Genomic DNA, 144179 nt, shown 5'->3' on the forward strand with positions numbered 1-144179 from the left:
GCTGTTAATTAACCTCATTATTTAAACTATTGATTTTCTGTTTTTTCTAAGAACAATGTCATAATGTTTTGGTAACCTGAGAGATTAACCTTACTAAGACCTCCACCTTTCTTTATTTTCAGATATTGTGTGATGGGCACAGGTGAGCTGGTCATATGGCGGCTCATTTTGGGTCTCATTATTGTTTGGCTTCTAATTATGGAAAAAAGAGACAACTAAGGAGCCTGAGTCAAGTTAATTAAAAGAATTAATTAGCAGCAGAAACTGGTCACTAATGAAGAAGATGGTTAGAGTGAAAACCTGCAGCCACTGTGGCCCTCCAGGACCGGAGTTTGACACCCCTGGCTTAGAGGTTAGAAGCTCAACACTGCAGGGGCCTGTGGCCACCACTAGGGGGCGCCTGAACTGCAGCACTTCCACCACACATTGAAGTGCTTCCAGAAGAGGATCCAGGTGCACCTGAAGCACTTCTGGGCGCACTATAAAAGAGGCCACCTCACACTGTTTGGGGAGCCAGAGACGGGAGCAGGAAGACAAAGCTTGGTGGGAGAGGAGTGGAGGTGGCAGGGAAAACGAAAGAAAGAAGAACAGAGAGAGTGAGACAAAAGGGACTGAGCAATATTGCTGTGGGCACCTGTGTACTGTGCTCTGAAGTACAGAGCTGGAAATAAAGCTGCCCCATGAAGAAATAAACTGTGTGTTGCTTTGCATTTTTGCCTGTCTGTGTCTGGGTTTGGGTAGCTGTACATCCCCGGTATACCACAGGGTAAAAATACTGACAAAGACAGAGCTTGATATTGGCCTGTACTTGATGGAAAGACAAAGTGTTTGAAATTTTTGTCAGCTTTTTGACATGCTGCTTGGTTATGAGAAACGTGTTTACATGTAAGAAACACAAGAAACACTCGCTAATCAGGGTGTCAGAGAGAAGCACGGTGTGTTGATTAACAAATACAAGTAAGAATTTCACTCTACTCAGTACACGTAACAAAAATGACCTAGAAACCTATAAAGTTTGCACAGAAGACAGTATCTGTTTTACGTAGTTCATTAAATGAATCCATCCAGCCATCCATCAATCCATACTTCCATTACTAGGCAGGAGAAAGGGCAGGAATCTGGACTGAGTGTTCACCCATACATTTTCAGGCCAGTTTAGACTCGCCTGTTAATGCAGCTTGAACATCTTTGTTATGCAGGAGTAAAATTGAACTTCCTGGAGTAAACCATCCATGAAGAAACCGAGTGAACATTCAGACTCCACTTTGGCTAAAATTTAATCCCAGGATTTTGAAGCTGTGAGGCAGCGGGGTGCTAACTTACTAACACATCAATGTGCTGTCCTGCTGTGAAATATCAATTGATTATCAAAGTGTAACCACTAGGGGGCGTCACTGCATAGATCATAGACACAGCAAAACCCAAGCACAATTTCCTGTTCAAATAAAGGATTTTCATTCGATAAAATGCCTTCCACATACAATTACCAGCAAAATAAACCATTCACAATTCCTCTTCCAAATGAGCGTTGCCCACTGCCTCTTGACTCTGACTCGATTTAAATGAGGCAGAGAGGGCTTCCTTTTAAACTAGACAAGGGAACTTCTTCTGGTCTCCTGTTCATGTCATTTGGAGCACTTCCAGACCATATGAAAACCAGGGGAGTCCTCCCCTGGCAGTCCCCAAAGACCCTAAGAGGGCTGCGTTTCTGGACTTCAACTCCCATGCCACTCTGTAGATCTCATAAACTGGTCCATCCCTGAGGAACACTGCTGCCTGTCACGTGGAGGAACAAACTGCTTCTTTCACCTGCTCCTTCCCACACGGCCTCCTGGCTGGGCTTAATTCCTTCCTTTAACCCGGCCAGGATACCTGTCCTTCCACTCTGGCACCTGCAGAAGATAATTTGCATAATTTGCACGGACTTATGGGTAACTCTTTACATTTCAGATATGTGTTTGAGTTGGTAAAGAAATAGAAAGTTTTTACACAAATTATGCTGTATGTGTTGTCAGTGGAGGCGTTTATGGTGGATGTATTTTGTACATATGCCGCAAAATAGGAACATGGGAAAAAATTCCCATAGACATTTGAAGACTTTACAGATGTCAGGGTTCAGCCCTGAGGAGTTGTATGGACTGCTTTCTGTGCCCCTGGCCGGCTTGTAAATAAAAAAAGAAAGTACAGTAATTTAAGTTAGTATGAATGTTTGGGTTTAGTGAGAGTGAGTTGCTTATCTTCTTTTTTAACATGTGCTGCACAGTTGGTGAGCTGCCAGTGTTTCTAAAGTATATTAAAAAGGTCTTGTTTATTTATGTAATTACAAAACTAAAACTTATAATGTTTGTCTGAAAATATGTTGTTTGTTATTATGTTTATTTACTTAATTATTACAGACTAAAATTAAAATTTCAGGTTTTTTTTTAGTCTGACAACCATTCCTTACTTCTTCTTAAGATCCTGGTTTTAGTTTGAGTAATGAATGCTGTACGTCCAGTAGCTAAACAACTGTGTTTAGAATCTCTAGACATTTTGCAGTGATGTGTCATGCTGATGCTGCTTTTAGTGGATGTCCCCCGTAATGGTGGCTCCAGACATTTCCTCCTAAGCTTGGGCTCTCTTGTTTTTGCATGAGGTGATGTGAGGTGACGTTCTTTTTCAATCGACCCAGAATGGTCCTACTGAGTGAGTCCATACGCCTTCTCTACTTTGTACCCATACTGTAAACACAACTTTTAAAAATAGATGGAGCTGAGGTTCAATGTTTTTCTCCCACCTTTCTCATTCATTTTAATTAAATTACTTTACATAATCTGCAAAGCACCATACCAAAGGAAACATATCAAAATTATTTTACCCTTGCTGTACTCCAGGGGTGCCCACACTTTTTCGGCTTGAGAGCTACTTTTAAAATGACCGGGTCGAAATGATCTACCTACATTAAAAATTATATATATATATATATATATATATATATATATATATATATATATATATATATATATATATATATATATATATATATATATATATACAGTGATCCCTCGCTATATCGCGCTTCGACTTTCACGGCTTCACTCCATTGCGGATTTTAAATGTAAGCATATCTAAATATATATCACAGATTTTTCGCTGGTTCGCGGATTTTCTTTTAATTTATGGTACATGCTTCCTCGGTTTGTTTGCCCAGTTGATTTCATACAAGGGACGCTATTGGCAGATGGCTTAGAAGCTACCCAATCAGAGCATGTAACACGTATTAACTAAAACTCCTCAATAATATACGATATGCTTCCCACGCGGTGCTTGATTGTTTGCTTTTCTCTGTCTCTCTCACCCTCTCTGACATTCTCTGCGCCTGATGGAGGGGGTGTGAGCAGAGGGGCTGTTTGCACAGAGGCTGTTTGCCTAGAGGATACGGACGCTCCTCTAAAATATGCTGCTTTATCGCGATGCTTCGGCATACTTAAAAGCCTAAAAGCTGATTGATTTTTTGATTGTTTGCTTTTCTCCCTCTCTCTGACATTCTCTGCTCCTGCCACGTGTGCTCCTTTGAAGAGAAGATATATTTGCATTCTTTTAATTGTGAGAAAGATCAACGTGTCTTATACAAAACACTAAATGCTGTCCTCTCTCCAGCCGTAACTGTTTTCTCTGCTGCCTCCACTGCTCTTTGTAATCAGATCCTCACGTTTTTTCTGGATAAGGTCACGAACATTAGATCCCAGATCTCCATTTCTTCTTCTGGCTCTGTTGATTTAGCCGCTCCTGCGCACGGTTCCCTCACCAGCTTTGAACCTATTTCGCTCCCCCATCTGGAAAAAATCGTTGCCTCAATGAAGCCTTCGGGCTCTCCGGACGATGTGGTGCCGTCCAGACTGCTGAAAGATGTGTTTCCTGTGATTCGATATGATGTCCTAAAGATCATAACTAGTAGTCTATCCTCGGCTATAGTTCCTCATGCTTTCAAACATGCAGTTGTACATCCAATTGTGAAAAAACCTGATCTTGACCCTGCCATTCTTTCCAATCTTCGTCCAATCTCCAAACTACCTTTCTTGTCAAAATACTAGAAAAGTAGTTTATGAGCAATTAACTCATCACCTACAGGACCATCAGGTAATGGATCTTTTTCAGTCAGGCTTTAGGCCCCAACACAGCACAGAAACCGCGCATTTACGTGTCCTAAATGATGTCCTTTTGGCATTGGACTCAGGATTCCACGTGGTTATGGTTCTTCTCGACTTATCTGCTGCTTTCGACACAATCGACCACGACATCATGTTCTCCGACTCGAATCCTGGGCTGGTGTATCTGGCTTAGCCCTCGACTGGTTCAGGTCATATTTCTGCAACAGGACTCTCAGAGTCATGCTAGACGATTTTTCATCTGAATCAGTCCCACTCCCATGAGGGGTTCCCCAGGGTTCCATTTTAGGGCCACTACTTTTTTCAATCTACATCCTGCCTTTAGGTGCAATTTTAGAAAGCATGCAATTTCATATCACCTATATGCTGACGACTGCCAAATTTATTTCTCCCTCAAGCCAACTGACTCCACCAAACCTCTCCTCGACTGCCTATCTGACATTAAGGACTGGCTGGCTGTAAACTTCCTTCACCTGAACGATTCAAAAACCGAGGTCATTGTTTTTAGTCCCGACTGCAAACAGGCTCCACCCCTTGGCCTCGTTTCTCTTCCCATTCCAGTAACTTCGTCTGTCTCCAATCTTGGAATCAAAATGGATACGTTCCTGAAAATGGATGCTCAAGTCAACAGCACAGTAAAATCCTGCTTTTTCCATCTAAGGCGAATCGCCAAACTCAAGCCTATTCTTTCTAACCACCTCCTGGAATCAGTAATTCATGCATTCATTACGTCCCGGCTTGACTACTCTAATTCCTGCCTTTTTGGTATCAGTAAAGCCACGCTTTCTAGACTCCAACTGGCTCAAAATGCGGCTGCAAGGCTTCTAACTGGAAGTAGCAGAATCCAACACATTTCACCAATTTTGAAAACCCTTCACTGGCTGCCGGTTAGATTCAGAATCGATTTTAAGATTCTCCTCCTAACCTATAAGGCATTAAACGGTCTAGCCCCCGCCTATTTGAGTGTCTTGCTCCATTGTCACAATCCCCCTCGTGTTCTTAGATCCACAGATCAGCTGCTCCTAACCGTTCCCAAGGCACGTTTTAAAGCTCGTGGTGAAAGGGTTTTCTCCGTCTGTGCACCCAGGCTATGGAACTCCCTGCCCTTAGTGGTTAGGCGAGCCGCCTCAGTCGCCACATTCAAATCTCGCCTAAAAACGCATGCACTTCTTCACATTGGCTTTTAATTCTTAACCTGTTTTATTTTCCACTTGCCTTTTGCTATTTTCTATTTTATTTGGTCCCTGACCTGTTTTTAGTATCTCTGTTTTAATTCTCTCTTAATGTTTATTTTAATATTTTGCTTTTAGTCCTGCTTGTTGTAACTGTACAGCGCTTTGGTCAGTTGTAATGCTGTGTTTTTAAGCGCTCAACAAATAAATATGGTATGGTATGGTATCTCTGTCTTGTCTTGGAGGACAGTTTAAACTTTTGACTAAAGGGTGTTATTTCATGTCTAGAGGGCTCTAATAATGTTAACAGTGTGGGAGAGTTTATAAGGACTTAAAATATATAAAAATAAACATACAAACATATGGTTTCTACTTCGCGGATTTTCACCTATCGTGGGGGGTTCTGGAATGCAACCCTCGCAATTGAGGAGGGATTACTGTACAGTATATATATATATATATATATATATATATATATATATATATATATATATATATATATATATATATATATATATACATACTGAGTATACTTTATACATAAAATTTATGTTGTCGTACCTTGCATAAGTGAATAAATAACCTTTATGGCACAATAACAATTCAATACATTTATGGTCACTACAGTATTTGGACTTAATAATCTTCATGTGGGAAATGGCTGACTCACATAAATAAGTAGAGCTGAATAATACACTCAAGGAGCTTTTGAATTCAGCCGAGTGAAAAATGACGGCTGTCCGATTAACTGCGATTTTAGTTCCCTCTCCTTTCTCTTTCTCAGATCACTTTTTGGAAGGACGTCAGTTTTTGTGAACAGTTTGAAAGTGCCTTTCCACATTTTCCTTCTTTGGAATAGCAATGATAGATTGACAGACACTTCGATTGTGACATTGTAGGGCAGCAGTAGCTCAGTCGGTAGAACGGGTTGTCCAGCAATCGGAGGGTCGCAGGTTTGATCCTGGCTCCCGGCATGAGAATGCAGCTGTTGTGTCTTTGGGCAAGACACTTAACCTACCTTGCCTGCTGGTGGTGGTCGGCAGCCTCACCTCTGTCTGTGTGCCCCAGGGCAGCTGTGGCTACATAGTAGCTTATCATCACCAGCGTGTGAATGACTGTTGTGTTGTAAAGCGCCTAGGGGGGTTCTTGAACTCTAGTTAGGTGCTATATCAAATACAGGCCATTTACCATTGTGAGAAAAAAATCCTCTTCCAATTCCACATCCAGCCCATACATTCCCCACACATTTTTTTTAAATCCCTTCGTTAGTCGATATAAATTGGAAAGCTAACTAGATCACAGCCGGAGTTTTGCAGTAGCTCTCGCGTTTGATCGTGAGTGCAGGATGACCAGTACGTTTGAAGAGAAGGGATCTCAGACTGGCCGCCCTGTATGTCAGTCAAGTGGCAAATGCCATAGGGAGGATGGATATATATAAAAAAAATTTTTTTTTAAGCAACGTGATCTACCTGCACTACCTTTGCGATCTACCAGTCGATCGCGATCGACGCATTGGGCACCCCTGCTGTACTCCCTTTCATAAATGAATCACTACACCTGGAGTAATAACTTGCATCATAAACTCTACAAAAGGGTTACCATGTCATCATTCATTTCTCTATCCAGTTTCTAAACCTACTAATATAGAGTAGGGTCAGTCAACCTTATTGAGGCCAACATAACATAACAGAGGGTATCAGGCTCTGGGTGCCAAAGTGGTTCTTCAGAACGATGCCACAGGACTGCGGTGAGCAACATGTCCGTCTCTTGGGGTGTGTGTGGCTGCAGGTTTTTGTCCCCACCATATTTCTTACAAAGAAATCAAGTATTGCTGATGAAGAGCATATTGTTGAAGCAAAAGTTTGGATTTAAGTTGTCTCACTTGTTAAAATTCCCCATCCTCAATTACTTATTTTAGTCTTTAGCAGCTACATTTACTGTTTTAATTGCTCCTTATTAGCAGTAAGATGCAAATGACAAAAGAACCAGTAGTAACTTGTCTCCATTTACATCTGGGTGTATTCATCATGATGTATCTGGCTTAATGAAATACTGCAAACAAAAATGTGAATGGCTGGGAACTACTTACCTGTTTTATGCTTCATATCAAGAGTGGCATTTGGTGGTGTCAAGTGGGGCGACCGCCCCAGGCCCTGAACCTAAGGGGGCCTCACTTTCGAGGTGCGTGTGTCCCATTCGAGCGGATTTGTCAAGTTATATTCTCCAGTATATATATATGTATCTCTTATATATATTTCTCTTCTGGTTCGTCCTGTTTCCTCTTCAAAACCGGTCCCACCCACACGCAGCCCACACAGCATTTCTCGATTCCTATTCATCCTCTTACAAAGCCTGCCCCACGCTGCCTAAGGCCTCCCATACACCCCCACGCCGCTTTTCTCAATTCCTATTCCTCTTTAGGACTACCGCGTTCCCCGCTCCTCTCTCATCACCCCATTGGTCATTGGTGCGCCTGGGAGTCTTTTCCGTAGCCTGCTACAGGAAGGTACTCTCTCGACGATTGCCATTGGTTTCACTCCTCGTTATTGGTTTCGCTCCTTGCTATTTTCGTTATACTGCGACGGTTGTTTCCTAAGCCTATGTTATAAAATGAACGACAATATTTTCTCTTTTGATGGGTTTTTGTACAACGTCATCTGGCAACTGCCTGTTCCTATCAATGGGTTATTTCTTGACACAAACGGTTGACGAAGGCGATGCACTCTCACTGCTACATAGGGCAGTAGATTTCGTTGCATCATATTGGGACAGATTTGGAGACGTTCTTCTTATTGTTCTTTCCAATGCAAGTCGAGTGATCACAACAAGTCAGGAGTACTATCAATACATGGCAACATCTAGAGTTTATGGTGGTGAAGCTGAAATTCAAGCTCTTTCCGAGATTCTCCATGTTACCATTGTCATTTACTTCCAACACGACCCCAACATCCCGCCTTGTATTACGTTTACGAAGATTTGCGTTAATCTACAACAACCAGTCTTCAGCCACGGTCAGTTCTACGTGGCTTTTTCTAGGGTTAGATCTTTCGACTCATTATCTGTCGTCTCCAGCAAAACACCTATTCACACTGCTCTTTCTGGAGCTTTCATATGGATGGGTCTTTTGAAAACTAAAAATTGGTCCCCTGTGGCATCTCTCTGAAGAACCACTATGGCACCTTCATTTTTAAGAGTGTAGAAATACATTTCAGGATTTACGTCAATTGGCTGGTCAATTTCAGCTGAAAGGAAAATGTCTGTTATGCTAGAAGTCTACTATCAAAAGATGCCATGCATATTTCTGCTTGTTTTCTAAGAACAGAGATCTTAATATTAAGCGAGAGCTCCTAGGTATATTGCTAGTGACCCTGGTAACACCTAATGATAGGGATGACTTCATTATCTATTTTCTGGAGTCTTTTATTGTCATTGCGGGTGGAGCTGATGGGACTGTTCTAATTGATGTTCCTGTTTTGGACCAATCTTATGGTCTGATGGCACTGATAAGTTTGGTTGGTGGATTGGTTCCTATAGATGATGTCTGGTTGGTTTGCATTAACCATGACATTGGTCTTCCAGAATTTTATGTTCCTCCAAACTTCATCTCTATCGTTGCCTTGACACCTGAAAATTGTCAATGACTACAATCTCAAAAGTAAAGGCGCCAGAGTCTGTGTTCAGAGCAACGCCATAGTGGAACCATTTTTGGTTCTACATTGAACCATCTACATGAAGGTTCCAGAAAGAACCATTATGAATTTACATCCATAACAGGCTTCATAGGAAACCATTAATTGATAATAAAAGATTGGTGAAATAGCAATGGGTTTTATGATTTTAAAAACACTAGGGGGCTTCGCCCCCTGCTCACTTTGCTCACCAACCCCCGTTTTTGTTTTTCCGGATACACACTTTTAAGATTTTTTTTTCTTTGAATTGTTGCTATTTCACCAGTTTCAGTTTTATTTCAGAAATTCTGCAAAAACAGTATTTGGAATCTTTCGAGGCCCAACATGCTGAATCTTTTTAATGAGGTCTGTGAGACGTGTTTAATGACTTTGTACCATAATACTGGATAGGTTTCTCTGTTTTGAATTTCATCTCAGACAAAACAATCTTCATCATCAGCAGTTAATCATTTTTTTTGCAAAGTAACCAATAAATGCATGTGAGATAAACACTTCTGACATATCACCTGTGTCCATATATTCGATCTCAATTCGCCTTTTCGTTATTTCTCCAAGTAATAATTTCTCTTTCTTTGCGCTAATGCGATCTTTACTTTCTTTGTTTTGACCCTGTCGTTTATTTCTACTTTCATATTCTGTATCTTGTTCTGCATGTGTTTCGCGCCTACGTTTTTTTGTGAGACTTTTGAATTCCAGTTTTCATTTTCTCTAACCTGCTATGCATGTGTTTGGCCCCCTTGTTTTTTAAGCTCTTTATGACGTTTTGCTTTGTTTTCTACTCTTTGTCTTTTATTTCTGACCTCGCTTTATCCTGCTTTTGTTTCAATGACACCTGGTCCATGGTGATTAGTTTCCTTTTTTTGAGTAATAATTTCCATTTGTTTGTGCTCCTGCAAACTTTACTTTCTTTTTTTTTAATACTTTCTAATTTTCCTACTTTCATATTCTTTAACTTTCTCCAAATGTGTATTGCGCCAAAGATTTTTTTTTTTTTTTGAGCCTTTCGAATTCCACTGCTTTCATAATCTCTAACCTGCTCTGCAAGTTTATAGCGCCAACGTCCGGATTGGGCCTGCTTTTTTTTCAATTCCACATGTTCCGGGCTGATAATTACTTTCCTTATTTTCTGAATTTGCACCTAGATTATTCTTTTTTGTCTCTCCAACGCTTTTGAGTCTCTTTTCTCCGCGCTGCTTTCTTCTTCGCGTAGTCGTCTACGTTTCATTTATAACGTATTATCCTTATATGCTTTATATGTGCTGAGAGCCCTGGATCTGTGTGTGTGCTCAAAGCCTCCTTTACACGACTGAGTGTGTTGCTGGCTGCCCGTATTCTTATTTATTTGTAAGTAGGACGTGTCTTGCAAGAATCTTATGTTCTACATCATCACGAGACGGTCCTGGGTCAATCTCTTGGCACAAAGTCTCATGTTTAAGGTCCCCACGAGACGCTCTGTGGCCAGTCTCTTTAGTCTCGCGGGTCTTTTAAGTGTCTTCTGTGATCTTAACGTGAAGATCACGTCTAGTCACCCTACTGTTTCTCTCCAGGATTTTTTTTATAATAGAGAGCTAATAACGCTATAAGTTAAGGTTTTCATATTCTGCTCCATAGGCAACAATACACTAAAGATTTCTGTTTTGTCCACATATCAGGAACTTTTTCAAAGACCATAGAACCAACTTTATATGCAAAGAACCCTTACAGAAACTGAACAGTTCTTTGTGAAGCAATGGTTCTACGAGAAACCACACAACCAAGTAAAGTGCTACCAGTTCTGGGTTTTTAATAGCATTTTACTGGAATGTGTGATTACTCATACCAACCATTACTTCACAAAGCCCCATTCTGGTCTGGGAAAGGTTCTCTGTTTAGGAAGTTGGTTCTTTGTGCTTTAAAAAGTAATATTTAGAATAAAAATGAAATGTAATGTATAGTAGGCTAACAAGCAGGACACTAACAGATTAAGAAAACCAGGACTTAGCCTGTGTCACTGGGCAGCAAAAACCATTTTAAAAATCAGCAGCCCATTGGTATTCCACAGATCTGTTACTATTCTGAAGAACCACTCTGGTACCTTTATTTAAAGAGTGCAGAACCGTTATTTTGGAGAGTGTAGGGTCCATTGAATTTATTTAACCATGTTATTGTGATGTTATAAATAGGAAATACTGACCAGTGTTTCACAAGCATTGACATCACAAAAGGATTGTCACATTTTTACGCAGGCGACACAAATGATCTTCTGCTTGTTGTATGAGGATCTGCTTAATGTAATACTTATAGTTCAAAACCTGATCTTGAATAGCAAAAACACTGACTTCAAATGATGTTGTTATGGACTATCGTTTCATACAGCTAAATGACACATCACATTAGTATTATTATTATTATTATTATTATTATTATTATTATTATTATTATTATTATTTTTCAAAAATTAGCTGGGAACAGACAATAAATCACTACAATGTCCCTCCAGCCTTTCTTGTCCTCTTCGCTTGATCGTATACACGATTGAAATTAAAGACTCATATCCTTTCAGATGAGTACAAAAACCCGAGGATTGTAATTTTTGATGTTAGCAAGAAAATTGTCGACTTTGTTTATGCTTAATGACACATTCAATTGCTGTCTTCTCAAATATCAAGGTGAAAAAAATCATCTAAGGAGAAATAATATTATAATCTAAAATGGTGCTCTTGAATTGTTTCCTTCACATCATCATTACCGAGTTAGCGATGTGGTTACGGAGGGCTGAAAAATCGGAAAGGTTGGTCTCACTTCGGAGGTTAGAAGCAAATGAGATTTTCGCTGAATGACATCATTTGAACTCTGCCTGAACTGCGCCGGGCGCACTGTGTCATTGGGCACATCCTAATGGGTGCACTTCGCTAAAAACAAAGAAGAAAAATGGCGCTGCGATTTCCCCAGACGCACGGTGTCACGTCCTGAGCGGCTAAGAGGGTTCACGGAGGCGAGAGCGAATGCTGAGATTAATAAAGTGAAGTACAACACGCCGGCATTCGACATAATCTCATTAGTCGTGTAGCTCGAGCGAACCGCCTGCTGTTTAACAAGCAAACGACTCGGGAAAGCCTTGCCGGAATAACTCTGAGAGTAAACCGTAAATTTCATTTATGATCAGATTTCTAAATGGCAATGGCTAATCAATACAAGGATATACTGACTCATCATGTTAAACAAGAATGAGTAAAATCTTTCGATCCAGTCCAGGTATGGATCCCGCCCCGTGTTAGAATAGGTAGCCCTGGTAACCAGGCAATTAAAAAAAGCGGATAGCAGGTAGCAAGTGATAATGCGACATCATTTAAAATAAATGAATTCCGACCCGAGGTTGAACGCCAGTCCATCATCGCACCAGTATACTTCAAATGTGTAGGCCTATGTACTTAGAACGTGAAGCAAGATGATGTATATTTCAAGACGGACAATTTCCTTGAGAACAATACACAAGGTCGGCTTTGAAATTTCACAGTCTATTTTAATTTGCCACGTCTGCGAACACAAGATGAGACTTTCGCGACGTTTAAGGGGTCTGTCTTGAGTGTAAACGTATTTTTTGCACGCGCGATCTTGGCTGATTTGCAGTTCTTAAATAATATGATTTCCCCCAGCTTGCTTGATCGAATCCACAGTCATTCGGGGTCGGAGTCTATCGCGATAGCTTTGAGAATACTGCTGGAGACAGCTGGGCAGATCACCATTCCGTAACGGGGCATGAACTCAACGTACCACTCGGTGTTTCTTTTTTTTTTTTTTTCTTTTTGTGGATAGTAGAAAGACAGCACACTTTCATCCTGGAAGAACGTTCATGGAAATAAAAATCAGGCAAAGAATGCAGAAGGTTTGTTTTATGATTTCATTAATGTAGTTTGAAAAATTTGGAGTGTGAAAAGTCAGGAGTAGAAAGCTGTCTGTGGGGGAAAAAAAGTCCACATTTCCAAATGTCTGGTGCTCAGCTGAGACAGGCACATTTTCCTTTCTTTTGAGGTCTCTCGCCCCCTGTAGCGGTTCATATTAAGTTTAAGTTGATGCTTGCTTACAGAGTCCACTGTTAAAAATAAAGGTGGTTCTTCAGAGCGATAGGGGAAACATTTTCGGTTCCAGAAGGAACCTATATTTATTTAGATCTGTAATATGCTCCATACAGCAAATAACCATTAATTGATGGTAACAGATTTGTGAAATAACAATGGGTTCTGATTTGAAAATGACTTTCACTGCACACAATAACTAACACAGGCTTACCAGGTTTTCCTAATCTATCAGTGTCCTGCTATAGGTATAGTTTACACCATGCATTAAAGATGCCTGTTAATTTATCTACATATCAAAAATTTTTAAAAGCACAAAGAACCAGCTTAATATGCAAAAAAATCAGTCTCAGAATGAAATGGTGCTTTGTCAAACAACAGAAGAACACAAATCCAGTAAAGAATAAAATGCCATTAAAGAATCAGTACCGTAAATGCTAAAAGAGACTCTGCTCTGTTGGGCCCTTGAGCAAGGCCCTTAACCTGCAATTGCTGAGTGCTTTGAGTAGTGAGAAAAGTGCTATGTAAATGCAAAGAATTATTATAATTATTATTATTTTTAAGTTTGCTGTCAATGGGTCAGTACCTATATATAGGGGGACATTTTTGAGGTCCTGTGCTCCTAATCGACTACTCAGGTCTGCTGATGACACCTCTGTGCGGTATAACATCCTCTTCATGGCTAGCTCCAAGCTGGTGGAATGGGCTGCCCACCTCCATTTGGAATTCCGACCCCATCTATGTTTAAGAAGTGCTTGAAGACTCTTGTGTTCTGTCTGATACTAGCTTTGTTAGGTTTTTGTAACCATGGAAGTGTAACTCGTTTGTATTTTGTTCTGAGCTCTTCACTTGTGACAATCAATCCTGTCACCTTCTCCTGTCACACTTGTTACTTCATACTACCCCAGACTGATGTTTACTCAAGTACACTCTTAAAATTTAAATTGACCTGAAGGTTACAGAAAGAACTTTGACTTATGAGGATCTATAGCAGGCTCCACACAGTAAATAACCAGGAATAGATGGTAGTAGGTTTGTGAAATGCCAATGGGTCCTGATTTTTAAAAGGACTCCTGAATGCATACAGTAACATGGGCTGAATTCAGGTTTTGTTAATCTTTTAGTGCCCTGCAGCCTGCCATACATTAAAGATTTCAGTTCATTTCCACATATAAGAATGTTTTTCAAACTAAAAAGAACTGACTTCATATGCAATGAATTCTTCCAAAAATGGAATGGTGCTTTCTCATGCAATGGTCCTAAGAGGAAGCACACAACACAAGAACCATTAAATGGCATTAAAGAAGTATTATTTTTAAGACTGTACTGTAGTTATAATGAAAGCCAGTAGTCGCAGTGGGACTACAGAACTGAACCTGGGAACCCCTGCACTAGGGGATCCACCTAAAAGAACCATCTGCATGAATGTTGTAGAAAGAAACGTAATTTATCTAGATCTGCAATCGTTTTCATAAACAAGCAGACAATAGCCGATTTATGAAATACCACTGGATTTCTGACTTGAAAGGACTCTCCCTGCCTACAGATTGTTTTGTTGTATCCTCCTAGGTAGGCCACTAGACATTAAAGATTTATGTTTTGCCCACATATGGAACCTTTTCAAAACCCAAAAAGCCAATTTCATATGTAAAAAAGCCTCTTCAAAATGAAATGCTTTTTTTGTCAAGCAATGATCGTAAGGTAAACTACACAGGCCAGCAAAATGCCATCAAAGAACTTTTTTTTAATGTGGTTCCTGCACTGCGCTCACGTAAACTCCGTTAAGACTGCATAATAAAAAACAAGACAACATACATGACATTTGTCTGCCTGCGTATCGACTCCATAGCAACAAGGCAACAAATCAAAAAGAGGAAATGGGCGTGTTTGACAACCTATCGTGCTAGCATCTGAGTCAATGCATTCACCAATCAGAAAGCAGAAATTCGGGAAAGGACAGGTTGACCTGAGCAAAGGAGTAGTTAGGTTGAGAGTGTTACGGAATGTTTTCAGGTACTGCAGGGGATACAAAAGTTTCCAATTTCGTCAGACAGACAGAATCAACGCAAAAAGCCTTTTCAGCTAGCGAAGGTAATGAGAAAAAATGTTTTTTTTTTGTTTCGCGTAATTATTGACTTTTACAGGCGTATGGATCCTCTGTTTTTGCCATCCAGTGCATATTCTTACCCGCGTCGCCTCGTAACCAATGGCAACGAATAGTTTTTTTTTTCTCTCTGAAGTGATATGGGTGAATCTTTAAAGTTTATTAATATCGTAATGCTTGAGGTTTGAAGTCTGAAAATGTTGCTTTGTTTAAGAGGTTAATAATTTACTGACAATTAAGGTAATATTTAGTCGTTTTCTTATGTTGCTCGCCTTGTGTAATAAAACTACACATTATTTGGAGTGCAATATTTATGACGTTTGTTTAGAAACGCGGAGAACGAGGAGCAAGCTGTTTAAACGTTCCCGTCTTGTCTTCCCTGTTATCTTATGACTAACCTGAATTAAAAGTGGTAACTAGAACAATTTAAGGTCAACGTGAAACTTAAAGCAAAAAAATAACTGTGTCCTTAAATGCCGTCATCATTAGGACATTAATCACAGAGCGACAGTGTAATAAATGTGTTCATCCACGTCATGTTTGAGCTGAGGTTGTGACGGCAGACCAATTAGTACAACGAGTGGTTTCTCTTCTAATCCTCCACAATTTTAATGAAAACGTTCTCTCTACTGTTGTTATTTATTGTAACTAGAAAATCCAAGTTGCTACCATAGCAAGGTGAGACGGCCACCACCTAGACAACACAAACAACTCTCAGCGTCTTGATGTTTATCTTCAAGGTGCCCTTTGGTTAATGTTTGCCGTAATGATTAACCAGTGGGCTTTTCACGATAGCTTTTAGCGTTTCAGGTGAATTTCGTCCTTGTTGCACTTGTAACTCCCAAGTTTTGTCATGACCAGTGTTTAATGAACGTTTCTCCATGAATATTCCGTCAGGATGAGACGGGCATGTCTCGTGATACTAAGAGGAATAACGACCTAAAACGTAAATGCAACGAGAGGTGGATAAGGTTCACCAAGCTGATGATAACAAAGTAGAGATACCTGGACTTTGTAGCTGACAAGCCATTCCGTTTAAAAAAATATTGCCTTGATATAAAGTGTTGGTCACTGCTAAGCTCTTGTCTTTATCCGCAATAACACAAAGGGACTGACGAGCACAGATAGCTTATCTTGACATATTTATGATCTCTTTAAGAATGCAGGAAAATAGTGAAAGATACATTTTGCGCTGCTGCTAAGCCGTGCAGAAGAGCAACGGCGACGAGTAATTAAAGAACTAAAATATAGATTTGTGTCTATTAAAGGTGGAGTCTTGGGCTCCTGTCCTTCTTTGGCTTCAGTGAGATTTTGTGGTGTCTTGCAGTCAGATCGACTTGGGTTGCTATTATGTATGCAAGTTAGACCATTTATAATAACATTAACAAAAATCATAAATTTTTGACTCCCAGTTGGTGAGCATTAAGCTATTTGATAAAGTCAGTGCAAATATAGTTACAACAGCATATTTAAATCCCTGGTAGCACTTTTTAATAGAAGCATACTGTAAAAAATCCATGTTAAATAATTTGCGTTAACTGTATAATTTCACATCAAAAAGGTAATACAATAAGCGGTTAAAAATTATATTAAATAGATACATATATATATATATATATATATATATATATATATATATATATATATATATATATATATATATATATATATATATATATATATATATAAATTCACAGTTAAAATGAAGTAGTTTAGCTGTCAATATCATCTGCTACATTTAATATGCAAGATTATTTTGGGAATAATTGTTGCATTGCCCTAAGCTCATAGTGGTGCCGAACTCTATATATTTGCATAAAGTCAGCATATTTGCATAAGGGATCGTCCCCTTTGTTGCAAAGCTGCGCAATCTTTCTTACTATCTCTTATTACCCCCATATTTATGCACAGTGAGAAACTAAAATGTAACGACATTTAACAAAATAATTTTTCAGTTTGTTCTGAATGTTTTTTTGTAGCTAGGAAAGGTGATTTAAGTGGGGTTATTTACAGTATTCTGGTGAAACTGCAGCACACTTTATATCAGAAAAGCAATGTTGTCTTCTTGTTGTTTCAAAACTGCTGGTTTACATCAAATGATTAAAGTAATTGTTGGTATGTTTTTATATGTAGATAGATAGATAGATAGATAGATAGATAGATAGATAGATAGATAGATAGATAGATAGATAGATAGATAGATAGGCACTATATAATAGATAGATAGATAGATAGATAGATAGATAGATAGATAGATAGATAGATAGATAGATATGAAAGGCACCATATAATAGATAGATAGATAGATAGATAGATACTTTATTAATCCCGAGGGGAAATTCACATACTCCAGCCGCAGCATACTGATAAAAAACAATATTAGATTAAAGAGTGATAAAAATGCAGGTATAACAGACAATAACTTTGTATAATGTTAAGTGACGTTATTAATCTCATGCAGGTAAATGAAATGTGTTATGTAGTATAAATGTTATATCTTAGCAATTTACCTAGAGCTGGTTTGATGTGACATTATGAAACAGTTCAGTTTATTTAATATGGTGATAAAATTATTGACTGCATTCATTTTACTGAGATACACCGTACAGTGTTCTATACTCTTGACTGTTTTTTGATGGGACAGTCAATTAAACCTTAATTTACAACCACATGTTTTTTTTTACCATGCTGGTGATTCTTTTAATGTTTTTATAGTTTAAACAAGTTGGTTATCCACTAGTCATTTTTCAGAAGGCATTCTGAGGTCAGGCTCATGTTAACCAAATAGAAAAGATAGCTGCAGTTGGACTTCAGTAATGGAACTGCTTAATTTACTCCTGTCATCCATTGCTTATATCGATAGCGATAGTAGGGAGCAGGTTGAGGAGACACTGGAGAGGTGGAGATCTGCTCTACAGAGGAGATGAATGAAGGTCAGTAGGACCAACACGACAGAATACATGAGTGTAAATGAGAGGGAGGTCAGTGGAATGGTGAGGATGCAGGGAGTAGAGTTGGCGAAGATGGATAAGTTTAAATACTTGGGGTCAACAGTACAGAGTAATGGGGATTGTGGAAGAGAGGTGAAGAAGAGAGTGCAGGCAGGGTGGAGAAGAGTGTCAGGAGTGATCTGTGACAGACGGGTATCAGTAAGAGTGAAAGGGAAGGTCTACAGGACGGTAGTGAGACCAGCTATGTTATATGAGCTGGAGACGGTGGCACTGACCAGAAAGCAGGAGACAGAGCTGGAGGTAGCAGAGTTAAAGATGTTAAGATTTGCAATGGGTGTGACGAGGATGGACAGGATTAGAAATGAGGACATTAGAGGGTCAGCTTAAGTTGGACGGTTGAGAGACAAAGTCAGAGAGGCGAGATTGCGTTGGTTTGGACATGTGCAGAGGAGAGATGAGGGGTATATTGGGAGAAGGATGCTAAGGATAGAGCTGCGGGAAAAGAAAAAGAGGAAGGCCTAAGAGAAGGTTTATGGATGTGGTGAGAGAGGACATTCAGGTGATGGGTGTTACAGAACAAGGTGCAGAGGACAGAAAGATATGGAAGAAGATGATCCACTGTGGCAAACCCTAATGGGAGCAGCCGAAAGAAGAAGAAGAATCCCTTGCTTATATCAGGGGGCTCATCCTTAGGCTGCATTACATTTCCATTTAAAAAATTAAAACTATCTCCTTCCACTACTTGCATTTTCGCATCATTTACAAAAGTATCTCAGTTCACACTAACACAAAGGAAAATCCATATGATGTAGATGTTCACGTATACCGGGTATGCATGCATGAGGCGGAAACAGGAAGAGGAAGATTCCCTCACGCCAGACATTCATTACAACTTTAGTTTTAAAATGAAGAGCAGCAATGGTGAATATGAAAAAAAAGATTGTTTTGTTTGGACTGGAAATAACGTGGAACTGTTACTGAGAGTGAACAAAATCCAATAGGGGAAGGGCCGTGTAATAAGCAGGACCCAATCAGACCATAATTAGAGTTTCCATTTTCAAAATTCTCCATTTTCACCTTATGGCAACTGCTATGCTTTTCCAGAAGTATGTTGCTCTGGAGAGCATTTTCAAAAGTCTCTGTTTTTAGGGGTTAAAAATGGTAGAGTAGTATGGATGGAAGGATAAAAATGGACACTATTGTCTGTGTTTTTAAATGTAAATGTAGTAGTGAGGATACAGCTTGAGACTCCTGTTTGCATTGTTGTCACATCATTAAGGAAGCTTCAGGATCACCTCCATACCCAACTGTTACTTTATTGTCCACTCCAAGGGGGAGCCCTGACCCTGATATCCAGTGAAATATACAAACATGATCTCAATCCAGACTCTGCTTCATGCGTTGGGCACCATAATGCATTGCAGTGTAACAACATAACATAGGCGTGAAACATTCTTTCAGTAATTTAGTACTTAAAGGGTGACGTGTATCAGAAACAATATGTCCAAAGTAAATGAGACAGACAGCGAATCAGCAAATCATCCAAACCTGCATTTTTCTGAAGTTCACATCTGTGAAGAAATGAGTAGCCTCCCAATTACAGAGGGGACTGTAGATGAGGTTCTTAGTGATTCAGAAACTGTAGAGGGAGAAACGCTGCTTAGGTTAAACAGGCTAAAATCGAACAAATCACCATTACCAGATAACATTTATCTTAGAATGCTTAGTGAGTGCATAAATAAGCCATTGACACTCATTTCTCAAAAATTGCTGCACACCTGGGCAAATTCATAAAGTCTACAAGCTAATACATTTTAACTAACTATATAAAAAAAATATTCAGGCTAATCTACGTTACTAAAGGCCAGTAAGCTTAACGTGCATCTTGTAAACTGATGAAAGCAATTATTAAGAAAGAGATCAAGCATCACATTGCAAGAAAACAAGTGGACTGGTAAACATTCAACATGGATTAAGGAGTGGAGATCATGAGGAACGAGCATAAGCATACAAGCAGTGAGGTGCATAAAATATTATTTATTTCTTTTCCCAAAATGCTGTTGATAAGGTGCCACATGACAGATTAATCAATAAACTAGTGGGAATTCAAGGCCTATTGTGCAGATGGGTTCAAAATGGTGTAACCTTCCAAGAACAACGTAATGCAATGAGGTGAACTTTTTCTGAATTAGGTGATGATATTGTTGTGTTCCTTCCAACTCCAACAAATAATAACTACAGAGGCACAGGTAATTCAACGTGCTCTTTACTCAATTTCGGATGTGTGTGTGCAACACTTCCTTTTTCCCACAAGGCTAAGCACACAACATTTCTTTATGTAAATTAAGTTATTAACATTGCTAAATAACAAAGGCAAGATACATAACAGATATGGCGTCCCTCAGGAGTCAGTGCTGGAGCTTTGACAATATTCATCAATGATCTGGATAGGAGTGTAATTGATGATACAAAACTAGGTGGAATGGCAGGTAATCTACTGTATAATCTTTTGAATCATTACAGAGGAACAGAAGAGAATGCAGGCATTGATAAATCTGTGACAGATTCAATTTAATAAAAATAAATGTAGGATTTTAACAGTAGGAAGTAAAGGTGCTGCGGTGGGTTGGCACCCTGCTCAGGACTGGTTCCTGCCTTGTGCCCTGTGTTGGCTGGGGTTGGCTCCGGCAGACCCCCGTGACCCTGTATTCGGATTCAGCGGGTTAGAAAATGGATGGATGGATGAAGTAAAGGTGTCAGACCTGAATATATACATGTGGCGTTTTCAGCTTGCAACTATAACTTATGATAAAAGTCCCAGGAGTTTTAGTGGATTCATAATGTAATGAACTTTCAAACTTCAGAAGTTTGTTATGGCTGGAGTAGTACTAGGGTGTTGTACCGTGTTAGCCATTATGAATGTCGAGAAGAGCCAAGCAAAATGACACCTTTTATTGGCTAACTATAAAGATTACAATATGCAAGCTTTCGAGGCAACTCGGGCCCCTTCTTCAGGCAAGATGTAATCACTGATTACATTATGGCTGGAGTTAATTTTTCTGTGAGTGGATTGTGACAGGGGTTTTGAATATCAGTCATAATTTCTGTTTGGGAGTTTCACACAGTTCTTACTTCTGGATAAAAATATATTTCTGTATTATTATTATTATTTTCTTTTAACATTATCATGATGCCATCTTTTGATTATGGGTGCCACCTTTTTCAGAGTCCCAAGACTTAATCTTTCAGGTTGTTAGGAGGTGCATTCCTGGAAATTGTGTTGTGTGACATCACATCATGAATATGACAATTTATATACTAGCATGATGGGCCCACTTAATCAAAGGTTGGTATAAATAATAGCTAAGAGGCTAGATAGATATAAATGACACAATATTAAAAGGCACAATATAACATAGATAGATAGATAGATAGATAGATAGATAGATAGATAGATAGATAGATAGATAGATAGATAGATAGATAGATAGATAGATAGATAGATAGATAGATAGGGGGAGCTCTCGCTCCCTTGAACCCCTGTCCACGACTCCAGATACCAGGTAAAAGTCCTCAAATTGACTTTACAAACCACCCTCTCCTCCACAATACTCATAGAATAACAATAACTACAATAATAAACACAATAATACAATCCTCCACTCCCAGGCGCATTGCCACCATTCCACCCAGCTCAGCTCACCGTCTGGGAGCTCCCACAGTCCTTTTATATCTCCTGACCCGGAAGTGTTCCTAATCCCCAGTCCGTGTGACTGTCAGGTACAGTACAAGTTCTTTTCTTCACCCCGGAAGCACGTCATTCCTCTTGTCCACGTGTGCTTCCGGGGCATAGGGAAAATATCCATTGCTCCTCCCTGCAGCCTCCCCTAGTGGCCCCCATGGCATCCAGCAGGGCTGTGCATAAAAAACTCCATTGTCCATGATGCCCTGCTGGCCTTCTGGGGACCTCCATGCTGCAAGGAGGGCTCCACCTGGCGGCTTGGGGGTATTGGCCAGGATAAACGGCCGGCCATCCTATCCTCCACAATAGATAGATAGATGCTAACATATTTTATGTCTGTCTACAAAAAAAACTAAATGCTTTTATGACTTTAAAATTATTGTTATATTTACTTTTCTAAAAATCTGTGCACAATTTTTGAGACATCCTGTATATAATGTATATATCTGTATATGTACATATAATGCATGTATTGTAGGTGCCAAGGTGGATGGACAGGCACCCTGCTTGAGAGACCATAGTGGATGCAAAGGGGGAGATTTTCTATCTGGAACTCTTCCTCCCCCAATATAATAGATAGATAGATAGATAGATAGATAGATAGATAGATAGATAGATAGATAGATAGATAGATAGATGTGAAAGGCACTATAGATAGATAGATAGATAGATAGATAGATAGATAGATAGATAGATAGATAGATAGATAGATAGATAGATAGATAGATAGAAATAAATGAAGGGCACTATATAATAGATAGATAGATAGATAGATAGATAGATAGATAGATAGATAGATAGATAGATAGAAATAAATGAAGGGCACTATATAATAGATAGATAGATAGATAGATAGATAGATAGATAGATAGATAGATAGATAGATAGATATTTGCTCCTAAGGGGAAGTTTGACTTTTTATGGTACTACAATTCTTGTTTAGTATTTTGGTTCTGTCGACACTTTTTTGGTTACAATTTTTTTCTGGCTTGGATTTGTGTTTGATCTTCCCATCCATTTAAAAATTCTCACTACTCAGATTTCTGGCAGGGTATCTACATCCAAATATTATGCAGAAGGTATTAATAAAGCTAATAGGATGTGTAGAGCACAAACTAGGGGAAATTATGCTTGAATGACGTGTGTAGTTTTGGTCTTGATTTTATAAAAATGACACAGCAGTGATAGAGAAAGAGAAGAGAAGAGCAACTCCGCTGGTCAGTGTAATGAGCTATGAGAAGAGTCCGAGCAAGTTGAACTTTTTCAGTTTAAGCAAATAGAGATTAAGAGGGGACATGACTGAAGTTTCTAAAATATTTGAAAGGGATTTGTACAGTGAATCCCAGGTTTTACTTTTAAGTTTTCAAGGAAGACACAGATGGAAACTTGTCAAGGGTAAATGTTGCACAAATGTTAGAAAGGTTTTATTCACACAGAGAGCAATAAACACATGGAATAAAATACCAATTAGTGTGGCACTTTAGTGTATATAAAAGACTTGACTTGATTGATTTTTTTATGAAGTTCATTAAACACAAAAGTATGAATTAGCTTAAGCTGTCTTTAATTCAGGATGTTTATATAAGAAAGGTAATGATTTACTTAATGAGGTAGATATCCAAAATAAGCAAAAATAGTTACAAAAAAATATTTGAAATGTTAAAATGTGTGTTCCAGTTTAAATGTTGAGAAAAGCCAAGCCAGTAAAAGATGTCATTTTGCTTGGCTTTTCTCTACAGTCATAATGGCAATGGTAATCCCTAAAGGGACTCTGCTCTGTTGGGCCCTTGAGCGAGGTCCTTAACCTGAAATCGCTGAGTGCTTTGAGTAGTGAGAAAAGCGCTATATAAATGCAAAGAATTATTATTAATAATTAGTGCTTTTCAAGCCTAGAGGGCCAAAGGTAGGGAGGAACCCCCAAAACGTGTATAACTTTTCTTGTACTGGTGAGTCAGGAGGCACTGGACATAAAAAAAAACGGGGGAATGCAGCCTGACTTTGTGGAGGGCTGCAGTGGCTACTGGCTTTATTCCTTGGAATTACCAGATAATCGTGTCTTCCGTCAGGCGTCTTCTTGTTTCCCTGTTTCCAGACTCAGTTAAGCTGACTTGATAGTAATGTGAGATCAGGCCCTTTGAGGACAGCAGTATTTGCTTGTTTTATTATTATTATTTTTTTACATTAGCTGTTCTCTTTTAACAAGGGAGTTGATTGAACTTGATTCATTAGTTCTAAATTTCGAGGTATGTTTTGATAATGTGAATGTAAAACTAAAGATTGCGATGGTAGAAAAATGGCTTAAGAAATGAACGAGGTAATGAGTACTGTTGATCGCTGAAACTTCCTGAATCTGCTGAGTTCACCAGTGACTTTGTTTGCCAATTTTTTTCCTGCGAATTTATCGTTCAGCCCGCTTAGGTGAATTTTTTCTAAGCTGTTCATGATGCTATGTGGCAGATTTCCGTAGCGCATGAGCAGAGTTTTCACGCATGCGTACTGTAACCATACTCAGCCTCGCACTTTGTGGAGCTGGCCGATCTGCTTTAAGCTTGCGTTAACATTCAATTTATATGCACGTACGTAATGCCGCTACTTGATCAGTACGTACTTACGCCATATTTGCAACCCGGTATGTTTAAAAAAAGAAAAGAAAAACGTGTTTTCATTTTTGAAGGGTGCATTAGAATATTATGAAATACTTCGCTGTTCTGCAGGGTTTCATTATATGTTGTGTTTTCACTGCTATGCTCCTCGCTATGAAGCGAAAATTGGATAGTGATAGGGACAACCCACCGAGTATATAATACTGACATTTTACATCACAGGCTCTTCAGGCGTTAGCTAGTTGTAGTGGTCGGAACTTGTAAGATGTAGAAAGAGAGAAAAGACATGGAATAAAATTTTATATCAAGGAGACACGGTGGCGCAGTGGTGAGCACTGCTGCCTCACAGCTCATCACATTTTCAACCACAATAATCGGTCCAGCATAGATGGCAGATGTTTCCGTCGCCCACAGGAACACTTAAAGAACCATTGTATCATTATAATCCACTCAAAAATACTTCTCTATTGACTATTGAATGCATTTCGACAACTTCACTTAAATGCCCGAATATCTTCATGTTTTCACTAAACTCGAGGAGAAGTAAATTCAGTAGAGTTTGTTCATCTCTAGCAATGAATAACTGAAAGGAACAACATTAAGGCATAGTAAAGGGAAATCCAAAAATAAAGAACTGAAGTATATAAACTAGCTACTAGTTACTAAGGTAAAAAAAAAAGAAACAGTAAGAAAAATCGTGTGAAACCACAAAGCAAAACATTCAAAATCTGTCTAAAACCCTTTCCATAACTAAGTGACTAGTAACTGAGTTGATTTCAATGAAAATAATTCAGAACTTGAACACCTAACTTACTGTGCCGCACTACTAACTTTCTTGCAGCAGTGTCAGCGTCAAAAGATGATTACTAGCAACGGGTGTTGCCACCACAAAGCATTTGACTGCAGCCATGGAGAACAATTCAAAATAGTGACACTTCAAAAATGAGAAAAAGAAAATAACATGGGCACTCAAGTTATTATCTGACATGCTTAGTGCTGAATAGGGTTGCGGGGGTCTGCTGGAGCCTATCCTGTCATCCCTGATGGAGGATCTCTGGAATCATGGGAAAGAGAGGTCCTTTCATTGGATTGGCTGGCCCAGCACTGTTCCAGCTGTGGAATGGCCAAATGGGGGAGGCAGCTTGACGGATGAGGATTCCAGGATTATAAACAAATCCAAATCATATTATGTGATGTCATCCATTGTTAAATTCTGCTATGTACTTTTATACTGTATTGAGGATTTGTTCTGTTCTGTGTATTGTACTGTATTGTATTGACCCCCTTCTTTTGACACCCACTGCACGCTCAACCTACCTGGAAAGGGGTCTCTCTTTGAACTGCCTTTCCTGAGGTTTCTTCCATTTTTTCCCTACTGGGTTTTTTTTGGGAGTTTTCCTTGTCTTCTTAGAGAGTCAAAGCTGGGGGACTGTCAAGAGGCAGGGCCTGTTAAAGCCCATTGAGGCACTCCTTGTGTGATTTTAGGCTATACAAAAATAAATTGTATTGTATTGTATCCTAGTAAGCATAGGGCACAAGGTAGGAACAAATCCTGGACATGACGCCAGTCCATCGCAGGTTATGATGTCAAAATCGAAATGTTATTTATCAAACAACGGTGAGAAATATACTAAGAGATTTGACAAAACTTGTCTAAAATGGATACAAAAACACACTAACTCAGGTTTATGGTAATGAATTTTCAGTCATCCTCCTCTTCATTTTTTGAACCTTCTTATTCCTATTCTGAGTAACATGAAGTTAACTTCTTCCTATAATGCTGTAATGGGATGACTGCATTTGAGAGATGAGCAGCAGGGTGACACAGAAGACCCGATCCCCTTCTAGAAAACAAAGTGCCAGCAAACTGTGCCACCCATGTGCCTGTCTGCATTTAGAAGACACAAACTGTGTCACCCAGGTGGCTGTCTGCATTTAGAAGACACAAACTGTGTCACCCAGGTGGCTGTCTGCATTTAGAAGACACAAACTGTGTCACCCAGGTGGCTGTCTGCATTTAGAAGACACAAACTGTGCCACCCATGGGGGCTGTCTGCATTTAGAAGACACAAACTGTGTCACCCAGGGGGGCTGTCTGCATTTAGATGACACAAACTGTGTCACCCATGTGGCTGTCTGCATTTAGAAGACACAAACTGTGTCACCCATGTGGCTGTCTGCATTTAGATGACACAAACTGTGCCACCCAGGTGGCTGTCTGCATTTAGAAGACACAAACTGTGTCACCCATGTGGCTGTCTGCATTTAGAAGACACAAACTGTGTCACCCATGTGGCTGTCTGCATTTAGAAGACACAAACTGTGTCACCCATGTGGCTGTCTGCATTTAGAAGACACAAACTGTGTCACCCATGGGGGCTGTCTGCATTTAGAAGACACAAACTGTGCCACCCATGTGGCTCTCTGCATTTAGAAGACACAAACTGTGCCACCCATGGGGGCTGTCTGCATTTAGAAGACACAAACTGTGTCACCCATGGGGGCTGTCTGCATTTAGAAGACACAAACTGTGTCACCCAGGTGGCTGTCTGCATTTAGAAGACACAAACTGTGTCACCCATGTGGCTGTCTGCATTTAGAAGACACAAGCTGTGTCACCCATGTGGCTGTCTGCATTTAGAAGACACAAACTGTGTCACCCATGTGGCTGTCTGCATTTAGAAGACACAAACTGTGTCACCCATGTGGCTCTCTGCATTTAGAAGACACAAACTGTGCCACGCATGTGGCTGTCTGCATTTAGAAGACACAAACTGTGCCACCCATCGGGGCTGTCTGCATTTAGAAGACACAAACTGTGTCACCCAGGTGGCTGTCTGCATTTAGAAGACACAAACTGTGTCACCCATGTGGCTGTCTGCATTTAGAAGACACAAGCTGTGTCACCCATGGGGGCTGTCTGCATTTAGAAGACACAAACTGTGTCACCAATGGGGCTGTCTGCATTTAGAAGACACAAACTGTGTCACCCATGGGGGCTGTCTGCATTTAGATGACACAAACTGTGTCACCCATGTGGCTGTCTGCATTTAGAAGACACAAACTGTGCCACCCATGGGGGCTGTCTGCATTTTTCACACAGATTGGTGGAGTCAAAGCATTTGGCGAAAATGGGTGCCAAAATAACACACCCGCCTTTTTAAATGAAAGCAGGGCGGTAGAGAAGTGAATGGCGTCTGAAAGTTGTCTGCTGCCGTCTGTGTCGAGTTTCCAAGCTTTTGCGCAGTATCAGGTTTTGCTGCTGTAGATGACTAAGTTTCATTCTCTTGGTGAAAGTAACCCGATCGCTGTCTTGTTTGCTAACATGAGCTGTAAATCTTGATCCGCTCCATGGGTTATACTGCTGGCTTTAACAAGCTTCCTTTTTTTATTTTAGGTATCATTAACTCCCATGGTGGACATGTGGAGAATGTTGCTTTGGGGTCTGCCGGCCGGCAAACTCCTGAGGGGACAGAGAACTTCAGTATAGAAACAGACTGCAGACCACCAGCTATTTGCACTTACCAGACCATCTGAGACCAAAGTGAGGATTTTTCTTGTCTCCTTGTATGCTACTGTTCTCCATCACTTTGTCTGTTTTGCATCTCCCCATTTTCCACTTATCTTGCATGGGTTCTACTTGTGGTTCATATTTAAACTGAGTGTCAGCATGTCCTATGTTTGACTGGCACACTATTCAGGGTCTGCTGAGACAGGGCCTGGCCCCATGGCTCTGATCCTCTGATTTGGCTGCTTCAGGAATGGATGGATTTATTTTTTATTTAGTGGATCTGACAGGTCCTTGTTGTGCCCATTTTTCTTTGATATTCATCTTTCTATCTTCCCGTCTCCTAATTCTTGAAGCTTTCCTTGACACCACAAGATGCCTGTTTCCTTATTTCTGGCATGATCATAAATGACCTGCCAAGACCAAGCAGTAACATTTTCTCATGTAGACTTGATTCCATTCATTGACCGCAAATGTGTTCCCATCTAACTAACATAAGGCCTGCAAAATGACAAAACAAACAATGAAATGTACTCCTTCATACATCTAAAGTAATGATAGCTACACAAAACACAATTCGATTGTTATTTTTGACAGCATGGTATTGTAAAATACTATTTAAGAACATTATATACATTTACTTATTTGTTCTTTATTTTGCCTTATACAATTTCTTGCATTAGGAATGTGTTATTTTTCTCATACCCCTTGGGGTGAGAGAACAGGGTCAGCCATTGTACAGCACCCCTGGAGCAATTACAGGTTAAGGGTCTTGCTCTAAGGGCCCAGAGTAGGATCTCTTTTGGCAGTGACGGGGATTCAAACTGGCAACCTTCTGGATACCAGGGCAGATCCTTACCCTCAGAGCCACCACTCCGCCCCAAACCTCTGAGATACAACTAATTACATTTCTTTTGGTTTTCCAATTGGAGCACAGGCATGTCATGTGACTTCCTTATGGTCACATTGTTCCTGAAGCAGGATTTGAACCCCAAGCTCTGGGTGTGAAGTCCAAAGCCTTAACCACTACACCACACTGTATCTTATGTATTTGTGGCCACTAGGAGGCACAGCAGAGCACCAGATCTTTGACACCACCACAGACCTGTCAAGTCCCAGGTTCAAAAAACCTTTTATTCGTATCAATACTTTAAAACAGGCTTTTCTCCTCAATAACAATTCACTTTTGTTTCACACTTTTCCTTCGCCTCTACTCCTCCCCAGCGAGCTTTGTCCTTTCTCCATAACCAATTCTGATTCTTAGAGGAAGGTGAGGCAGCTCCTGTTATGCTGAAATTGAAAGTCTTTCTGGTGCCATGGCAGAGCACAGTGGAAGCACTTCTGGGTGAGGCAGAAGCGCCATCCAAATAGGGACATTTAGTCTCAAGATGTGTCCAGCTGCAGACCTCCACAGTTCTGCGATTTGGGGACTCTGCTAAACAGCCAATTGAATTACACGTTTTTGACACTTGGTTTACTCTGCAGTCGTCGTTATTTGAGTCAGGTAACCCACCCACAACCCTAATCTTAACCATAGTGCAACCGGGCGTATAACATAACATCACATGACAAGCTCCTCAGTTTTGTGTTCTGTTCTCTATTGAAACTATACGTCTCAAAAAAATTATAGTAAAGTTTGCATTAGCGCAAACAAATGGAAAATATTAGCTGGGGAAATAATGGAACAGCGAAAACAGATCGAATAGTGTTTGAGGATGTCTGGGGGAGAAGAGAAACAAGGCATTGAGACAAAAGGACAGCAGCTGTACAGGCTTATAAACATTACAAGCGCCTCATGATATGCAGATCACGCGGCACTGCAGCAGCAAGCCAGCAGCTGATCGAGCAAAGAGGAGTTAAAAAAAAAGACTATTTGTTTTCCATTGTATCATCGTTTAAGAGGGGTTTCGAATATACGACCGTGTCTCCTTCTGGGGTGCGTTCAGCCCCCCACTAACCACACCCGGGTCTGGAAAAAGTCCGAGTAGATGACAAAGTAGAACTTTGTAAAGAATTCAAAACCGTTGGCGCGATATACATGCAGAGCAGGTTAGAGATAATGGAAGTAGGAAAATTTGAAAGTCTCAAAAAAATTATAGTAAAGATTGCATTGGTACGAACAAATGGAAAATATTACTCGGTTAAATAACGGAACAGCGAAAAAAGATTGAATAGTGTTTGAGGATGTCTGGGGGAGAAGAGAGTCAAGGCAGTGAGACAAAAGGACAGCAGCTGTACAGGCTTTTAAACAATGGAAGCATCACACGAGATGAAGATCACGCGACACAGCAGCAGCAGCAGCAAGCCAGCAGCTGATCGAGCAAAGAGGAGGTAAAAAAAAGACTATTTGTTTTCCATTGTATCATTGTTTAAGAGGGGTTTCGAATATACGACCGCGTCTCCTTCGGGTGCGTTCAGCCCCCCACTAACCACTCCCGGGGCTGGAAAAAGTCAGAGTAGATGACAAAGTAGAACTTCGTAAAGAATTCAAAACCGTTGGCGCGATACACATGCAGAGCAGGTTAGAGATAATGGAAGTAGGAAAATTTGAAAGTCACAAAAAAATGATAGTAAAGATTGCATTAGTACAAACAAATGGAAAATATTACTCGGTTAAATAACGGAACAGCGAAAAAAGATTGAATAGTGTTTGAGGATGTCTGGGGGAGAAGAGAGTCAAGGCAGTGAGACAAAAGGACAGCAGCTGTACAGGCTTTTAAACAATGGAAGCATCACACGAGATGAAGATCACGCGACACAGCAGCAGCAGCAGCAAGCCAGCAGCTGATCGAGCAAAGAGGAGGTAAAAAAAAGACTATTTGTTTTCCATTGTATCATTGTTTAAGAGGGGTTTCGAATATACGACCGCGTCTCCTTCGGGTGCGTTCAGCCCCCCACTAACCACTCCCGGGGCTGGAAAAAGTCAGAGTAGATGACAAAGTAGAACTTCGTAAAGAATTCAAAACCGTTGGCGCGATACACATGCAGAGCAGGTTAGAGATAATGGAAGTAGGAAAATTTGAAAGTCACAAAAAAATGATAGTAAAGATTGCATTAGTACAAACAAATGGAAAATATTACTCGGTTAAATAACGGAACAGCGAAAAAAGATTGAATAGTGTTTGAGGATGTCTGGGGGAGAAGAGAGTCAAGACAGTGAGACAAAAGGACAGCAGCTGTACAGGCTTTTAAACATTCGAAGCATCACACGAGATGAAGATCACGCGACACAGCAGCAGCAGCAGCAATCCAGCAGCTGATCGAGCAAAGAGGAGGTAAAAAAAAGTATTTGTTTCCCATTGTATCATCATGTAAGAGGGGTTTTAGAGGGGCGACCGCGTCTCCTTGGGGTGCGTTCAGCCCCCCCTCTTTGAAAGTCTAAAAACAATGAAAGTAAAGACCGCATTAGTGCAAACAAACGGAAATATTACTCGGGGAAGGTTTTGGAGGAGCAGCCACATCTCCTAGGGGTGCATTCAGCCCCTCTCTTCACAACGGTGCCTAGCGCAGGCGGTTTAGGGGTTGGCGAGCGAAGTGACGAGGGGGCAGAGTCCCCTAGTTTATTAAAATAAAGAAACACTATTTTATATAACAAAACATAAATCGGTTTACCTGATGTGCTATGACAGCTATGGTTTCAGATGTCAAGATAAATATAAGCTAACTTTCAACAGGTAACCTTAAATTACCAGATATGCAATGGCAGACTGCATATAGAGTGGTCAACTAACCTAAGACATATGTCTTTGTGATACGGAAAGGAAACGGAAGTGTCCTAAGGAAAGCCCCCAAAAACACAATGAAAAAAAGTAAAAAAAAAAATAATAAAAAATGTGAACTAAACACGGATAGCTGACTGAAAGAAACCCCAAGTAAGACACAACAAGGGGGCACCTTGGGGTAAGAAAAGGAAAGGAAATGTGTGCTTTCCTGCCTTAGAGAGATGATTACCCCGTTGTGTATGTAGATGGTTCACTTCCAGAAGAGCAATGTCCTTTTAATGGGTATGGTGCTGCTTTTTACAATGCTAAATGTGTAATCCTGTTCCCTAAATGGGAAAATAAAAGCCATTTAGTGAGCTTAGAGCTAGCAGTTGGGTGCAGTAAATGCACTTTAACATATGCTCTGTATTTTAAGATATAGGAGCCCTACTTTGTGTATTCTTAACAGTCACTTAAACAATTTACACTGTAAAAAGTATAACCTCCATTCAACTTAAAATAATTAAGGTAATGATTCACACTTAATATTTTCAATCTGAATCAATATAATTCTTTTTAGCTTATTGATCCCACAATTTTTAAGTTGAGGCAAATCATTTTAGAGTGAGTGAGTGCAATTCACTTGTCTTATACTGAAGTACAGTAAATCTATTTTTTAAGTTGTTACAATTTTAAATGGTTTATTGGTCATAACCTGTTTTTATGCCATTAGAAATATTATGAACATAACACATTCCAATGCTGTACTTTTTACATTTATATTAAAATCTAGCGCAAATACACAAGCATTTTGTAGTGTAAATCTTAAATATACAACAAAACAATTATTAACAGCTTTCTTGAAAGTTTGTTTTTTTATGAGTTCTTATACTTAAAATAAACAGTTGAGAAACAGGGTTACTTACCAGAAATCCTCCGTTATAAAAGTCTGCTGCTGAAAATGACCAGACAGGAATATCCAAGTCCACTCCACTCAGGAAAGTTTTCTTCTTTTCTGGCAGTTGGAAAGCCAGCACGTTGGAAAGTTCGACCGGAAGAAAATACAAATGGCCCCTCAAACACAGCACATGAACAGCCTAAAATATTAGGTTAACTAAAATAGGATTTTTATATTTATTCCCTCCACCATAACTTACTTTGGTACAAACATATTTCTTTTACTTTGATTGAGATCTGAAACCAAATATTTCAAGCTACAACACTAAATGACTAATCTTAAGTTGCTTGAAAGAGAAAATTTACGTTGAATGAACAACATGTTATACTTTTTTCAGTGTATATGCACACACATAATCAGGAAAAGGTGAGTAATGCAGATAAGGAAAAGCCTGTTTTTTTTTTTTGTTATAAATTTACATTTATGTTTAAAGTAGCCTTCTGGAAGGGTGGCGCAGTGGGTAGCGCTGCTGCCTCGCAGTTAGGAGACCTGGGTTCACTTCCCGGGTCCTCCCTGCATGAAGTCTGTGGTTGACATGCAGGTTAGGTGCATTGGTGATCCTAAATTGTCCTTGGTGTGTGTGCCCTGTGGTGGGCTGATACCCTGCCCGGGGTTTGTTTCCTGCCTTACGCCCAGTGTTGACAGGGATTGGCTCTAGCAGACCCCTGTAGTTAGGATATAGTGGGTTGGATAATGGATGGATGGATAGCCTTCTGGAGTTGTTAAAACATTCCGACATCCTAAAATTGCTCAGAAAACAGTTAAACATCATCATTGGCCACTGTGATTTGGAAAACCAGCATGTCATCATTTTTTTGTGCTTTATGAATGTGTTTTGTCCTTCATGTGCTGTAAAGTAAATAAAATCCATCCCACATGAGCCCCCGATGAAGTGCTGTATGGACACTGACCACTGCGTGACCCCATCACACTGTTTCAACATATCAATAGCAGAAAAGTAAAAGGATACTTCGATGATAATTTTGCTGTTACCAGAATGCATCCAACATACCGTATTCTTTTCTGTTTGGCTGTGTGATTGAGTTCTGCAAGTAGCGGCATACTTGTATACAGTATGTGCTTCTTGCCTTTCACCCAGTGCCACTGCGATATCACAGGTATTTACTACTTCATTAAAATGAACATTGTGTTAGGTTGCTTATTACTTTAAAAAGTAATCAAACCACGTAACACACATTACTTTTAAGTAACACATTACTGCTCCTAAGGCTGTGCTGCTGAACTTAGCACTGTACGATCAGTTCATCAACATAGATTTAGCAATTTCTGAATAATTAGATAGATAGATAGATAGATAGATATGAAAGGCACTATATGATAGATAGATAGATAGATAGATAGATAGATAGATAGATAGATAGATAGATAGATAGATAGATAGATAGAAATGAAAGGCACTATATGATAGATAGATAGATAGATAGATAGATAGATAGATAGATAGATAGATAGATAGATAGATAGATAGAAATGAAAGGCACTATATGATAGATAGATAGATAGATAGATAGATAGATAGATAGAATTGAAAGGCATTATGTGATAGATAGATAGATAGATAGATAGACAGATAGATAGATAGAAATGAAAGGCACTATATGATAGATAGATAGATAGACAGATAGATAGATAGAAATGAAAGGCACTATATGATAGATAGATAGATAGATAGATAGATAGATAGATAGATAGATAGATAGATAGATAGATAGATAGATAGATAGAAATGAAAGGCGATAGATAGATAGATAGATAGATAGATAGATAGATAGATAGATAGATAGATAGATAGATAGATAGATACTTTATTAATCCCAAGGGGAAATTCACATAATCCAGCATCAGTATACTGAAAGAAAGAAACAATATTAAATTAAATAGTAATAAAAATGAAAAAAATAAAAAAGCAGACAATAACTTTGAGTAATGTTAGCATTTACTCCCCCGGATAAAACAGATTATTAAAACAGATTATTCCAACCCGTAGAAGGAATAGTGTGATCACCTGAGCATTTGCCTCAGGAAATTGATCTTTGTGGATGTTTTCACCAGTGGCTGCTGAATGTATGTGCAAAACTATTCAGGTGGACAGAGTGTACTGGATATGCACAGACTACAAAATCCTTCACAGTAACCCAGTTAAGGGTTTACATGGCCATGTAATCAGGTCCAGCGTGTTAATCCAGTTTTCTGCACCCAGGAAAAGGGCTTACGTGACATTTTAGAAAACCAAGTTTCTGTGAATAACGAGCTTATTAAGACAAATGTAAACGCACTGAGTGAGCGCTGGTACAATGTTCAGAAAACCCCTGCTTTTTTATCACAATCTTTTCTATTTTTGTCTCCTCTGTGAACTGCAGAATGGTTATCCATGGGGGATAAATATATTCTGGAATACGCTGGGGATATTTTTTGAAGTAGTATCTGAATATAAATGAGATCAGAAAGCAGCTGGGGGGAATGCTGTTGTTTTGACGGTAGTTCCTATACCGGAAAGATGGATTTTAAGCTTTTGTCAGGAAAGAATGATGGGAAAAATGACTGAAAAGGAATGTGAGAGCTGGGGAGAAGCTGTCTAGGAGACCCAGGACAGCTACTGTCTTTACTCGGGGCCACAGCTATGGGGAAGAGGTGGGAGGAAATTTCCAAGGCCCTTTTAGCTAAGGCCTATTGATTTCAAAGATCATCTCTAAATTTTTCAATCACATATCGTTTTATTGCTATCATCTATTATATTTGTATTTGCTTGAAGCTGTCTATTATAGTCCCCCCCAACAAATTTGCAGGAAGCAAAACCTTTAAAAACATTTCTTTTTCAGTACCGAAAGTGTTAGTGAACAATTACATGATTGCATCACTTTAGGTCTGAATTTAAATGAGACACAAAATAGCTTCACCAGACAGGATTAAATTAATGTTACATGATGAGTCTTGGCAGGCTGGCTGGTCTTCCCATATGACGCAATTAATTACCTTAGCCACTGAGACTTATTTAAGACTTTATGTTGCATATAATTAAGGTCCCTGTATAGATTTTAATTGAACTCAGTGGTATTTATTTAGTCCACATGGATGTTTTCTGGAATAATAGGAATTTACCTTCCATTGCTGGATAATTTTCCTTAAAACTCATTCAAAAGAATGAAACGGAAGAAACTGGTTGAAACCTAATATGGTATCAGAAGTCCTATCTCTGAGATTTCGTATCATATTGCGACACTTATCTCTTTTTTCCACTAGATATTCAGTCCCTCTCCACCATCATTCCAACATGCCTTCTTTTCTTTACAGAGTTAGTCTCGAGCAGAGGAGACTGCATGGGGACCTAATCCAGGTATTTTAAATCCTCAATGGCATTGATAAAGTAAATATTCTATCAGCTCAAGGTTGAATCCTGTACTCGAAGACATCAGTGGAAATTAAGGGCAAGTGCATTTAAAACTGAAGCCAGGAAACACTTCTTTATGCAAAGAGTTGTGGGACTCTGGAACAAACTGCCTTGACGTGGAGTTGAAGCAGAGAACATGACAACCTTTAAGAAGGATCTGAATGACATGCTGGGACAGCTTGGTTATTAGCTAAACAAACAGGCTTGGTCAACTGGATGGTCTCCTCTCGTTTGTCAAACTTCTTATGATGTTATGTTCTAAAAAAGAAAGCAGGTTGCCCAAACCTGAATTCTAGAAGTAAACTCTCATGAGAATAATACAAGCTTTGAAGTGTTGGATTTAGTTTGCATTTGCTGACAGAATTGGATCAAAGGGGAGATGGATTGTCGAGCTGTTTAAGGTGACTCCTCTGTCCCCTCTAGCACAGTGTCTAGTAGTTGTATGGCTAGCCTTCACAGTTGATATTGTGAAAGGTGATGTTATCATTCGATTTTAGGAATAGCTATAAAAAGTTAGGAGTTAATTTCCTATATTAAATTTGCTCATACTGAAGCTTAATCCATCCATAACCTGTTTACACAGTTCAGGGTCAAGGAGAATCCTTGCCATTGCCAGCTCCAAGGAACCTTACTGAACTTGAACTTTGATCTTTATTTTATATGGCACTTTTAACATTGACCGACATCAAAATGGCTTTAAATGTAGGAATGGCTTAATTTAGATAGTCAGTCATCCATCTATACTGTTTCCAAAACCCTCTTTTTTTCATGAGAGGACCACTGAGAGCAGCAGTCTGTCTGAGTAATATCAAGTACCAGGCTGGAATGGGCTTCAGTACCACATGTCACATGTCTGTATCCACAACTGCTCATGCCAGGCAAGGTTAGAATTACCATTCATCCTAATATGTATGTCGGCGGTTCTCAACCTGTGGGGCGCACCCCCATGAAGTAACAAAAAAAGGGGTCACGGAGATGTGAAAAAAAGAAGAAAAGAATCGAAAATATGAAAATTACATCTATTGAAACCAAACCAAATGAACTAAAACTACATTCTGATACTAGAAAAATAAATATAGAGTTAGGTAAATGTCGATAAAAGACAGATAGATAGATAGATAGATAGATAGATAGATAGATAGATAGATAGATAGATAGATAGATAGATAGATAGATAGATATGAAAGTCACTATATAATAGATAGATAGATAGATAGATAGATAGATAGATAGATAGATATGAACGTCACTATATAATAGATAGATAGATAGATAGATAGATAGATAGATAGATAGATAGATAGATAGATAGATAGATAGATAGATAGATAGATAGATAGATAGATACTTTATTAATCCCAAGGGGAAATTCACATAATAAAAAAAAAAGTTAAGTAGGTATAATAAAACTTGTAGTGGTGTATCAGCAGCCAAAAATATAATAATAAATTTTATTAGGGTTTCAAAAAGACATTAGGGGGGCGCGATTAAAACTTTTGAAAACACGGGTCGCAAATATTTAAAAGTTGAGAAATGCTGATGTATGTTGTTAGGATATGGGAGGAAACTAGAATACACACAGAAAATCCTCAGAGAGAAGGTGCAAACTTTATGTAGTGTGACAGATAGGGGGCGCTATCGCTCCCTTGAACCCCCGTCCAAGACTCCAGACACCAAGTAAAAGTCCTAAAGTAGACTATATTTATTAACAATAGTGCACCAAGCACCCTCCTCTCCACAATACTCATTAATAACACAATACCAATACTCAATAAACGCCATCTGGGAGCTCCCACAATCCTTTTATCCTCCCTGACCCGGAAGTGTTCCAATCCCCAGTCCATGTGATCTCCTATCACTCCGGTCAGATCAAAAGTCCTTTCTTCACCCGGAATCACGTCATTCCCCTTGTCCATGTGACTCAGACGTACTTCTGGGGCGTAGGGTAAATAAAACTGTTCCTCCCTGCAGCGCCTTCTAGTGGCCCCTGTAGTATCCAGCAGGGCTGCAAAGGAAAACTCCAATGTCCATAATTCCCTGCTGGCATTTTAGGGCACCTCCATGCTGCAGGGAGGGCTCCACCTGGCAGCCTGGGGGTATTGGCCAGGATGAATGGCCGGCCATATTCCACAGTAGAAAGTGGAAATTCGAGGAATTATACTGTATGTATATCCTGTGAGGTAAAAATGTCTAGCCAGTATACCATTTCAGAAATCAATCAATCAGCCTTCAATTCATACATTGATTGACAGAAAGAATCATCAGAAGATGCTTAATTGTAGATATGCCTTAAAGCAAATGTTTTAATTTATTTCTTTTATATATTAGTTATTGCCATGAACAAAATCAGACAAGTCTTAAATGAATGACCAGCATATTTTTATTCTGTATAGAGCCTTTCTGATCAAGCATTATAAGACAAGAAGGTGTAGGGGCAGAGGGGTGGAGGACATTGCGTATATTTCAGAGATGAACTTGTCTGCCCCAGGTCCACCCAGGCACAACACAAAGGTAATTTAATTGCAGACCATTACAGAAATAGAGAAATGTACAACTTTTTCCACGTGTTGCTAAAAAATAAAGGTCAAAAATCTAAAAGTGGATTAGAATCTCATTTCAGGCATTGCCTGTATGGAGTTTGCACATTCTCTCTTTGTCATTCATGTTCTCCTCCCTGTAATCTAAACTGAACCAGTGGGTGTGTGTGTGTGTGTGTGGATGGGTGTGCGTGTGTGTGCACGTTCACCAGTATGGCCTGTTATCATCTGGTGCCCATCTTGTACCCAGAGGCGTAGCTAGGATTTTCAGCGCCCGACTGAAGATTTTGCGCCCCCTCCTGTTTGCTAAAATGCAACGAGGAAGGGAAAGAAATTTTTAAAAAATGTATTTAAAATAATAGTATTTTAAGAAAAAAAATTCAAATTTTTTATTTTAAATAGTTTTACATTCTTAAATATTTAAATTTTTTAAAGCACTTTTATGCATATATTTTCAAGGTTTCGCTAAATTTATAAAGATAGAACAAAGTAAAATAATTAAGACAACAATGGTAGTTCAAAAATATATATTTGCAACAACTTAGACACTGTTAGACTAATGCCTCATGTCAGTCGTGCGACCTGTTTAATTACGTCAAAAATGTTTCTGGGTGGGAGTGAAGCATGTTAGAGTAGTGGAGGGGATACATTATTGCCTGTTGGGTATATACAACTAATACGTGCTTCGAAATCAGAAAAAAACAAAAAACAGGAAAAAGATATCCTCATACTGGAGTGATGGACTGAGCATGCAAATGTTTTTTATTTACTTTTTAGTGCATTTAAGAATGGAAAACATTTCATTCTAAAATTTCGTAACATCAATTTGGCACCCCCTGGATGCTGTGCCCGGGGACAGATGTCCCCCCTTGCCCCCCGCTAACTACGCCACTGCTTGTACCCAAAGCTTCCAGGAAAGGCTCTAGCTCCTTGTGACCATAAACTGGGATCCACACTCCACATTGCTCCCTATGCCTCACCTCTGCTTTTTCAAAACAGAAATGGGTTGACACTTACCTCTTTAAAATAGCATACAATTATGTGTACCTCTATAACATTTTATTAATAGCAAAATTGTGCAATGCAATTGATCTTTACAAATAATCATATATTTCTGAAACAAAAGTCCAGTTATGCTGGGGCTATGATAGTATGCTACAATGTAGGAAAGAGACTGGGCGGTCTCTTGGTCTGGAATCCCTGCAGATTTTATTTTTTTTATCCAGCCTCTGGAGTTTTTTTTTGTTTTTTCTGTCCACCCTGGCCATCGGACCTTACTTATTCTATGTTAATTAATGTTGACTTATTTCTACTTTTTATTGTGTCTTCTATTTTTCTATTCTTCATTTTGTAAAGCACTTTGAGCTACTGTTTGTATGAAAATGTGCTATATAAATAAATGTGTGTGTGTGTGTGTGTGAGATCGATCGGCTAATCCATGCATCCATTCATTTTCTTACTCCACTTGTGCAGGACGTGTCACATGATGACTTAGGTAGTGGTATTCAGTTCTTTTAAAGCTATCGGCATATGGAGCTGGAATGAGATTAGGGGCCTCGCAATGGCCACATTTTTCTTTTTGGGGTGGCTCTTAATGACAGGACGGTGGCTTTAACAAACAGCCACTTGTCAGGAATGAATAACACAAAAATCAACTGTAAGAGAATGTGAGAGCAGGGAAGAAACTGACCCAGGATAGCTGCTGTCTTTACCCATACATAGGGAACATGTGGAAGAAAAATTTCAAGGTCCCTGTAGCTATAGGGCTGACTGATCCAAAAAAAATTTTTCATTACAAAATCAAAACTGATTACAAAAACCTTTAAATGTTCCTAAAACTGAAAGTGTCCAATAATAGGAAAATGAGATAAATAAAACTGGACAACAAAGGTTTTGTTTCCCAGACATTCACTTTAGGGTTGCTGGTCATACAAATTACATTTATTATTCTATCACATACAATTTTATTGCTAGTTTACAAGTTTCAGTTACACCTATCCAAAAAACGTATGTGGTAGGAGGTTTCTTTAGAGTGGTTTGTGAGAGGTCGAGTGCAACCACAGGAGCAGTGACCATATCTGAGCCAGGACTCCTGAACTCCACCAGTATCAGCACCACGTCGTGGGCTGGAAAATTTTAAGTTGAACAAGGTCTCTCTTTCATTACCAACAGAATGAAATCAGATTCTGAAGAGCCTTCTGCAAACAAAGTACCTCCACAATTCCAGGTTGACCCAGAATCCCAGGATGAGAGTCCTTGCATTAGAAAAGAAAAAACAGAAGAGGATGAGAGCGACAGCCCAAATGAGAACTGTGATAAGGAACCTCCTCCAGACAAAGTGGAGACTAAGAAGAAGAAAAAGAAAAAGAAAAGGTAAGACAGAGTAACACAAAGTCAGAAACTAAGCTTTTAGTTTTTGTTTCAGTTTATTTTTTTAACTAAACTACAGAAGCCTATTCCATCCATCCATTATCCAACCTGCTATATCCTAACTACAGGGTCACGGGGGACTGCTGGAGGCAATCCCAGCCAACACAGGGTGCAAGGCAGGAACCAAACCCCGGGCAGGGTGCCAGCTCACCGCAGGGCGCACACACACACACACAAAGCACACACTAGGGACAATTTAGAATCACCATTGCACCTAACCTGCATGTCTTTGGACTGCGGGAAGAAACCGAAGCACCCGGAGGAAACCCATGCAGGGAAGCAAACCCAGCCCTCGTAACTATGAGGCAGCAGTGCTTCCCACTGTGCCACCGTGCCACCCAAGCCTATTCCAGCTACTCAAAACAAAGTTTTATTGCATCATTCCTCAAAAGTATTGTGTTATTTCATAAAAAATATTATTTTATCATAATTCATTCTTTCACAAACGTTATGTATTATTTTGAAATAATAATTGTGTTATTTCTTGAAAGAATTGGATTATTTCACAAAGATATTGCCTGATGCTGCTGATAACATCGTGCCCACGCATTTTCTAGTGACGGCTATTGAGGGAAACGTTAAGCACATACAAATCTTGCAATTATGTGAAAGGAACGGAAGAAAAGTTATAGGTATATATTTAGTTTTAATCATTTTAAAATTTAATAAGGTTAGTGCATGCAGATGTTTTAATATATAAGACAAATGGTAGCACACAGCTGTCATTCCTGCCTAACCGTGCCAGGATCTGCATCTGTATGGGTCTTCACTGGAGTCTTAGAAGATCTGAGGTATGAACTCTGGCTGTAGTGCCTTCAGATTGCTCCGTTTCAATATATCTATAGCACAGATTCTTTATTAATAGGTTTCTGTTACTGGATTACACACAGCACAGTCTTTTCTGATTGGCTGTGTGATTGAACCCTGCAAATGGAAAGCTACACCATCCAGCGGGTTTGGTCCTTGCCTTGTACCCAGTGCTGTTGGGATAACCGCTGACTTCCTTTGCCCTGACATTGGCAAATAATTAAATTTGCCTCTCAACACATCACATGTAGGAATAAATGTATAATATACCTTTTGTTCAGTTCTTATCACTTGATTGCATGGTCTGCACATGCCTAACTTCTTCCTCACTAGTTGTCACCACACAAAAGAACATATGCGTACCAGATGCTACTGATGTTACTGATACAGGAAGCAGTATCTTTGTGAAATAAAGCCATACCTTTGTAAAATAAGGCACTTTTAATTGCAAATTTCTTGAGCAAAATAATGCAATGCTTTTTTGGAATGGCAAGAATAAAGCATCCCTGGAGTACTTAGCAACACTGATCTATACATTTTCATTTATTCATCCCTGAGGTCATTTGAGGCAAAGAAACTGGTAATTAATCCTGGACATCCATGCAAATGTCACGCACATAAACCAGATAATTCAGAAAAAAGATGCATTACAAGAACAAAAAGAGTAGTAATCTGTTAATCTATAATTAACTAATCTCAAGTAGGTACACCAGACTTGTACCTTCATCTATTAACTGGCACATTTACCGCAGACAGTTCAAGATGCAGCCTCCTAACGATGAATCTGAGTTTACAGAATTAAAGTTACCACTTCACACGGTGGTTCTGGGCAGCTTTTTCTTGCTCTTGAAGATGACGTGCACAGTCACAACTTTGAGCATGCGCAGGAGTCTCAGGATTCCCAAATCAAACAAAGCGCATGGTCAATCTGCGGACGATTCACGAATAAAAAAAAATGACTGGTAATTACTCGCGGACTTCATACTTTGGGATCAGCCATGAGTATTTTAAGTTAAATCAACTTTATATAATTGTGTATAGGGAAAATGGGAATGCCATGTTTTCAGGATTAGAAAAGTATTAATTTTGAGTAAGATAAGCATAAAAATAGGTGAGCAATGACAACAGTCTCTGAGACGGATTGTGCATCTTTTAAAACACTGTAATCAAATTGTTTTGTTTCAACATAGTGTTAGTGTGACATGTAACGAATTTAAGTCAGTATAGCTAAAGGGGTTAAGTAATCCCAGCAAATACATGTATATATTTTTTTTTAAGTTAAAGTAACTTAAATTAGATAAAGTGAACATTATTGGGTATAGATTCGTTAACATGCTCCATAAATAGATCTTGATCTGTTTAATCCTACCTGCTATCCAAAGGTTTCTATTTTGTCCATATATTAGTCGCCTTTTCAAAGCCCAACGACCCGGTTTCACTTCCAAAGAAGCCCTCACAGAATCAAATTTGTCCTTGTCAAGCAATAGTTCCGCGAGGTACCACACAACCCAGTAAAGCGCCACTACATTCGTTATTTTTAAGAGTGTAACCGATTTATCTTTCCCTACCAACCAGATACTCCCAACTCTTACTCTAAACTTTGAATGCTGTAGCATGAAGAAGACCCCTATAATGACCGAAGCGCTTACTAAATCTTTTTAAAAAGTGGTGATTTGAAGGCTTAACGTGTACCTATTCGCGTGACAGAAGTGAATTGCGGCGAGGACGGTTTGAGATTTGAGAAGAAAACCGCAGTAGCTGCACAAAGAGAGTTTGGTCTGGAATACAAAGCCGTTACCCAGGTGTCTGGAGACGTGAGACAGCAGCGCGTACTACTGCGCCAGCCCACCTGCAATTTGTCCCCCAGAGCCAGGCATTGTCATAGGGGCGAAATTTGAACGCGACATCCAGAACACAGGGCACACGCCAGTCATCTGCAACTGACTTCAACTCAAAGGTGCGATATGGAGTAAGGCAATACCGAAACGACAGATCGGATCACCCACAACATTTAGGCGAATACACATGAAATAATTAGTAGTGCAAATAAATCTTAAATAAAAAAGCACAATAGATCTCATAGGTGAATAAATAAATTGCTATGCTGAGAGATGTATGAAAATGTGTGTGAGCGTGCGCGCGTCTTTGGATTGGGGGTGGGGAAAAAGAAAAAAAAATCCACGTAAACAAATTGCAGTAATCATACATAACCAGTAGATGGCAGACACGCTTCTCTCCTGCCCTCAACTTTTAAAGGCGCTCTAAGTGCGGCTCGCCAAGTGTGTTTGAGCACCACATGCGTCCTGTTAAAAACCTCTTGCAAAACCAAACTAGTTTTTTTTTTTTCAATCGTATTTTAAATTAATATTCGTAAAACAGGCTTGCCTATCTAATGACCCAAGGCATTTGATTCTTGCTGCAAACCCGTCCAAGTCACTCATCTTCATAAACATTTGAAATGTATTTAGCTTACAATGCAAAACGAAGAGAAGATGCAGAAGAATGGCTGCTGTGAACTGACCGGAAGGGGGGCAACTAGTACCCAGAAAATGGATGCACCATGTAAATACTTCATATGCAGTATACTTACCAAGCTTTAATTGGAAGCCAGATCTTGGAGTGGGTGCCAGTCCCTTGCAAGGCCAACTTATTCACACTGCCATACTAACACAGGGTCAATTGAGGTACACCGCTAAGAAGCTAAGAAACATGTTTTCTGAGAATATGGGGTACAAAAACACAATACCTAGGAGAAAAAAAAAAAAAAATTGTAAATGATCATATTCCACACAGAGACATCGGCTCTTGACCCCAGGATCTGTGAGGATGTAACAATAATCACAAAATATTTTTTTCTGTCAAGTCAGTTTTAAATTCTTCTTGTTATGCAACCAAATAATACAAAAAGAATAAGCTATTTTTTCATTATAATAACCCTCAGTAAGGTTGGCACAGAATGGTGGCACAGCAGAGATAGCAATGTTGCCTCACAGCTCCCAGGTTGTTTTCTGCCCTGCTATCAGTGACTTGTTCTGTATTCAGGATCCTGAGGCTTGAGGTTCGCATGCACTGTCGTCCTCTTTCACTGGTCAAGGTCTGACGCCCAGCTCCATTGTTGCCTGTTAGATTAAAAGAGCTGAGCCTTTACAGTTTAATGAAAAGAAGATTAAGAGGTGACATGATTGAAGTGTTTAAAATTATGAAGGGAATTAGTACAGTGGATCAAGACTGGGACTTTAAAATGAGTTCATCAAGAACACGGGGACACAGTTGGAAACTTGTTAAGGGTAAATTTCGCACAAACATTAGGAAGTTTTTTCTTTACACAAAGAACGATAGACACTTGGAATAAGCTACCAAGTAGTGTGGTAGACAGTAAGATGTTAGGGACTTTCAAAACTCGACTTGATGTTTTCTTGAAGGAAACAAGTGGAGAGGACTGGCGAGCTTTGTTGGGCTGAATGGCCTGTTCTCGTCTAGAATGTTCTAATGTTTTTAAAAAGCACTGGCGCCAAAAGGGGTGGCGTGGCGTCTTCTCGGAGGCACAAGAGAGAGTTACACATCTGCCTTCGGCAGGCCTTTAACGCTATTGGGGAAAGAAATTATACTATTATCATTAGCACCCCCCTCTCATCCCGGGGTTGAACTCCTTACCTTACCAGAGCCAGGAAGGTGCACATGCATGACAATCTAGAGTAAAAAGTTTCTTCATGAGGTATTGGGGCAACTTAGTTATTAACTAATCAAACAGGCTTAATAGAGTGAATGGTCTTCTCTCTCTCATTTGTCGATTGTCTTATGTTCTTATAATTTTAAATTGCAGCTTTTTTATGTGTTCTTAAAGAAGAGTATGGAAGGTAATTGGCACCTCTAAACTGGTTGCATATGAATGTGGTTGTATGCCTTTTGATGGACTCGGAACCCATCCAGGGTTGGATCCTGCCTTGTGCCCAGTGCTGTTGGAATAGGCTTCACCTATCCAAGGTCATTTGAGAATATTCTGTTACGGTTAAATAATTGTCTGCATTAATAAATCCAATTTACTGATGAGGTTTGATGTTTATAAAATATGATGGCTTTAATATCTTATAAATATGACAAGGTTTGCTAAGTAGCAGGTGTAAAATAATTCAGAATAAGCAGCATAATATAAATGCAAATGTAATGGTGTGTTGTGAATAAATGCATTTTAAAACATTCTACTATCAAAAGTCTATACTTTGTGCAAAACTTGTTTCTGATTTGAATTCCCCCGCTGCTAAATCCCACTGACAGGACTTTGAGGGTCAGAAGCTATCCCAGGCCTAGTAACGTGCATGAAGGGACCCAACCCTGGACCTGGCTCCAAATTCAGCACTATGCATAAGCCCAGTGGCCCTGAGCCGTGAGTCACCAGTGCTTACCACTGTGCCACTCCTAGTGCCAGTCTAATGTCTAAACCGAGTTCAGTCTGGAGTAAAAATATCAAAAAGTAAATGAAACAAGACTGCTTACAGGTGGCCATACTGTTTCAAAAGCATTTCTTGCAGAATGCAATCATGCCAGCAAAAACAAGTTGATCTAAATGAATGAGCAGCTATGCCAAGGCAGCAGAAGCCATGCCTACTTTGGGTTTAGTGCAAATGCAGTGGTCCCTCCATGTTGTCCTCTAGAGCCTTTGCACATTCTGTCCATTTATATCCTTCTTAAATGCTTCAGGCCGCCCTTGCTGTAGCGTGCTTCTGTCTTTCTGCTCTTGTTTTCTTTTTTTCCAGATGAATCTGGATAAATCTCTCCAGCTGCAAATACGAGAGCGGTAAGTTGAATAAACCCTACCTAGTAAAATGTGTGTTCATATCCAGCTCAGCACCGGTGATGGGCAGAGCAATAATGTGTGTGTGTGTGCATTTAATATGCAGGATATCTCAACAAGTGTATGCATACAGAATTTGGCAAACACTGCATACACCGTTAGCTCAGAAAAGACGTAAAAAAGAGGAATAAAAGGCATTGATATACACTAAAGAAAAGGTAAATAAATCTGTCAAAAGGAGAAGTGCATGATTTAATGCAGCATTTATAAATAATAAAAAAACACTCTTTTAACTCACTAAATAAGTTATTGTATAACAGTTTCCATATTTTTTTACATTTGCAGACAAGGCATGTTATGTGATTTGTTCGGGGTCAGAGATGTGGACTGAACTGGCATCTGCTCGGTTTGGAGTCCAGTATCTACTACACCAGGGTTCTCAATCTCCGGTCCTGGAGGGCCGCAGTGGCTGCAGGTTTTAATACTTGCCCTTTTCTTAATGAATGACCTGTCTTTGCTGCTAATTAACTTAAAATTCATTTTAATTGACTTGCTTTTTTAGACTGGTGTCCCTAAATTTCTTCATCGTTCCTCTGAATTGCTTCTATTTCTTTCCTACAATGGCACCCAAACAGAAATGAAATATGAAGTGAGGGAGCCAACAGAAGACCAATTAAGTCAGGACCTCAAACTCCAAACAATTTCACTCCAAGCAGTTGCCTAATTAGACGCTGATTCTTGTTGTTAATTAAACTCGTTCTTTAATTTCATGGCTTGTCGCTGCTCTCATTGTGCAATAGCAGACATTCCTGAAATTGTTGATTTTCTCTTCTCTAAGAGCTCTGTTAAAATGTTTTGTGGACCTGAGCAGATCAGCATTCCTGAGACCTTCATCTTTCTTTATTTTCAGATTCTATAATGGACACGGTTTGCTGGTCAGTTTTGGCTAACTACTGTTGTTTGGCTGCCAATTAAGGAAAAGCAAACAATTAAGAGGTCTGAGTCTTCAGGAGCAAGTCAAGTAAAATTAATTTAAGTGAAGTTAATTAGCAGCAAAAACAGGACACTAACTAAGAAAAAGGTTAGAATGAAAACCTGCAGCCACTGGGTCCCTACAAGACCGGAGCTGGGGAACCCTATACTATACTAACACTGAAAAATGACCATTTAAAATTATATATTGTGCATTATTATTTTAATTAATCAGAAATATGACCCCCTGTTTCCTGCAGAGGCATTAGCTCTCTTGGAAATGTGTTCTTTTAATATTGTGGCTTATTAAATAATTAAACAATATCATAATATACCAGAAAAGGCGATATCCCTCCCATAGTGATTACGGCCGTACAAGAATCACATGAGACAAAATATCTTTAGCTTACATTTACTGACGTTTTACGCGGTTACAGACGGGGAGGCATATGGACAGACTTTTATCCAGGTGGGAATCTGGATCAACACAGTCAGCCATTTTCTCCGTCCCTACGCTAGGAGGTTTTTCGACGAACTTTGTCGATTCCGCCTCGAAGGGTCTGGCCACTGTCCAGACCTTTTATAATGTCTTGCTTCATTTGCTGGTCTTCTCTGTCTCCAAACAAGGGCTGAATTCCTCTTCCCCAAAATACAGACATATCATAGTGCTTATATGCCGATTCTCATTCTCCCAATAAGGAAAGGAGATTTTTGCTGATAGAGGACAGAAATACCCTAACCTGTGTTTACGCTGACTATACAAGCCTCCAGTTGTCTTAGGCTATCGAATACAATGCTTGGCTAGCACTTCTAACTGCTGAGCCCCTGTGTGCCACAGTTAACATGCACATGTGAATAAAACTCATAACAGTATTGTCCAGATACAGTGACATAAAGAAACATGTAGTATAACACCTCCTTGGGAGTCTCTCATTAGAAGTGTGTCTGGCGCAGTCTACTGGGTGAAAGCCAAGAACACACAGGAGAGATTCCACCTGCTGAGCACCCAGGGAGAGATGCACACAATGTCTGTCCTACTCTGTATGATGCCACTGCTGCCTTCTCTAGAAGAAGCATGCCATTTGGTAAAAGAGAACAGATTCAAATGAGAGGAGTTCAAGATTGTATCTTGCCTGAAGAAGGGGCCCGAGTTGCCTCAAAAGCTTACAAATTATAATCTTTTTAGTTAGCCAAATAAAAGTGTACTTTTTGCTTGACTTCTCACTACATTCATAATGGCTAACACGATACAACACCCTACAACAGGGGTGGGCAAAGTCATTCCTGGAGGGCCGCAGAGGCTGCAGGTTTTTGTTCCAACCCAGTTGCTTAATAAGAAGCACTTAACTGCTCAAGTAACACTTGTGCTTCACTTTAGTTGTCTCGTTCGTTACGAATCTGAACCCTTATTGCTTCTTTTAGTCTTAAACAGCTGTTCTCTTGGTTTTTAATGGCTTTTTACTAGCAATAAGATTCAAATGACAAAAGAAAGCAGCTTTTCTCCATTTAGCTTGTTACCATTTACACTTGTGCGTGTTTATCATGCACTATTGGGTTTAATTTAATACTTGGAAGGAAAGTGAAGAGAAGAAAGTGAAAGATTGAGTATTACTCATCCATTTTAGCCTTCAAATCATTTGGATGATTTCCTTACAAAGGGGAAGAACATCTAGGATATGAGAATGGCCTGATATGGCAGAGTTAAAGCACTAACAAGCCATGAAGTTCAATTATTTGCAAGGATTGTTTTCTAATTAAGCAGCTAGGTTGGAGCAAAAACCTGCAGCCTCTGCGGCCCTCCAGGACTGACTTTGCCCACCCCTGCCCTAGAAGGTCCAGTGAAATTATAATTAAGAATCTGTTGAATCTTTACATGCCTCGCAGTTAGGAGACTCGGGTTTGCTTCCCGGCTCCTCCCTGCGTGGAGTTTGCATGTTCTCCCCGTGTCTGCGTGGGTTTTCTCCGGGTACTCCGGTTTCCTCCCACAGTCCAGAGACATGTTTGTTAGGTGCATTGGTGATTGCAGATTGTCCCTAGTGTGTGCTTGGTGTGTGTGTGTGTGCCCTGTGGTGGGCTGGCACCCTGCCCGTTGTTTGTTTCCTGCCTTGCGCCCTGTGTTGGCTGGGATTGGCTCCAGAAGACCCCCATGACCTTGTAGTTAGGATATAGCGGGCTGGATAATGGATGGATTGATGGATGACTCTTTACAGAGGAACTTAGACAGAATGAAGGCTTAGGCAGATTTTTGGCAGGTGAAATTTAATGTAAGTAAATGTAAAGGAGGTAAAAATGTTAGATCTGAATACACAATGGGAGGTCTGAAAATCAATAATATTCCTTATGAGAAAGATTCAGGATAGGAGACATAGTGTACTCATCACTATCAACTTCCAGACGGAGTTCAGAAACCATTAGGGAGACTAACAGAATGTCAAGTTATATAGCACTCTGATGTGTGGAGTACAAGTCACAGGAGGCTCTGCTCAAGCTTTATAACACACTGGTGAGTCCTCATCTGGAGTGCTGTGTATAGTTCTGGTCTCCAGGCTACAAAAATGGACAAAGCAGTACTAGAAAAATTCTAGAGAAGAGCAACTAGGCTGATTCCAAGGTTACAGGGGATGAGTTTTGAGGAAAGCTTAAAAGAGAGGAGTCATTTCAGTTTAAGCAAAAGTAGAAGAAGAGACGACATGACTGAAGTGTATAAAATTATGAAGGGATTTACTCCAATGGATCGAGTCTTTACTTTACAATGAATAAATAGGTACATTTCGCAGTAACTTTACAAAGTTATTCTTCAAACAGGGAACCACATACTCATGGAATAAGTGACCAGGTAGTATGGTAGACAGTAGGACTTTAAGGACTTTTAAAACTTGACTTGATATAATTTTGCAAGAATTAAGTAGATGGGACTGACGAACTTTGTTGGGCTGAATGGCCTGTTCTTGTCTAGATTGTTCTAAAGTTCTAGAAAAAAGTCTGGATTCCTCACTGTAGTATTTGAGCCAGAGTTGACTGCAGCAACCATTTATCCTAAAGATCAAATGAGGAGGTTTGATTATATTTAGCTTGGTGAAGTTCTTTTACATGGTCTGGCTACTCGTATATGCATTGAGGATTTTGAAGAAAAACAATACAAATTTTGAACCAATCCATCCATCCATTGATTTTCAAGCCAATCTTTCCTATCCATGTTTGTGTAGCAGAGCTGAAGAAAAATGAAACTGCTGTGGAGAAAAGACACTCTTGTAGTCAGAAATCTGATTAGTCACTAAATCTAACAAGACCTGCTTTGGCTTGGCCGACCAAGACCATTGTTTTCAACTCTCTGTGAGAAGTTAACACCTGAGTATCGAGGGCAGTTTGTGAACAGGGGCCTCATGTATAAACGGTGCGTACGCACAGAAATGTTGCGTAAGAACTTTTCCACGTTCAAATCGTGATGTATAAAACCTACACTTGGCGTAAAGCCACGCACTTTTCCACGGTACCTCATACCTTGTCGTGCGCAAGTTCTCCGCTCGATTTTGCAGACTGGCGGCACCCTGCGTCAAAGCAGTGCTACTGTTCCTGTGTGATTACACCTTATTTTCCTGACGTGGCTTTATAAATACACTGAAACTAACCGCATATTGTTTATTAGTGTAACGCATCTGATTGTAATTAACTCGTAAAAATATAATGGTCCAGGGAACAGCCATAGTATTCCAAATGCCATAACTGCTTTAGCGTTGTTACTCTCACTGCACCTTCTTCTTCTTCAGCTGCTCCCGTTAGGAGATACCACAGCGGATCATCTTTTTCCGTATTACTCTCACTGCACCACTCGGAGTATTCATACCACTGTATCTGAGTGTGAATCACAGCAGCAGCTGATCGGAAAGAGAATTATCGGTATACGGCATTAAGCACACGCTGTCTCAGCCACGGCAAAACGTTTCAAAGCCTTTCTTGTACGGACCCCGCGGTTCAGAAACAGTTTCATCCCAAGAACTATAAACGCACTCAATCAATTGCTCCTTGTAGAACGGTTTGTACTTATAAGTACAATCACCTCACTGTAAACTTGCACTACAGTTATAATATTGCACAACCTGCACCACTTTATAAAGCGTGTATTTACATATGATGACGATATCATTTTTAAGATGAAATGCAGCAAAATATGTTGATTACATTATAAAGATAAAACTTTAACTTCATTTAAATAATCTATATTCTTCACTGGGAGTGTCGTGAAGGATAGAATAATTGAACATGTACTACGAAGATATTTCAATGTTCCTTAAACGTTTTGAAGAATCGGCGCTCCCCAATTCTGATTGGGTATTTGGGGAAAGAAAAGCAAGGACTGCAGTGACGGCTACGCCAATATATACTGAATATAAAACAGAAAGAGAAAATAACAACACAGCTAAAAACGCAGCGACAAATTTCGGCAGAAGTTAAATGCTTGTGTCATGAGCACGAGGCGGCTATGCAGTGTCTGCAACGGATGAGGCCATCCACCATGCATAAACTACCTTACTGACATTGGCGGGCGAAGGAGCCACCGATTCTTCCTCTGCCCAGTGCCACCACAAGCCTAGAGCCGCCCCTGAGTACTGCTGCAATAAATTATTTCATTGAAGGTCGCACACAATCGTCTTTTCACATAAGGCTGAGCCTAAGGGCGATTTATATTTATTTGCATATTCAAAGAGGCATAATTCTGGGAGGAGTTGGGGCGTTACATAATGCGCGTGCACGAGCGTTAGTTTTCACACTGATCAGGATTTATGTAACGGAAGAATGTGGAAGTTGGAGTGCGCACAGATTCCTGCATCTGGATTTTTCTGTGCGTAAGCACATTTCGGCTTTTGTGCTTATGCCATGTAAGCACATTTCGGCTTTTGTGCTTATGCCATGTTATAGTGCGAGTTCTACGCACGGCGTTATACATGAGGCCCCTGAGCTCTGCCAGTACAAAGAGAACTCGGTTCTGTACTCGCCCATTTGGTTTCATACCCGTCCACTCATTTTATAACCCATCCATCTTAAAATTAATTTATGCATACATTCACATTCAGACCCATCAGTCCATCCATTTTTAGCATATATAGCTTATTCAGGTTGGTTGCTTAACTCAAGTTTAGAGTTACATTTAAATGATAATTAGTCTGCAGAAATTAGATATATATCTTTATGCTGGCTATTATGGCCTCATTTCACTTCTATTGTAGCAGCTAAGTACATCTTTTATTGAAATTCCATGTTGGTCAAAGTCTAATGCATTCAACACCCACTCTGATTGCTGCACTTCTTTAGTCACAAACACATAATGCAAAGAATAGCCAGAATGGTCATCCACTGTCAATGGTTCCTATGGCAGACAAGTTTATGTACATATGCTAACATATTTTATGTCTGTCTACAAAAAATCTAAATGCTTTTCTGACTTTATGATTATTGTTATGTTTACTTTTCTAAAAATCTGTGCACATTTTTTGAGACATCCTGTATATAATGTATATATCTGTATATGTACATATAATGCATGTATTGTAGGTGCCAAGGTGGATGGACAGGCACCCTGCTTGAGAGACCATAGTGGATGCAAAGGGGGAGATTTTCTATCTGGAACTCTTCCTCCCCCAATATAATAGATAGATAGATAGATAGATAGATAGATAGATAGATAGATAGATAGATAGATAGATAGATAGATGTGAAAGGCACTATATAATAGATAGATAGATAGATAGATAGATAGATAGATAGATAGATAGATAGATAGATAGATAGATAGATAGATAGATAGATAGATAGATAGATAGATAGATACATAGATACATAGATAGATATATACTTTATTAATCCCAATGGGAAATTCACACACTCCAGCAGCAGCATACTGATAAAAAACAATATTAAATTAAAGAGTGATAAAATGGCAGTGCTCCACTGGCATAATAATATGTGTGTGTGTGTGTGTGTGTGTGTGTGTGTGTGTGTGTGTAGAGTAGAGTAAGAGTAGGGGCGCCAACACAATGGGACCTCCTGGAGAACCCTTACTTTAAACTGCACCTGAAGCCAATTGAAACTTGATTTTTATTTTTGCTATCTTTAAACTACATCTCATTGGGTTATTTTTAAGGATTCTAAATGTAGTGCATTCAGGTAGACTTTCAAGCCATTTATATTTTCAGATTAGCCAGTTCTTGCATTATTACACTCCTTGGGATGGTGTTTTCATTGAAGGACATTATATAAATAAAGATTGGTAAGGGTAATGGCTTATAAAATATCTAGAAAGGTTCTGACCCCAAGCTGTTCTTACCATGGTCAACCAAATTCCAGCTCAGTCTCACAACTGTGAGGTTCTGGAGCAGTGCTTGATACAGTATTATGCATCACCATCATAAAAACTCCAAAAATTGATATTTCTAAAAGAAGAATGACCTCACATTATGTGAGTTCAGTTCCAGGCCCTTGTTCGCTCAATCCTAAGGCGTACGGAAGCTATTCAGGCAGTTCTTGGTGGCCCATCTCCCTACTAAGGCAATTTGTAAAAGTGTTTCTTTAACTATGTCACTTACCTGTTAGTGTGTGGATGTTTATATGTTTGTGAATATGCAGTGCACTTGTATATACACTCACTGAGCAAATTGTTAGGAATGTTTCACTAATAATGGGTAGGCTTCCTTTTGCTACTATGGAAACCAGCAGAGCTGCCCCATGAAACTACAGGTCCCAGCATGCCGTGCGGGTGTCCATGTGGGAATTCTGTCCCAAGGAAGCTGCCATCTAATGTATTGGGTGATGCCACTGGTCCGAATACATCTTCTAGAAGGGTGTGGTCAAGATAAAAATAATCTATTAGTGTAGTTAATATAATTTTGACTGACCCTGTACATATATATATATATATATATATATATATATATATATATATATACACTACATATACTATATACAGTATACATTACATTTTAACCTCAGGGACCTGGTAAATATTTTATTTTTAACACCAGGGCGCCCTGTTTTAAAGGAATTAAGGTAAGGGATAAGAAAAGGGAAGACAAAAGAATGACAAAAGACAATACTTTAACCTCAGGGACCTGACAAAATGTATTTTAAAGGAGTTAAGGTAAGATGTGGATATATATATATATATATATATATATATATATATATATATATAGTTGTATGGTAGGCATTTTTTGCTTGCAAATAAATTCTACACCAAAATGTTACTGAGAATTAGTTAATCAGTAAAATTAGTGAATTTTAAAGAGACTGGATACTTTTTATGGGTGTTATCTTGTACAGTATACTGTATATGTGTATTAGAAGGTTTTTTTTATCATTTTTGGTTTAAACATTTTAAATTACATGAGACAATATTTGTGCCTGTCACCCCTTAAAATTCTAATTAATATTTGACCATTTGTAGAATATCTCATTTTTTCAAATTGATTATTATTTAATAATGATTGCTCTAGGGCATTATGTGTTCTTCTAATGTTTGTGAGCTTAATTCAAAAGTGATGTGCCTTAATAAGCTGATGCCACAGTGGTAAGGCCAGGGGTGGGGGTGGGGGGGGTGCAATGTGATTGGCCAGTACTGCATTTCAAGCACGTCCAGGGCATATTGTGGGAGGCAAATTAAGAGGTGCCACCTACCACTCTTGTTGATTGGCACACTCTTACTGTACTGCTGCCAAGTCAGTCTGGGAATCTGGCTCTGTAGTCTTATGTTACCTTAAATGAATTAAATTACAGATGAGTGAAATTAGCTTGGTTTTAGATGTTTTTTAGCACTGCGATGGGAGATGCAGTGCGGCTTCCAGCTTTCAAACGGCTTTGGTACACAGTGGCCGGCTGGATAAGCCATTGCTTTTTTTGGCTGAAGTTCAAAACCGCAGAAGACACCAAATGTGTTCTGCTCCGCTTGAAAGCATGCCTTCAAATGTTCTTTCCATCTGCTCTGCTATCCAGTCAGGCGAGCTGTCAGAAAATATGGCCTGCGGGAAGCCGGGGACAATGAAGAATGGACAGTGTACTGGACAGACTGCTCTGTCTCGCTGGACCGTGTCATGGAACTGAAACGCTACCAGGTATTCAACCAGAGGCCCTGTCGCAAGGATATTTGGAAGTTAAACTTTTCTTTAATGATACATTTTTTTTTACATATTCTGGTGCCCACAATCTTTCCTGGCAGGAGTCACCAGTCCAAGTAGATTGGATTCTTTTTGTCTTTTTTTTGTTTTAATATTTCTTTGTATTGCATGCTAACAATGTTGCTTTATGAAATTAAGAGAGGTTAAAGGACCTTTTGGGAAGTTGAATTATGATAAAGAACAGTTCTCAGGCTAGGCAAAGGCAAAAATGCTCCATGACTCATGGAGTCGAGGCTAATGGTAAATGTTTGCTCGTAACCTGTATCCTTTTTATTTCCTAGAAAATCAACCACTTTCCAGGAATGAGTGAAATCTGCAGAAAGGACCTCTTGGCTAGAAACATGAATAGGATGCTGAAATTGTTCCCCAAGGAATACAACATTTTCCCCAGAACATGGTGCCTGCCAGCCGAGTTAGTAATACCAACCAAAGCCACCTACCGTCCTCACTTCACCCTCACCTGCCCAAACATCTGGGGTCTGCTTAGCGCAGGGGTTATCTAGTAGCCCACCTTTAGTTAATGCTGTAATGTTAGTTCATTATAGAACATGCCAGAGAATGGAGCAACTCTGCTGCATCTTTATTATCCGTATGCCTTCAAAAAGCCTAAATCATTCAGCCAGTCATTTCACTTCTTTATAATCAGTACATGCTTAGTATGTAGCGCCTTAACTAACTTGCTAATTAAGAGCAATATCTTAGTTTATTGAATGCCGGAGTTACAAAGAAATGAAACATCTGAACAGATGTTGCCTCTCTTTTATTTGTGTTAAGTTAAAAACCTGAAAATGTGCCCCACTGACTTTATTAACCCAATCTGATCTCCAACGCCGGCACTGTCCATGTGTTTGTTCAGGGTTCACTTGTGCTTTTCTTCAGATTCCAGGTGTTGGGACTGAGGCTGCTACTTTATGCCGTGTTTTACCTTCTGTTTCCTAAGAATGTGATTCTTGTTTTTTTAAAATCTCATATTTCTGTGTGTGTGAGACGTGGAGGTTCTCTGTACTTTTTCCTGTTCTAAACATGGACAGTTTACTGCACACATTTAAGCTGCTTACCGATTTTCTTTAGTTACAGTGATTTCCAAGCCTACAGCCGAGCAAAGAAGCACAAGACGTACATCTGTAAGCCGGACACTGGGTGCCAGGGCAGGGGCATCTTTGTCACCAAGTCAGCTAAGGACATCAAGGCCGGCGAAGACATGATCTGTCAGCTGTACATTTCCAAGGTGAACCTGAAAACATTTTGAGACATTTCAGCAGAACTAAATTAATTTGGTGTAAAAATGGTGTATTATTAAAATTAACATTAATGCACAATGCAAAGGACTAAAATTATAAATAATGCCTACTGTATATAATATACACATATTCATTTACATACATAGGTTTGTGTGTATGTTTATAGTATATGCAATACTTACAGTAAGCACTGATTTAATGTGTATATACTGTGGACGACAGGGGGCGCTACAGAGACCCAAACCCCAGAGATAACTGACATGCACACAGGTACAGATTCAATTATAATAGATTTTATTCTGCCAAATATCATATAAAGAACATAAAAGGACAGTGAATCCTTCCTTTTCTCTTCTCTTCTCCTCTCTTCTCGCAACTCCTCTTCCTCTCACAAGTGTTGTCCTCCGGCTCCCGACTCTGACACGAGGATCCCTTTAAACCAGATGCTAGGAGAACTTCTGGTATCTGCCCAAAGACCGACAGGAGAACTTCCAGATCAGGTGGAAGTTTCTATAATGCAAGGATGGTTCCTCCCTTCAGCTCTCCTCTGGTAGAACGTATGGCACGCAACAGGGCTGCACCACAGGACTACATCTCCCAGCAGGCCTGTGGGCTGAAAAACGGGGGCAGCAACATAAAAATGCTGCCCTCTAGTATATCGAGGAAAGTCATCTCCCCAGATCCCTTCATCTTTCTGGCCTCTCTCCCTGGCAAGGGATCAGCTCTTGACCTGGTCAAGATGCCAATCAATTGTTGTATGTCCACTCTGGTATCCACCTCCTGGTCAGGATGACAGATGATCCCTAAAAACACTTTATTTATATATAACTAGGGGGGCTTCACTCGTCAACCCTGTGGCCTGCGCTACACGCCAGCCACTTCACGTCTCTGCCACCCGAGTTTGTGAATTGCACTTTCACCAAACAGCAAATCTTTAAATTCTCACAGATAGGCCTCTTCATTGGGAAGAAACATTACTTTTCTCTGATGGCAACACAAATTAGACAATCTACAAGCCTACGACATAAAGTTTAAATCCAAACAATATATTCGATCTCTTTTCACTGTTCCGTTATTCCACCGAGTAATAATTTCTGTTTATTTGTGCCAATGCGATCTTTACTATCATTTTTTTGAGACTTTTGAATTTTAGTACTTTCATTATCTCTAACCCAACGTTTCTCAACCTTTAAGTATTTACGACCCGAGTTTTCATAACAGTTTTAATCGCGTCCCCCCTAACATTTTTTTAAAATGTAGATGCATATTTTATTATACCTGTTTAACTTTTATCGACATTTACCTAACTCTATATTTATTGCTCTAGTTCAAGAAAGAATGTAGATTAAGTTAATTTATTTTGGTTTCAACAGATGTTTTTTTCATATTTTTGATTCTTGTTTTCTTTTTTTCACATCTTCGCGCCCCCTTTTTATTACTTCACACCCCCCAAGGGGGGCCCGCCCCACAGGTTGAGAACCACTGCTCTATCCTGCTCTACATGTGTATTGCGCCAACGTTTTTTGAATTCTTTACGACGTTCTACTTTGTCATCTACTCTTTGTCTTTTATTTCCCTCCCCAGGCTTGGTTAAATCTCTTGGCACAAAGTCTCGTCTTGCGGGACGTGAAAGTGTCTCTCTGAAAAAGTCACGTCTCATCCCAGGATTTTTTATGATAATAGAGAGACATAGATTAGCTGTGCTAGCCTTCTAAGAAGAGCTGAAATTTAATAATTGACATAAACCTCAGCGTTAACATTTTCAGTGCACCATCTATGCACAAGCTCAATGTTTGTGTTGATTTTTCTCTGGTGTCTGTTGTTTTCCTCCCACATACTGAACATTTATTGGGTTACTAGCAAAATACCTGCGCTTCGCAGCGGCAAAGTACTGCCTTAAAATATTTATTAAGAAGAAAATTAAATCTTTTTAAACTGAGGGAAAATATACCAATAATTATTTGTTAAGATCTCTTTGTATACCACATTGTGAGTTTGGCCCTCCGGTTGTAATATGACCAAGCTGTGCGCTGAGCTTACTCGTGAGCATGCAACGTACAGTTGGCCATGTGAACAGTAATCTTGTTTCAAATCTCACAGCTTGGATTGCTGCTGTCATAATCGGTTTGAGTTTCATGGTTTGTTTCAATTACGACAGTATTTGCAGGATTTGTTGTATTGAAGTGACATTCGACATCTGTCAAGCATTGTAAGCACACAACCGGTTTCATCGATAACTTCACATCCAGCTTTTGAGAGTTTAAACATTCATAAACATCAAAGTGTCCACTACTGAAATCGTCACCTGTGAGTCTAATTTGTTTAAGAGGCATTGGCGGTTGTTGAAACATGTAAAATATTTGGCCATTTCAGTACACTTGAAAGCGACAACCGAACAATTCAGCGGTGGCCATCAACTCACATGCAGATCCATAGGTGAAGGTCTTAAGCATTTCGCTCTTCTAGTGCTCCTGTGTAGTCTAATTATCTCCTGTACCGTCATCAGTCCACACCTTGAACCTGTGCCAGTCATTCAATACATAAGACACAACGTTCCTCCGGATATCAAGAGTGAGCCTGATATGGCCGTGCAATATGTAACTAAGAGAATGGAAAAGGCAGGTGCCATCTCCGGGCATGGAAACCAGTCGGTAAGTGACAGTTCTTTGACCAATGGTTATCACCTCGATAGACATGTTAATGGGGGTACGGTTGGAATGATAAAGGAAATGGGTACCTGAACAATGTAAAGTAAACCTAAAATACCTAAACAATAACTATAATCATAATAAACGAACAATAAAACAGCGGAGAAGCTGTGGATTAAATAAAAAGGCTGCAGTTATCAGCAGGGAGACGTGAATCCCGTGGCGAAGCAAGGAAGGCAATGTAGAGACCGGAGCGACAGACGGCCTTATATAGGCAGGTAGCCAACAACGTGGGAGGCGTGAGGATGGGGGACCCAACGCCGCCTCACACGGTGACCGAGCTGCAGGCTATGGACGTACATATGTATGTAAGTAGGATTTAGTTAGCATTGGGAACCTGAGTACCAAATTTCTTGAAGATGGGCCCATAAGTAACAAAGACTGTTGAAAAGTTCAATATGGCGGCCAACAGTGGCATCATACTACTGAAATAAGTATGTACATTGGTTTCGTTTAGCGCAGGGAAGCCGCCTACTAAATTTCGTGAAGATGGGGCCATAAATAAGAAAGTTCAACATGGCGGACGTTATCGACCATTACGTGTAGAATTTCGAAATGAAACCTGCTTAACTTTTGTAAGTAAGCTGTAAGGAATACGCCTGCCAAATTTCAGCCTTCTACCTACACGGGAAGTTGGAGAATTAGTGATGAGTCAGTGAGTGAGTGAGTCAGTCAGTGAGTGAGTCAGTCAGTGAGTGAGTGAGTGAGTGAGGGCTTTGCCTTTTATTAGTATAGATTTGACACCTGTAAAATGGTCCCGTATGTGTGTAAATGAGTGTGCACTTTCGATGGAATGTTTTTTTCTTTCTCCCTAATACCTTTAATTTCATCTAATAAAAACTGAAAGTAGATCAATGGAGGTAATTTTCTTTGAGTTCTTGGTGTTTGGTGTTAACAATTCTTGGCTTTCTAAGCCCTCATATTGCTAAGTTCTGTTTTTATTTCTCAGATCTGTTTTTACTTGTCACTTATGTTGCATTTTTTTTCACTTGTGGCCAGTCCAATGATATCCCCCCACAGACTGTTTAATAGAGAGGCTGTTTTTGAGACATCGCCATCTTTGGTTGTCTTCTTCTCTTTAAGCCCCAAATAAGCCCATTTTTGAACAGATTTTCAGCCTCTCAACAAAACCTCTTAAGGACACAGGCATATACAATACAAAACAATACAATACAATACAGTTTATTTGTTGTATAGCCCAAAATCACACAGGAAGTGCTGCAATGGGCTTTAACAGGCCCTGCCTCTTGACAGCCCCCCAGCCTTGACTCCCTGAGAAGACAAGGAAAAACTCCCAAAAAAAAAACCTTGTAGGGAAAAATGGAAGAAACTTTGGGAAAGGCAGTTCAAAGAGAGACCCCTTTCCAGCTAGGTTGGGCGTGCAGTGGGTGTCAAAAGAAGGGGCTCAATACAATACAATACACAGAACAGAACAAATCCTCAATACAGCATAAAAATAAAAATTTTAGAAGTATGGAGCAGAATTTAACAGTAGATGATATCACATAATAAGATTTGGATATTTTTAGAGTCCTGGAGACCTCATCCATCAAGCTGCCTCCCCAGTTTGGCCATTCCAACAGCTGAAACAGTGGTGGGCCAGCCAATCTGATGAAAGGACCCCTCTTTCCCATGATTCCTGTGATCCTCCATCAGGGATGACTTTACCATAAGGCAGGCAAACATCTTGGCAGGTGGGCCGTGGCACCAATTGCCACATTTCCCACTGAACACAATGTCACTCCTGTATTAAAAACTGCATACAACTGGTGAGTGGCGGTAGGGGAGCAGTGAAATAGTATAGCCAAATTCCAAAATAGCCAGCTTAAAGTGGACCAAAGCTAACCACCCTATGATGGAAACCAGAAGATCCCCCAGGGTTCCCACATAAGACTGTCAGTGTCTACCATCAGCATGATCCCATGTGAAGTTAGCATAATGTCAATGAAGCTCCCTGGGGGATGGAGGATATAAAGCAGGAAACACCTTGGTTAGGCTGTGAGTCCATGACAGGGCCCACACTCAAAGGGTTATTCTAGAGTCACCAATTAACCAGAGTGGTCAGGCTGAAAGAATTTTCAGCTGTAATAGGATGTTATTGCTTTTGAGTTCAGAAGCCTCTTTCATGGCCTGGCCAGGGGTACTTCTTAATCAGGTGGTCAAATAAACATCTTTCTGATCTAGAGGCACCATGTTTGATTTCCAATAATATTGATGTCTCAGGAGAGAAGCGTGGGAGGGGAACACCATGAGAGAGTTCCTCACTTGTGTCAACCTAAATGACATGTAGGGATGTGGGAGGAAAGCACATGCAAACTTTGGCATGATGTACAACTCTATGTGGATGGTGAATGGATGCTGATTTTACACCAACAGGGCTGGAATTGTCAAGCAGTAGCTCTAACCACTGTGCCACCATCACACATGTGAAGTTTTGTGTGTCATTATGAATGAAACAATTGTTGCTATTATTTGTATGAAAATGTGCTATATAAATAAATGTGTTTGTTGTTGTTATTTTCACCATAGTTTCACAGTGACCCAACTGCACAATTCTATGTATCATACCAGAGGCATCAAAAGAACCAGGCTGCAGATTTCTGATGGCATGTGTCTTGTACAGCTGGATATGCTTTTTGGAAGCTTGACTTCACCCTAATATCTTTAGCAGTTGCTGGTATACACAGCCAGCTTTCCTTATGACGCCTGGCACAAATACTGTATTTGGCTGTCTGTTTTTACAACATTCATTTAGTGACAGCAAGTGTGTCTGGAAATGCTTAACTTGAGACAAAACAACTATTTTTTGGAAGATGTCCCTCAATTCTGTTTTGAACGCTGTGTCCAGGTGATATTCTTGCTGGCAAACAAACTCCTGTTTTTTTTTATTTCTCCTCTCTGCAGCCCTTCACAGTGGATGGCTTCAAGTTTGATTTACGAATCTACGTTCTGGTGACTTCTTGTGACCCCTTTAGGATCTTTGTTTACAATGAGGGCCTTGCTCGTTTCTGTACCACAAAGTATTCAGACCCAAACAATGCCAACGTAGTAAGTTCTGGGACTCCTGGTTCTTGGATACACTTTTGGCAATCATGGTATTGTTGCTTCACTTCTAATTATTTCATTTTACTTTTTTCTTATCACTTCTTGCATAACAGGATGATATTTGTATGCATCTGACCAACTATGCCATCAATAAGCACAGTGATAACTTTGTCCGTGATGATGATACGGGTAGCAAGAGGTAAGTTTAGGGCTATGAAAAAAAAAATGAACTTCTTGTACAATTTATATTTATACTGCCAAATATACATGCAACTGCAAACCAGATATTACCTAGAAGAAAGGTATTGTACGCCCCATACCCTGACAATAGTTAAAATATTTCTATTATAATAAAAAAAATCATGGGACGAGATGAGACTTTTTAGCCTGGGATGAGACATGACTTTTTCAGAGAGATACTGTGAAGTCCCACAAGACGAGACTTTGTGACAAGAGATGTAACCAAACCCAGAGCTGGAAATAAAAGACAAAGAGTAGATGACAAAGTAGAACGCTGTAACGAATTCAAAAACATTACCGTGATACATATGCAGAGCAGGTTAGAGATAATGAAAGTACTAAAATTCAAAAGTCTCAAAAAAATGACAGTAAAGATCGCACTGGCGCAAACAAATGGAAATTGTTACTCTGTGAAATAACGGAACAGTGAAAAGAGATTGAATATATTGTTCAGATTTAAACTTTAAGTCGGAGACTCGTGTTGCCATCAGGGAAAAGTAGTGTTTCTTCCCAATGAAGAGGCATATCCGCGAGAATTAAAAGATTTGTTGTCTGTTGAAAGTGAAATCCAAATACGCGAGCGGCAGAGTCGCAAAGTGGCTGGCACATAGCGTAGGCCTGGGGGGTTGGTGAGCGGAGCAAGCATGGGGCGAAGCCTCCTAGTTTTATATATATATATATATATATATATTCTGTAAGTGTCATTAGGGATTGTCTGTCATCCCATCTAGAGGGAAAGAAGGCCCCTTGTCAGGTGGTGGATGCCGGAGTGGACATACAACAATTGATTGGCATCTTGACCAGGTCAAGAGCTGATCCCTTGCCACGGAGAGAGGCCAAAAAGATGAGGGGATCGAGCGAAGCGAGCAGGGGGCAAAGCCCCCTACTTTTTAAAGCTATCTATCTCAGAGGCGTAGCTTGGGTTTTCAGTGCCTGGGGACAACTGAAGATTTCGCACCCCCTCCTGTTTGCCAAAATGCAATGGGGAAGGGAAAGAAAATTTTTTAAAATGTATTTAAAATAATAGTATTTTAAGAAAAAAAAATCATATTTTTTATTTTAAATAGTTTTAAATTTTTCAATATTTTAATGTTTTAAAGCACTTTTATGTGTATATTTTCAAGGTTTCGCTAAATTTATAAAGATAGAATGAAGTAAAATAATTAAGGCAACAATGGTAGTTCGAAAATATCATTATTCTAAAATATTATTCAAATATAACATTACATTGGATATAATAATATAATAACCTGAAAATGAAGTTAGTATAAAGTAAAAAAAAATAGTTTGATGTATAATGCTTTAAATGTAATTATTAACTTCAAAGAGAAATTTTCTTAGCCTTTGCTGCTGCAAATTTATCGATTAGTTCACCAAAATGTCTGCTGTCGGTAACCTCCCGCTCCACACTCAGCAAAGCCAAGGCTGACAATCTTTCCTGTGTCATGGATGATCTCAGGTAGGACAAGATAAGTTTTCATTTACTGAAAGATCTTTTGCAACTGGCGATGGAGGTTCCAACAGTCAGTAAAATCTAAAGACCAACTCTCAGATTTGGAAATACATCTTCCCCATACTGTACAATAAAGCAAAATCAGAAAGAGACAAGAAACATAGGGAAAAGATACCCTCATACTGATGGAGTGATGGACTGAGTATGCGAATGTTTTTTATTTACTTTTTAGTGCATTTAAGAATGGAAAACATTTCATTTTAAAATTTCGTAACATCAATTTGGCACCCCCTGGATGCTGCGCCCGGGGACAGATGTCCCCCCTTTGCCCCCGGGCTACGTCACTGATCTATCTATCTATCTATCTATCTATCTATCTATCTATCTATCTATCTATCTATTATATAGTGCCTTTCACATCAATCTATCTATCTATTATATAGTGCCTTTCATATCTATCTATCTATCTATCTATCTATCTATCTATCTATCTATCTATCTAGACACCATGAGCACCTTGGAGATCAGAGGGAAGGAGGGACACAGACCATTGCAGAGTAGTACAAAACAAGTTCCTTATTTTCTTCTGTGCCAAATAATTGCAAAGTCATGTTCTTCACACAACGAGCAATTAAAGTCAAAAGTGGCACAATCAAATGTAAAAAGAGCACTAGTGAAAGAAGTGTACGATTTCCAGACAAAACACATAAAATTGCAGGCATAAAATCACCTTTGAAAAGCGGTCCTGTTCGGCTTCTATTCCACCCGAGCTCTTGTGATTAGTTCTCTTCTTTTGCCTTTCAGTCGGAAAACTAATTCCAGATGGACTCTCTGACTTTATCTTAGTCATTTCCTCTCCTTTGCCAGGTTCACACTAACCGTCAACTTCACCATTCTCAATTAATTGGAGGAGTGTTTAAGTATACATGTCTTCTTTCCGCTCTCTAATTTGCTCAGCAGATATGACTAGTCAAGATGACCCTGTGGGACTCAACAAGCTAGTGACAAACACTTTGAATAATTCCAACTGTCCCACCAGATTGTGTCTTACTTCAATACTCATTTCACCCCTAAATGGGCCAATTGGGAAAGCCTCATCCATTCCGCAGTTACCCTCAAACATCACCTCATAGCTCATCGTGGTGTGATTCTCATCGGTGCAGAATTCCTCAGTTATGCCATCTGTCACCCATGCACACACACACTCCCATCACACATGCTCACGTGTGATGTCCCCCCTTTGCCCCCCCCAGCTACGTCACTGATCTATCTATCTATCTATCTATCTATCTATCTATCTATCTATCTATCTATCTATCTATCTATCTATCTATCTATCTATCTTTTGTGCCCTCCAGGGGGTACTACAGCTCCCCAAACACCCAACACAGACAGGCTCTGGACACAAGTCTTTACTTTTAGCCCAGATGCACATGCTACTGATTAATTGTATTTTTCTTTGTGGTTGGGATTGATATTTTTGTATTAGCCTGGTAACTCTCTACCTGGGTGCAGTCACTAAATCATTGTCATTGTTGAACATGAAAAATTCGCCACTTATCATGTCGTCCCTGTAGGAAGCTGTCAACGTTTAACAGGCACATGGAGGAGAAAGGCTATGACATAGGAAAGATGTGGGGGGACATTGAGGATGTAATCATCAAGACGCTGATCTCAGCCCACCCTATCCTTAAGCACAATTACAACACTTGTTTTCCCAATCATGTAACAGGCAGTGCATGCTTTGAGATCCTGGGCTTTGACATTCTATTGGATCGGCGGCTAAAGCCTTGGCTGTTAGAGGTGAGTACTGTTATATGTAGCCCTGCACTTTATTCTTGGATTTAGTAACCATGGTGTAGCAAACTGCTGCATCTGCAGCATAAATCAATTTATGTTAACTAAGAATACAGTTGGAAGGATACTGGGGATCAGTGACTGAGCTAGGACTCAAAGATTTAACTTGAAGAACTAATAGGGCTTAATGTTTCAGTCCCTATGGTAAGTCATCACTCTTGACAGTAAACTTAGAGTGGTTTACGGTGAGGGTAGGTATATGTCATTGAAGCCATCAGATGGGCACCCCCTTTGACATTTCTTTGATAAGCCCATGACATCTCCAGAAGATTCAACATTGTTACCTGGCATCCCAGGTGCACCCCCTGTCTGTTCCATACCCTCCTGTCTTCATCTTGCAGCTCATTTGTTGTCTTTCCTTTTAATCCAAATCCAATCGCTTCCTTTTTCTGCTGCATTTGACACAGACTAGATTACCTGTTGCAGGGAGTGACCCCTCTCTCCCATCTTCATCAAAAGACTGGTTGTAGATGTACCAACAAATCCTCTGCATCCCACTTCTACATAGAAAATCTTGGTCTTCTAATCATTTTGTGCAACTTAATTTGTCAGATCAAAGTACCTGGTCTTTCTCCTCTCATAAGCTTTCTGAACACCATCTTCTCATGGTACTCTCAGTTCCACAACATATGCCAACTTGGCTGATATTGACCTTAGGACCTTGTCTGGTGGAAGTATGGTAGCCATAATATCTGAAAACACAAGGAGCTAAGAGTAAAGTGGAGATGGGCTACGAGTTGTCCTGGTGTCCACCTGAGACCTGTTGTCTCTATGAGACCATTCCTTGTGCCTTTGTCAAGTCCCATGGTTCCCTTGATTCAGTTGAGTCATCAGTCTATCCCCAGTTAATTTTTGATGTCTCAATATGTTTTTGGACCTCAATCCCATTCAAGAACAGCAGTGTGGTGAACTATTTGCAGACCTCATTGGAGGAACTAGGAGGTAAGTCGCTGGCACTAAGAGGCTTTGATTCATTATTTTGGTGGGGAGAGTTGATCTACAGACATAATCATGAGTAGTGAATGTGAAGACTACCACTGTACTGCTTGTCATGTGCAGGTGAACCATTCGCCCAGCTTTACAACTGATTCCAAACTGGACAGAGAAGTGAAGGACAATCTCTTGTATGACACCCTGGTCCTGATCAACCTTGGGGCTTGTGACCGCAAGAAAATCATTGAAGAGGATAAGCGTAAAGCGAAGGAGAGGCTGCTGCAACAGAACCGGTCCCGTGAAGCACGGTAGAGCATCACAGAGCTAAAGGGGCACGAAGGGACCTGAAATGGAGCTTGGGGATTAAGGGCCGAGGGGCAGTTTTGGGATTCAGCTGAATGAACCTTGTGTATTGGAGTACATAAATAGGCATAAAAGAGGAGGGAGGAATAAAAGAAGGTTAAACACACAATGGAAAAGGATTTAAAAAGGCTAAGGACAAAGTGGCACACCAGCAAAGAGAGCTAATGCCCCAGTACCCATTTTTACCCAATCTTTAAAATTGAAAACCAACCAATCTTTTATTCAGATACCATCTTTTCTACTTGGCATTCTACTAAAGTATTAAGGTTCTGCTTATTTAAAGTCACTCAAACTACGAAAGAACCCATTAATCCATCCACTGTGTAGGTCACGTAATCCAATTCAAGGTTATGTGGCACTGGGTGTTGAGCAGGAAAAACCCTGAACTGGGAAACAGCCCATTCTACACATTTACACCGGCAAGCTTATGGTGTAATTATTGGTAACTTTCAAAAACTCTCTTTTAAGAACCATTGACAAATTTCTGAAATTGTCATTGTTAGACAGTGTTGGAAGTGGTGCCACACAAGTGCCAGTACATTCTGTTAATGAGTGATTTGCAGATGATGCCAAACTATAAGTGGATTGGCAGATAATTAAGAATCCGTTGAATCATCAAAGAGGGACTTGCACAGCATACAGGATTTGGCAGATGTGTGACAGAACAAATTTAATGTAATTAAATGGAAATGATTAATAAAAATGTTAGGTTTGAATACACAATAGGGGGTCTGAAAATTGAAGGAGTTTATGCTCAAGCTTTATAATGCACTGGTGAGGCCTCATCTGGAGTACTGGGTGCAGTTTTGGCCTCCAAGCTACACAAAGGACATAGCAGCACAAGAAAAGGTCCAGAGAAGAGTCACTAGGCTGATTAAGGGACTACAGGGGATGAGTTACGAGGAAAGATCCACAAGCTGAGCCTTTACAGTTTTAAGCAAATGGAGATTAAGAGGAGACCTGATTGAGTTGTTTAAAATTATGAAGGGACTTGGTCCAGTGGATCAAGACTGTTATTTTAAACTGAATTCATTGGAAACCTGTTAAGGGTAAACTTCACACAAACGTTTCTCTACACAGAGAACCATAGACACATGAAGTGAGCTAAGGTAAGGGACTTTCAAAACTAGACTTGATGTTATTTTGGAAGAATTTAGTAGATATGACTGATAAGCTTTGTTGGGCTAAATGACCTTTTCTTGTCTAGATTGCTTTAATGTTTTCATCCCCTTTGGAGTTTCTAGCACCGCTATTTACTTACATTTGTTAGATAGATAGATAGATAGATAGATAGATAGATAGATAGATAGATAGATAGATAGATAGATAGATAGATAGATAGATAGATAGATAGATAGATAGATAGATAGATACTTTATTAATCCCAAGGGGAAATTCACAGACAATAACTTTGTATTATGTTAACGTTTACCCCCTGGGTGGAATTGAAGAGTCGCATAGTGTGGGAGAGGAACGATGTCCTCAGTCTGCCAGTGCAGCAGGATGGTGACAGCAGTCTGTCTGTCGCTGAAGCTGCTCCTCTGTCTGGAGATGATCCTGTTCAGTGGATGCAGTGGATTCTCCATGATTGACAGGAGTCTGCTCAGCACCCGTCGCTCTGCCACAGATGTCAAACTGTCCAGCTCAGTGCCTACAACAGAGCCTGCCTTCCTCCCCAGTTTGTCCAGGCGTGAGGTGTCCCTCTTCTTTATGCTGCCTCCCCAGCTGATTGGAGAGGAGGGAGCAAATAAAGTGTATGTGTGTGTCTGGGATTGATGTAAGACTGCATGCCAGTATGCACTATACACTGCCACTAAGCAGATGCGAGAAATGGGGAAAGTGCTGACCCCCTTCAAGCCCTGGTGTTAAACAAATTAACATTATGTGCAACCTTAGTTACTGATGCCTTTTAATTTTACTTTAAGTGAAGGTATTTCAACTTGTATACTTTCATCTTTTCCACATCAAATTACTGTTGATGATGGCTGAGCAAATCCCCAGCTCCAGTCTGCAGAGTTGGACTTGCAGTCGGCAAGCCACTGTCAACTCAGCTGTTTATCATTGGCAAATTATAACAAACATTTGAATTTTCCATTGAACAAATCTTTTGAATTTTTTTTTTGTTCCAGGAAACAAATTACAATTTTTCCCATGACCAACAAGTAACAAGAATATATTAATCAATGCCAGTCTTATATCATTTGGCTTGGAATCTGGTGTCTGTGAAGTCAGTCACCGTTTTTTGTTTGGTTTTTAACTACATAATGTTGAAAGGTGCTATTAAAAACCATAGGTGGAGTTTGATATTTAGGCATGGGGTATCATTCAAGTTCTGCGGTGGGCAGGTGCCCTGCCCGGGGTTTGTTTCTTGCCTTGCGCCCTGTGTTGGCTGGGATTGGCTCAGGCAGACCCCCGTGACCCTGTAGTTAGGATATAGCGGGTTGGATAATGGATGGTATCATTCAGGTTTGTTCTGGCATTGAATTAACTGTTGTGATAGCTGGAGTCTTTTTCATTTTTTATTTAATTCGTCAAAAAGGCATTTTTTGTATATTAGATATTTGTGTGTATGGCAAGGTTGAGGTTTGCTCTGACTGTCGCACATTTTGGCTTAAGCTGTGGACACATGCATGAGACTTTGTGGCCATTTTAATTGCTTATACTGACTACTGAGGATCTGTTTGCTGACAGGAGGAGCTATTGGACATGTAAAAGAGGAAAATACCATATATACTTAGCAAAAAAAGAAACGTCCTCTGACTTTCAACTGTTTTTACTTTCAGTAAACTTAATGTGTAAATATTTGTATGAACACTAAAAGAGTCAACACCATAAGACGTAAACTAAAAATGTTTCACAATGTGTCCCTGAATGAAGGGAGGCTCAAAATCAAAAGTACCAGTCAGTATCTGGTGTTTCCACCAGCTGCTTGAAGTACTGCAGTGCATCTCCTCCTCATGGACTGGACCAGATTTGTCAGTTCTTGCTGTGAGATGTTACCCCACTCTTCCACCAAGGCACCTGCAAGTTCCTAGACATTTCTGGGGGGAATGGCCCTAGCCCTCACCCTGCGATCCAACAGGTCCCAGACGTGCTCAATTCCTTCGACGATAAACACGAATCCGTCCATCACCCCTGGTGAGACAAAACCGTGACTCATCAGTGAAGAGCACTTTTTGCCACTCCTGTCTGGTCCAGCGAAGGTGGGTTTGTGCCCATAGGCGGCGTTGTTGCTGGTGATGTCTGGTAAGGACCTGCCTTACAACAGGCCTACAAGCCCTCCGTCCAGCCTCTCTCAGCCTATTGCGGACAGTCTGAGCACTGATGGAGGGATTGTGTGTTCCTGGTGTGACTCGGGCAGTTGTTGTGGCCATCCTGTACCTGTCACGCAGGTGTGATCTTCGGATGTACCGATCCTGTGCAGGTGTTGTTACATGTGGTCTTCCACTGCGAGGATGATCAGCTGTCCTTCCTGTCTCCCTGTAGCGCTGTCTTAGGCGTCTCACAGTGCGGACATGGCAATTTATTGCCCTAGCCACATCAGCAGTCCTCATGCCTAATGCACGTTCACGCAGATGAGCAGGGACCCTGGGTATCTTTCTTTGGGTGTTTTTCACAGTCGGTAGACGAGTCTCTTTAGTGTCCTGCGTTTTTACAACTGTGACCTTAAATGCCTACTTTCTGTAATCTGTTAAGGTCTTAACGACCATTCCACAGGTGCATGTTAATTAATTGATTAGGGTTAATTGAACATGCATGGAAAACATTGTTTTAACCCTTTACAATGAAGATCTGGAAAGTTATTTGGATTTTTAAAACATTATTGTTGAAATACACAGTCCTGAAAAAGGGACGTTTCTTTTTTTGCTGAGTATATAAAGTATGTAATTTGAAGTGAACTCTTTCGAGCTAAATTTGAAACAGTAAACTAATCCATAATTGAAGTTGTACAGAGTGTTTCTCTGTTTGAGGGACAGGCGACATTCAAGAAAGAGTTCCTTATGGCAGGCTTGATGTTATTATTGGACTCATTGATTGTTAAGATATATACATTAGCTGTAGCCTGAAAAAAAATCAGCAGCAAAGTACAATTTTTGGAGATTTATTTTAGTAACATAGTACATTCATTGAGGAGGGCAGGTACCCCTTAAACCACCCATGCCCTACTCCCCCCGACCATCCTACACCCATAAACCTTAATGAAGAGTATTTGACAATTTTATGCTATTTTTGGCCAAAACCTGAATAATTTAGTGCCTGCTAAAAACGAATAAAGCAGCTTCTGGATGGTAGTCAATAATTCATGTTTCCTTCTGCTCTTTGCCAATCAAATTAATTTTTCTTGTACCAATGTTAAATTCCCATATCTATTTCTTCTTTTTTAGGAATGAAGAGCTCAAGCTGTCACAGGCTGCCTGGATGGAGCAGATGCTGAAATATGAAGCAAAACATCTGGGTGACTTCCGCAGAATTTACCCCCAAGATGATTCCGACAAGTACACCAAGTACTTCAAGCACAGCAGCTCTCTTTTCCAGGAGACAGCAGCTTCCAAAGCCAGAGAAGAGTGCTCCAGGTACTTCAAAGGAACAGATTATACACGGCTTGGTGGCCCGTGGCGGTGAAGGGTCTCTGAAATGGTGACAACCTACCAGTCGCCAGAGAAGTCCCAAATCTGCTGTGCATTGTATGCATGGTCTTCCACTTCATCTGCAGGCCATTTGTGTGGATCCCAGTAGTCATCACTTCCTCTTGATCCCACTTCTGAGCTGCGCTGTGAGCCTGGGGTTTGGAGTTAAGGGTAGTGAGGAAAGTAGGTTGAGTCTACAACTGATGAGCAATAGTCAGGAAGAGAATATTAGAGAGAAAGAGACAAAGCAAATCTATTTAATATAGTGCCTTTTCTCAGTGAACATCACACCAAGACACACAAAAAGTATAATTTGTCCCACATTCCTAATATGTCAACCATATACGACACTATACTGTATGAAATCACAAGGTCACAATTTCAACCCCAGCCACTTTAGTGAGCTGTAGTAATATAAAATAGATAACCATACCCATAAAGCGCACTGAGATGACATTTACTATGAAGGTCACCACATAAAATGAGTGAGGTGTAAGTTCTATTTGGGACAGTGACTGTGTGACCTCCTGTAGTGGGCTACTTCGGGCACTTTAGAGCATTTGAAAAACTGTGGTGAGAACAAGCCATTCAGTCCAACAAGTTCATCCATTCTATATAAGAGCAAGTCAAGATCTGAACATCCCTAAAGTTCTACTGTCAACCACACTACTTGGCCATTTACTCCATGTGTCTGAGGTTCTTAGTATGAAGAAAAACTTTATAACATTTGTGTAAAATCTGGTCTTAACAAGTTTCCAACTGTGTCCCCATATTATAGTTTTGGATATTATTTTAAAGTAACAACTGAAATCTACTGTACTAATCTCTCTATTATTAACATAATGGATTAATGGGTTCTTTCTTAGTTTGAGTGACTTTAAATAGGCAGAACCTTAAAATCCTGGGAGATGAGGACTTTTTATCCCGCGATGAGACGTGACTTTCTCAGAGAGACACTTTCACGTCCCACGAGACGAGTCTTTGTGCCAAGAGATTTGACCACGCCCGGGGCCAGAAATTAAAGACAAAGAGTAGATGACAAAGTAGAATGTTGTCAAGAATTCAAAAACGTTGGCGCGATTCACATGCAGAGAGATAATGGAAATACGAAACTTCGAATGTCTCAAAAAAATGATAGTCTAGATCGCATTAGCACAAACAAACAGAAATGATTACTCGTTGAAATAACATAACAGTGAAAAGAGATAGAATATATTGTTCGGATTTAAACTTTAAGTTGGAGACTTGTAGATCATGTAATTCGTGTTGCCATCAGGGGATAGTAGTGTTTCTTCCCAGTGAAGAGGCGTATTCATGAGAATTAAAAGATTGGTTGTTTGGTGAAAGTAAAATCCCGTGAGAGAAAATTTCAAGCCCCCTCGAGCCAAGACTTTATGCAAAGAGATTTCGAAAAGTCCTGCCCACATCTCTCTTTTATAAAAAAAAATCCTGTGGGAGAGAATGACTAGGAGACGATACGTGATCTTCACGTTAAGAACACGGAAGACAAATAAAAGACCCGCGAGATGAAAGAGAATGGCCATGGAGCGTCTCGTGGGGATGTAGTGTAGTGTAAAGGAACGCAGCACACACAGATACAGGGGTCTCAGTGCATATAAAACGTATAAAGGACAATACGTTACAAATAGAACATCAATGACTAAAAGATCGCATTAGCGCAAACAAAAGGAAATTAATCATCAGGACCAGGTGTAACTGAAAAAATAGCAGGACAAAGCAGGGTCAGAAATAAAAGACAAAGAGCAGAAAACAAAGTCTTTTCTCCTTCTCATCATTCAATGCACAGAACGTAGATTTACACAATAATTGACCATACGCTTTGAGAATCTGTGGTCCCACAACAGTTAAAGCAACGACAAGTTTAATTACAAAGAAAACACAATTTGGTTAGGTGTATATTTATGATCATGGAGAAGCAATCACAACGCGAGCAGCAGAGACACGAAGTGGCAAAAAGGACAGTGTCTGTACAGGCTTTAAAATAATCGAAGGGCAGCACAACAGCGGCTGCCACCCCCCTTTCACAACGCGAGCAGCGTTATACGTCCTGCAAGAAAGAGATTTAACAACGCCTGGGGCTGGAAATAAAGAACAATTATTGTTTTTACAACGTCACGTGAGACAAGGTAGTGAGCCATCATTTAAAACATGTCCACAGACATCTAACCTAGCTTTTGTTGGATTGCTTTTGGCAGACAAGCATTATGTGCTCCCAGCTCTTAAAACAACGACATGCGATAAGCAGAACAGGCAGCAGATGATCTGACGGCATATCCTTAGTGTGTGTTCAGCCGACCCTACCCTTCACAACGTCAGCAGCATTATACATTTGGCAAGAAAGAGATGTAACCATGCATGGGGCCAGAAATAAAGAACAAGTATTGTTTTTACAAAAGTTTTTAACGTAAAGTGAAAATAATGCATATGTAAAAATTCCTATGAAAATAACAATCTCTTTAAATTGTATATCCGGTAAACCAAACACGGGGGTGGGCGAGCAAAGCGAGCAGGGGGCAGAGCCCCTTAGTGTAAAACATTTACAACCACGCACACGGTTCAGTCATTTCTCATTTGTGTGAATGTTATTGTCAGACACAGTTCGTGAAGAGAGAAAGAAATGATATTCACTCGCGTTGTGATGATGTAATTCCAAACACGGAATCAAAATTCAATGCGATATTGACGAAAAGGTAAAAGCGAAAAGCGATCGAATATATGGACATAGGTGATATGACAGAAGTATGTAGATATTGTTTGGCTTTAAACTTTAAGTCGGAGACTTGTAGATTATCTAATTCATTTTGCCATCAGGGAAAAGTAATGTTTCTTCCGAATGAATTGGCCTATCCTCGAGAATTAAAAGTTTTGTTGTTTGCTGGCGCGTACCGCAGGCAAAGGAGAGTTGGCGAGTGAAGCAAGCAAGTTCCTTTCATGATTTTAAAAACTTCAATCATTACCCATCTTAATCTCTGTTTACTCAAACTAAGAAGGTCCAACTCCTTCAATCTCTCCCCAGAGCTCATACCTCAAAGTCCTGAATCAGTCTAGTCATTCTCGTCTGGACTTTCTCTAGCGCTATTATGTCTTTTTTGTAATATGGAGACCAAAGCTGCTCATAGCACTCAAGGTGAGGCCTCACTAATGAGTTATTATAACATGACCTCCCTCGACTTGTACTCCACACACCTGGGTGCTACATAACCTAACATCTTATTGCACTTCTTGATCGCTTCAGAATTTTGTTAATGATGTGTTCAAGTTTAAAGCTTTTGCTATTTCTGCTATGTCTGTATATTCTAGAACAGCTTTACTGTTCCTAATACTCATCACCTTCTCTTTGACGGTGCTTTAATTGCTAATATAATAAAAGAATCCTCTTTGAGCCACCTTTGCCTTTTCTGCAATGTTTCTCTCCATCTGCCCTTTAGCCTTCCTAATATCCTTTTCAACTGTTGCCCTCATGCACTCATATTCATATGCCCTACAGTTATCACTAGAGTTATTACAAGTAGTCTTATATGCCTTGAACAGTAGTTTCTTCTCTTTGTAACTTTATTTTTGACGCCTTATTTACCATCCCGAACACCAGTTATAGTAATATGGAAATATGGAAATGGATGTAGTTTACCTCTAAAGCACAGCGGGCTGGTTCTCTCTGTGAATGACAGTATACTGCGTAAAATCGCTAAATGAAAGTTCAATTCTTACCACCCGTTCACTGCAAACCTCACTGAGAGTCATTTAGAAATGCACTAATAAGGAAAGAGATGTACCATCCATCCATTTTCTAACCCGCTGAATCCGAACACAGGGTCACGGGGGTCCGCCAGAGCCAATCCCAGAGCACAAGGCAGGAACCAATCCTGGGCAGGGTGCCAACCCACCGCAGGACACACACAAACAGGCCAATTTAGAATCGCCAATCCGCCTAACCTGCATGTCTTTGGATTGTGGGAGGAAACCGGAGCGCCCGGAGGAAACCCACACAGACACGGGAGAACATGCAAACTCCACGCAGGGAGGACTCGGGAAGCGAACCCGGGTCTCCTAACTGCGAGGCAGCAGCGCTACCACTGCGCCACCGTGCTGCCCCAAGAGATGTACCTTACCTGTAAATGACATCGGGATGGTGTTTAATAAGAAAGGCACTATATCATTTTACAAGAGTGTCATTTCAATCCCCACCATTAACCATCGGTGTGACTTTATTGCATATCAGTTAAAGTGCCCGGATTGCATTTTATTCAACATGGACACAGATGTACTTAATTTGTAGTTTGCAAAGTGACAGTATTCATGTTGAAAGGCTCTATAGATATGGTTGCAAAAAGCAATGGACATATGGATGTGTAACCCAAGGTAATTACATTAGCATTGGGATTTTAATATGAAAGGCACTAAGGAGAGCAGCTTGGCTGCCAGCTCATTGCCCATACCTAACTAACATTTGGACTTCAATATGAGCAATAGGAACATGAATGTACTTTATCTGTAAAGCACATAGGGTGGACTTCACTGTATGAAATCAGTAGTTGCCAATTCAATCTCTAAATGACAGTCACTTAAACTGCTAGGACTCAAAATGTAATATCCTGGACATGCATGCCTTACATTTGTAAAATAATTTAGCAAAGTGTTTAGTATGAAACAGAACCATATATAATCACTAGAGTGTCCCTTCATTCTACAACTGATTAGGTGTGTAATCACATTTCAACTTACTGAAACTGCCAGAGCTCAATTTGCTGTAATTCTAAAGTGTATTAACTTGTATACATTCCATTAGCTTTACTTGTAATATGAAAGGCATTATATAAAATCGGGCAGCACGGTGGTGCAGTGGTAGCGCTGCTGCCTCACAGTAAGGACACCTGGGTTTGCTTCCCGGGTCCTCCCTGAGTGGAGTTTGCATGTTCTCCCCGTGTCTGCGTGGGTTTCCTCCCACAGTCCAGAGACATGCAGGTTAGGTGCATTGGCGATCCCAAATTGTTCCTAGTGTGTGTGCTTGGTGTGTGTGTGTGTGCCCTGCGGTTAGCTGGTGCCCTGCCCAGGGTTTGTGTCCTGCCTTGCGCCCTGTGTTGGCTGGGATTGGCTCTGGCAGACCCCCGTGACCCTGTAGTTAGGATGTAGCGGGTTGGATAATGGATGGATTATATAAAATCACCAGGCTGCTTCTTCACACACATAACCTCGTCTCACCCGTCATTAACAAGTCAACTAGATGTCAGGATTTGAGTTGTGGTTATATAGAAAAAGGTGTACTTTACCTGTAAGTTTTATTGAGGTTGTGTTTCATATGAAAGGCACTATTTAAAAAGCTCCAGGGTGCTCCACCATCAACAGTGAATGCTTACCAAATTTGCTCTGCTTTTAGAAATATGAAAATGGATACACTATTTCTGCATAACACATTAAGATGGATTTTCTTATGAAAGGCACTATATAAAATCACAAATGTATAAATTCAGTCCTACAAATGCCCTTATAGTGTGTTTATTAATTGATTTCAGAGTTCTGGCTCATTGTAATATGGAAACAGACAGACTGTATCTATAAAGCACATTGAGAGGCTTTATATTTTGAAAAGAATTACAGAAAACACACAAAGGTTCAATCCAAACCATGTAATCTCACTTAGATTTATTTAAAGACACAAGGCTGCAAATGTTTTAATATGGAATTGGACTTACTTCACTTGTAAATTGCATTTGGATGGTGTTTAATATAAAAGGCACTATATGAAATCAAAAGTTGCAAGGCCAGTTAATTGTGTGTTCCCATACTGAGTTACTTAACCAGCAGGTGTTATATCTGTAAAGTATGAAAATGGATGTACCTCACCCTTAAATTGCTAGTATTAACTGTGAAAGGCACTATATGAAGTCACAACATTGCAGATTCACTCCTCATTTCTTCTTCTATAGTAAATCATGTAATGTGCTATGTGGTCATCTGGGGTAATAGTCAAGTCAAGTCAAGTTGGAGAGCATGCACTGGTACAGTGCGTTGTCGCACCCACTACATGACGAAACAATTCGGCATCCCAGTTTGCAGCCCCCCAGGCAGACATGTGGTCCAGTCCCACCCTCTGGAAGTGACCCTCTATCTGCCGCAGCCAGGTGTTACGTGGGCGACCCCTTGGCCTGGTTCAGCCACTCGGGTCCCCAACAATGAGGATCTTACGAGCCGGATCACCCTCTGGGAAACGCACCACATGGCCATAGTGCCGTAACTGACGCTCCCTCACAGTGCAGGTCATGTGCCTCATTTGGGACTCCATGAGCAACCGCTCATTCGACACAAAGTCCAACCAATGGTACCCAAGCATTTTCCGGAGATACACAGTACCAAATTTCAGGAGCGTCACACACCCCTTTCCAGCGACCTCATGAAATGCTCTTGCAATCCGTCGACTGACTTCATAAGAAGAATCACCAGAGACATGAATGTCACTGCCAAGGTAATGGGGTAATGTCACTGGGGTAATAACGGGTCAATAACTGTGATAAATGTTGGGGTGCCAACCCAGTTGTCCCCATTTACTTCCAAAACAAAATAAAACTGCGCTCGATGGCACAATTACAAACAGAAATGTCTCCCTCTGGCATTGTAACAAAATTAACTGCTGCCTCTCAAGGCTTCTTGTATGGCTTTTAGTTATGGCTTGAAGGAACTCCACCTCTCTCGTCAAGTGACATCTCCTTCCGGGCAGCTGAGCTTTGATGGTCAGGGGGCTGGAAAGGGCCAAGTCAGTTGCCCATAGTGGATGGTTTTTTGGTGTTGTGGAGGCAAAGGAAGATGACATGGCAGCAGCACCCCTTCTCGGACTACAGTGGTATTACATACCTGGGAGGAACCTGGATAATGATCCTCTGATGCGCATGTGGACACTTTTTCTCTAGTGTCATTTCTTGTGACTGAAGACAGAGAGATATAATTAAAGTTAGTAAAAAATATTTTATTAATACACACCAGGCAAAGGTAAGAATGACAGAGAAGCACAGTCCTAGGACACCTGCCCTTCATCTGCGCCGAGAAGTCGGTGTCCTAAATCTTTTATAATGCTAAGCGCAAAATTTGACCTTATGACTTTAGTTGCACAAGAATTTCAAGACATTACATCTTTACAATAATTTTGTTTGGATCAGTAGTTACACAATTTTAAAGGTCATCAGTTGGGCACTTGTAACTTCTTGTTTGTTACAGAAAACAGAAGCTGCACTTGTCGCAAGACAGACTTTTCGTGGCCCTTGTCACGCACACCAGATTTGATCAATAACTGATTTTTATTTTTCCACACGCATGCGTGACAGCTAGTATTCCAGTTATAGTTAAATGGACAGTGCTGCACTATAGCTGAAAAAAAAATGACTTTAGCATGGTGTTTACTAGAAAAGACACTATATAAATATGTTTAAAGTATCAATTTGCTGTATTTCATGTCATCTAAATAAACACAGATGTATTCATAAGGGGAGAATAGTGATGTTTCAGCCTATATTGATGCATATTTAGTGGCCACTCACCACCCAGCCAGCTTGTACTGCCCTTCTCTGACCACACATGGCATGACGCTTTGCAGGCAGCAACTGCAAGAGCTCCGCCTGAAGCAGGAGCAGAAGGAGGTCATCCAGAAGACGAAGAAGGCAGAGCTGCAGGGGGAATCGGCGGGCGAGAAAGTCAAACTGCACAAAACGTCCCAGAGGTCCTCAAGGAGCAGCCACAGACATCCCTCAGGCTCTACTCGGCTGCAGCTTTCGGTGAGTGAGCAAAAGATACATTGATGTGGGCAAAGGGTGCCAAAGAGAGGGGCAACAATGGGGCATTTGGGTCAGAACACGGACAATTTTGAGGTGCTGCTATAGATGATGCAGGGCAGAGTTAGTGGAGTTTTATCAGCCCATTGTTTTTTTTCCAATAACTTGTCACTGAGATGAACCCTGTCATGGTGGCTAACTGACTAATGAACTTAATAGTGTCTTAATTTATTATTTTATTTATAGTGTTACTGACACCATACTATACCCCCTCAAACTCAAACCAGGCAGCTCACAATTTATTTTTTGCAAATACACTGAAGAATAACACTGGAGTAATGTAGACATTAAATAAGTGTCGTGTTTCATTCAGTTAGTCAGTCAGTCATTATCAAACCCACTATATCCTAACACAGGGTCACGGGGGGTCTACTGGAGCCAATCCCAGCCAACACAGGGTGCAAGGCAGGAACAAATCCCAGGCAGGGCACACACACACACACACAAACACACCCAGCACACACTAGGGATAATTTAGGATCACCTAACCTGCATGTCTTTGGACTGTGGGAGGAAACCCACACAGACACGGGGAGAACATGCAAACTCCACGCAGGGAGGACCCGGGAAGCGAATCCGTGTCTCCTTACTGCGAGGCACCAGCGCTATCACTGCACCACCATGCCGCCTGTGTCATGTTTCATATTCACATTTTAAATGTGAAGAATCAGACTGGGAGTAACAGACTTGCGTTGTCCTCATGCGCCATGTTTTCACACCTCCATGTGCACCACCAAGGAAGGCATGTAGAACACACTAGCCAGTGCTCATAGTCACTTTTGGACCAGGGGCTTCCCTTCTGTGAGATTGCAGCCACCATGTCACTGTGCTCAATGGTGGTACCTGGTCCTCTGCAACACGAATTCAGTCTTTAAAGGGATACAGCAAGTGAGTTCTCTGCTACCACCTTATGGCCAGGTGTAGGTCTTCTGGAATGTCAGTTCCCTGTAGTTCAGCTCCTATTATGTTAAAGAACCCAAGGTACTGATGGCATATAGTGGGATTAGCATCAATCTTAAGTCTTGTGGATCAACTATTGTCACTCCGAGACTACTGCACAAAAATGGATGGGGCTCAGAACTGCATTATCTGCCTCATGCCCGTTCCTGATGCCTTCTTTAGTCATTGCTTATACCATCCAGCTACTTTGCACATGAGGCATCTCTAATGCATGGATGTTCAGAAGATTATTGTACAACTGTATTGAAGCCATCTGAGGAAGTGGAGTAGTTCTCTGTCATCAATAATTGCTTTCTTCCATTTCTCTTTATTTCTGTAAAATGAACCTATCTGATGCACTTTTTGGTTTGAGTTGCCATTTAGAACTTATACCATTTTTACAATTGCATAGTTTCATTCATTCATTTTCCTCCGCTTTTCCAATGCTGGGTCGCGTGGTCAACAGTCTTGGGTTTCAGACCCAAATGATCATTTCCCCAGCCACACTTGCCAATTCATACTGTAGGATCCCAAGGTGTTTCCAGGCCATCTGTGAGTCACATTCTTATCAGCGAGCCCTGGGTCTTCTCCAAGGTCTCCTCCCAGCTGGTTGCATCCACAAAAGCCCTACAGGGAAGCGTCCAGGAGGCATCAGCATCAGATGCCCGAACCACCTCAATTGGTTCATGCCTGGCCGGCAGACGTACTATGGGGCCCATTTGGGCAAAGCTTGAAATTGTAACATAGGACTGCCCTCCTGTGGACCCACCACCTAAAAGGAGGAATAGGGGCCGGGTGCAATGTGACCTGGGTGACGGTCAAAGGAAGAGGCCTTGGCAAACTGGAAACCAGACGTATTGCATACATTTTATACTGAAATGTATACACTGTACTGTATATTGCAGATAGAATGAAATGTATACAATTTATATAAATGATGTTGAGCTGCTTACACTGTACACTGAAACACGCACACTATACACTCTTAAAATAAAGGTGTCGGAGTGCTCCTTCAATGCAATGCCATCGGGGAGCCATTTTTTGGTTCCCAAAAAAGCCATCCACATGAAGATTCCAGAAAGAACTTTTATTTATTTAGACCAGTAGTCTCAAACTCCAGTCCTGGAGGGCCATAATGGCTGCAGATTTTCATTCTAACCCTTTTCTTAATTGGAGACCAGTTTTTGCTGCTAATTAACTCCTTTTCCTTTCATTTCTATGGACTTGTTTTTTTAAGATTTGAATTTTTCATAGTTCCTCTGAATTGCTTCATTTCTTTCATTAAATGGCACCAAAACAGAAATGAAATGTGAAGTAACAGAAGGCTAACTAAGTCAGGGCCTCAAACTCTAACCAGTTTCACTCTAAACGGTTGCATAATTTGTGTTGATTTTTGTTGTTTGTTAAACTCGTTCTTTAATTTTATGGCTTGTTGCTGTTCTCATTGTGCAATAGCAGACATTTCCGAAATTGTTGATCTTCTCTTTTCTAAGAGCACCGTTCAAATGTTTTGAGGACCTGAGCAGATCACCATTCCTGAGACCTTCCTTGTTCCTTATTTTCAGATATATTGTGTGATGGCCACAGTTTGCTGGTCATTTTGTATCTCATTGTTGTTTGGCTGCTAATTATTTTTTTTATTTTTTATTAATTTTATTACAATCAATACATAGCAATCAAGTTTTTACAAAAAAAAGAATTATGTTAAGAACAGATCGATCCCCACCCTTGAGAGAGAGAGCAAGCCAAACGGTGTAAAATTTAAGGCTTGTAAACATACCTAAATTAATAAATTCTCTGTGCTTTATAAACTTATTTTAAAATATTACTGATTAGATCCTGCCATGTTTTGAAAAAAGTCTGTGCGGATCCTCTAACTGAGTATTTGATTTTTTCCAATTTCAAATAATATAACACATCAGTTTCCCACTGACTTAAAAGAGGAGAGTTTGGGTTCTTCCAGTTTATCAGAATAAGTCTGCGTGCCAAGAGTGTAGCGAATGCAATCACAATTTGTTTATCCTTCTCCACTTTAAGCCCCTCTGGAAGAACCCCAAACACAGCTGTTAGTGGGTTAGGAGGGACTGTGAGTCCAAGGCTGTCTGAGAGGTAATTAAAAATTTTTGTCCAGAATAATGCTAATTTGGTGCAGGCCCAGAACATGTGACCCAGTGAGGCTGGGGCTTGGTTGCAACGTTCGCAGGTTGGATCATGCCCTGGAAACATTTTGGAGAGTTTTAGTTTGGCTGCTAATTAAGGAAAAAAAAACAACTAAGTGGTCTGAGTCTTCAAGAGCAAGTCAATTAAAATGAATTCAAAAGATGTTAATTAGCAGCAAAAAACAGGTCACTAATTAAGAAAAGGGTTAGAATGAAAACCTGCAGCCACTGGGGCCCTCCTGTACTGGAGTTTGAGACCCCTGATTTAGATCCACATCAGGAGCCAGAAATAGCCCTGAGTAGATGGTAACAGATTTATTAGACACCAGTGGCTTCCTGATTTTAAAATGAATCTTTCTGAATACAAGAATTAAATTTTACTCTGTACACCTGGCCCTTCTACTGCAGCAGTTTATATATTTCACTAGAGAGCATGCATTTTAGTAAGTGGTGTGCTAGTCAGTATATAGCAGAGATGCTTCAGAATGGAGTGCACGTGTTTCAATATTTAGTGTATGTGTGTCAGTATTGTGTATGTGCTGTGAAAAATGATTACGTCCATTGTAATACAAAGGAAAGACAGTGAGACATTTTGGGGCACCCATAGGCAAGCCCCATATAATTGATGTGTCAAAAAAGAGAAATAAAAAGCAGGTTAAAGCATTCTGTTGCGTCTTTTCAAATGGGTGTCTGGACAATGACTGCCAAAGTTGGCTGTTCTTCCAGTTAAGACCGTTCATTTCCACCGGAAGTGATGTTAGTAATGGAAAAGCCATCAATCCTCCGGCCTACAGAGGGAGAGAAAGAGAAGGCGTTGTTGTAGAGTGGCAACCTGTGGAGCGATGGGCAATTACCATCACCAGGGACCTTAAGCTGTGCCCTACGTGTATGTGTGTGACAGCGCATATAGTTATAACAAATCTCATCTGTTTCTCCTGCTTTTCTTATTCCTTGGCACTGCATTATATTCATGCACTTCTTGGGGGGCATTCATTGGCTGTCAGCTCTCATGCACACAGATCCCATCCTTTCGACTAAAGACAAAACTTATTTTGTCGAGGCGAGTCGTGGACTAGTTGTGTGAGCCACTGGGCATATCAGACTACACAACCAGCTCGATGGGAGCGCACCCCCAACTGCCTCCGACTTGCTTAAACTACATAAATGAAGGATACAACTGTTAATCCCTGGAAAAGTTGCACAATGTGGCATAGTCTTTAGACTGACTAGCTTATTAAAGCAACATTTAAACCAATTAACAATTTGGTGGGGATCACCAGGTTACTAAGTACTGGTCAGTCATACTTTTGCACCTTTTGCCATGCTCTCTGACTACTTTTGTGTTGGCATTGCCTTGATTTGTTGACTTTACCCTGCCAGCATTACCTTTTTGGGCAGGTGACGCAAAGCCAGCTAAAAATACAATTTTTTTTTTTGTTTTTGTTGCAGAGACAGACATCCACCTCGGCTGGCCAGCCGTCCAGCTCATCTACACCTGCTGAAGCTCCTGACTTCACAGAGGAAGAGGAGTTGGAACGTCTCAATGGTTTGCTCCGCAGAGAGACACTTCTGAGAGACATGGGTGTAGTTGACAAGGTCTACCAGTTGCTGCAGGGCACCCCTAATGCCACAGGACAGTCAACCAGACATCACGCGGACCTCCTCATGCAGAAACGCAGCAAGGATCTAATGGTATGAATGGCACTATTAAAAAGAAAATAAAAAATGGGCAAAAGGTTTTGAGTGAACCATAGTTTACCATGGGTGGTACACTTAGCTTTCCGTTCACCATTGATTTATTTACACAGTTACAACAAGACTAAGTAGGAAGCGTAAATCAACATGAAAGACATTATGAGAGTCATGAATGCAACATCCATCCATCTGCTAAACCTGCTTTTCCTGGTCAGGGTTTCAGGGAGCCGGGGTCAATCCCATCAGCAACTGGTGCAAGGTGGGGTCCAGCCCAGGAGGAGTCAGCTGTCCGTTGCAGGGTGACGTACACATCGAATGCAAAGAAACGCAAAGTGTGGAAAAGAAGGCAAAGTATGGTCTGTAAAATGTGTTTGCTGCCTCCGCTTCCTGTTAGGGGACACCAGCTGACATCAGTGAGAACACTAACGGCCAGTTCCGTTTAATCCCCTTGGGATTTGTCTTTATGAGCGAGTCTGCAAAGCCTCCCCGGCAGATTTGCGCTGGTACTGCCATCTTACAATGAGGCTTAAAACGGGGCTGGTTTGGCATCGTGTCATCCAGCCATCCATTATCAAACCCACTAAATCCCAGCTACAGTGTCATGGGGTCCTGTCATTTATTAATAAAAATAATACAGAATTGAGTGCCCCCCACCTAAATCCTCACCCAATCTGCTCTCCCCTTCACTCATTCTCATTGAGCCTGCATCTGTGTGCCCCTCTGTCACCAGCACCCCCCCTTGCAGGTCCATCTCCAAAGACTTTGTTTGCTATGAATGCTTAGCCCACATCTTTTAATTCAAAAAGCATTTTTCAGATGATTGAAATGAATTTACAATTATTCTTCTGTGGTTATTCTTGAGAGGGAGGTGACACAATACCATTAGTAATCACCATTCATTCATTGTCACAAAATGCATTTTGAATTATTTGTGCCATGTACAGTTTGAGCTTGACAAAGTGTTGACATCACAATACGCTTTTTTGCTTTCTTTCTAGTCTTCTGCCCCTTAACCTCATTAACTACAACTGGGACTTTTGATCCTTATTCTTTAAACTTCACCAATTAATTGATCCATCCATCCATCCATCCATCTTTCTAATCCGCTTTAACCTGAACAAGGTTATGACATCCGTAATCTACTAAAATTCTAGAGAAGTTTAATCAACACTTTACACTAAGTGTCTGTTATTACAGTGTACTTACGCTCCAGTTAATTAGTACATAAATGCATAATTACTACACAACTAGATATTATTAAAATGTGTAACTTTAACAAAGAACACATTTATAGTTAGCGCATATTATTACAATGTTCTTACGCTGTAATCACTCAGTAACCTACATTTGGGTAAACAGAGTGTAACTAAGCATATACAGTATATCATTTAGTTATTGTATAACTTGAATTACTGAATTAAAGATACACTTCACATTACATGTCTCTTATTACAATGTACAGGATGGACAGAATAATGGAAATGTCACTTAAAAATTAATTTTGAAGTCTACAAAATCTCAGTTTAGCTGCATAGGTGTGTCCTATTAGGCTGATGACCAATCAGCAGTCAGAGGTGTCTGATGACTGATTCTAGCCCAAATGGGGGGCATTGGCCACAAAAACTACTGAATTACTGTACAGGTCAAGAGGACAAGCGCAGAAATAATGACAGCATAAGCCAAACTGGGACAAAACACATCCGTATAGAGCAGCGTTTCCCAAACTCGGTCCTGGTGGGCACACTATGGCTGCAGGTTTTTGTTCCAATCAGATTCCTAATCAGTGACAACACCTGATAACACTGATCTCATTTAATTGGCTGGTATTTCTTTTTCTTTATTCGACATTCAGAAAAGTTTAGCTGCACGATTTTTACGTTTATAAGATATTTAGAAATATTTCTGCTTTTGCTATAATGCTTAACTCTCTTTTGTTTTTTTTTCATTATACTTTGCCCATTCTCTTTGCTTTGCAGCACAGCAGCATGATTTTTTACATTTATAAGACATTTACAAATATTTCTGCTTTTGCTATAGATTTAAAAGCTGAACTCTTATTTTGTTGATTTCATTATATTTTGCTCTTTCTCTGTGCAGTTTTTCCCCTTCGTTGTATCTTATTAATGACAATTTAAAATGAGCAGATCAGACACCCAGGCAAACAACACTGAATAATCAAAGGCTGCAACTACTTTAGAGTCAGACTCACTAATTAGTAAAAAAATTGATTAATTAAACAATTAGAAGACCTAGAAAAGTAGAATGAAAATCAAGATGAAAATATTGTCAAAAAGAAAAAAAATACATTATTCCTATATAACTGCTTGGTACATTTTAATCTTTTTTTTTTTTTAGCAAAGTTAGTTTTCTAATTTCTATATTGTTCCCTAAATACAGAACTTTCGAAATAACACGTCACTTAATTAGCCTAGGAGTCCAATTTAAAACAGAAGCTGGTTGGAACAAAAACCTGCAGCCACAGGGGTTCACCAGGACCGAGTTTGGGAAACACGGGTATAGAGCAAAGTTCTCAAACTCCGGTCCTGGATGGTCGCAGTGGCTGCAGGTTTTCATTCTAACCCTTTTGTTTATTAGTGTCCTGGTTTTTGCTGCTAATTAACTTCTTTTCAATTAATTGTATTTGATTTGCTCTTGAAGACTCAGACCCCTTAATTGTTTCTCTTCCCTTAATTAGCAGCCAAACAATAATGAGATACAAAATGAGCCAAAACAACTGGTGTCCATCATACAGTATCTGAAAATAAAGAAAGGTGAAGGTCTCGGGAATGCTGATCTGCTCAGGTCCACAAAAACACTCTAACAGCGCTCTTAGAGAAGAGAAAATCAACAATTTCAGAAATGTCTGCTATTGCGCAATGAGAGCAGCGACAAGCCATGGAATTAAAGAACGAGTTTAATTAAAAACAAGATTTAGCGCCTGATTAAGCAACTAGTTGGAGTGAAATTAGTTGGAGTTTGAGGCCCTGACTTAGTTGGTCTTCTGATGGCTCCCTCACTTCGCATTTCCTTTCTGTTTGGGTGCCATTTGAGGAAAGAAATTAAGCAATTCAGAGGAACGATGAAGAAATTCAGGAAAATAAATCTTAAAAAACAAGTAAATTAAAATGTATTCAAAACAAGGTAATTAGCAGCAAAAACAGGTCACTAATAAAGAAAAGGGACAGGAAGAAAACCAGCAGCCACTGCGGCCCACCAGGACCGGAGCTTGAGAACCCTGGTATAGAGAAACAGTGGCCACAAATTCAGGCTCACCAACAAGGACAGAGAGATACTTTATGAGAAAGTTGTTGAATGCCACAAAAATACATTCTCAAAAAGCACCTCTGTGACCCGGTCTCAAGGAAAAGTGGACATCATGAGGCCCATACTGTTAAAATGTGTCATGTCTGCCATTCAGAAACACTTAAAGACACAAAGCCCTCAGTAAGGAGCACAAAACCTTCACTCACTGAACTATTGAAAGAAGGAACTCTGGTCTGATGAGCTGTCTCACGCCATATTTCATATACCCAGATGGCTTTATGCTTGTAGAGCCAGAGGAGGTTTCTAATCACAATGTCTGTTGCTAATTATGAAGGTCCTGTAATGGTATGGGCAACCCTTTCATTGGACCTCATTAGATCTGATGACTGCTCCACATGACCAGGAAATTTAAGGCCATCTTACAGTACCAGTTGAATCCTATAGTGAAAGCTCTTTTCCCTCATGATGCTCGTTTATTCTTTTGTGGTATCTCCCCTATACTCACTGTTAAAATAATTCAAGAGTGGTTTCATGAACACCAGGATGAGATCTTTCCTTGCCCTCACCAATCACCAGATCTTAACATCATTGAACCTTATGGGAAGTTCTGGAGCTCAGAGTGGGAGGCGGATCATCAAAGAGCTCTGGAGGAATAATGCAATATCCCAGAACATCCAATCCAGGACTTGTATGACAGCATTTTATGAAAGAATGAAGCGATTCTGGTAGCATAGGGTGGCTGTACTCCTTTATTAAGCCCATGATGTTAAGATATTGAGCATGGGAAAGGTGCTATATAATTAAAATGTATTATTCATCCACCCATCCATCCATCCATCCATCCATTACCCAACCTGCTATATCCTAACTACAGGGTCACAGGGGCCTGCTGGAGCCAATCCCAGCCAACACAGGGTGCAAGGCATGAAACAAAACCTTCACAGGGCCCACCACAGAAAATGTATTATCATTATTATTATTTTTATTATTATTATTATTATTATTGTTAGTGTTTCTGTTAATTTTCCACCACCTGTACTTGCATCAGAATTGCACTTTAATTACCTGCATAATTATGATGTAGGTGGATACTATAGCATCATATAGTTATTGTTTAAACTTGAGGGAAAATAGGCAAATACTAACTTAACAGAGTATGCACAGTGTAGCCAGGCATTATTACTATGTAGTTACTGTGCAACTTGCGTACCAATATACAGTAGCTAAGTGCACAATAACATATGAAATGGTATTGAAAAATGTGTACTTTGGTACACTGTAATAAAAGACACTCAGGAGTACTTTCTTACACCTGTAGTTAAGTTAAATAAAGAAATCAATCATTCAACAGACTCCGAATTTAAACAGAAAACAAAATTAAACCTGAAAGTAAATTATTAAGGAAACAAAAGTCCCAATTCCAAAGTCCCTATTCTCTGAACCATAAAGACAAAATCCAGATCAAAACCCGAGAAATTCCAAAACAAGCAGCCTGAAAAGACTATTAAAGTGTAATATAGAAAGTGGGCATAAAAGGAAGCCGAAGAACACATTGGCTGTGGTGAACTAATGCCTTGGCAAAGTGGCTGTGCCAGCAGGTGTCTTAAGTAGTCATCTCAGATCAATTATACACTTGAGAGTTGTAATTTAATAACAAGTCCAGCCCCTTCAAGTAAATATCATCATAAGTGGTCAGGGGCAGGGAAGGAAATAGACACAAAATAAAAAGTAGGAGTAAAGGAAGGTTATAAACACAAATGAAAACATACATGGAAAAAGGCACAGAAAATATAACAGTAGGATTTTGTACACATTTGAGTGGCAACATTTTACGTGCTAGTCAGACATATTTGTAAATGTATCACTATTCTATACATGTAACAATACTACTGTTACTGCTCGATTTTGTTGAATTATGAAGGAAAGGGGACTGTGATGATTTTGTTTTCAACATCAGTTTTTTGGTATGCTCTGCCTTTTTTTTTAATTATTTTGCGTGTTATTCTTGAGATTGATTTGCAAAAATCGCTAGTTCACACAAGATTGAGGCATTTTTTATGTGCCATTTTTACACCCACTTTTAATAGTGATATGTTTATTACTTTGGTGTAGCTATCTAATATTGTACAAAAAAAACAGCAAATCTGTAGAGAACAATTCACATAAACTGTATTTGTATCATAAACTATAACTGGACATTGGTCTGGAAAAATAGTGCCATCCTTCACACGAAACATAAAACTCTGTGGTCATAAAAGATCCCTGGTCATCTTTTGAAAAAAAATCGAGTGTCCCCAGATGTCCTGGCTAAATTGCCCACTATGACCATGTCTGCCCTGGCCCTTAGTTATCCCCTGCCCTTCAATGGCTGACTATCTCTCTAAGCCCTCACCTCCTAATAGCTAATGTGTGGCGAGTGTTCTGATGCAAGAAGTGAGGCCCTCAAGTTGAAGCTGCACACTGGTGGTGGTTGAAGTGGCTCATCACTGTCTATTTAAAGCAAGGTTTGAAAAGCGCTGTATAAATATAACAATTTATCTATATACATATGTCCATTAAATGCAAGTGAATGTTGTCTGATAAAAAGAACTCTAATTTCAAGTATTTACATGGAATTAGGAGTCACCATTAAACAGTCTAAAGGAAGGATTCCACTTAAGGTAAGGCTATAGAAAATAAAAATGCTGAGGTAGTATAAATTATATAGATGTGGCAATCAAATAATGTTCTATATTAACAACTTTAGCAATGCTTTTTGATATTTTTTATATTCTATTCTGCATCTTATATTTAAATGTACAGTATTAATATTTTCCTGTTTTAAAGGCTGCTTTGCCCCATCATTGTCAAAACTGCCCACATATTTTTAACTTTACTGTGATTTGGGAGAATAATATTAGTGAAAGCTGTAATTTTTATTGAGAATAATATTATAATTAAAATTTTGTATTTTTGTCTATCTTCTTTCGGCTGCTCCGATTAGGGGTTGCCACAGCGGATCTATAATAGCTTAAAAGTGCACTTGTGAATTTGGCAGAATAATATTAGATAGATAGATAGATAGATAGATAGATAGATAGATAGATAGATAGATAGATAGATAGAAATGAAAGGCACTATATGATAGATAGATAGATAGATAGATAGATAGATAGATAGATAGATAGATAGATAGATAGATAGATAATGAAAGGCACTATAAGATAGATAGATAGATAGATAGATAGATAGATAGATAGATAGATAGATAGATAGATAGATAGATAGATAGATAGATAATGAAAGGCACTATAAGATAGATAGATAGATAGATAGATAGATAGATAGATAGATAGATAGATAGATAGATAGATAGATAGATAGATAGATAGATACATACTTTATTAATCCCAAGGGGAAATTCACATAATCCAGCAGCAGTATACTGATACAAAAAACAATATTAAATTAAATAGTAATAAAAATGCATGTAAAAGCAGACAATAACTTTAAGTAATGTTAGCATTTACTCCCCCGGATGGAATTGAAGAGTCGCATAGTGTGGGGGAGGAACGATCTCCTCAGTCTGTCACTGAAGCTACTCCTCTGACTGGAAATGACACTGTTCAAAATTAATAATTAATAAACTATTTGCCAGATTTGTATTTAAACACAACAACAACAACAACAACAACAACAATAATAATAATAATAATAATAATAAAATGCGTTCATCCATTTATCCATTCAACATACCTGCTTGATCCAATTTTGACTTCTGGGGTGAGCAGCCTGTCTCAGTAGCTTTGAACAAAAGGAAGGAACCAATCCTAGACTAAGTACACCTGCCCATCAAATGTATTATTATTATTATTATTATTAGTAGTAGTAGTAGTAGTAGTAGTAGTAGTAGTAGTATTTTAACTTAGCCTAAGAGTTGTGCACCCTGTTGGTTTTTGCCACCTGAACAGCTTTATGACTTCCTACAGTCTCACAATCTAAATGGCTATTTCAGCAAGTTCATGGATTCATAGATAATAATTATCTTTTTACTGTGTAATTAATTTTTAGACCGCATTTTGCTAAATAATAATGTCAATTTATTACCTTTTTACAAATGCTATATGCAATCTGTGATTAATAAATTAATCATGATAATGTTGGCATGGCAGTTATTTAGGGTTTATATGTCTCCATTAACTGGATCGTGGTTATCTAGTGGCTTCACTTAAAAGCAGCATGTCAGGATCTGAGATGTTTTAAGCATCAAGCAAAGTGAACTAAAAGCTACACAGATGGATTTTTTTAGTTTTTAAATTATTTATCTGTATTTTCAAAAGATGTGACATTTCAAAACAATTATTGGATGGAAAATAATCTCTGTTGGCCCAACACACTGGTTTTTAGGCTTATGGTTTGAGTGCACAGAGATTATGGAGTGAATTGAATTGAACCTCTCAAGTCACACTTTTGAATTGGATCATCGTCAACTGAAGAGGAGTCATCAAAAAGCTCCTGTCACACAAGCGCTGACGTTCAGGTTGAAGGCCACAGATGCAGGGTTTCATAATACTTAATGTACGATTAACTAAGGTAGGCTAATGTAGAATTTAGTAAATGCTTTACTGATGTAAATATATATTACTCTCATGATCAATGTGGCAGAGCAACATGTTTTTTTCCTACCTTATATATTTGTTTCCTGGCCATTCTAAAGGATTGGTAGCAATGTCAGGATTTCATAAATGAGTGGGCCTAATGTTATTTTTATTATTATTATATAATAAATAATTATTATTATAATTATTATATTAAATATATATTAATTTAAAAAAATAAATATGTATACTGTAAGTATATTTATAATTTTGATTATATTCATATGGATGACCATAACAACAACAACAACAACATTTATTTATATAGCACATATTCATACAAACAGTAGCTCAAAGTGCTTTACAAAATGAAGAATAGAAAAATAAAAGACACAATAAGAAAATAAAATAAGTCAACATTAATTAACATAGAATAAGTAAGGTCCGATGGCCAGGGTGGACAGAAAAAGCAAAAAAAAAAAAAACTTCAGACAGCTGGATAAAAAAAATAAAATCTGCAGGGTGTTCTCCCCGTGTCTGCGTGGGTTTCCTCCGGGCGCTCCGGTTTCCTCCCACAATCCAAAGACATGCAGGTTAAGTGGATTGGCGGTTCTAAATTGGCCCGTTTGTGTGCGTCCTGCGGTGGGTTGGCACCCTGCCCTGGATTGGTTCCTGCCTTGTGCCCTGTGTTGGCTGGGATTGGCTCCAGCAGACCCCCGTGACCCTGTATTCGGATTCAGCGGGTTAGAAAATGGATGGATGGATGGAAATCTGCAGGGATTCCAGACCACGAGACCGCTCAGTCCCCTCTGGGCAATCTACCTAATAACATAAACAGATCATCAGTATTTTTTTCTCATCTACTTTGACCGCATTAAAATTATTTTAGGTCCACTTAGAAACTTTGAAAATAAACTGTCTACATTTTGATAATACATTTGAGACAGTTGGCACCAACAGTCAAATCATATCAAATAACATCTTTTATAATTTGGAGCAAGTATAAATAAAATTATATTACAGCATATAGATTCATGAGTTTTTGGCAACAGTTACGACATTTCTTGTAATATATGTGTTTACAAACCAATTTTCCCCGGATTTTCTTTAACATGCCTAATGGATTTGTTTCCAAACCCTAAATCCTCAACTGAATCCATCCTCAGTTAGGATATCACCAAAATATCTGCACATTTTTGCCAAAATTAATTACATTTTCTATTATCGTGCCACTTATTCTATCTGCTGTGCCAATGTACTTGCAAAGCTACGTGCCCTACCAGCTATAACAGAAGTTGAAATCTTTTGTACCAATTGAGTTGGTGGTACTGAAACACCAGACAAATCTATGACCTTGGCCGTTTGGTCAGCATTTTTGAATGCATTTATTGTAGATTTTTAAGCACAACGACAGCTATTTCACTCGCTATTGGGGCATCACCAAAATTTTCAGTGCCGACTTTGGACTGTGGAATATTTTGCAGTTCTCTTCATTTGCTTTTGCTAATGCAACCTAAAATGAATGTTTGTTCATACATCATTCATTCTTATCTTGCTGTGTTCATGTTTCCCCCAAACTGGACATAAATAGTAAGTTCAGTACGTTGCTAGTTGATAGCCTTCTGTTAATTTTGGGTGTTATAAGTGTTTGTGATTGGTAAAATGGAAAGTCAATATTATTTTGAGTAGGGAGACGTATGCAGTAAAATCACCATTATAAACACTTTCCAAATAGTTGTTAAGGATACACCGTAACAGCGGTAATTTAGCATTCACATTTAACTGGTAATGTAATCAAGAGAGAGGTATATTCAAATATATTTTATGCAGTATAGGCCAATTTTCATTTGTTTTAAAAATTTTCTCCACTAGAAAGCAGGGTGGCCCAATGAGAAAAGTGAATGGGCACAGGCCTACCCAGGCCCTATGCTGACACCAATAGAGAAATCTAGAATCCAGAAAGACTCAATCTGCAGTTACAATCCAGCAAATCATCATCATCTTCTCCTTCTTCTTCTTCTTCTTTCCATTTTCATATGAGGGTCACTATTTTTTATTTTTTTTTAACTAGACTTGCCCAATAGAGGTTTCAACATGATTTATGTGGCCGGATGCCTTTTCTTGACGCCAACTCTACCCATTTAACTGAGCTTGGGGCCACTTGGTTAGTTACAATCCAATAATTGAAAATGAAATGTGTAACAATTAACAATATTATCACTGGTGAGAAATCTCTCCGAACCCGTGTCTTTCCTTTTTATGTCTCCTCATGGTGTACCAGGCTATGACCTCTAAAACCTCAGCAGTAGCAGTTTAAGTGAATGAGAACTCCATCGTGTCCAACTAAACAAGAAGTCTTCTGACTTTCTAAATAAAACTGCAAGGATGTTATATTATGCAGCAAGCTCTCTTTTTCTTTTCAGTCTTCAGTATTTTAGCTTCCTTATCTTAAGACTGCTGAACTGATTTTTTAAATTCATCAAATATAAACTTAGAATGCTAGTGTAACATCCATCCATCCATTATCCAACCCGCTATATTCTAATTACAGGGTCACAGGGGTCTGCTGGAGCCAATCCCAGCCAGCACAGGGCGCAAGGCAGGAAACAAATCCCCGGGGCAGGGCGCCCACACACCTCAGGGTGCCCACACACTAGGGACAATTTAGAATTACCAATGCACCTAACCTGCATGTCTTTGGACTGTGGGAGGAAACCCACGCAGACACAGGGAGAACATGCAAACTCCACGCAGGGAGGACCCAGGTCTCCTTACTGCAAGGCAGCAGCGCTACCACTGCGCCACCGTGCTGCCCGCTCACACATTTTGTAAATGAATTTTGGTATGCTGTGTGATTTTCTTGTGCCATTAACTTTCCATTTTCAGGTTGATTTTCATTTTGATTTGTTTCCATAAAGTTTATCTTCATTCTCGACTGTCTTTGTTTATGTGAAGCGCTTTGGATCCATCACGTGACTCCCATTGTTGCACCGAGGATGTCATGGAAGTGTCAATATAAATAAGGCAGTGGTTGCACTAGATATCCCGTAAATGCCAAACAGGGACTCTGCTCTGTTGGGCCCTTGAGCAAGGCCCTTAACCTGCAATTGCTGAGCACTTTGAGTAGTGAGAAAAGCGCTATATAAATTATTTATAATATAATATTATTTATTATATTTATATAATATTATTATTTATTATTTATAATATAAAAAAGAATTATTTTTTATTATTATACATTACCCCTTGTGCATGAACAACATCTCAAACATTCCTTCTAGTGCAGTTAGGTTTACTTCCAAGTAGGCCCTACCATCAGGTTTTGCTTTTGGTTTTGACTTCTTTTTGCCTTTGAATTCATTCATTCTTGGTTGCCTGGTTATTCTGATATCACAGTTCTGACCCCTTGCCCTATCGTAAGTGTGCTCCGTTTTCCTACATGTATCATCTCATGGTTTATTCCTCAAACATGTGAGTGTCTCATAGCAGCTGCTCAGTAAAGATGAAAGGTAAGACGGATGTGGAAAGCTTTCTGGACTGGCACTGTCTGTTTAAAATGCAGCATCACAGCGAGGTGAAACTTTGTGCAGGATGTTCAGGTACTCCTGTGAACTAATAACTCTTGAATCACTCGTCCATTAATTATCTGTTTTTTCATAAACCTTAGACAAAAGTTGACCAGAATTTTCTTCATGTATCTTTGGGATTTAAAAAAATAGTAAAAAGCATGTTAAAAAATCACTTTTTAAAATTGCAGTTTTACTATCAGAAGCTGTGATATCCTATTTTAGGGTCACAGAAATAATTGCATAATCTAAACTGTCATTCCAGCTTAATCCAATTCAGAGCCTCAGGGGACTGTAGTCTGGACTGGCAGTATTGGGTGCAAGGCAGGAAGCAAACTGGGACAGTGGGTCTACTCATACACCCACCCTTTTAGGGATAAGGGAGAAAAAGTGGAAAAGTGGAGAAAAACCCACATAGAGCCACAGGAAGAATGTGCTGACTCCAGACAGACTGGGACTGGATAGAGAGAGAGAACTTTATTTGTCCCTGGGGGGGAAATTTGACTTTTTACAGAAGCTCTTTACAACAACATTTATTTATACTAGCCGATGGCCACCATAGTATACGGCGGTGTAAGAACAGGAACGGAAAACGGTGAGAAAGCAATTCAGAAATCAAGAAGAAAGAAATACTTCTTGAAAGACGCAGTTGTGAATAGGAGACGACAGATAATGAATCGAAAGATCTAACCCTAGAAAAAGCCACGTACAACTGACCGTAGCTGAAGACTGGTTGTTGTAGATTAACGCAAATCTTTGCAAAAGTAATGCAAAAATGTTGTGGTCGTATTTGAAGTAAATGACAATGGTAGCATGGAGAATCTCGGAAAGAGCTTGAATTTCAGCTTCACCACCATAAACTCCAGATGTTGCCATGTATTGATAGTACTCCTGACTTGTTGTGATAACTCGACTTGCGCTGGAAAGAACAACAGGAAGAACGTCTCCAAATCTATCCCAATGTGATGCAATGAAATCTACTGCCCTATGTCGCAGTGAGAGTGCATCGCCTTCGTCAACCGTCTGTGTCAAGAAATAACCCACTGATAGGAACAGGCAGTTACCTGATCCCAGAATAAGAGATGACGTTGTACAAAAACCCGTCGACAGAAAAGATACTGTTGTTCATTTTATAACAAAGGCTTAGGAAACAACCGTCACAGTATAACGAAAATAGCAAGGAGCGAAACCAATGCCAATGGTCGGGAGAGTACCTTCTTGTAGCAGGCTATGGAAAAGACTCCCAGGCGCAGACATGGCTGAAGTGAAAGGTAATGCGGTCAGGCTAGATATCGGGCGGTGACGAGACGCCAATGGGGTCATGAGAGAGGAGCGGGGAACGCGGCTGTCCGAAGGAGGAATAGCAATCGAGAAAAGCGGCGTGGGAGGTGTATGGGAGGCCGCAGGGAGTGTGGCGAAGGATTTGGTAGAGGACGAATAGGAATCGAGAAATTCTGTGTGGGCTGCGCGTGGGTTGAGACCAGATTTGAAGAGGAAGCAGGATGAACCAGAAGAGAAATATATATAAGAGATAAGCACATTTTCATACAAATTATGCAGCTCAAAGTGCTTTACATGATGAAGAAAGAGAAAAAAGACAAAATAAATAAAAAAATAGAATGAGGGAACGCTAATTAACCTAGAAAAAAAGTAAGGTCCGATGGTCAGGGAGAACAGAAAATAAAGAAATAAATACATAAGTAGATCGATAAATACATATATACACACCCACACTGGGGTCTGAGCACTAAACTAAAAAGGTAGACAATGAAAAAGAAAGAAAACTCTGACTTTGCAGTCACAGTCACAGTGAGACACTATATAAGCGTATTGCTGTTGGTATGAAATAGCCATCATAGCCGTTACTTGACACACATTTGCTGAAAAATTCATTAGCAGAAAGTCCTCCGTGTTAGTGTGTCACAGAGAGGATGTGTAGCATTGTTCATAATGGCACTCAGTTTTGTTTTAAAGCTCTTCTTTGCTGCGACCTCCAGGGTCCTTGAGGCAGAAGCATAACCACTAAGCCATCATGCTCCCCATCATAGAAATAATTCATAGCAATATTTCATTCTCTGGTATTTACATTATTAGTAATTAACAGGTTGCAGTTACTTATTCATCCATTAATTCAACCATCTAGCCTTAACATGTGTTTATCCCATTTCCAGTTCATGCAGAAAAATCGATTGCAGATGAATTTCAAGTTTATTCTCATATGTACATGCATAGCAAAATGTCTGGTGTTAATTTAACACTTAAAGAGCATTTATAAACAGCATGATTTCTCTACCACATCTTTAAGGGCTCTTTTAAGATTGCAACAGGTAAATTAACCAAAGTAATTTACTGTGCGGTGCAATGAACTTCTAACTAGCGTGTCTCACACAGACTAGCAACAGTAATACAGTACAAAACAGAAAAGAAAAGACAATCAATACAACTTAAATACAAAATATGACAATTAATAAATACAAGAAAAACACAACAGATATGATTACGCAATTGTAATTATGAGAAGCTGTTGATAAATCTTATAACTTTAGGACTCAGACTGTTGGGATATAAATATAATGCACTCAGATCCACCACTCTTGTATGATAAGCTTACTGTCGTCTTCCAGCCTTAGATAGATAGATAGATAGATAGATAGATAGATAGATAGATAGATAGATAGATAGATAGATAGATAGATAGATAGATAGATGACAATTTGTGGGAAGAAAAACCATGGAAGAATGTGCAGACATCTCACATGCATTGATCAAGCAGGGATTTCATGAGTAGTGTGATATTCCTGAAGAACAGTAATAAGGATAACATTTTTGATGCACATTAATATTAATAATAGTTAACCCTCTGAGGGTTTTCCTTCCACTGCAAGTTTCTGCCTTACACCCATTGCTGTTATAAAGCACAACTGCTCTTCATATTCTTGAATATGATAAGCATATCTGGAAACAAACTGATAGTTGAAGAATTATGTTCTCTTCAAGTTCATCGGATTCTTACACCTAACTGTGATGAGGATTTCGATATTTTTCAGCTATAAAATCTCATTAAAGGTTATCAACATGTCTATATGTCTGTGTTTGCGTTCACTTAACCCAATTTGGGATTGCCGAGCCAATCCCAGTAGGCACCAGCCCTGGACACAGCACTAGGCCCTCTCAGGCCACAATTTCTCACTTGAAGAGGTGCAAGCTTAGCGTGAAACCATTTGGGATGCATGAGAAAAGTCAGAGTAACAGGAGAAATTTGACTCTGACACGCACAACATAACACAAGAATGTGTAGACTCTCGATACACAGTGTCCACGATACCATTTGAGCCTGGTGCATTGTAGGTGTGAGGCAGCAAAACTTAACACTTTGCCATCCATTTTCAAAATATCAATAAAAATATCTCACTCAGTTATTTTATTCAGTGGGTAATACAATAAGGGGTGCCTGGAGGATTCCAACAAGCAATACTTGAAAGAATAAAATCAAGGTCTTAGGAAAAAAAAAACTCTTGATGTTTTCTTTTTTCTTATTTTTATTTGTATTAGTTTGGTTCCCTGGGCGACCTCCCCAGAAAGCTGGGATTCCCAAATGAATACCTTCCACATCAACTTTTCATCTCAGCTGCCAACACGACCGCAGCCAAGCCTGTGCTGAACCAAAGACCAGACAGCGGCCTCTGTCTAAACTATGCCCGCTCCCAAGTTTTGCAGCGTGCCTGCCATACAGGAGGGCTGCCCAAAGAGCCAGTGATGGTCAGTTTGGAGGGTTCATCAAAACTGCTAGTGCACAGTGAGTCTGCTGGGACCTTGAAGAGCCAGATTGCATCAGAGGAGATGGACGAGGACCCATTTCATTTGTGGACTGCTGAGCCGAAGCGGACAAGCACTGGCCAACGTGTTCCCAGAGCAGGTGACAGTATATCTGGGGGGGTAAAGCTTGCCTTAAACCAGTGTTTCCTAACCTTGGTCCTGGGGGCACACTGTTTTTATTCCAACCAGATTCCTAATCAGTGACAAACTTGATAGCACTGATCTCATTTAATTAGCTGCTATTATTTTTTCATTAATTCTACATTCAGAAAAGCACAACAGCATGATTTTTTACATTTATAAGGCATTTAGAAATATTTCTGCTTTTGCTATAGATTTAAATGCTGAACTCTATTTTGTTGATTTCATTATATTTTGCTCTTTCTCTGTGCAGTTTTTCCCCTTCGTGGTATCTTATTAATGACAATTAAAAATGAGCAGAGCAGACATGCTGGCAAACAACACGGAATAATCAAAGGCTGCAAGTACTTTAGCATCAGACCCCCTAATTAGTAAATAATGGATTAATTAAACAATTAGGACACCTGGAAAAGTAGAATGAAAATCAAGATGAAAATATTGTTAAAAAGACTAAAATACATTATTCCCATATAGCTGCTTGATAAATTTTAAGATATATATATATATATATATATATATATATATATAGATATCCATCCATCCATTTTCCAACCCGCTGAATCCAAACACAGGGTCGTGGGGGTCTGCTGGAGCCAATCCCAGCCAACACAGGGCACAAGGCAGGAACCAATCCTGGGCAGGGTGCCAACCCACCGCAGGACACACACAAACACACCAAGCACACACTAGGGCCAATTTAGAATTGCCAATCCACCTAACCTGCATGTCTTTGGACTGTGGGAGGAAACCGGAGCGCCCGGAGGAAACCCACGCAGACACGGGAGAACATGCAAACTCCACGCAGGGAGGACCTATATATATATATATATATATATATATATACTAGGGGGCTCCTCCCCTGCTCACTTTGCTCACCCACCCCCATGTTTGGTTTACCGTATATACAATTTAAAGAGATTGTTATTTTCATGGGAATTGTTACATATGCATTATTTTCACTTTTACTTTAAAAACTTTTGTAAAAACAATACTTGTCCTTTATTTCCGGCCCCATGTGTGGTTACATCTCTTTCTCACCAGATGTATAACGCTCGTGTTGTGATAGGGGGGCGGCTGGACGCACGCTAAGGAGATGCCTTCGGATCATCTACTGTCTTTCTGCTGCTGACGAGCTGCCTGTTCTTCTTGTCGCATGGCGTTGTTTTAAGAGCTGGGAGCACATGATGCTTGTCTGCCAAAAGCAATCCAACAACTGCTAGGTTAAATGTCTGTGGACTTGTTTTAAATGATGGCTCACTGCCTTGTCTCACATGACGTTGTAAAAACAATAATTGTCCTTTATTTCCGGCCCCGGGCATCTCTTTCTTGCAGGATCTATAATGTTGCTCACATTGTGCTGGTGGTTTGGATTTTGCGGGTTTGATCATTTTAAAGCCTGCACAGTTGCTGTCCTTTTTGCCACTTCGTGTCTCTGCTGCTCGCATTGTGATCGCTTTTCCATGATCCTAAATATACACCTGACCAAATTGTGTTTTCTTTGAAATTAAACTTGTCGTTGCTTTTACTGTTGCGGGACCCCAGATTCTCATAGCGTATGTTCCATTATTGTGTAAATCTACATTTTGTGCATTGAATGATGCGAAGGCGAAAAGGCTTTGTTTTCTGCTCTTTGCCTTTTATTTCTGACCTTGCTTTGTCCTGCTATTTTTTCAATTACACCTGGTCCTGATGATTAATTTCCTTTTGTTTGTCCATTATACGCTTTATATGCACTGAGACCCCTGTAACTGTGTGTGCTGCGTGCCTTTACACTACTGATTTTTTTTGCTGGCCGTCTCGCAGGTCTTTTATTTGTCTTCCGTGATCTTAACGTGAAGATCACGTATCGTCCCCTAGTCATTCCCTCCCACAGGATTTTTTTAATAATAAAGAGCTATATTTTTTTTTTTTACCAAAGTTAGTTTTCTAATTTCTATATTCTTCCCAAAACACAGAACTTGGGAAATAACACATCACTTAATTAGCCCAGGAGTCCAATTAAAAACAGAACCTGGTTGGAACAAAAACCTGCAGCCACAGTGTGCACCCAGGGCCGAGGTTGGGAAACCTTCCCTTAGAGTACTAAAATATTTTTTTTTTGAAGTAGGTGTAAAGGAGTGCTTGGGTTATCCATAGTAGGAGCAATATACTGTAGTCGGATATACTGTAACAGCAACTGCTTTTCATTGTTGTTTGCTTTAAATAAATAAGCTAGGATGAGCATCTCAAGCAAGTTGATTCTAGTTTCCTCGTGAAAGGAGTTCATTATGGTTTGCTCCAGTATCTCTATAAAAGAATTAGATATCATAAGATTCTCTCCAAACGAAATACAGTTGTTTGCATTCTCTAATGAAATCAGGATAAATGGTGGGTAAGGCTACAAGAACATGAATTGGAGTTTTAAACCCAAGCATCTCATGCACTAATTTCTAGGTGAGTGGCTGTCCATTTAAGTTATCTCCTGAAGAGCAGGTTCTATGAGCTTAAACCAACCCACCGGGATCCAAGGGTCAGCTTGCAGGGTTGCCATGAACCAGATCAGGAAAAAGTTTAAGGAAAAAGGTTAAAATATCAGCACCAGAATTCAAGACTCCTGCCTTTTGTCTGTTCTTTCATTCTTCTCACAGTCAGTGCAAATGTGGGACGTCGTGGCCGCTTTTTCAATTTGGTTTCTGCTCAGTCTGATCAATCCCTCGGCTACAGGATCATGGAATCAACCGAGACTGCAAAGCCGAGTAGCCCATTTAAGAACCCTTCCACCAGCTCAGCACCAGGCCTATTTGTAATCTCTTCACCAGCGCCTCTTCTAAGAAGACCAGGTTTCATGCATCCTGTGAAGGACATTGGGCGGAGATATGCACGTGCAGAGATCGGGAGGTAAGTAGTTCTGGCTGTCGTGTTAACACAGTTTCTAGGGATCCATCTTCCACGTCTTTTGACATCCTGCTAATATCTGTAGACCATATATGAAAGGCTGGGGTGAGTACAGTCTTCCTTTTGCTCCCTTTTGCCTCACATTTCAAAGTCCAAGAATGAAATATTGGTTTATGAAACAAAGTACTATGCAGGATGGTTTCTGTGCAAAATATGAAAGTTCATTGTGACTGTTCTTACCCCAGAATGATAATTATTACGTAAAGCTAAAAGTAGACTGACAAAGCCAGGCCTTTCCATTCAAACTGGCCTTATCAGGAATTTGTGGCAAACCGGTTTTCAAGTCCTCTGAAACATTTTTTTGCTTTTGATTTGCTGCCACGTTGTTTCAGTGATCTTATTACATTGCCATTTTATTTGTTTTTCCATGAACACTGCCATTTTGTGGACAGATTATCATACATGCTGCCATATTGTTTTTATCAGCAGCATGAATTGCTATCATGTAACTCTCACTTGGCATGCCGTGTAACATCATCATGCTGCAGTTATAAAAGACAGAAAAAAGACTGTCTTGCTGTTTAAAAAGGAAAACTTCAAAAAAGAGAATTAGTCTTTTAGGACAGACCGCAGTCAGAGGTGGCCTTAGTGGTGTGAGGGCTGACCAACCCCACACGGGGCCATTTACGTCAAATGCTGTTACCGCTATATGTGGACTGTATAAACTTGCATGCAAATGTAATAAAAATAACTAGCCAACCCGCAGCATACCATATGCCACATAATCAGGCCGATTTTTTAATGATTTTTAAGCACAGGGAGAAAATTAACATTTGAAAAATCGGTAATGTAATAAATCAGCAAGAAAAGCGACATTGTAACAATGCACGGAACGAACCAACGCACAATTGTCCGTGACTGAAAACTGGCGGACCCCCATTGCGCCTTCTCCTGCCAGACGGTGGGATGTGAGTGCACGGCGCTCAGGCGCGGAGTGTGGAATGGCAGGAGAGGAGAAGGACGTCCACTCAGCTCCCTCGGTCATGCTAGTCTGCTGATTTCTCGTTCAGTATGCACTGCCCGCTCATGTGCCCACCTCCAACTCGTCACTGGAGTCGTTGTCGTCTTTACACAGTCCAGATGCACCTGTGACTCACGTAGACTTTTCATTGCTCTGTGCGGCTTTGGCTGCTTTTCTAGAACATTTGAACATTAGAACAATCTAGACGAGAACAGGCCATTCAGCCCAACAAAGCTCGCCAGTCCTATCCACTTGTTTCCTTCAAGAAAACATCAAGTCGAGTTTTGAAAGTCCCTAACGTCTTACTGTCTACCACACTACTTGGTCGCTTATTCCAAGTGTCTATCGTTCTTTGTGTAAAGAAAAACTTCCTAATGTTTTTGCGAAATTTACCCTTAACAAGTTTCCAACTGTGTCCCCGTGTTCTTGATGAACTCATTTTAAAATACAAGTCTCGATCCACTGTACTAATTCCCTTCAGAATTTTAAACATTTCAATCGTGTCACCTCTTAATCTTCTTTTGCTTAAACTGTAAAGGCTCAGCTCTTTTAATCTTTCCTCATAATTCAACCTCTGTAGACCTGGAATCAGCCTAGTCGCTCTTCTCTGGACCTTTTCTAGTGCTGCTATGTCCTTTTTGTAGCCTGGAGACCAAAACTGCACACAGTACTCCAGATGAGGCCTCACCAGTGCATTATAAAGGTTGAGCAGAACCTCCTTGGACTTGTACTCCACAGATCAAGGCGCTATATAACCTGACAGTCTGTTAGCCTTCTTAATGGCTTCTGAACACTGTTGGAAGTTGATAGCTTAGAGTCCACTATGACTCCTAAATTATTCTCATAAGGTGTACTCTCGATTTTCCGACCGCCCATTGTGTATTCAAACCTAATATTTTTACTTCCTATGTGTAATACTTTACATTTACTGACATTAAATTTCATTTGCCACAAATCTGCCCAAGCCTGTATGCTATCCAAGTCCTTCTGTAATGATATAACGGATTCCAAATTATCTGCTAATCCACCTATCTTGGTATCATCTACAAACTTAACCAGCTTGTTACTTAAATTCCTATCTAAATCATTTATATATATTAAAAATAGCAATGGCCCTAGCACTGACCCCTGTGGAACACCACTCTTAACATCGGCCAGTTCTGAAGCGGTTCCTCGCACCATCACCCTCTGCTTCTATATATAATCCACAAAGACACCCGACCACGGTAGTGGCGAGGTTGGAGGGGGGTGTGTAAAAAGGGTAGGGACGTAACCAGTGAGAGCGTATGAGTCACACTTAGTGGCAATTCCACGGTTTGCAGCCCGAATGGGGTTCAACGGCTTACCCACGCCTCTCTGCGCCGAGTAGACACACGCTCAATGTCATGCATAATTATTAATTGAATGCTAAACACTTCTGAAAAGACACGGTTGTCTAAAACGGGTTGGTGTGAGAATACAACAGTAAGTGAATGAAAACATGGAACTCTGGAGAGAGCAAAATACAACACAATAGTGAAGCCGCGGCATAACAAATGTTGCATAATTATTTATTGATGGTTGAACACTTCTGGAAAGACACAGTTGTCTAAAAAGGGAAGGTTTGAGGATACAACAGAAAGTGAATGAAAAGATGGAACTCTGGAGAGAGCAACATATAATTGTCCGTGAGTGAAGAAGACGCATGTTTGTCGCGGATGCGAATTGCTGTATGTAGCGTGTAAAACAGTTTGCTATGGTGCACACGGTCGTGCGTCGTAACCGAAAACTCGGTTTTTAAAGACTGCTCCTTTCATTGTGTTTTAACCTCAGTTGTTAAGGATTGTTTTAAGGATCCCATGGGATACCCCTCGCAAACCGTTTTACACGCTGCATATGGCGACTCACCTCCGTGAGAAACTTGCCTCAATGAACAGTCAACGTGGCTCGGAGGTACCAGGAGTTGGTGGGCGTAGCTCCTTCCTGCGTGTGCCATAGGTGTCTTACTTGTCGGCGGCTCAGTGAATCCACGCCCCTTCTGGCGTGCTTTCCATGGCTGTCATGCCATAGTGAATTATATATATATAGATGCTAACATATACAGGATTTTCTCATAACAGTATTCAGCTACATTTTTGCAAGATAACACATTCGCTTCCCGGGTCCTCCCTGCGTGGTGTTTGCATGTTCTCCCCGTGTCTGCGTGGGTTTCCTCCCACAGTCCAAAGACATGCAGGTTAGGTGCATTGGTGATCCTAAATTGTCCCTAGTGTGTATTTGGGGGGTGTGTGCGTGCCCTGTGATGGGCTGGCACCCTGCCCGGGGTTTGGTTCCTGCCTTGGGATTGGCTCCAGTAGACCCCCATGACCCTGTAGTTAGGATATAGCGGGTTGGATAATGGATGGATGGACAAAGTCATGACTTTCAGGTCCGTTTTGGCCCACCATTGACTTTAATGGATATTGCATTGTGTTTTAGGTAGCTTCTTTGTTCACAACACAAAGGCATCTTAAACGTCATCCTTTCAGCTTAGAAATGTGAAGGCTTTTCCAAATAGCAAATACGTTTTGTAAATGTCACACGTTTGCTCAGTTTCTACATAGTTTGAACACTCCTGTGTCATTCTGGTCAGTTTTAACTCACCATATACTGTACTTTACTTAATTTTATTCTGCGTTTAAAGGTACTTTATTTTTTAAAGTCTATACAAACCCCCAAAATGTCATCTTTTTTAAATGCAAAATGATCAGGTCAAGATGGTCAACCAATATAAAATTATTGGATGGAAAGTCACTACATTGAGTCACCACTTGAAGGTATTGTAAGGCTAGAAACCTGTTGAGATGTCACAGACCTTTGAAAATGTTTGCATGTCAAGCAAAGTAACAAAACCCCTCATATGCTGCCTCCATTATTTTGAGAGGCCAAATAAAGGCTGGAAAAATATATCAATAAAAATAAAAAACTACACAAGTCCAGATCATCATGACACCAATTAGGTGATTAAGAAAGGAGACGACAGATTTAGAACGCTAATAGGATGTGGGATTACAGCCAAATGTGTGGAGTATTAGGCAAGAGAGGTTATGGTTAAGCTTTATAATTCACTAGTGAAGCTTCATCTGGAGAGCTGTGAGTAGTTCTGGTTCAAAAACAAGACAAAGCGGCTCTGGTGCAAACCCAGAGAAGAAGGACTAGGCTGATTCCAGCAAAGAGAAGTATGAGGAAAGATTGAAGGAGATGAACCTTCTTAGTTAAATCAAACAGAAATTAGAAAGGGACACGACTGAAGTGTCCAAAAATATGAAGGAGGTTAGTACAGTGGGTCCCGGCCATTACTTTAAAATCAATTCTTAAACATGGACACAGATGGAAACTCCCAGGAGAAATTTCACACTAATGTTAGAAGGTTGTTTCTTCACACATAGAACAACAGATACGTGAAACACATAGCCAAGTAGTGTGGTAGACAGCAGGACTTTACGGACATTCAGAAATTCAACCTGGAGTAACTTTAGAGAATTTAGGTGAACAGACCTGACACATTTGGTTGAAGGCTGATTAGCCTATTCTCATCAAAATTCTTCTACTTTTCTATCTGATCAAGAACGCTTGCATTGTTTTCCCCACAAAAATACTCCTGCATACATGTGAAATGCTTCTGGACAGCCAACATCATGAGCTCGGTTTAGCCTGTGGAATTTACCAGTTAGAATCTAAAACATAAGAAAATCTGCCAAAGTTCTCGAGTCCACCCACAAATGTTTTCTTAATATTTGTGCTGATTGCTGGCAGTGTAACAGACTTAATGTGCGTTGTGTGCCTCAAATCTGCTGCCAGGCTTTCAGCCTACAGTTCACTCCTGACTTTGGGCCTTACAGATGTCCCTCTCTTGTTTTGTTTTCAAGCTCATGAGGATCTGACCGCTGAAGAACTGAAGATATGTTTGGACCATGAAGACTTGAATTTTTTATATATATTATATTATTTGTATCACTGATGCTCCAAATATACTTTTGATTGCAAATCATTAGGACTTTCCAGTATTTTATAAAAAATATATGATTTTAGTTGAAATTATTTGTAAATACCAAAGGACACATATTTATATATAGAAATGTATCCTGTTAAATCTAAAATTGAGCTGAAATAAACCACTGAGTATTACAACTTCCCTGTTTTTTTATTATACAGTTTTTTACTAGATATTTTCCAACTGGCGTTACAGTTATTATCGCTACTGCCTGACAGCTCCAGATAACGGAGTTTGACATATGACTTGGATACTGTATGAGTGTCTGTGGAGTTCGCATGTTCTCCCCATGTCTATGTCTACTTACTTCACAAGCTTCTCTCATCGACAGACATGACGTGACAGTGGGAGACTCCAGATTGTGGACGTGAGGGGACCCTGTAAAGCAGGGGTGTCGCAGTGGGTACAGGTTTTCATTCTAACCATCTCCTTTGTTAGTGATTAGTTTTTGCTGCTAATTAACTTATTTTGCCTTTGTTTTAATTGACATGACTCAGACCAGCAGTGGTAGCACTGCTGCCTCGCAGTTAGGAGACCCAGGTTCACTTCCCAGGTCCTCCCTGCGTGGAGTCTGCATGTTCTCCCCGTGTCTGCGTGGGTTTCCTCCCACAATCCAAAGACATGCAGGTTAGGTGGATTGGCGATTCTAAATTGGCCCTAGTGTGTGCTTGGTGTGTGGGTGTGTTTGTGTGTGTCCTGCGGTGGGTTGGCACCCTGCCCAGGATTGGTTCTTGCCTTGTGCCCTGTGTTGGCTGGGATTGGCTCCGGCACACCCCCGTGACCCTGTATTCGGATTCAGCAGGTTAGATAATGGATGGATGGATGACTCAGACCCCTTTTTTTTTTTGCCATGTGCAAAAGTTCGCTGATGACACTGCTATTGTGGGCTGCATCAGGAGTGGGCAGGAGGAGGAGAATAGGAAACTAATCAAGGACTTTTGTAAATGGTGTGACTCAAACCACTTACACCTTAACACCAGCAAGACCAAGGAGCTGGTGGTGGATTTTAGGAGGACCAGGCCCCTCATGGACCCTGTGATCATCAGAGGTGACTGACTGTGTGCAGAGGGTGCAGACCTTTAAATATCTGGGAGTGCAGCTGGATGACAAATTGGACTGGACTGCCAATACTGATGCTCTATGTAAGAAAGCTCCGAGCAGACTATACTTTCTGAGAATGTTGGCATCCTTCAACATCTGCAGTAAGATGCTGCAGATGTTCTACCAGACGGTTGTGGCGAGTGCCCTCTTCTACGTGGTGGTGTGCTGGGGTGGCAGCATAAAGATGAAAGACGCCTCACGCCTGGACAAACTTGTTAAGAAGGCAGGCTCTATTGTAGGATTAAAGTTGGACAGTTTAACATCTGTGGCAGAGCGACGGGCACTAAGCAAACTCCTGTCAATCATGAAGAATCCACTGCATCCACTGAACAGTGTCATCTCCAGGCAGAGGAGTAGCTTCAGTGACAGACTTTTGTCACCGTCCTGCTCCACTGACAGACTGAGGAGATCGTTCCTCCCCCACACTATGCGACTCTTCAATTCCACCCGGGAGTAAATGCGAACATTAATTTTATTTTAATTCTTTTCATTTTTATTACTATTTAATTTAATATTGTTTCTTTGTATCAGTATACTGCTGCTGGATTATGTGAATTTCCCCTTGGGATTAATAAAGTATCTATCTATCTATCTATCTATCTATCTATCTATCTATCTATCTATCTATCTATCTATCTATCTATCTATCTATCTATCTATCTATCTATCTATCTATCTTAGTTGTTTCTTTTTCCATAATTAGCAGCCAAACAATAATGAGGCACAAAACAAGCCACCACATGAGCAGCTAACCCGTGCCCATCACACAATATCTGAAAATAAAGAAAGGTGAAAGCCTCAGTAAAACAGAAAATCAACAGTTCTGGAAATGTCTGCTGTGGCAGAATGAAAGCAGCAACAAGCTATGGAATTAAATGACAGGTTTAATTAACGACAAGAATCGGCATTTCATTAGGAAACTGGTTTGAGTGAAGTTGGTTGGAGTTTGAATCCCCAGTTTAACTGGTAATCTGTTAGCCTGTTTCATGTCTCATACTTGTTTGGTTGTCATTTAATGAAGAAAAGAATCAATTCAGGGGACTGAAGCCTTAAAAACAGGGCTAAAGAAAAGAAGTTCATTATCAGTGAAAAATGGTCATTTATTACGAACAGGGTTGGAATCAAAACCTGTTGCCACTGCGGCCCCTCCAGGGCTGCTGTAAAGAATTGGCTTCCCATCCACCTTGATTCCTACCATGTGCTGAATGCTGCCAAGCCAGTATTTTGCTCACGGTGACTTAATAATGGTCAAGATGTGTTCAGAAAATGCATAAACAGGGCAGTTTTGAATTTCCAAGTGGCTCAAAACATAGGCTTGTTTTTCCAGACCACAATTTTCACAGTCAAACACTGTTACTTCTTACTCATTAAACCACAATTCCTCCTTTTAAGTCCAAAGGGTTTACAGTTGCTATATGAATATTAGAATCCCTAGTGAAATAAAGTACACCCCTTAGACAGTGCTGTTTAAAACTTTGTGGTTTCTTATTTTAATTCTTCAAATAGTGTCAATTCGCTTAAAACAAACCCTGCACAAATAGAAACCGCAGATACTGGAGCACTGATCCTATGGAAAAAACGGGCTTAGAACCCCATTCACAATTTACTACCCATAGCTAAAGATATACATTTGAGTACTGAAAATCCACTGAACTCACCACAATGTGCTTAGGGACACTTGTCAAAACACTGTGATTGAATGGGCGGCTGTCCCAGCTTGTGAAGATTGAGTGGGCAGGACTCACAGGGTTTGACGCAGGGACCTGTGGGTTATTAGTTGGGGATGTGGGGGTGACTGCCAATCATTTAACTATTAAAAACTGTCAGTAGCATAGACCAGTGTACGGCTTAACTCAGTAAAATGAAAGCAGTTAACAGTTAGAATTCTATCATCTTTAATATTAAATTAAACTCTTTATAGTTTTGTTTTTATATTGCATTTTGCTATTACCACAAATCAAAACAACTCATGCTAAATACTGTATATACTCACGTATAAGAAACCCAAAAAATCGATCATAAAATCAGACCCCGACTTATACACCCATCTACAAATGCGACACTTATTTTTTTTTTACATCTTCTTGCCTCCTCCAATCTCTCATCAGTTTCTCAGACGCATCGAATTTTGTTGCAGCAGTGCAGTCACCAATTTCTTTCGCTACTTCAACGACTTTTAATATAAAACCAGTTTCATATTTTTTTCTGATCGAATGCTCCATCGTACATGAGGGATGTTCTTACGATAAAGGTGCATGAGGGTGTGAGATACAAAAAATACAAATCGGTGCATCAGAATAGTTTGGGTATTACCGTGTGGTCACGCAGGCACAATGCATAGAAACAAAAGGCTGTGTGCTCCGTGGTTACTCTCTCAGGTGGGCGTTAGCATATCATAATCTCTTGGACCAATAGCCTGAGTTTTCCACATTCGACATATATGACCGATTTTATAAAATACCAAAAATTATATGATAAAATCAAGTCCCGACTTATCCATGGGAGAACTTATCCACGAGTATATACGGTAGTTCAGTAATGTAATTTTTAACTTATAATAAACCTGCAATACACAGTTCATTTACAAATATGAGATTAACAACCAGACTTAACTATAGTAAAATATAAAAAGGTGTCAGCAGACCTTTATTTAAGTCATGGGATATCCATCCATTATCCAACACGGTTGGAGCCAATCCCAGCCAACACAGGGCGTAAGGCAAGAAACAAACCCTGGGCAGGGCGCACACATACACACACCAAGCACACTTTAGGGACAATTTAAGATCACCAACATAACCTAACCCGCCTAACCTGCCTTTAGACTGTGAGAGGACCCCGGAGCACCCAGAGGAAACCCACGCAGACATGATGGGAAGCGAACCCAGGTCTCCTAACTGCGTGGCAGCAGTGCAGTACCCACTGTGCCACCATGCTGCCCATCATGGGATGTAATCCAACAATTACAGAATGCACTTTGTGTTCCTTTTCTGATATAGGGTGTGCTTCAATCTCACTAGTATATCAAAATAACTCCACATATATCAGCTAACATAACCACAAAAAAAAAAACATTCAGAACACACTGGAAAATTATATTTTGGTAACATAATTATTTTTTGTTTCTCACAGTGCACAAATATTATGGTTATTAAGGAAAAATCTGCAGCCTTGATGTAATGAGGGTGTTCCCTTATGCAAATATACTAACTTTATGCAAATGTAGAATTGTGTGGCATTGTGAGTTTCACATTGAAATAATTCATTCCTATTGACATTTGAAATAGTGTTTAATTGTAAAGATACGTGCATTACCAGTTCACTGTAGTACACAGTAAATGTATTGTATTTTTACTGCATTTTTAACAGTGTCCTTATTTATTTTGTTTTCCACTAATTGTTTCCTAAGATTCTTTTGTCATTGGCCATTTCATTTTATGTATGTTGCTTTTGTGTGTTAGCTTATTAGAAATCAAAAAGGTGAAAAGGACGAGGGTGACAACGGCAATACTCAATACTCAATGTCCAGCTCGTACAACATACTGAAATACAGCAGCAATCAGCTAGTTTAATGATGGCATCAGAGCATTGGCTTGTAAGAGTGCTCACACTACAAGACAGCCGACTGATGTTTCAGATATGGCTGAAATTCTTCCCATCATACAACAGCCCAATCATAAGATCCAATCAGGCATTGCATCCCCTTTCATACTGTACATGAAGTGACAGCCAATGAAACTGAAATTGGGGCTGTCTCAGAAAATCAGACTTAAAATTGAGCCAAACTTGCACAGTGTAACAAGCCAGCAAGCTTCTCAGGTCGCCTGCCCACTATAGTACGTAGCAGAGAGCCATGTGTAAGGCTACTTTCACACTACTGCAATTTAATTTAAAAATGCAGTTTTAAAGTAAAAACAATCTTTGTTCACACTAGCATGTTTACATTGCTTATGAAAATATTTCTGCTCGCACTAAAATGGACCAAAAATGTTTATGATATAACCATTCATCCAACACTGGGTTTAACCTTCATCCTACCAACATATTTTACATACAAATCTTACCAACTGGGGTCCGAACAGACCCCATGAGGTTTCTGTGATTGTTGATGAAAGTTATCATCACTGAACAGATGTTAATGCGTGAGACATACTGTTTATTGTTTAGAAAACAAAACTGAACTTAACAGAATATTTTTTAAGCATTTTTACTCAAGAATTATAAAGAAATCCAACAAATGTACCTTCGCAACGACATTATGTCCAGTGTTCGTGTTACATATGAGCTAGAGATACTGTGTACGTAAAAAGCTAATGGTAGACAATGTTTGCAATGAGTTTCAAAATTCCGACACTGGAAGAAATGCACTCATTTAGTTTTTTGTGCATTCATCACAAAAGATCTCTTGTCTACTATGGCTGAGACATACAGGTCTTCTACAACTTCCACATGCCTGACGAACTTTCTTGTCAACATCTCTTAGACAAAAAGCACACCTCTTACTTTTCCCTTCAACAATGTCCTTTTTGTTCAATTCTCGAGCATGAGGTTCGACTCCCATCATCTTCATGGCTATCCGGATTGGGGCCTGAAGCGTTGGCGTACTTGATCTACGCTCGATTAGAGGCATAACGAGTTGCTGTCTGAGTTCTAAAAGAAATATTCTTCGCTTTCGCTTGTCTTCAGATAATTTCCAATCTGGAAATTTTGCCATGAAAATGATGAACGCAGCAACAGCACCAACATCAACACAATTGCCAAAGAGTACAACAGGCCAACGATTCACTTTTCTTCTTGATGTGAACATTGTACACAAGTGGTCAAGATTATCGACGCCACTTTTAGTTGCATTGTAATGGAGGATGACTTGTGTTTTTTTCTTCTCACCCTCTACAGTTGAATCATGATGCATGCTTGACAACACGATAACTGATTTGTTTTGCTTCGGTACATGATCGGACTGTTCAGAGATGTGGTCATTTTCAAGACTAGAGTTGTCCGAATCTTCCAAATCTGAGTCATCGTCGTCATTGAAAATTGCCTTCAGGACATCTGCAGCACTGTATTTAGCATATCTCCCACGGTTTGACATTGTTACAACTAAAATGCAGAAAAACTAGCAGTTATACAATCAGTGACTAATCCCAGAAAATGCCAAATATTTTGGGGTCCGTTCGGACCCCAGCAACAAAATAATTGCGGGCGACCCAGTAATATTCACAATATTAAAAGAATATTTGATTTCGACTTACCGTTGGCGAAGCAACAAATTCCTAAAATGGCGGCTCTCAATAACGCTCCGTGTTTTTATAGCGCTAGCACAATCATGCTCAGGGTCCAAACGGACCCCAGTCGGTAGGATTAGGGTTAAACGCATCGGCAGAAACAGGAAAAGGAAATGTCCTCCATGCTAGACATTCATTTTCAGCTTCCGTGTAGAACCGCAATGCCAAATACATAAACCATATGTTTTGTTGGGACTGACGATAAAATGGAATTGTTATTGAGAACAACACACAAGTGTAAGGCGGACAAAGCAGATGAGTAAATGTAATGAGCAGGATCCAATCGGGAAAGGTTAGGGGTGCACACAGTTTTTCGGCTTGCGAGCTACTTTTAAAATGACCAAAATGATATATATATATATATATATATATATATATATATATATATATATATATATATATATATATATATATGTGTGTGTGTGTGTGTATATATATATGTATATATATATATACTGTATATATATATATATATATATTAAGTATACTTTATACATAAAATATATGGCACAATAACAATTCAATACATTTATGGTCACTATAGTATTTGGATTTAATAAACGTTATGTGGGAAAAGGCTGACTCTCATAAATAAGTAGAGCCGAATAATGCAATCAAGGAGCTTTTGAATTCAGCTGAGTGAAAAATGACGGCTATCTTAGTTCCCTCTCCTTTCTCTTTCTCCGATTGCTTTTTGGAAGGAAGTCAGTCTCGTAGTTTTTATGAACAGTTCGAAAGTGCCTTTCCACATTTTCCATCTTTGGAATAGCAATGATAGATTGACAGATCAGACAAACGCACTTCGGTTGTGACATTGTGAGAAAAAAAACCCTCTTCCAATTCCACATCCAGCCCATACCCTCCCCAAACTATTTTTTTTTTTAAAATCCCTTCTTTAGTCGATATAAATTAGAAGGCTAACTGGATCACAGCTGGAGTTTTGCAGTAGCTCGCGCATTTGATCGTGCGTGCGGGGTGACCAGTGTGTTAGAAGAGAAGAGATCTCAGACTGGCCGCCCTGTATGTCAATCAAGTGGCAAATGCCATAAGGAGGATATATGATAGACTAACGTTTAAAAAAAAATTTTGTTGAATGCAACGCGATCTACCTGCACTAACTTTGCGATCTACCGGTCGATCGCGATTGACGCATTGGTCTCGCCTGGGCTAGGTAATAAGCACAAACCAATCAGAGTGCGATTAGAGTTTGCGTGATCTAAAGCTCTCTGTTTTCACCCATCCACACTGCAATGCTGAGCCAGTATTGTCAGAAGAGTACATTTTCAAAAGTTTCTGTTTTTGGGAGTTGCACATGTTGGATTAGTGTGGATGAAGAATTCCAATGGAGACTAATATCTGTGTTTTAAACAAACTTCCTTAGTCTGGATGTTTAAGGTTTAAAGTTTCTTTATTTAGTCATGTTTACACAAGAACACATGAAATTTGCCTTCTCAGTTACATCTAATAACAGACAGAATGAGATAAAACAAATAGAAACAAGAAAGGTTAAGGTAAAACAGTTAGATAATACATATTTACACCAGAAAAAAAAGTTACAGGATATATATTAAAACCTTAATCATTGTAGCATAAGACAAAGAGATTCTGTGTTACTTTCCACCCAAGTAGGAGACTTCTGTCATAAAATGGTCCCCCAGGTGTTTCCTTTATGTCTGTGACTTGGTAACATTTAATACTGAGGCTCCACTCCTTCCCCCAAAGTGATAATCCCCTGTTTAAACATATAGGCAACTATTTCCACTTCACATTAAATCGACTGACTTCTGCCATCCTGGCGGAACATACTACTCTTATCGCCCGGATGCAACATTTCAAACACCTTGTTGTTACCTTAGTGTCCGTCCTACCAGACTATCTTATATATAAATATCTACGCGTGGAAGAGTGTGTGTCTGGCCGGCCTAGAAGTGAGAGGTGGAGTCGGGGTAAGGGCTCCGCCTCCGAGGAAACAGAAAATTCACTTAGCCGCTAATAACACAAGCGAGGCCGGCACGTCAGCAAAACGAAACCTCAGAAGAAAGACAAAGTCGCTTAGCCGCTAACATCGTCAAAACGCTATTCCTTTTACCTTTGCTAATACACAAGCGATGCGAGCACATTGGCAAAACGACTCCTCCTAGGAGAGAGGCCCAGAGTAGTTCCTTTCATTTCATTTCAATTTTTTTTCCTGACAATTTCAATAGTTTCTAGGACCCCAGGCTTTTTACAGCACAGCTTACACAGCTAGTATTACATAATTGTGAGGCAAGGAACCCGATTTTGACCTCAGTTCATTTACTTTCCTATCCCTGTTCTGCATGCAAACCCATTTTCCACCAGGTATCCTTCTCACAAAATGTACACTTTACATAATAGTGTTACAATGTGCAACACGTCATGTACCGTATCTGAACTTGGGTTTCAGCAAGGCCTGGCTCCAGGTAATCATTTAGCCGAGCTAAGGCCCCTGTGAGGTTTACTGTTACTTGTGGGATTTTTGGGACTGTATCATACCATGCCCCACCTAGTATTTCAGACACCCCTCTTAATATTTTGGAAAGGTGGAGCCCTGGGCTGCCTGCCTAGAAAGAAAGATAGAAAGAAAGCCAGAAAGCTGTTATCTCTGTACTGCTGAACATGCTGTACTCCATTAATTCATATTGTATAAAGCTCACCAGTTCAGCACTGAACAGGGAGGACAAGCCTGCACTGCTTGTACCAGTATGGGTTCAGCACAGGCGAGCGTTTTGGTGGCAAAAAGCCTTCTAAAGTCACTGTGCCAAACACACAGCTGGCTGAAAAAAGAAGAATAAGAAAAAATAATAACTTGCATGGGTTGTTAGGGTGTAATTTACAGCCTTGTCGATTTAGTGTAGCTGTGGCCTGACGACTCTAAAACGACTTCAAATCCTAAAGCTGTCATTACTACCTGATTTAGTGCCAAGCTGCAGAATGTGAAACCTTTCACAAAATGAAATTTCTTGCCTATAAATGCCCCTGCAGTGGGCACAGCAGGCTTAAGAGCTGACAGTTGTTCTCTGGTCTCTCTCGTTTCTTCCCAGGCTGTCCTGGCAGACGGCCCACTCCCTCCTAGCCCAACCCCCCAACTCCACCAACACCCCTCCTTGTTAGTTTGGCTTCAGGCTTCACGCTGCATTCACAGGTTCCTCTTCACTTGTCCAGGGACCTTGTCTACCAATCAGCAGCCACAGCCACCCTCTGACTTTACAAAAGGCGCTTAGTGTTTGCTTCTAGCAAACAAAGGATTGTCCGTGCCGTGCGTATTTATGGAAATACTTTGGCTTGGAACTGAAATAACTGCTTGATATCAAAGAGGTGGCTGCAGACGGAAGCTGAACTGGTCTTGATCCTGGCTCCCACCCTCCCTACTAAATACCCCTTTAATGATGACACGCGTGCTAATGCTTGCTAATGAAAGGGGTTTTGTGTCGCGCTTTGAACTGTGGCAGCACCTCGCCGGGACCTGGCCCCCTTTGAAGAGGCCTGTCTGGCGCTTAGTGCTGTCTCCTCCAATAAACAGCCAGGAGGAGAAGAAGAGCAACTTGTTTGCATGTGTCTGAGATACCTGCAGGCCTCTCCCAAGGTGAGACACACAGGTGCAGTGAGCAAAAAAAAAAGAAAAAGTAAAATAAAAATCACGACTGGAGCCTACCTGAGTGATTTACAACAAGACTCCACGCCTTAAAGTCCCAAGAAGAGCCATCTGTGGAATCAGGATCAGGATCAGAATTCACTCTATTGGTCAGATGCATTAATATGTACTAAGAATCTGTCTTGATACTATTGGTGCACCATACACAGACAACACAAAATATTAAAGATAAATATAAGAAGATAAAAATATGATGCATCATACTAGAGTAGATTAGATAAGATTAGATTCAACTTTATTGTCATTGAACAAAGAAAGTGCAAATAGTAGACAAAGGTGCAATAGACAGTGGGTGCAAACATTGAAGTGCAATAGTCAGGAAGGTGCAATAAGGTGGCATACAAATGAGAATTTATATCTGTGTGATATTTGAATTTACGGGTACTAGTATATAAAAGGAAAAGTATATAGGGATGAATACTGATGAGTAGCACAGATACATGGTATGAAAAAGTATATAAAATAGTTTATATGCATAATAGATATATGTAAACAGGTGAAAATATACATGGAGTATAGTCAGAAGTTATCGATATTTAGAAAGGTCAGCTATTGAGTGGTAAAGGTTGAGAGTTCTGTATCGCGATGGTGTTATAGAAGAAATTGTTCCTGAGCTCACGGTTGGTGTGTGAGGCAACCTTGATGATGCTGCAAGCCCGTCGCAGACACCGTGTATACGGCAGATCAGTAATAGTCGGCAGCAGGATGCCAGTGATGTGCTGGGCAGTTTTCACCACCCCTTGCAGAGCCTTCCTGTCAGCTATGGAGCAGTTGCCATACCATACATACATTATATACAGTATAGAGACTTGTCTATCTATCTATCTATCTATCTATCTATCTATCTATCTATCTATCTATCTATCTATCTATCTACAGTCATATGAAAAAGTTTGGGAACCCCTCTCAGCCTGCATAATAATTTACTTTCAACAAAAAAGATAACAGTGTTATGTCTTTAATTTCCTAGAAACATCGGAGTACTGGAGTGTTTTCCGAACAAAGATTTTTAGTGATGCAGTATTTTAGCTGTATGAAATTAAATCAAATGTGAACAACTGGCTGTGCACAAATGTGGGTCCCCTTGTAATTCTGCTAATTTGAATGCCTTTCACTGCTCAGTGCTGATTACTATTGGTTGGATGAGCTTGTTAAGCCTTGAACTTCATAGACAGGCGTGTCCAATCATGATTGGTAAAAAGTATTTAAGGTGGTCCATTGCAAGTTGTGCTTCCCTTTGACTTTCCTCTGAAGAGTGACAGACAGCCTGGGATCCTCAAAGCAACTCTCAAAAGATCTGAAAACAAAGATTGTTCACTCTCATGGTTTAGGGGAAGGCTACAAAAAGCTATCAGAGGTTTAAACTGTCAGTTTCAACTGTAAGGAATGGAATCAGAAAATGGAAGGCCACAGGCACAGTTGCTGTTAAACCCAGCAGGTCTGGCAGGCCAAGAAAAATACAGGAGCGGCATATGCGCAGGATTGTGAGAATAGTTACAGACAAGCCACAGATCACCTCCAAAGACCTGCAAGAACATCTTGCTGCAGATGGTGTATCTGTACGTTGTTCTACAATTCAGTGCAATTTGTATGGCAGGGTGATGAGAAAGAAGCCCTTTCTGCACTCACGTCACAAACAGTCGCTTGTTATATGCAAATGCTCATTTAGACAAGCCAGATTCATTTCGGAACAAAGTGCTTTGGACTGAGGAGACAAAAATTGAGTTATTTGGTCAGAACAAAAAGTACTTTGCATGGCAGAAGAAGAACACCGCATTCCAAGAAAAACACCTGCTACCTACTGTCAAATTTCGTGGAGATTCCATCATGCTGTGGGGCTGTGGGGCTAGTTCAGGGACTGGGGCCCTTGTTAAAGTTGAGGGTCAGATGAATTCAACCTAATATCAACAAATTCTTCAGGATAATGATCAAGCATCAGTCACAAAGTTGAAGATAAGCAGGGGTTGGATATTCCAACAAGACAATGACCCAAAACACAGTTCAGAATTTATGGGATGATTTGAAGCACGCTGTCCATGCTCGGCAGCCATCAAATTGAACTGAACTGGAGAGATTTTGTATGGAAGAATGGTCAAAAATACCTCCATCCGGAATCCAGACACTCAAAGGCTATAGGAGGCATCCAGAGGCTGTTATATTTGCAAATGGAGGCTCAACTAAGTATTGATGTAATATCTCTGTTGGGGTGCCCAAATTTATGCAACTGTCTAACTTTGTTATGATGCATATTGCATATTTTCTGTTAATTCAATAAACGTAATGTCACTTCTGAAATACTCCTGTTTCCATAAGGCATGTCATATATTAAAAGGAAGTTGCTACTTTGAAAGCTCAGCCAATGATAAATAAAAATCCAAAGAATTAAGAGGGGTCCCCAAACTTTTGCATATGACTCTATCTATCTATCTATCTATCTATCTATCTATCTATCTATCTATCTATCTATCTATCTACCAATGGAATTCCTCTGTTTATCAAATTTTTGAACCTTTTAAGTTCAGTTCAGAGTCAAGGAGAGCTGGAGCCTGTCCCAGCAGTATTGGGTGCAAGGCAGAATAGGGTAGCAATTTATAACAGAGCTAATCAACACACCCTCACTTACACATTTTTATTATTGACAGCTGAGCTAACTTAAACAGCATGAGAAGAATATTGAAACGATACACAGACACTGACTTAGGCAAAAGCTCTAACTACTGCTCCAGTCCTATAATTATATTATATTTATATGTTTTGCTAAATTGGCATACACACTTGGGACAATTTAGAATCGCCAATGCACCTAACCTGCATGTCTTTGGACTGTGGGAGGAAACCCATGCAGGGAGGACCCAGGAAGCAAACCCGGGTCTCCTAACTGTGAGGCAGTAGCGCTACTCACTGCGCCACCGTGCGCCCTATATTATATTATATTATATTATATTATATTATATTATATTATATTATATTATATTATATTATATTATATTATATTATATTATATTTGTTTACAGAAGACATTTCATATTCAGTCCACTAACTTATTCTTTCATCTAATTGCTTTCCTTCCACCTTTTCTGCCAATTTCTTCATGAAGTACATGACTAGATTGCTTGTTCTTCATCCCCATGTATCTTCCTCAAGTTCTGTCAACACAGTAATTTTGAATTTAAAAGGCTATAATATTCACAGTGCAGTCTAATCGGTATTTGTAGTCTTGTATTTTTATCCAGACGAATAGCAGACCTCATGTTATTTAATGTTCCTTTAAGATAGCACAATTAACAATGTGAAGCCATCCTAAGACACTTCACACACTTGAATGCTGTTGGTCACACAGTTAGCAGTGTGGTGTAAAGGTTATTTTAGTTACTGTTTCCGATTTCTTGTGTCAGTTCAGCTGCCATTGCTCCAGCTACTCAGTTCTCATTAGGCTCCTTAGGGTGGTGTTCCCTATGAGGGCAGTTTACAAATCTCCCGCCATAAACAGACAACACAACAGAAATCAGCATAGCACAGAGATTAGCTGACCTCCTGACACCTCGGTGCACTCAGGTAGGAAGTCAGTCACCACAATTTAGATGGCTAATGAGTGCTTACTAATGATGGCTGCAGTCTCCCCCACCCAGCCACTCCCTCCCCATCCCCAGCAGTCAGGCTCGTAATGAAGAGGAAACTGTTAACGAGAATCTTGCTGCCCCCTCACTTCAAAGGTTTAGAGTATCCTAAGCACTCTATGCAATTCAATGGGTAGCTGAAGCACTCATTTCCTCCTGCGGTGGCCGAGCCTGCCGTCCACCGCAGCGTCTCCACAGAGTGCCTTTGCTCGCCTGTCCTCCTTCAAGGATTGCTTTGCTTTGCATACAAACTTACGCAGCTAGCTTGGCAAAGGCAACCAGACAAGCACTTGTATGTCTGCAAAAGTCACAAGCATAACAAAACATGAAAGCCCTCAAAGTGCCAAGAGAGCAACATCCTGACCATCAGAAAGAAACAATCAAATGACTGATTTATTGCCGGCCTTCCCATCATTGATGTCTCCTGAAACGTATTTTCGACATTTAAGGTGGAGGCTGAGCCTGTAACTGTAAGACACCTCTTTGATTGATTTCCAAAAATTCTTTGTGAATCAATGCATCATTGAAGCTGCCATACCAGGGATCACTTTGCTCTGCATACTGATCTGAGTGACATGTCCAAACAACGAATCACAATCCCGTGATTTTATAGAACAAGATGTTGGACATACCGTAACCTTGATTAATACTCTTGACGTGATGGGTCTGTTGAAGCGCGATTCAGAGTAAACCCAAATGACAGCTCAAGTAAAGGCCTCACAGCTCTTGCAATGTGAGTTCAAATCCCAGTTCTGTGTTAACTTGACATTTTCTCCCAATGTTGGGTGGACTATTGCGGCCTATTTCCTCATACAATCGAATGAGGTGCAGGTTAGGTCTACTTGTGGCTTTAAACTGATCTGGCATGTACCTGAATTTGCCCTGTGCTAGTCAGGGCTTATGTCGGCTTACATGACAGTTGAATTGATGGATTTCCAATATGTTAACATCAAAATCGGTGAAGGGGTGCTTTGACATTGAACCTACTACCATAATTGTTCTTGGAGTTTTTATTCAGCCTCCTTTCTTATCTGCTCCACTTTCGTTAACAATGACTACACTTCCCACGTATTGTTTTCTAAAATGTTTATTCACCCGTCACTTTCCTCTTGACAAGGCCTTTGTTTTACACACTTAACAAATTCTAATTAAGGGAGCCCACCCACCTAAGGCATTTTGTCCACTAAAATGGCAGCATGAACATGTAGCTCCAGGTTTTGCACTGGGAACTGTTTTTTATTTTTGGGTGTTGATGAAGCTTCTTGCTAACCTCTATTCTACTTCTGTTGGACCAGTTGCAGCCAGGCTGGTAGAGCCTTTGGGTCTTGCTATCCGGTAAATCAGCACAGATTTGTCTTCAATTTGAGGTCTGCTCTTGGGTTGTTGTAGGATTGGCACTCCAGCCACCATAAATATCACCTCCAGTATGGTGCTGAGGTGTCACCCACTGCACTCAGATCCCAATCCAGTGAGATCAATTATTTTGTAGTTGCAATTAATTTAGAACGCTTTACAAAGATCTGTTTTCACTTTGACACCAAAGAGTCTTTTTCTTTTGATTAGTGTCAAAATTCCAAATTAAATCAACTGTGATCCAACGTTATATAACAAAAAAAATCTGATAACTCTCGAGGGAGGTAAATGCTTTTTATAGGCACTGTAGACACTGGATTAAGCCCGAATGAGAATGTCCACAGCCAGGGCTGGATTAAGACAAAATTGGGCCTGATGCTGCAGCGCAAGAAAAGGCTTATTTTTTCTCGGCATTGGTGCATTCGACACTCACCGTACACACGCACTCAGACCGACCAAGGAGCCTTAATTGCTTGCGACGCAACCAGCCAGCCTTTATTGAACATGAATAATAATAACGACGTAGTATCGTAACAACTCGAGATTAAAATTCAATAGTAATTGTCTGAAAAGTGCACTTAATGCAGAAAACCTAACAATGAAATACACAAAATTTTGCAATTCTCTTATGAAACAGAGTAAGGTCAAAGTGACTCAGTTCAGGCTCTTGAGGGTAAAAATTTGTCCATGATTTAAATTTCATAATAGACCAGAATCCTGTCGAGGACTTTAAAAATTCTAAACATCCATGCCGGGCCTGTGGGCCGTCTTTAAGTTTTACTTTTATAGATAACCATTTAAATAGCCATCGATTTTTACTGTACAACTAACTTTCAAGGTAAAAAATTTACTACGTGGCACTTACCGAACAATAATAAAGTGACAAGAATCCCCTAAATATTGCAAAAAACGCAGCTAAATTACTAAGTAGACTGTTTAACGTAAAATTGATAGCATTAACTTGAAATCTTAGGTTAATAATAAACACAACAACGTTATAGTTACGTCACAGCACACAGAACAATAGTAACTGTATAATAACAACAACAACAACAACATTTATTTATATAGCACATTTTCATACAAAAAAATCAAAGTGCTTTACAAAATGAAGAATAGAAAAATAGAAGACACAATAAAAAATAAACATAAGTCAACATTAATTAACATAGAATAAGAGTAAGGTCCGATGGCCAGGGTGGACAGAAAAAACAAAAAAAAAAACTCCAAAGGCTGGAGAAAAAAATAAAATCTGTAGGGGTTCCAGACCAAGAGACCGCCCAGTCCCCTCTGGGCAATCTACCGAACATAAGTCAAACAGTCCTCTTTGTATTCAGGGTTTTCATGGAAGGACCTGATGATGATGGTCACGTAGACTTCTGGCTTTCAGTCCATTAATGTTGGTGCATCATGATGCTTTGAGTAGGTGGTGGTGGCGCAGGCCGCCACTACAAAGAAACCGGAAAAAGAAACAGAAGAGAGAGTTGGGGTCAGTATGGATTTTAGAGTCACCATGAATAGTTATTATGATGAATTGAACATACAGAGTATCAGGATTAAGTTAAAGTGAAGTTATGAGAAGGCCATGTTAAAGTAATGTGTTTTCAGCAGTGTTTTAAAGTGCTCTACTGTATTTGCCTGGCGAATTCCTATTGGCAGGCTATTCCAGATTTTAGGTGCCTAACAGCAGAAGGCCGCCCGCCTCACCACTTCTTTTAAGTTTTGTTCTTGGAATTCTAAGGAGACACTCATTTGAAGATCTAAGGTTACGATTTGGAATATAACGTGTCAGACATTCCGATATATAAGATGGAGCGAGATTATTTAAGGCTTTATAAACCATAAGCAGAATTTTAAAGTCAATCCTGAATGACACAGGCAACCAGTATAACAACAACAACAACAACATTTATTTCTATAGCACATTTTCATACAAACAGTAGCTCAAAGTGCTTTACATATTAAAGAATAGAAAAATGAAAGACACAATTATAAAACAAAATAAATCAACATTAATTAACATCGAATAAGAGTAAGGTTCAATGGCCAGGGGACAGAAAAACAAAAACTCCAGACGGCTGGAGAAAAAATAAAATCTGTAGGGATTCCAGACCATGAGACCACCCAGTCCCCTCTGGGCATCCTACCTAACATAAATGAAAGAGTCCTCTTTGGATTTAGGGTTCTCACGGAAGGGCTTGATGATGATGATGGTCACGTAGACTTCTGCCTTTTAATCCGTCCATCATTGTTGGAGCATCATGAAGCTTTGAGTAGGTGGTGGTGGCCGCCACCACCACCACAAAGAAACCGGAAAAGAAACAGAAAAGAGAGTAGGGGTCAGTACGGATTTTAGAGCCACCATGAATAGTTATTATGAGGAAACTGAACATATAGAGTATCAGGATTAAGTTAAATTAAGTTAAATTGAAGTTATAAAAAGGCCATGTTAAAGTAATGTGTTTTCAGCAGTGTTTTAAAGTGCTCTACTGTATCAGCCTGGCAAATTCCTATTGGCAGGCTATTCCAGATTTTAGGTGCAGAACAGCAGAAGGCCACCCGCCTCACCACTTCTTTTAAGTTTTGTTCTTGGAATTCTAAGGAGATACTCATTTAAAGATCTAAGATTACGATTTGGAATATAACGTGTCAGGCATTCCGATATATAAGATGGAGCGAGATTATTTAAGGCTTTATAAACCATAAGCAGTATTTTAAAGTCAATCCTGAATGACACAGGTAACCAGTGTAGTGACATTAAAACTGGAGAAATGTGTTCGGATTTTCTTTTCCTAGTTAGGATTCTAGCAGCTGCATTCTGCACTCGTTGCAAGTGATTTATGTCTTTTTTGGGTAGTCCTGAGAGGAGTGCGTTACAGTAATCTAGTCGACTGAAAACAAAAGCGTGAATTAATTTCTCCGCATCTTTCAATGATATAAGAGGTTTAACTTTTGCTATGTTTCTTAAGTGAAAAAATGCTGTCCTAGTGGTCTGATGAATATGCAATTTAAAATTCAGATTACAGTCAACAGTTACCCCTAAATTTTTTACTTCCATCTTAACTTTTAATCCCAATGCATCAAGTTTATTTCTGATAACCTCATTGAATCCATTATTGCCAATTACTAAAATTTCAGTTTTCTCTTTATTTAGTTTGAGAAAATTACTATTCATCCATTCAGAAATACCAGTAAGACATTGTAATATACATACATACATAATAAGTAACATTGTGTCTAGGCTTCCGAAAGTCGGACTCCAAATTTCATTCTAAAAATTATTTTGAGGTTAATATAGCAAAGGAAAACTGTTCAGCTTCCAGAAACTTCTCGTCTGTTTTCATCTGGGCCTATTTCAGGAATGGGCCTAATGCTGCAGCATCAATAGCACTCACCTTAATCCGGCCCTGTCCATAGCAAGGTGAACACAAACCCATACACACTTGCTACGGCCAATTTAGCAATGCAAGTTCCTCTAACCTGCTGGGTTCAGGCTTCATCTAACCCTGGGACCCTGCCTCAGATAAGAAGGTTCAGAAGATGGATGGATGGATGGATGGATGGACGGTTTGAGAATGTTACATCTCGTTGGTTTTTCTAAGGTCAACACCATAGCAGTGTGTCTTCTAATTGGAGCGCTACTGTGCTAGGAGACTCGCCTGTGGTCAGACACTTAGTGATGGGATCTGAAAATATAGCCTTGTACCAATAAACTTATCATTCTATTATTTAGTGCCTTTCCATAGTGAATACTATCACAAGACTCTTCACTAATTATATGAGAATATTCCTTTACAACATACAGTATATAACATTTCAGGACCAGTGAGAACAACATCCTTGAGAAACTGCTGGTGTCCTTTTACCGCTGCACAGTAGAGAGCATCCTGGTCTACTGTCTCTTTGCATGAATCTCCAGCTGCACAGTAGCACAGAAGAAAGAGCTCCACAGGGTCATTAAGGTCGCCCAGCAGATAGTCGGCTGTCCTCTCCCCTCACTAGATGAACTACATAGTTCCTGTTGTCTCAGGGAAATCAAGAAAATTCTTCAGGACCCATCACACCCAGGACATGCATTGTTTGAACGCCTGCCTTCAGGCAGATGTTTCAGATCCATAAAGACTATGACAAATAGACTGAGAAACAGTTTCTATCCTTCAGCCATCACCATGCTGAATGCTGCTAAGTGGTCCACCTGACCGAGTGCACCTTCATTCTAAGTTAACATTAGATAAGGGACAAGTGCAATATAATGTATGTGTGTATGTATGAGTGGAAAACATTGTTCTACTGTTGTGGACAATCTTGGATACTTAAGTTATTCCCTTATTTTAGTTGTAACTTGAGTAATTGTGTTTTGTTTTTGTTTTTATTTTTATTTTTTTCTGCACTGGAAAATTGCACCTAAACATTTTGTCGTACAATGTCTCATTGCTACAATGACAATAAAGATTTTGATTGATTTTGATTGAACTCACTCATAGTCAGTCTATGTTCTGCAGTCCAACTATATACAGCGCCACTCCTTGGTGAATACATCAACATGGCCTCTTCGCCACTTAAGTATATTTGTTTCCTTACTTTTAAAATCAAAGTGAACCATTCAAGGAAAAAGATTGAGTGAATGAAGCAGCAGCATTCTACATTAAAATCTACTGTTATATAGTTCTTTCAGTGTTGAATACAAAGGTTTTTAAAGGTTACATGTAGGAACAGACACTGTAGCGGAGCAAGGGATCACTCAAGGCGAGACCAAAAATAGTTGGGGTGCCAACTGGGCAAAACCGCATTCAATTTATTGCCACAAAAAACAAAAATATGTGCTCAGAGGTTCTGCAAAGATTGGCAAGTTGGTGTCGCGAGTAAGTCCCTTAGATGTCTGTATGACATTCCTTGCCGTGTGTCAGGTCATGCTGTGGAAAAACTCAAGCAACCGTAATCCATCCATCCATTCATTTTCTAACCCGCTGAATCCAAACACAGGGTCACGGGGGTCTGCTGGAGCCAAACCCAGCCAACACAGGGCACAAGGCAGGAACCAATCCTGGGCAGGGTGCCAACCCACTGCAGAGCAACCGTAATGTGATTTGTAAATCACTTTTGGACCAAATCATTTAATGAATAAATGCATCACAGTTCAGATCCCCTAAGCCACTTTACCTGTATTAGTGACCCAAACCAAGCAGCTGCATGTTAGGAGGACCAAGTCTGACTTTAGAAACTCTAACACTGATCAGAAGACCAAATCGGAGGGGCTTGCTGACTGAATATACAGTCCAGGGCAAGCAGAACACGTTGTAAATTTATTACGCATATTGAGGGCTGCACAATAAGCCCAACAAGCAATAAATGGACAGTAATGGATCACAGTGACAATCGTATTACTTTCAGCACACCAGGAATCCCACAGAGACATATTGGTCATTTCAAGGAACGGTTCATTGACTCTGATCATCATCAACATGGTGGACTTGGGGAGGCTGTGCAGTCAACTTCACGGTGTGTATGGCGCAATAGTCCACTAAGGAAAGACATTTTGACGTTTTTTTAGTTCTTAACACAAAGGGCTTCCGCTTCAAAGTTGGCTTTGCACCTGCTGTTGCCATGACAGAGTCCAGATGAAGAATAAATGAATGGTCATTTTAATGAGTGGCACATTATTCATGACTGCTGTCATTGAGCATGATGCACCGTGTCATACGTGTAAACGGATAGGCGATGGCTACTATAAAGAACCTGAGGCTTGTACTGCCATTCAACAGACAGATCAATATGATTTTGGAAGCATGGGGACACACAGAGAACAGCCTTATTGCCTCACAACTGAGTTCAAAATCCCAGTGTGGTCACTCAGGTTTGTATGTTCCTTCTGTGTCATGTCAGACATGAGTGCCAAGGCAGCATCATCGGAGCTCTGTCACTCCAAAATGAGAGCATGGGGTGGCACATTTGTTGACTCCTTGCCCCTTTCTTCCCTCAAGATAGTCAGTGACTCTTGAGAACAGTGCTGACATCACCTTGAGATTCTGTCACCTCCTTTGTCACCTCACTGACCAATCTGAGATGCCACTTTGTAGGAGAGTCTCTCCTTTATACTGCCCGGACCAGAAGAGGTGGAGCTTCTTTGACTCCATTGCCCTCAAGGGGCAGTTTCCCGAGGCAGTGAGGGAAAAGGAAGACGAGACTGTTAGTGACAGCACCCCCACTTGTACCACATACAGAAGAGGATCTTCAGGTGCACAGGAATGACAATACAGAATACAATGAAATACATACTTGCATGTAATAATTATTTATTTAAATATAAAATTTCTAGATTTATGGATGTAGTAACTCCCTCATAGTCAAATGGTGGAAAATGAAATGTGTGATATTGTGCTTTACCTCACTACAGGGTCCTACTGGCTTCATTAAAGGCCAATTCAAAGCTGCATGACATTAGAGCACTCGACTGGTTCATCTGATACAGTGGAAGAGACGTCGGCAACCTGCAATTTTCTGCAAGTGATAATTTGCACCTGAGCACTGGGGTCTTTTGGAAATGAGCATGTAGGCTGTAGAAGGCAGACTTTTCAATGATCATAATAATAATAACAGCAATAACAATAATAAAATTCACATTGAAAGCAGTAGCAGCAGCTTCAGACAGCCTTCAAAGCCTGTTATTGAAAAGTGCCTCACCCCAGACTCAGGCCACAGTGCACAAAGTATCCAGAGTCGGGTGCTGAAACGTTAGAGAGTGGCATCAGTTTGATGTGGAGAACACAAGTCCAAAAACAGGGAACGACTTTAAGCATGCAGTGTGATATAAATAGCAGATACAAACACCCAGATATACAGTATACTTACTCTCAAACCCACATGATCCAATTCAGGGCTGTTGGAGCCATGTGTGTGTGTGTCTCCCACTACATTCACCAGTCAATCACAACGCACACACATATCCATATCTAAGCCAATTTAGACCAAGCAACCTAACCAGCCTGTCTGTGGAAGTTATGGAGGAAAAACTGCAATATGTTTAGCAGTCAGAACTGTTTGAAACAGGCTTGATCATTTGTGGTTCAGCCAGAGGGATGTGGCAGGAAAACCAGAATATCCAGTGGTAAATCCATGCAGGCACACAGATCGTGTGCAGATGCCACACAGATAATGTCCTGAGCTGGGATTCAAAATGAAAATGCCAGCTCTGAACGGCAGTAATGCTAACCACTGCACCACCTTGCACAAGGCAGAAAGAGACCCAGACATATTCTGATTGTGCTTTTTTCCATTTTAGGGCAAAGGGTCATGTCCTGATTTACTGGCATCAGTGGAAAGATGGGAGCCAACGGGTGTTTAACAGTTGAGTCTTTTGTTGTGCATAATATAATGAAGAGTTGATTATTAAAAAATGATAATGTGTGAAAAAGAAGGTACAAACATATAGCCAAATTCCTTCCTGGGGAAAAATAAAGTTCTATCTATAAAGTTACCAAGAAAAGGAAACTATAGTTAGAAAGAGGGTGATATGAAAAATAATGGTTAAATTGGTGGCAAAGAAATCAGAGATTCAGAGATCAAAAGAAATGTTGTATTAATTATATTCCCTTATGAAAATTAAATAATGCATGTATATATATATATATATATATATATATATATATATATATATATATATATATATATATATATATATATATATAGTATATTATAATCTACAGTATTACTGCCCATTAAAGATACATAAGAGTACATTTATTGCAATATATTTGTAATAATATCCACCTTAATAAAAGGATAAGTACCTGAGTCTCTATGTTTGTATGTATCTGTCCGGATGCTGTGACTCTGTCATTCCAGCAGATGGCACATCACAGACATATGTTTTGCCATTTCCGTTCCAACAGATGGTGCATCCCAAAAATGTGATAAATCCCATACCAAATAGCATATGACAGAGATATATACAGTACATTGTATTTTTTCATTCCAACAGATGTTACGTCTTAAAAATGTATTCTGCTATTACAAATCCCATGCCAAATGGATTATAACAGAGAAATATGCATTGCATGTGTCATCCTAGCAGATGGTGCATCACAAACATTTATAGTAATGTATTGTGTATTGTACTACTACAAATGTTTTGTGATGCACCATCTGTTGAATTTTAAAATCCAATGCATTTTATTACTACATGCATTAAAAAATAACATTCCAACAGATGGTGCACAGCAAATGTTAACACAGGTCTACACAGGTAGTGCAGCGGTAGCGCTACTCCTCCCAGTAAGGAGATCATGGGTTTGCATTGTGGGTGCTTTTTTTATGGGAGCACTTTGAATAGTGAGACAAGTGCTATTTAAATCTGATGAATTATTATTATTATTATTATTGATTATTTTGATTTCAACCTGTGTTAGATGGGTAGCACAGCTAATATTTATTAATTTAATATATTTTGTAATACTAGTTATATCACAGACATTCACCTCCATCTACGTATATCTCTATCTCTCTATATATATATAAAATCAAACATCTGTCTGGCTGTATGTCTGTCTGTCTGTCCACTTTTCAGAGAGAAAACTACTTAACGGATTTAGATCGGGGCTTTTTCTATGCTTTGCTTGAACATTCCAGTTGATTTTGTGACTTCTCTCATCGCGCTAAGTATCATAGTTCGCTTGCACTACCGATTTATTTGTACAAATCCAAGGGAGAGGCTGTGGGCCGAGAGGAGGGGGGCAGTACCCTTCTCACTCACCCATCTTCCTCTGTTCGAGTCCCTCTACCTCTCGCCACATGTTGGAGCTCACCTCGCCCCCACTTAGCTAGCGATACCTGTTTGTTCAACAGACGTTATCATCTACAGATTGTTAAGGAGCAGCGTTTGATATTTTTGAGAGAGAGATCAGAGCTACATGTGTTATCTCAGCCACGTGGTTTACTCCCCACGCAGGGGACGCTCTCCCATCAGAGCTGAACACGATCAGATACTGTGCCAACGTTTGACGTTGAACCATACCTACCCACCACTAGGGCAGAATTACATTTTTTTTTTGTTATTGTTTTTAAAGTTTGTCCTGTTTCACTACTACATGGCCGGAGCCGCAGGGGACAGCTAGTATATATATATATATCTTCTGTAATCATAGTCATTTTCAAACCTGCAAAGTCCGAGGTAAGGCTGCAGCCTTAAGCTCTCACTAATACTGCGGCCAATATGGAGTCAGCAGTCAGCCTTACCTGCACATCTCGGTGGGATTTGGGAGGGAAACTCATGCAATATGGTGAGAATGTGCAAACTCCACCCCAACCACATCCAACCAGGTGCTCCAGTTTCTTCCCACAGTCCAGAGACATGCTGGGTAGGCGGACTGGGAATGCTAAATTGTGCTCTGATGTGTGTTATTGTGTGTTCATCTTCATCCAATGGGGGATTCTTACAGCCTCGTGCCTGATGCTTGCTGGTGTAGACTCCCTGCAACCCTGCTCTGGATAAGGTGGTTCAGGAAATGGATTGATCTTCAAGATATAGATCCTGAATTAAGTTTCATTATGATGGGTATCAGTAAGAGTGAAAGGGGAAAGTCTACAGTACCATAATGAGACCGGCTGTGTTATATGGGTAGGAGACGGTGGCACTGACCAGAAAAACAGGAGACGGAGCTGGAGGTGGCAGAGTTAAAGACGCTAAGATTTGCATTGGGTGTGATGAGGATGGTTAGGTTTAGGAACAAGTATATTAGAGGATCAGCTCAGGTTGGATGGTTTGGAGACAAAGTCAGAGAGGCAAGATTGAGTTGGTTTGTACATGTGCAGAGGAGAGATACTGAGTATATTGAGAGGAGGGTACTAAGGATAGAGCTGACAAGCAAGAGGAGAAGAGGAAGGCCTAAGAGAAGGCTTATGGATGTGGTGAGAGAGGACATGCAGGTGATGGCTGTGACAGAGCAAGATGCAGAGGACAGGAAGAGATGGAAGAAGATGATCCGCTGTGGCAACCCCTAACGGGAGCAGCCGAAATAAGAAGAAGATGAAGATGAAACCACAATGACTAACTGGAAAAAAGCAATACAATTCTAATTGGCAAAGTTCTGTCATCACTCCAAAACTCTTTGTAATTTGTGATTCAATGTGGGTGATTTCAAACATTCAATTCCAAAGCTTCTCTGGGTGCTCCAGCTTCCTCCCACAGTCCAAACATATGACAATAAGTAGTATTGTCAAGTGTGGTTATTAGTGCTGTCTTTAGTATTTTTTATCCTTATTTCAGTAACATCATCGCACTGTCATTTTCTGTCTGCTTTTTCACAGATGCCACTAATTTACATTTACAGATTTCCAGATCACCACCATTTTGTGCTTCTAGTCAGTGTAGCGCTGAGTGGCCTTACTTGGCAGGGTCCCTGTCCTTGTGCCATCCATCCTCCCTGTCAACAGTCAGCTCATCACATTGGGTCACACCTGTACAGCCACTGTGCTCAATTCTAGAATGAAATGAAGAAAAATTAGTAGAATGGGGTCAAAGAAGTGTGAACCCAACTACCACAAATGGAACTGTACAATCCTTCTACCTTCAATACAGACGGGTGTTGTGGTTAATTGTCAAGAAAATCAAGCTCATAGGGAAGTAGGGAACCAAGATTGACATGAAAGTCATTAACAAAGAGCTGGGATTGTTCTAATTTCATGGCTGGGGTGAGTTTAAACGTTCTAGAAGGAAGGGCTGAACAGATCATCCCAGAACATTGCAATGTTGCTGGGACCCCAAACTGGATAAGCAGATTAGAATATGTGGAGGAACTTGCTGCTACTTTCATAATTGTTTGTCATACTTTTGCTTGTTGTGCAAGGGTGCTCACCTTTCTCAGTTATGATAATGCTAGCTCTCTGTTGAGACTCTTTTTCTTAAACGATGCAGCTTCTTTCTTCAAAGTTCCCAGACACACTGAGCCACTTGAATAAAAACAAATAAATAATCATAGGAGCTTCATTTAAGGAAGGTCACCTCACAAAACCACCTGTGTCCGTCTGTGTGGAAACCTAAACAGGATCTAATATGGTAAACTGACAGACAGTTAGGAGCTGATAACAATGATAAGAGGCCCATTTATTTGAACTTTTGATTAAAGATTCACTCAGGTGCATGGGTAGCCTCAGCCACCTCCGTAATTAGTAGTCTGTAAAAGCCACAGAGATACCAATTACTACCCATTATCTTCAGACGTTGCTGGAACACATCCACCTTCATGGTACTCTCTGCAAGTCAGAGTAAATTGTGTGTGCACACATGAGTATTAAACTGCAAGCCCATAGACGATGAAAAGATTTTATCCCTCTAATAATAAACCTGAACACCCAACCATCAAGTTAGGACCACAGTGACTTACTATAAAATAATCTGTTTAGACACAAGAATGAGACATAAATGAACACAACAAGTGCATCTTTAGATAGATAGATAGATAGATAGATAGATAGATAGATAGATAGATAGATAGATAGATAGATAGATAGATAGGAAAGGCACTATATGATAGATAGATAGATAGATAGATAGATAGATAGATAGATAGATAGATAGATAGATAGATAGATAGATAGATAGGAAAGGCACTATACAATAGATAGATAGATAGATAGATAGATAGATAGATAGATAGATAGATAGATAGATAGATAGATAGATAGATAGATAGGAAAGGCACTATATGATAGATAGATAGATAGATAGATAGATAGATAGATAGATAGATAGATAGATAGATGATGAGAGGCCCATTTATTTGAACTTTTGTTTAAAGATTTACTCAGGTGTGTGTGCAGCCTCAGTCTTTACAGCCCAGTGACATGCAGGTTGGGTTGACTGGTGATTTTAAACTGGCCCTGAATGGCTTAGTACGTAGTTACACCTTGTGCTATTGGGCTAGGTACCAGCCAAAGGCTGATCATACCCTTGAACTGAAAAAACAGATTAGAAAATCTGCTCTTCAACTGTCTTCAGGTTCATTAGCATAACACTGTGAATGGTAGTTTTAACGTTGTGGGGAGTGCACAACACCTGACCAGGTGAGCTTAACAGCAAATGATGGTCTGGCATTGCTTTACTGAAACTGTGAAATAAGCAGTAATTACTGCTTTGGTCTGTCGTGAGTATTGTCGGCCGCTTCAAATACCCTTTTTACCTTACATGTAAGAGAGAAAAGATGATAAACTGCCAAGTATCTGATGTGTTTTAATACTGTGTCTGCAAGCGAGTCTTTGAAAATAACAAGGGTCATTCCTCATTAGAGGCATTTTCAGATTTTTATTTGTTTTTTTTTAAGTTTTTATTCCTACACATTGGAAATGTATTAATTCACAGTTGTGTGCTAAATAATTATTTCCCATTTGTTTTGCTTTTTTATAATTAATTAGAACTGACAGCATCCATTTTTAAAGGCAATTTTGGGTTGATGGTTGGGAGAGACTGAGGTACAGTATAGAAAGAAAGAAAGAAAGAAAGAAAGAAAGAAAGAAAGAAAGAAAGAAAGAAAGAAAGAACTAATTGCAGATATCCAACAGGTTATGGATGGATGCTACTAAACCATAGACTACATTGCCTCATAAACATGGAGTCAGTTTAGATCCAGTAAAGTCTACATAGATAACATGACATTCAACGCATTGTGCAACACAGAAAACTGACTGGGTGTGGCCTTTTGCCTCGCTGTGACCTGAGACCTTTTTAAGGATGACCTGAACAAGCACTGTTCCAACTGACCTTGTCGATTAAAAGTATGTCTAATGAGCTTTTGTGTATTTAACAAGTTGCAGTCTCTCACTTTACAAGATGTCTAGTGATTCAAAGGGAAAAAACAAGTGCACTACTTGAACTGGATTTTTCTCACTCCAGAAATTGTGGAGTTTTAATTTTGCTATTAATATGTTTGCACAATATTTAAGGTATCTTATAAAGACTTGAAAGACCACACGTTTTTGCATATCTAATGGCATTTTTTGAAATGACAACTAATCTCTTGGGGTCCGTTAAGAATTTTTTTTTCTCCAGGCACTTTATTTTTCCTCCCACATTTAAAAGAGACAGGGTGTTAGAAAATTTAAATGAGTGAATGAATGAGTGAGAGTGAGTGAGTGAGTGAGTGAGTGAGTATGGGTTATGTTTGTGATGGTGCCCTGTGAAGGACAGGTGCCTTGTTTAGATTTGGTTTCTGCCTTGTCCCCAGTGCTTCATGTGACAAATTACAGGAGGTAGAAACAGAAAACTGATAGGAAATCTGAAAATTGTTATAAATATAAAAGGACTTCAGCACTAACTCCCCAAATATAGATAGATAGATAGATAGATAGATAGATAGATAGATAGATAGATAGATAGATAGATAGATAGATCACAGCATAATAGCCTGTACCCTCATGGAGTGTCAATAAAACAGCTCTCTAGAGGGAAAGATTCTTCAGGCATTGAGAAGCAGCAGCCAATGAGAGCCTAAGGTGCAGTCAGCTGAGGAGGAGGTTGCCATAGTTACTGTTTCAGACAGATATGTTGGTGACATTTACATACAGTACAAGGCAAGTTGCTGGCTGCAGGACAGGTGGGGGAGGGGTGTGTGGGTTTGTCCTGCATCTGGCGGTCTGATGGTCTTCCTCTTGTATCAGGTTAGAGCTTAACGTGGTGCTTCAAGCAGTCACACTTAGCGCACTGTATGAACCTGTGAGGATTTTCTGAAGCTCCTTACCTAAAGCACCTAAATTGTATAATGTCAGCTTGGCAAAATTAGAGTATTGTGGAGGTTGTCCATTGCTTTTTTGGAGCCTTTGTTTCATGATATTTGAGATATTCTAAGTAATTCTTTACTCACACCCTTGTAATTTAATTAACTTTGGAATGGTCCGTGTGCCTCTTCCAACACTGGTAGATGAGCTTTGCGTGCCCTTTGGAGGGGGAGAGGGTGGGTGAGTGAAGCAAGCAGGGGGCAAAGCCCCCTGGGACTGCAGACCTCACAAACTCCACACAGATTATGGGCAGGAACAGGATTATGCCACTGCTCCACAATACCACTAATTTAATTATTATATTGTTAATTATTTATTACATAGATAGATAGATAGATAGATAGATAGATAGATAGATAGATAGATAGATAGATAGATAGATAGATAGATAGATAGATATGAAAGGCACTATATAATAGATAGATAGATAGATAGATAGATAGATAGATAGATAGATAGATAGATAGATAGATAGATAGATAGATAGAATTATTAAATTAATGGACACAGCAACCCCCCTCTTAAATACATATCAGAATAACTGAAAACAAAGAAAACTAAAATGAAAGAAAACTTCTGACTTGGCTAAAGATAAGAAGAGCAGTCAGTCACAGTCCAAGTGAGGCACTATAAAGGTCCATTTCTGTTGGTATAAAGGAGACAAAGTAGTTTCTTCACACACCTCTGCTGAATAATTTGTCGGTTGAAAGGCCTCAGTGTTAGTGTGTCAGACAGAGGATCCGTACCATTGTCCAAAATGGCCATCACCTTTGTTTGTAATTCACTCTTTCACTGCCACCTCCAGGGAGTCAAGAATGTGTCCCATAACCGAGCTTGTCTTTTTAATTAGCTAATTGATTCGGTGGGCCTCTCTTGCAATGATCTTAGAAGCCCAACACATCTCTTACTAGCAATCACAGAGATGTAGAACATGTATGGGGAAAAAAAAATGGTTTCCTCTGCCCTCTTATAATGTTCCTTACATGTGTTATGACAGCACCACAAGTTGTCGGTGATTGTGGACCCTTAAGTACTTGTTGTAGTGTACCATCTCCACATCCACTCCCTGTGTGGTGACCAGACAAAGAGAAAGTCAATAACCAGTTTTTTTTTTTTTGGCTGATGCTAAGATGTGGACAATTCTTTTTGTACCAACAAACAAAGTTCTCCACCTGACTCCACTCCTCTCACTCATCCCTCTTGTCAATAAACCCCACCAGAAAGATGGATTCTATTCTCTATGAAGTTGCAGATGATACAGCAAAAGGCCTAACTGAGGAAAGCACTGCACACCACCGACAAGGGATCATGAAGCAAAGAGAAAGAGTGCCCTCTAACGCATGACAAATCTGAACCCGGATCAACAACAAAGCAACAACTCTACATGACATCATCCATAAAAACATGGCATTGTAAAACTAATTATCTGTACCAAGGTAAATTGGAACTCTAAATAACCAATAAACAGCAAGCCTGTATGTTATATGTTGGTCTGTCTTGTCTGTCAGTGTCCTGTATTATATGTAAATATATATGTACATTTATCATACTTCTATCATCTTAGTGTTTATTAATAAATTCTCTTATTCTGTTTCTAAAGTGAGTGTGCTTCAATTATCATGATACAAGTTTAAAGGCCAGAGACCCCCTACTACAATAGAGAAAGGTAAGGTAAATAAAATGAGAGCCTTCCCGAGTTATCTGAATCATCTTCTTCTTTCGGCTGCTCCCGTTAGCGGTTGCCACAGCGGATCATCTTCCTCCATCTCTTTCTGTCCTCGTTATCTTGCTCTGTCACACCCATCACCTGAATGTCCTCTCTCACCACATCCATAAACCTTCGCTTAGGCCTTCCTCTTTTCCTCTTCCCTGGCAGCTCTATCCTTAGCATCCTTCTCCCAATATACCCAGCATGTCTCCTCTGCACATGTCCAAACCAACACAACTCGCCTCTCTGACTTTGTTCCCCAACTGTCCAACTTGAGCTGACCCTCTAATGTACTCATCTCCGATTCACCTGGCCTTACTCCCCTTCCATTTAGTCTCCTGCACGCACAATATGTCAACCTTCCTTCTCTCCATCACATCTGCTATCTCGCTTACCACTCATACTGCCAACATTCAAAGTTCCTACCCTCAGTTCCACTCTCCTTACCTTCCTCCTCTCCTCCTGCCCCCGGAAACGTCTCCCCCTCTTCTTCTCCTTCTTCTTTTTCTTCTTCTTCGGCCAACAGTAGCTAAATTTCTGCCAGCAACCTGTTGGCTAACAGTACTGGTGGCGGTTGTTGTTAACACGGGACTCGACCAATCTGGTATGGAAATTTGTATTGTTGTCCGCATATTGATTTGGCAAAATTTTACATCGGATGCCTTTCCTGACGTAACTCTCCCCATTTATTCGAGTTTGAGACCGGCACGAAGAAACACATTGGTTTTTGCATCCCCTGTGGCTGGGCTTTCCTGAGTTATCTGAGTAACTACTGGTATTGCCAAAGGTAAAACTGATAATTAATTGACCAGCTTGGTATTAGATAGATAGATAGATAGATAGATAGATAGATAGATAGATAGATAGATAGATAGATAGATAGATAGATAGATAGATAGATAGATAGATAGATAGATAGATAGATAGATAGATAGATAGATAGATAGATAGATAGATAGATAGATACTTTATTAATCCCAAGGGGAAATTCCCATACTCCAGCAGCAACATACTGATAAAAACAATATTAAATTAAAGAGTGATAAATATGCAGATATAACAGACAATAACTTTATATAATGTTAACGTTTACCCCCCCAGGGTGGAATTGAAGAGTCGCATAGTGTGGGGTCTCCTCAGTCTGTCAGTGGAGCAGGACGGTGACAGCAGTCTGTCTGTCGCTGAAGGCGCTCCTCTGTCTGGAGATGATCCTGTTCAGTGGATGCAGTGGATTCTCCATGATTGACAGGAGTCTGCTCAGCGCCCGTCACTCTGCCACAGATGTCAAACTGTCCAGCTCCATGCCTACAATAGAGCCTGCCTTCCTCACCAGTTTGTCCAGGCGTGAGGCGTCCCTCTTCTTTATGCTGCTTCCCCAGCACACCACCGCATAGAAGAGGGCGCTCACCACAACTGTCTGGTAGAACATCAGCAGCATCTTATTGCAGATGTTGAAGGACGCCAGCCTTCCAAGGAAGTATAGTCGGCTCTGTCCTCTCTTGCACAGAGCATAAGTACTGGCATATTTATTTATTAACTGATATATATTTAAATATATTTATTTAAATTGACTGTCCCTGGGTGGGTAAGTTAAAATGTCCTTTATAAATTCTACATCAGATCTTAACTTGATGGATTTTTGAAAGTGTGTTCGGTGAATGCTCATTGACAAGCTCTACTGGGCTATATGGCCTCGTCTCAAGAATCTTCACTTTTTGTAATCAAATTTTCTGTGAGTTTAAAAAAATACAAAAAACAAAAAAATAACTAACTTTGAAGGATAATAAAACCGAAAGTCCCAGCCCTTACAGCTATGACCCTCAAATCACCCTTCACTTCCCACCCAGCCTTGTGAGGAAAAATTTAAGAATAAAGAAAATTAGACATCCATCGAGAGAGGACAGTAGCCCAATCGATGAGCCAAAAATGAAATATTAAAAGGTAGAGTTAATTCAGAAATAGAGATCTCCATATCAATGACCATTGGTCACCTAGACTCATGAGCAACAGGCATATATATATATTTTTTAATTCGAGCTAAATGACCTATTAATTTACAATGCCAATATCTCCAGAAGTATAATGATCAGAAACACAGGGTTAGGCCGTGCAAGATTTGATGTGGTTAATGCAACATGGGGTGGATTTTCTCTTCTTATATTGTTGTGGTTCAATATTGTCTGCAGTTGCTCAATCTAGTAACAATTTCAGAACAAATAATAACCTGAAACAGAGTTAGGGACTTTCCAGTGACAGACCAGTGCTAACTTAGAAGAAAAGACTGTTTACTTTATAAACCTGATAGTAAGAGCAAAGATGTCTACAAGAAGAAATATATGGAGAGAGAAACGAATATCAGTAAAAAGCACTGGGGTAAAGTAAGTTAGAAAAGAACAACTAGAACTAGAAGACAGGCTACAGATCCATAATATGTGAGGGAATGTACCTTTTACAGAACAGTCATAGCATCATGTACTGTATGTTGTCATGTTCTTATTACAGCATGTAACTGCAAACGACTAACAAAGCAGCCCAACATTTAACTTTTAATATATGCAGCACATGAGATTTAAATAATGTTTTATTGGAAGAGTTACATTGTGTTTTTGTCTTTTCTTTTCGCTTGGTTATATGTTTTCCAATTAACTAACATGAACCTCTGGCTCAGCTGTTTGCATGTTTTGTCTGCTCTACAATCTACTATTTTAAGCCTTGAAGTAGCAGTACATTAATGCCGTATAATTTTGAGCAGTTCATAGCAATTTATAATTACCCTTCAGCACTTTATGTCAACAAATAACAATATTGTAATGACTGGTTTGTAGATGACTTTTGAAGCTACCCTTGTTGATTGTGTGTCCAATACCAAAAGACACTCCTGACGTTTGATAAAGAACACGACAGACTAGGCTGAATTAGCAGCTACAAGAGTCATAATGCATTATTGAGACTCTGAATTCCACCTGGTAGGATGTGTGATGCCCTTGCCAATCGCTTTTTATATGTTTCATTTATTTTAAGGATTTTATTACAATGGGTAAATTGCAACTCAGTAGGACTAAACGCTCTAACATACTTCAGCGGACATGACTACTATACACATGCGCAAACATTATTATTGTCCTTTCGTACTACAATGACTCCTTAATGAACCTTACTGGGTTGACAAAAAGCTATTTCATTCTGGAAAGAGTTCTTCATGTATGAAACTGGTTGTATGTACTTTGAAAAAATGTCTAAAATGTTGTCAAAAAGGAAATCTGTAAGGTTTAGTAGGCTACCACAGCAGAATACTATCAGATCAAGAAAACCAGAACTGTGCCTACGTTATTGTATGCTTGAAATCATTAACCCATTGGTATTTTACAAATCTGGTATCATTTACATAGATAAATATTCTTTCTTGATCATTCAGGTTGATTCTTTTGGAAACTAAAAAAAATGCTTCTCCAATAGCATTTTGCCAATTTCATTTTTAAGAGTGTATAATTAGAGAGTAAATTAATCTAATTTACAGACAGACCTCAATATGTGCGTCTTGGGAACTGCAGGTCTGACATTGTGTTCAGCAATACAGGGGCGCCGCAGGGGACTGTACTTTCTCCGGTCCTGTTCAATCTATATACATCAGACTTCCAATATGACTCGGAGTCCTGCCATGTGCAAAAGTTCGCTGATGACACTGCTATTGTGGGCTGCATCAGGAGTGGGCAGGAGGAGGAGTACAGGAAGCTAAGACTTTGTTAAATGGTGCGACTCAAACCACTTACATCTTAACACCAGCAAAACCAAGGAGCTGATGGTGGATTTTAGGAGGACCAGGCCCCTCATGGACCCTGTGATCATCAGAGGTGACTGTGCAGAGGGTGCAGACCTATAAATACCTGGGAGTGCAGCTGGATGACAAATTGGACTGGACTGCCAATACTGATGCTCTGTGTAAGAAAGGTCAGAGCCGACTATATTTTCTGAGAAGGTTGGCATTCTTCAACATCTGCAATAAGATGCTGCAGATGTTCTACCAGACGGTTGTGGCGAGTGCCCTCTTCTACACGGTGGTGTGCTGGGGTGGCAGCATAAAGATGAAAGACGCCTCACGCCTGGACAAACTTGTTAAGAAGGCAGGCTCTATTGTAGGAGTAAAGTTGGACAGTTTAACATCTGTGGCAGAGCGATGGGCATTAAGCAAACTCCTGTCAATCATGAAGAATCCACTGCATCCACTGAACAGTGTCATCTCCAGGCAGAGGAGTAGCTTCAGTGACAGACTTTTGTCACCGTCCAGTTCCACTGACAGACTGAGGAGATCTTTCCTCCCCCACACTATGCGACTCTTCAATTCCACCCGGGGGAGTAAATGCTAACATTACTCAAAGTTATTGTCTGCTTTTATTTTTCATTTTTCATTTTTATTACTATTTAATTTAATATTGTTTTTTTTTTTGTATCAGTATACTGCTGCTGGATTATGTGAATTTCCCTTGGGATTAATAAAGTATCTATCTATCTATCTATCTATCTATCTATCTATCTATCTATCTATCTATCTATCTATCTATCTATCTATCTATCTATCTATCTATCTATCCAGAGTCCTTCCACCACAAGAAAAATAAATGCAAGAAACCACCAGGTCAAGATACTAGTCAATCACATTTTTTTTTATACAGCATCAATTTTGATTCACCATTTTTCATGTCTCTGGACAGCAGGTAGAAACCACCATGCACAAGAAAAACATTTAAAATGCTTTTTAAAATTTTGGAGTTTTTTTTTGTTTTTTTCTGTCCACCCTGGCCATCGGACCTTACTTATTCTATGTTAATTAATGTTGACTTATGTTTATTTTTTATTGTTTCTTCTATTTTTCTATTCATTTTGTAAAGCACTTTGAGCTACATTTTTTTGTATGAATATGTGCTATATAAATAAATGTTGATTGATTGATTGATTGATTAAAATCTACACAAAAGCCATTAAATCTTTACACCATGGTACTATGGTACTATGGTACAAAAAGTCAACACATCTGCATCACCCTATATTATATTATATTATATTATATTATATTATATTATATTATATTATATTATATTATATTATATTATATTATATTATATAACTGTGAATGGTACAGTAGTCCATAATTCTGTGTTCAAATCCTGCCCTAACGTATTGTACTGTGCATGTAGAGTTTGCACCTTCTCCTGATTGTTGCAATGGTGTTCCTATAGTTTCTGTAGTTTTTTCTTAAATTTCTCCAAAGACATGCTGGTTTCACAAACTAGCCACTCTAAGTGTGCACCATACTGTGTGAATGTGAATGAGTGAATGATTGGCAGCCTATCCAGAGTTGATTTTGAGACAGAAACGTAAAAAAAGGCCTAAAAAATATGTCCCTATGTGTGTTTTATCATTTCTATGGGAATATATGGGTGTTTTGGGTATGCCAAGATATTCGGTACCAGAGAGCATATGTCCAAATTTCTTCAGCTTCAGCTTAGTTCATAGAACGAATCTTTACATTTACTGAAATTAAATTTTATTTGCCTCATTATTCTTTTC

General features: G+C 39.8%; 1 protein-coding gene across 2 annotated transcripts; it reads left to right on the forward strand.

Moving 5' to 3' along the window:
- Positions 1-15050: 15050 nt before the first annotated feature.
- On the forward strand, positions 15051-108230 carry ttll6 (tubulin tyrosine ligase-like family, member 6). 2 transcript variants are annotated; one of them, XM_039740303.1, is made up of 17 exons: positions 15051-15155; positions 27862-28008; positions 40750-40950; positions 46572-46609; positions 55562-55680; positions 56025-56155; positions 56815-56971; positions 62597-62740; positions 62851-62936; positions 66008-66233; positions 67347-67528; positions 71969-72157; positions 79815-79992; positions 84597-84839; positions 99802-100165; positions 102834-103083; positions 107989-108230. In XM_039740303.1, exons 3-17 carry the CDS (start codon positions 40751-40753, stop codon positions 107993-107995), a joined length of 2514 nt encoding a protein of 837 aa, XP_039596237.1. In that variant the 5' UTR covers positions 15051-15155; positions 27862-28008; position 40750; the 3' UTR covers positions 107996-108230. The 2 variants fall into 2 exon arrangements, with proteins under 2 accessions (XP_039596237.1, XP_039596238.1); XM_039740304.1 differs by lacking the exons at positions 15051-15155; positions 27862-28008 and adding an exon at positions 38338-38551.
- The last annotated feature ends 35949 nt before the right edge of the window (positions 108231-144179 follow it).

The sequence above is a fragment of the Polypterus senegalus genome, chromosome 17, assembly GCF_016835505.1.
Source record: "Polypterus senegalus isolate Bchr_013 chromosome 17, ASM1683550v1, whole genome shotgun sequence".
Classification (NCBI taxonomy): domain Eukaryota; kingdom Metazoa; phylum Chordata; class Cladistia; order Polypteriformes; family Polypteridae; genus Polypterus; species Polypterus senegalus.

Excerpts from the sequence above, each read along its gene's own strand:
- ttll6 (XM_039740303.1), top strand. The coding sequence starts at position 40,751 with ATGAAATCAGATTCTGAAGAGCCTTCTGCAAACAAAGTACCTCCACAA. Across the intron at positions 62,741-62,850 it reads ACCCAAACAATGCCAACGTA|GATGATATTTGTATGCATCT; the intron begins GTAAGTTCTGGG and ends CTTGCATAACAG. Across the intron at positions 79,993-84,596 it reads CTACTCGGCTGCAGCTTTCG|AGACAGACATCCACCTCGGC; the intron begins GTGAGTGAGCAA and ends TTTTTGTTGCAG.